The sequence below is a fragment of the Micromys minutus genome, assembly GCF_963924665.1.
Source record: "Micromys minutus genome assembly, chromosome: 1".
Taxonomy (NCBI): Eukaryota; Metazoa; Chordata; class Mammalia; order Rodentia; family Muridae; genus Micromys; species Micromys minutus.
Window position 1 is genome coordinate 109,931,273 of NC_137969.1, and position 144,179 is coordinate 110,075,451.

Genomic DNA, 144,179 nt, shown 5'->3' on the forward strand with positions numbered 1-144,179 from the left:
TTCCAGAGGACCTGGGTTCAATCCCCAGCACCTACATGACAGCTCACTACTGTCAGTAACTCCAGTTCCAGAGAATCTGATACCTTCCCACAAATGCATATAAATATATGTACTGGCTGGTTTTGTGTCAACTTGACACAAGCTGGAGTTATCACAGAGAAAGGGGCCTCAGTTGAGGAAATGCCTCCATGAGATCCAGCTGTAAGGTGTTTTCTCAACTAGTGATCAAGGGGGGAGGGCCCAGTCCATTGTGGGTGGTGCCATCCCTGGGCTGGTAGACCTGGGTTCTATAAGAAAGCAGACTGAACAAGCCAGGGGAAGCAAGCCAGTAAGTAACATCCCTCCATGGCCTCTGTATCAGCTCCTGCTTCCTGACCTGCTTGAGGTTCAGTCCTGATTTCCTTTGGTGATGAACAGAAATGTGGAAGTGTAAGCTGAATAAACCCTTTCCTCCCCAACTTGCTTCTTGGTCATGATGTTTGTGCAGGAACAGAGACCCTAAGACCATATATGTATATGCACACACACAGAGATATAGATACAGATATAGATACAGATATAGATACATAACACTGATCCAAAGATCAAGATTTCCCACACTGAATGTTTTTTAGTGATTTGGGAGAAGGTATTTAATGCTTCTTCCACCCTAGTTAGTGTTTAACCTCTCGGGCACGGTGGTAAACACCTGTAATCCCAGCACTTGGGAGGTAAGAGGATCAGGAGTTCAAGGCCAGCCTCAACTACATAGCAAGGCTCTATGAGGCCAATAACAGCAACAGCTAGAACAATTGAAAACAACCTGTATAAATATCCAACCTCTGTATAGTTACTTAGAGATTTTGGTATTAGACACACATCTGATTTGTTATTATAAATAGTGCTGACATTCAAAGCACATGTAGCTTCATGCACCAAGTAGCTCAAAGAGCTGCAAGGGGCAGCATTCTTAAACATCACAGTGACCCAACAGGGCTTGCGGTAGGAAACGGATCCCCATCTACTATTGCAGCTAGTGGAGTGACCTTGTTAAACTCAAATCTGTAGTAGAAGACCATCTAAGCCTCCCAAGCTTCTTCAGATTTATTTCTTTTAAGAGATTTATTTTTAATTACGTGGATGTGTGGCTATGTGCATAAGCGTATATGCCCCTGTGAGAGCACGTGCCTGCGGGATCCAGCAGGGGGCATCAGATCCCCTGGAGCTGGACTTATTGGCAGTGGGAGCAGCCTGGTGTGTGTGGTAGGAACTGAACTTGGGTGTTTCGCAGAAGTGATACATGGTCTTAACCACTGATCCATCTCTCTTTTTTTTGTATGTATATGTATACATTATATGTATATGATTTATATACATATACATATATACATATGTACATCATATACATATACGTATATAAGTATGCTTATACGTATATGTATACACATATATATTTTGTCTAATTGTTTTTGTTCTTTGAGATATATATGGTTTAATGTGACTCAGGGTGGGCTTGAACTTGCTATGAAGCATGGGATGACCTTGAGTTCCTGATTCTCTTGACTCCACTTCTGAAGCACTGGGATTGCAGACATGTACCGTCGTACTTGGTATCTTTCGGTGGTTTGTAAAGTAATTGCACATCCATGTTCAGTGACAGTCTCTAATTTAGGGCTAGTATGATGTGCAGGAGTCAGACAAACAGGAGTCCTAGTGAAGCCATCCTTCTGTGTTTGCACGCATCTCATGTAATGTGTGTCATGTATTACACGTGTATCAGTTTGGCTTTCATTGCAGTTATTGAACATTTCCATGGTATGTTTACCCTCAACACAGTGAGCTTAACAAGAGAACAAAACACAAACTGGCTAGTGGCCACCCTCCTGGAAGTATTCCTACTCTCTGTCCTAGAGACTGGCTGGCTCTGTCACTCAATCCAAGTTCTAAAGCCACTGGGAAGTAAGTGTATCCTCTGGGAGCTTCTATTTACCCCGGGAGAAGGAAAATGTACCCACGAGAAAGTTACTGATCAACATCTAACCATATGAAACCAAGAGCTTGTAAAGAGGAGCCTGGAGCTGGTTGGGACAGGTAAGAGACTTCCACAGAAGAAAAGAGAATCTCAGAAGCTGGCCCACGGATAAAGCGCTGCTCTGAAAGAATTTAATATGGAAAAATGGAGAAACTGAGTATTTGACACTAAATATGCAAAAGCCTGAACAAAGTATGAAGGAGGGTCAAGGACTGGGGACCCACCCCACACCCCTTCCTGCCTGCTTCTTATACTAGGCTTTGTCCTTCAACTCCAGCTAGTGATCTGTAAATTCATGAACTAGCCGCTCACACTTCCTACCATCTGCTGAGGGAATGTTTGATACTCCTTATCGTCGTGGGGGGGGGGGAGGGAACTATAGTCCTTACTACAGAGAAGTGACAGAAGATCTTGTTACTTTTTCCCCCATTCTCTCCCTTTCTTCCTGAATGACTCGGCTGGAAAGTATTAGAAGGGGGAGGGGGGTAAATGTCTTCCTTGCAGGACCAGAGAGTGAGCTTCAGTATATAGAAGCCATAAAGGTTAGATGGGGTCTGCATGTCGAGCAAGGCCTGGCCTGAGGGATCAGTTCCTATAAGGTGGGAGGCGTATGTACATACAGGTATGAAGTGTGTGAGCCAGAGCCCAGGTCGATGGCAGAGACATCCTTACATGGAACACCTTGTAATCTTTGTAAGAACATTAAAAAAGTAAGCTAAAATGTGTGTGTGTGTGTGTGTGTGTGTGTGTGTTTATGAGCATGAGTGTTGTACCTGCGTGTATGTTTCACATGCCCAGTGCCCATGGGTGCCAGAAAAGGGCATCCAAATCTCTGAAATGAGCTGCAGTTATAAGCCACCATGTAGGTGCTGAGAACTGAACTGAGGTCCTCTGGGAGAACAGCCAGTGTGCTAACCCCTGCGCAATCTTGCCAGTCTCTCTTTCTCTCTTTAAATATTTTATTATTTATTTAATTATCATTATGACTATCTTGTTTGGTTTTGGATTTTTGTTTTGTTTTTCAAGAGAAAGGGTATCCCTGGCTGTCCTGGAACTCACGGTGTAGACCAGGTTGGCCTTGAACTCAGAGATCCACCTGCCTCTGCCTCCCAAATGCTGAGATTAAAGGAGTGCACCATCACCGCCTGACTTTATGGTGAGTCAGGTTTTCAAATATGTCAGGCTGGCTTTGAGCTTGTAGCTGGCTGGGGCTGATGTTGACTCCTGGTACCTTACAAGTTCTGAGCTCTCAGGCATTTACCACTGGGCCTAGTTTATGCAGTAATAGGGACCAAACTCAGGGCTTTATGCAGACTAGACAAACACTACCAATGGAGCTACATTTCTCCATCCCATATGGTTTATGGACTGACTGACACATAATTTATATATTAATGTATTCATTTGATATGGGCAGTTCATTTTATCTTTAGTATATTCAAGAGGTTAGAGTGCCACCAACACAATTCATTTACAGCTTTTCACTACTGCAGAAAGAAATTCCACGTCTGCTTGTTTCCTCTTCTTCCAGCACTTGGCAACCACAGATCTACTTTCAACCGCTAGAGGCTGCCTACTCTGGAGATTTCAAACATGTGAAGGTCATGTGCTCTCTCATGGCAAGCACCCTTTGAAAATAGCATCGTGTTTTCAAAGATGCTGTTTTCAAAGTTCTTCCGTGGTAGGATGTTGATCAGAACTTCGTTCCTTTACATTGCTGTGCGTGGTGTGACTATACAACATTTGATTTATCCATTCTGCCGTGGTTGTCTCCTTTTGGGGTAACCGAGAAAATGCTGCTATGAATATGTACAAGATGATATGTGGGCATATGTTTTCTCTTGGGCAGATACCCAGGAGCAGATTGAGTCATATGTGAGTCTATGTTTTAAGCCTTTGAGAAACTGGCTTACTGTTGCCACACCACCCGTATATGTAATGGGGACTGATTTCTTCACATCCGCTCAAACACTTGGTATGGGACCTTATGTAATCCTGCTTCATAATCAAATCATGAAAAGACTCATTCTCGGGATGAAAAAGGAAAAACCCTCTGTGAGGTAGAAAGATCTGGAATCAAGCTTTCTGAAACCAGCTTCTTCACCTTACCAGGAAGAAGTTAAAAAGCAGTGTCTGAGGAAGCCGCTCTTACAAGGGGTTTTGGTGTTAGTCAGTTGCCCCTATGACTCAGACTTCCCTGGGTGGGGTAGGGAGTGTCCCCAGTTCCTCGACTCTGGTTCTTCAGGATGGGGCAGCATGCCTGGCAAATCTGGTGCTTTGTTTTATCCAAGGTAGGTAGAGACAAGAAACAACAGCTTTGGGCTCCTTGGTGACCCAGGCAAACAGAAGGCAGATCCAGGACATCTGTAATTGGTTGGCATTTCCAGCTCTGGGAATTCAGAGCCTTTGGGCCACCCACTGATGCCCCATTGGCCATCCCTACCCTACACAGGTGTTCTGTTTGTCCTGTACAGTATTATAAGCACTCTGATTTATGAAACATGCCCGCTGGTCTGTTATTTTTCGATACCTGGCTGAGTTCAGTCTCATACAGTGGTTGTCTGGAGTATTTGCGTTTGCAACTCTTGTTTGAGAGGATGCCTTAGCCATGTTGTTAGAGCCTCAGCAGTTGCTAATAAGAGAGCACGGCCTCTAGCAAAGCAAGCTGTCACGGGTCTGCATTGCAGCAACAAGAAGAGGCATACTTGCTCAGCATACTTAGAAAACAATTAAGCCATGTGACTTGTAGCTACTGAGTCAGTGCAGGGCTGAGACTAGCCACCAAGACACAGACAAACCTGTCCGTGGCTGACAGACTTGAACAAGGCATATAGACCTCAGACCCAAACAGAGTCAGGGTGCAGAGTGTGGGCCTAGCCTAGCTGTCCTACTTTGCTTTCTGTGAAAAAACAGAATGGCCAAAAGCCAGTTGGGAAGGAGAGGGTTTATCTGCCTTGTACTTCTCATTACAGTCCGTTGTCAAGGGGGGTCAAAGCAGGAACCTGAAGGCAGGAACTGAAGCAGAGAGCACAGAAGAATGCTGCTTACTGGATCCCTCCTCAACTAAGGTTTCTTATACAGATTTCTGCTTTTCTGACACAGGTGCAGGCTTATTAGCCTAAAGAGCAGGCCGAAGGCCCACAGTGAGCTGGGCCATCCTACATCAACTAGAAATTAAGAAAATGCCCCATAGGCGTGCTTACCAGCCTACGTCATTTGGCAATTCCTCGGATGAGATTCTCTCTTGTCAGGTGTGTCAAGCCGACAAACAAGACTAGCCATCACACAAAGTTATGGACTTGGGCTCCTTTTTAAACCTGGCTTTGAAAAGCTAGTTACTGTATGAAAAATGGGGACATATTTGCTGGCCGTATCTCCCTGATATGAGATGCAAGATGCATGAAATTCCTACTATGTTCAGTAATATTGGTGTCTCCTTTTATTTCTTTCTATTCCTCTCTCAGATATTTATCAAGCAACTGTACTCTGTGAGATGAAATTAGAAAGACGCTACAGCGTCTTTAAAAATGTTGGAAGGAGGAGGCATATATCCCTTTCAAACCCTTGGTGCTCAGCGGTACCCATCTGAAGACTTCTGGGAGTGTTGGTTGCCAATGGCTCCTTAGCCACACATGCAGGGATGCTGTGCCACCCGTGGGAGTGATATGGCTTACAGCTAATGAGTAGTACAGGTTGCAAGCATTTGGGCTCTTACTCAGGGAGACTGGGCAATTATGTGATGTATACGTGCTCATGAGCTCCCTGGGGGAGGCTAAAGGCAGACTTCCTGAGTGTATGTCTGGCTGGCTACACTGCTCCACACACTTTAATTCTCCTGCATTCTTTCCTTCAGAAGAACTTGGGAAGCCTCCCTCAACCACTTCTATTCCTTATGCCATGGCAGACCCTGGTGTTCTAGGGATCTGATCTGCAACACCTGGTAACCCATGATGCTATCCTGATGAGGCCGAGTTGGTAAGCGGGTGGATGTGCAGTGAAGCTCCTAACGGCTCAAAGCCTGAGCCCCGGCAACCACAGCAACCTTCTAATGGTGTCCTAAAAGATCATTTCTGGCCTTTAGGCTTCTGCTAATAGGACATCCCCGCTCATATTTCAATCAGAAAATTACTTTCCCACTAGCCCAGATAGTTATGTAACCTGTCTCTGTGCTGGTGTGGAGGAGGGGAGAGGGAGGAAGGGAGGAAGGGAGAGAGGGGGAGGGAGGATATCACGAGACAAGTGGAGTTGATTTGCCTTATCAAGTTTTGTAATTTAAGTGGCCCACTGTGCTCCGCGTCTTACAGAAAAGTCCATTTAAATCAAAGCCATTGTTAATCTTTTCATTTTTCTGGTTTTTCAAGACAGGGTTTCTCTGTGTAGCCCCAGCTGTCTTGGAACTCACTCTGTAGACCAGGCTGGCCTCAGACTCAGGTCTGCCTGCCTCTGCCTCTGGAATGTTCGGATTAAAGGCGTGGCCACCATCGCCAGGCTAAAGGCCTTACAATCCTGACGGGGGAAATACGGTTATTGTTTCACTTTACCTTCCACAACACATACATTGTTGTTCTCCCGACTTTGTGCATGCACATACCCCTCCCCAACCTATACAGCACAGAGTGTGCTTGTCTGTATTCTGTTTTCTATGCCTGCCTTAAGAGATTACTGTAATGGAAGTTTACACTACCCAAGTTCAAAGGCTAGCCATCCAAAAACCAAGAAGTCACAAAGATGTACTTGCTCCAGCTCCATAGGGCGAATCCATTCTTTGCTTTCTCTAGGTTAGGTAGCTGGAACATTTATTGGCTGTGGTCACATCTCTCTCTGCACCACCTTAATATGACTTCCTCTGTGTACGTGGTGGCTTAAACAAGGCTGGCCCCCATGGGGTCATATATTCGGATGCTTGTTCTAAAGTTGGTAGAACTATTTTGGGAAGGCTTAGGAGGTGTGGCCTCTTTGGAGTAAGTGTGTAACTAAGGGGGGGTGGGTTTTGGGGTTTCAAAAGCTAATAGCATCCCCAGTTAGCATACTCTCTGCCTCTTGATTGTGGATTAGATGGTATCTCCCAGATACTGGTCCAGGGCTATGTTTATCTGCCTGCTGCCATGCTCTCTACTATAATGGGCATGGACTCTAACTCTCTGGAACTGAGAGTGAGCCACAGGTTAAATGCTTTATTTTATAAGTTGCCTTGGTCATAGGGTTTGGCCACAGCAATAGAACAGTGACTAAGACAATGCATATCTTCTATGTTTGGTCTCAGATTTCCTCTGCCTCATGCACAACAACCCCTGCCATGGGATTTTTGAGTCCATAGGATTCCTCCTTTCCAAGACCTGTAGCACAAGCACATCCACCAGGCCCCCTTTCCACAAGTTCTAGGCATTTGCTATGGGGGAAGCACTTCAAAGTTGTGCATGTGTGTACATATGATGCCATGAAGGGAAACAGATCTGTGTGTTTGAAGAATGGAATCGGAGAAGTTCGGTGTAGTGTGGCTCAGTGGACAAAGCACTTGGGGTATAGGCGTAAGGACCAGTGTTTAGATCCCTAGACCCCACGTAAAAGCTGGGCAGGCCTGGTAAGCCCCATATAACCCCACCACTCTGGAGTCAGAAATATGGGACACCTGGGCATGCTGGTTATTTAGGTTGGAATAGTGAGCTCTGTTTTCAGTGAGCAGCCTGACTCAATAGAGTGATCAAGCTTACCTTCAGACTTTCATATGGGAGCACATGTATACACACACATGCACACACACACACACACACACACACATGCACACACCCACACACACACAGAATCGTATCAACACACAAATACATACATGCTGTGGAAAGAAAAAGAGTATAGCCAGGAAAGGTGGAACTCCTGTAAATCCAGCACTTGAGAGGTGGAGGCAGGAGGATTCCCAAGTTTCAATCCAAGCTGGGCTACACAGGGAGGGTGTGCTGGTTGGTCTCATGTCACCTTGACACACAAACCAGAGTTATCTGAACGAAGGAAACCTCAAGTGAAAAGGTGCTCCCATACATGTTGTTTGCAAAAAACAAAATCCCAAATGTTCCATTTGCCAAATGAAGACTCAGGAGCTGTGCTGAAAGTCTGCTGGCTCAGAGAGGTAGAGAAAGTGCCCAGCTGTTCCTTTTCCTTTTCCACACTGTCTTCTATACCCTTCGACTAAAAGTCTCTCCTTTCTCTTTCCTTTGTTATGATCACTCCCTCTCAACTGGTTGCTTGCTCCACCTCTTGACCTATGGTTGACTTTAGTTAGCTCTTGCTTTCAGAAAGCGCTTGGGTTAAAGGTGTGTGCTAGGGTTCAGATACTCAAGAATAGGTTTTTTCAATTCACAATCTTGGGTTTCACAATGTGATCCAATATCCTGCAATCCATAAGATCTGGTGATAAGGCATTTTCTTCATTAGAAATTGATTGGGGAGGACCCAGCACATTGTGGGCGGTGCCATCCCTGGACTGTTGGTCCTGGGTTCTATAAGAAAGTAGACTGAGCAAGCTCTAGGGAGCAAGCTGGTAAGCCCCTCCAGGGCTTCTGGGTCAGCTCCTGCCTCCAGGAGCCTGCCCTGTATGAATTCCTGTCCTGACTTCCTCTGGGCATGCTCAGTGATATGGAAGCATAAGGCAAGTAAACCCTTTCCTCCCCAAACTGCTTTTTGGCCATGGTGTTTTATTGTAGCAATGGAACCCTAATTAAAACAGAGGGTATACCAAACAAAGCCATAAAATACAATGTCCTCAAACCAAAACCAAAACCAAAAAGCTACAAAACCTCCCCAAATTTGAGCAGGGCAGAATGAGCACACATGTACTCACACTGAACACACATGTACTGTACACACATGTACTCATACTGAACAGCTATATTCACCCTAACTTTAGAAGCAATTCAGAACATCCTTGACATCATTTTGCAGAGCATGAAGGATCTCATGAGTGTAGAGGATGCTACCCTGCCTGGAAGCATGCCCCTGGTTGTTGAGTCAACTAGTCAGCCATTCAACACTCAGTGACAATGTGCCTCTCTGCCAGACTGCACCCATCACACTAACTGTGATGGTTTGTATATGCTTGGCCCACAGAGTGGCACTATTAGAAGGTGTGGCTTTGTTGGAGGTGTGGCCCTGTTGAAATAGGTGTGTCACAGTGGACTTGGGCTTTAAGACCTTCATCCTAACTGTCTGGAAGTCAGTCTTCCACTAGCAGCCTTCAGATGAAGATGTAGAACTCTCAGCTCTGTCTGCACCATGTCTGTCTAGATGCTGCCATGCTCCCACCTTGATGATGATAGACTGAACCTCTGAACCTGTAAGCCAGCCCAATTAAATGTTGTCCTTATAAGAGTTGCCTTGGTCATGGTATCTGTTCACAGCAGTAAAACCCAAACTAAGACACTGACCAAATTTTATGGGGGGCACAGAACTCAGTTCGACTTGGGTTTCTCACAAATATCAAAGCCCTGTGTAGAGCAAATTTACCCATCACACATATTACAATTAGTTTCTATGTGGATAACATCAAAGCGTGTATTTGAGGGACTATTGGTAACCAGTAACTCCACAGCAAGTACTGCTGGTTTTGAAATAACTGGTGTCTGTTTCCAAGTCCGATACCTGTAGCTGAAAACAAAACAAACAAACAAAAAAAGACTGAAGTATTTAAAAGAGCCTCACCATTTTAAAGATACAGATGTTTTAACATCTTTGAAATACTAAGGTTTAGAAAGCCTCACACATTGCTGCTCATAGTTCTCCTCGTGAATCTTTGAAGATGCTTAAAGGAAACAAACAAAAATATTAATACCTTACCAAGCATACATAGCCACAATGAAAGAAATGATTTCTGAAATGGCTTCATTAAATTCCTTCAAACTGTGGTATTTTAAGCACAAGCTAATGTGCTTTCTTTGAAGGCAACCTGACTTTAAAAAAAAGTCCTTTAGCTATCTTATGCTGTAAACAACACACAAAGAAACTTGGGAAAATTAATTCATGTTCCTCAAAATAATGGGTTAGGTTAGAGAGTCCCCTTTCCTGTGATTTCTAGACATGCCTGACACTCATGGCCCAATCTGGCCTTGACCTCAACACCTGCTTGTCTCAGCCTCTCAAATGATGAGGTGACAGCTGCCACTGCATGACTTCCCTGATACTTTGCCTTTATTAGGGCGCTTTTCATACAGCAAGAGACTGATTGTGTAAATAACATTCTTTCCCATAAATCACACACTTCTAAATGGCAAGGATGGTAAGTTGTTGATATTGTTGTTGTTGTTTTTTAAACATGGGCCATTGGTGGCATGTAAATCCCTGCACTCAAGAGGCTAAGGCAGAAGGTCCTGGTAAGTTTGAGGTAGTTTAGTTCCAGGATCTGGGCTACAGAGGGAGATCATGCCAAAAACCACAAAGCAAAATGAATGCAAAACAATGCATCATCCCCCTAGGGTCTAGGGTTGTCTATCAGTGGTAGAGCATGTATCAAGCCTTGGGTTTAATTTCCAGTGGACTCCAATCCGTATACTGCCTAGCAATGTGTATTTCATCCAGTCGGCTCTGGATAGTTGATGAAAGGCATGCAGGTCGGTTTTTGGGCCAACCCACAGTGGGTAGGCAAGTTATAGCCCCATGATTTCTGGCACTTTGGAGAGCTATTTATCATTGCCCTGAAGGACCATCATTTTCCCTACACTATCTATTTTTGGTTCCTATGGCCCTTTCCTGTGTCATCCTTCCTAACTATGCCTTTGGCTGCCTGCATAAGAGAGCATCGGCTGAACCATGGCACCTCCAAGGATGACAGGCACCTTTCCCTGGGGCTCAGACTTTCTGGGTCAGCCTTCTTTGTCTACCATTTCACTGTGAACTTGACCTTTGACCCAGAAGCACTGAGGGGGGAGATGAGCTCTTGCTGTCTGTTTTCTATTGCTGCTCCATTTTGGATGCATTCTGCTTATCACTTAGCAGCAATAGAAAGAAAGGGGGGGGGAGACATTGACATCTGTGTGGAAAAGAGGGTGTGACCTTTGTCAAGTAAGAGAAAAGCTAGAGGAGTTTGGAAAGAAAAAAAAAATTAAGAGGGAAACCAGAAGGAAGTTGAGACTGTATGAACTTTTAAAATCATTATTAATTAAGTTTATTCCATCCAAATTTGTAAATTTTTTTTTGTCTAAACTCTTCAAGAGCAGATGACTGGAATTGTCAGTTTCCTCTGGAATAATTGGTTTTCCACATGGATTTTGTTTCACAAACAGTGGGTTGTAACCGTTAAAAAAAAAAAAAAAAAAAAAAAAAAAACAAGAATATGAAATAGCACATTTGCACTGCCCATGTGATTCAGTAGGACTCTTTTTCCTGAACCCTGGACCTTGGGAACACTGTCCTTGGGTGGGTGACAATTACCAGCAGTGCCACCTTTGTGTTCTGTCCAAGACAGCATGGCAATTCAGACACAGAACCGTCCCTCTCCAGAACTTGGTCTACCTGCCCCTGGACTAGAAGCATGGGTTCTTACAGAGCATCAGCTGATCAGCTGACTCCCAGTCCCTCTGTCTTACGACCTGGCGCACTGGCTGGCGTCAGCATCACCTGTAACCCCCTTCTTCTCTCCCTTACTCCCATACCCAACACAGAATTCTGTCTGCCTAACAGTTGTGAAACAAACACCCACTGAAGACTGAGCCTGGCTTGGACCTTACTTGCTGTGGTTCCCGACCCTGTGATAGCTATTGGCATTCATTTGTATTTGTTACAGGCTAGCTGGAGAAATATACAAGGCCTATTTAGATGTGGTGTGAGGTCATCTAGGATAGAGAATATATATTGTGGGTAACAAACTGAACTTGGTGTCTGACATCCCTAGTGAACTTGTCTTGTATAATGGACTAGAACAGTTATCACTGACCCCATCCTATGGTGTCCAGTTTGTTTTATATTTTGGTTAAAGAAAAAAACAAAAAGGTTCTGTTGACATACAACAACATCCGTTTGTTTATATGTGGCCAGTGACTAATCTCATCCACAATGGTGAAGTTGAGTAGTTTCAATGGACATGCTATGGCCCACAAGACCCAATATATCAAGTACATAGTTCATTGCAGGAGGCTTGTCAATTTCTGGCTTAGAATCTGTATTTGATAAGGTTGGAGCAAGTGCAGTCTCCTGGAGTTATGGGAACTTGTCACAAATGTCAAATTCTGTTGTAAATGGCTTCGTATGTCACTCTTCCTGAATTTGATGAGCTGGTGCAGTGATTTACTTTTAATAGACATCATGGTAAAAGTGACAAGCTGTCACCTCTGTGGCTAGGCTACAAAACACCATGAGCTTTGTCTTGGTGCTGTCATCTTCTTGTTTGCACACTTTGGTGAAACCTGCTGCCATTTCAAAGAGGTCCACTCTGAGGCCACTTCTGCCCAATAGCTAGCAATGACCTGGGGTCCTCTGAGCTCCCAGGGGAACTGAGTCCTGCCAATAACCACATATGCGATCTTAGGAGCAGATCCTTCCCCAGTCAAATCTTAAGATGACTCACGTCACAGCTGACACACTCTGAATGGCTGAGAGAGGGCCCAAAGCAGAGGACACGGGTAAAGTGTCCTGGTTTGATTGAGAACGGCTTCGGTAGGCTCATGTGTTTGAATCCTTTGGGGGAACTGTTTGGGAAGGATTAGGAGGTATGGCCGTGTTAGAGGAGGTGGGTCTCTGGGATTGGGCTTTGAAGTTTCAAAAGCTCACACCAGGCCAACAATTTTCTCTGCTGGCAACTTTCAAGTCACATTGTGAGCTCTCAGCTACTTTTTCAGCACAATCCCTAACTGTCTGCTGTCATGCTTCCTGTAAACCTGTGAGCCAGCATCCAATTAAGTGCTTTTTATAAGGTGCCTTAGTCATGGTGTTTCTTCACAGCAATATAATAGTAACTAAGACAGAAGAAACTTGCTCCATAGATGTGTTTAATAATAAATTTTAAGGGCTGGAGAGATGGCTCAGTGGTTAAGAGCACTGACTGCTCTTTCAGGGGTCCTGAGTTCAATTCCCAGCAACCACATGGGTGGCTCACAACATCTGTAATGGGATCCAATGCCCTCTTCTGGTGTGTCTGAAGACAGTGATAGTGTACTCACATATAAAATAAATAACTAAATAAATCTTTAAAAAAATAATAAATTTTAAGTCACTAGGTTTGGGGGTATTTGTTATGCAGCAACTGATACAAACTAATACAAATCCTAAACCCATGTACAAATTTTAACACACATTTTTTTGCGACCATTTTCAGTACATAGAAGGATATTATCATAGACATATATGAAGCTGGCCAGTGTCTGAACCTCTTTCCCGATATTGAAGACCCTCTATGTCAAGGGCCCTTTTGCCACTAGGATAGTATGATCTCAGCTACTGCAGGTCAGGCCGGAGTCAGAAAATGAGATGCCAGATACTCAGGGAATCTGGCCTGGAAGGTGAACGCTGAAGACTCCAGGCACGGCAGGGCTATCCTGGGCCGAAAGCACCAATCAGTTGGCATCCCTATAGCACTTGCTTTAATGTCAGTCTCTGTCAGCTGGTCATCAGTCACATAGGCATGGGATGTATGATTCCCAACTTTAAAATATGCGTGAGTGGTGTGGCGGTCAGGGAACAGAGGGGTTGACAAGAAGGTGACATTTGGGGGCAATCTCTGTTCCGTTCAGGGCCCAGGTCTGCTGTTTTTGACCTTTGTTTTTCTGGTTGTCCAGATTTCTAGTCAATTCTGGAAACCATCCAATAATGTCCACTAGGGTCTCTGTCTGCAGAGGACAGCCAGATTCGGCTCTTATTGTCACTGAGAAAGTCAGCAGATGTGGACGAATATTGTAATATACAATAGAGATGGAAAACTCTAGATCCAGGAAGAGTGAACAAGTTCATGGCTAATGGATTTTTACGCACTGTCTATGTACAATTATAATAAGTTTGTAATGATTTATTTTTAATTATACATTTTAACCCTCTATCATTGAAACATTTTATGACATCCTTTCATGTTTTTAGGTGATAATTTGGACAGTGCTATAATTATTGGAGAGCCTCTTTTCATTTAGCACATCATAGTCCTTTTTCCGTCTCTGCAAAACCCACATTTTAAAAAGGCCATAAAATCTTTGTTTCAGCGTGTGCAAGCAGCCCCTAGGGAGTGTGTCTGAAATTGGACCTGAGATCCACCGACTATCTTGAAACGGGTGGGGATTGGTGCCTTTATCTAATTGCTTGGCTCTCTTTTGGCAATTCTGCTGCCAGAAAGGGAGGCTTTTAGTAAAAAAAAAAAAAAAAAAAAAAAGCACAGATATGCAGTCTGTGCTTCTGTTAACTATAACCCCATTAAGAGGCATATGGATAATTTCTCCAACTAGTCTCTTCATGTTGGGCATTTAATTTACTTCCACACGTTCGCCTTCCATTACTATGTCCACACACCCCTTTTGTTGCTAAGCCTTTACTTTTTATTGTCTGCTTATTAAGTAAGGGTGTGTGGGCATATGTGTGTGAGCTCAGATATAGACAGGCCAGAGTCAGCTTCAGGTGTTTTTCTTCAGAACTCTCCATTTTAGTTTTTAAAACAGGGCCTCTTACTCTCCTGGAATTTACCCGGATTTGCTTGTCATTGGGTCCCACAGACTCTCTTGTCTCTGCCTCTCCTCTGCAATTACAAGTGTGGGCCACTGCACCCTACTTTTTACATAGATTTGGGACTTGAACTCAGGTTTCTATGCTTGTGCAGCAAACTTTACCAACCGAGCCATCTCCTGGATCTGGTTTTTATATTTTGGATAGAGAAGTCAAAAGGTATGGTTATCTTATCCACCAAACTGATATCCCCAAATGTCCTCTGCCTCCGATGATGTGGGAATGTGCCGTTCTACAATGTTTACTCACACTTCATTAATCTTTTAATGATGACCAGAGGACAACCAGTGTCTCCAAGAAAAAGCCTTTGACAAGGTTTCAGAGGATTCTGATCCCTTAACAATGCCAAGGATGTGTAAAACGTTCTAAGTGTCCTGACAGAAAATAGTCTATTTCTTGAATAAAATCTTAATGACTCTGTCAGGGACTTTTGATGAGGCTTGAGCCCAGGTAGTCCACCTTGGCTACCAACATGTAGAAGAACATGGGCTTCCATTGAACTCCTTTTTAATATAAATGGAAGTTTTAGTGTGTTTTAAATTCAATGGCATCATGTAAACATGCTGTGATTTGCAGGAAAAAAAAATTAAAGCAGAGGTTAGAATTATGGGGTATTTCTCTTCTCATTAGCCAACAATGGAGTGACTAGTGTAGGTAATTTAAGATGGAAATGATTGGCCAGAAGCTATGGCCATGGGAGTCTTCAATTAAATCAACACTGACCCATTCACTTCAAAAACAAAATAATTAGTTCTCTATTCAACCAACCATTCCATGCTTATATGGTCCAAAAATAGCCAGAATATCATCTCGGGAAGCAAACACAGTATCTGAACCTGTATCATGTAGCTTACGGAGCGAAGCCTGATTTTTGCCGAGCTAAGGAAAGGGTAAGCTAAACAAAGGGAAGTGTCGAAAACAGAATAGTAATGCTATGTGGGGTCAGAGAGCAACACTTGGTAAATTGTGCCACATGAGTTGACCAAGCTACTCTACTGAGAATTGCAAAGTAGGAAGTCCCGTTTTTAAAAACTCTGCTGACCTCAGTAAATATTTCCATGTTAAAAAAAAAATAGGCATAATTCTCTGCTACCTAACAAAGAGGCCTATGATGAGAATTAATGAGCTTATAAAATGTTTTGACGTCTCCAGAAGCCCTTCCTAAATGCACACACAGTTCGCGTCCCTGCCCTTTGACGATCTGCCAGTCTTGATTGGTATTCCTAACGTGGCTGTTGCCCCATTAAGTTCACTAGGACTCCTCATTAATTAATTAATTAATTAACGAGAGGGTGACTATTTAAAGCGGGAGTCTTCGCCTTCAGAAATGGTTTCCAAGGGCCCTTTATTGACCCGCTAGCGGTGAGGCGTTAGGAACCCCGGGCTCAGCTCCCGGAGGCGGAGCAGGGCTCGATTGCTCTCGCCTGGGCGCGCCGCGGGCTCCCGGCGGCTGAGGGGACGGCGCGACGAGACGCGCCAGGCCGCCGGTCGCCGTCGCGAGGATCCCGCAGCCACCGGAGGCCCGCGCCCGAGCCCGAGCCCGCGCCGCGGAGTCCCAGGCCGCGGAGAAGCCCGTCCGCGCGCGCACCCGGCCCGCCCCTCGCGCCGCGGCCCGCCTCCTTGCCTGGCGCCGCCCGCGCGCAGCGTCTCGCGCCGCCCGCTCGCCCGCCGGGAAACAGCCGCGAGAGCAGCGGCCGCCGCGGCCGCTCTCAGCCCTTGCAGCGTCTCCGCTTCACCGCGTCGCCCAGGGCCGCGCGCCCATCAGCCCGCCCGCGCCCCTCGCCGACCCACCGAGTCGCGTGCCCGTCAGCACCCGGCCAACGCTCCCTCGCGCCCGCCCGTCCGCCAGCTCGCGGCCGGTCTCCTCAACCGCCGCGCTCCGCCGGGCCGCGCGGCCCGCCGCCTGCTTCCGGGGCGGGCGGACTCTGGGCGCCTGGTGCCGGCGGCCGCAGCGACAGCGCCCCCGGGAAGCGCAGGAGGAAGCAGGGACGAGTGGAGGTGCCGCAGGCTGAGTCGCGGCCGGGATGTCCGGGCAGCCGCCGCCGCCTCCGCCGCCGCAACAGCAGCCGCCGCCGCCCGCCGCCGGGGCCCCGGGCTCCGGAGTCGCCCTGCCCGCGCCCGCGGCAGCCAGCGCCGGCTCCTCCCCGGCCAGCTCGCCCAGTGGAGGCTTGGGGGCCGCAGCGGCCGCCCTGCTGCTCCACCCGCCGCCGCCGCCGCCCCCGGCCACCGCCGCGCCGCCGCCCCCCGCCTCGGCGGCCGCCCCCGCCACCGCGCCACCCGGCCTGGCCGTGGGCCCCGGCTCGGCCGCAGGCGTCCCGGTCCCGGGCCTGGCGGCGGGCAGCAGCGCCGCTGCCCCTTTCCCGCACGGCGACTCGGCCCTCAACGAGCAGGAGAAGGAGCTGCAGCGGCGGCTGAAGCGCCTCTACCCGGCGGTGGATGAGCAGGAGACGCCGTTGCCCCGGTCCTGGAGCCCGAAGGACAAGTTCAGCTACATCGGCCTCTCGCAGAACAACCTGCGGGTGCACTACAAAGGTACGGGGCGCGGGGTCCCGCGGAGAGATCCGACAGTGCGGGGCGAGGCTCTGGGCGAGGGAAGGTGAGAGTGGGTTCCCAGGTGGGAAGGAGCTGGGATTCCTAGGCCCGGAGCAGGAGGACGCTTTGAGGGAATTCGGGATGACCAGACACATCGCACCTTCTGATTTCCTCGAGATAAATCTACGGGCCGGAGTTGGGTTACATTGTTCTCCAGGTGGAGGGTCAGGCCATCTCCTCTTACGCAGCAGGGGTGAGAGGCACGATTCCGAGGTACAATTTCTAATTAAGGGAGAGCAGAGATACACAGGAGGGGGGGGGGGAGGCGTGATCAGTGGAGGATTTGTCCCAAATTAGGCCAGAGATTGTCTAGGGGGACAAAAGGACAAGGGGCCCAAGTTGGCCATCATTGCACCTTACTGAAAGCAGCTGGGAGGGTGGGAGGGGAACCTCAGGATTCCCTGTTTGCTTCGGGGAGCAGAACCCCCCCCCCACTCCGGATTGGAAATGCCCTACGTTTCCGGGTTGGTGTTACATGAAGTTTTGTTGAAAACAAGGGTTTTTTAAACATACCAATTAGCATTTTAAAGAAAACTGGCTTATATTTTGCACCTGCAGTTAACAAAGTTAAATTAACCACCTTAGGCTTCTGCTTTCTCCCATCCCCACTTTTTTTAGGTTAAAACAAAGCTTTAAGCAAACTACTTGTATAGATTATAAATTTCGGGGGGCGGGGGACGGTTTGAATTGTAGCTCAGATTCGTGGCATTCATCAAGTTTAGTTGTTTTGAAGGGATAAAGAAAAATGCAGTAGTATCAGTTTGTACACATTCTGTGTTTTAGGCCCTAAATCCGAAGCAGAGGAGCCTTTACATTCTAAGCAGGCTCCTTTTGATTGGCTCTAAAGGAGGGGGGTTTGGATCCTAGTGACATGTATGTAGAGAATATAAACAACCTTGCGGTAAGATTCTGAAAGAATTCAGAACAGGTTTGCTGAGAATCTTGACAAATCGGCTACTATTTAATTGGAAACTCGTATGGCAACAGAAATCTGCTGAATGATTTGGCTGCAAAGAATCTACACAAAGATGGGCCTTGTTGAACATTCCTTTTTATTCTCACCATAGATCCAAAGAAGTACGTACTATTTTGAACGTTATGTTCCTTGATGTAAGTGGCTGAAAATTTCAAAATACTGAAGTTTTTGTTTTCTTCCTTTTAGGACATTTTGTAGATTTCCTTGTGGATTATTAATTTTGTTTTTAAATTTGTGTGAACAGTGAGTGCCATGCTATGAAGTGTTTACTTCTGTTTTGGCTGTCAGAATGCTTTTGTTTAGATTTGACAAAACTTTTATCATTTTAAACTTGTGGTTTATAGTAAATAAAAAGCTTATGAAGATAGAGACTGCGTGTAGGGAGATTAGTGAACAAAGAATCCTAGCTTCTCAGAGTGCTAGCAGTCAGGGAGATAGCAGGTATGTTACAGAGAGGGCCTCGGCCTCTTCTGAGCGATGTGGGAGCTGGATACGCGGTAAGGAATTTTAGTTTAGGACCCATGGTTATGGCTTATTTAGCTTTGTCGTTAACCTTGATTAGTTGTGTTTACTTCTTTTATGTAAAACTAATCATCTGGGCCAGAGACACATGCATTTGTGTGGTGGGCTTGAATGTCATACTATTGTTGCAGTTTTTCTTTCTGTTGGCGTTTTTTTATTACTCTCTGTTGTGTAACGTTGAGATTCACTTTCTGGAAACCTCGCTGTTTCATAAACATAGAGCATGAGTTCTGGAAGGACAGATTGGTCGTTGTCATCTCTTTTCCCATCTTTCTCTCCTCTTTGTCTCCCTTTCCCATGTTACAAAGAGTGTGTCTCTTTTCCAGACCTTCATCTAGCATTGTCATTTTAAAGTTGTTGCTGGTTTTCCTTTGTGTCTTTTCAGAGGACACTAGATACATGGGCGACTTTGACTCAGTAGCAAAAAAAGTGATGTAGGTGGTGAATAATAAAACGAAAGTCAATTGAGAGTAGATATTTTATGTAATGTATCCTTGTGCTGCTGTTTCTTCAATATGAAAAGTTACTATTCCATTTACATTTCTTTGTATAACAATTTTTAAAAACATTGTTCATACTTGTTTCCCAAGAATTATGATCCTTTATTGAAACACTTGGGGATAACACTCTTATTTTTAAAATTGTCAGTATTGACTAACTTTTAAAGTAACAGGTTTAGACTTAATAACTTTATTTTTGATGAATATTAAAGAAACATTTAATGAATATGACATTGGGTTTGGTGAACCTAAATGCTTCACTAATCGATTTTATCCCTTACTACTCTTTCCCACCCCAGCCCCCCTCACTCACTCACTATAAGGATGCTTTACTGAGACAAATAGATCTGACACAAATAGATGAGTTAAGTGGGAAGGTGTGTCTAACCTAAAGGTTAGATTTTTCAAGTCACAAGTTAGCTAGGGTTATTGAAAATTAATTTTGGAGGGCTGAAGAGATAGCTCATTTGTTAAGAGCACTTTCTTACAGAGGGACTTGGGTTTAGTTCCTGTCACCCACATGATGCATTACAACCATCCATAACTACAGTTCCAAGGAATCTGATGCCCGCTTCTTTTGTCCTCTTTGGGCCCCAGGAGTACATACATGCATGTAGGAAAAACACTTCCACACAAAAAATAAATATTTTATACACAAAAATGTAAAGTTTTAAAAAAAATTAAAGAAACCTAATTTTTGCTGTCTGCAAATTTTGTGATCTTTGCTTCTTTCTTAATACATCTTTCCATTTGTGTGAGTTAATCTCCCATTTCTGAAAGACATTTGACATTAGAGGTATTTCCCACTAGGGGAAAAGGTAACTGAAATTCAGTAATGCTTCAGAAAAGTTGGGACTCTTTGATACTCCTGCCTTAAAATGCTTAGGACAAATGCCAGAAAATTGAAACTTAGTAGCACAAGGAAGTGATGAAATGGTGAGTTACACCTTTTAATTGAAGCATCCTTAACAGTATCTCAATAAACAGATACTGTTTTGAGTGGGTGTGGGGTCTGGGAGATATGTATGCCTGAGTGCCTGTGCTCTAGTGTCCAGAAGAATGCATTGGATCTCTTGGAGCTGGAGTTACTAGCAGTTGTGACCCACTTGGTGTGGATGCTAAGAGCCAAACTCGGGTCTCGGGAGAGCACTGAGCTCTCTTGAATTGCTGTGCCATCTCCCCAAGTCCCAGCAGTTACTAGTTTTTAACCCTTACTAAATATAATTACTGAAATTTTTTGTAGTTTTTTTTCTTCTTACATTTTTTATTTATGTGTATGCATGCAGACTTATGTATGGTTGTCTGTTATCCGCATGTACATGTGGAGGCCAGGGGTCAGCTTCTTTGATCTTGGTGGTCCTAGGGGATTGAAGTCATTAGCAGCACTCTTATCCAGAGTGAGCTGTCTGGCTGACCTGAAGTCTGAACAAGTCTTAAACATTTGCTTACGAGAAGAAAAGTCTGATAAGGATTTCAAGAGTGCTGAGGAGATGGCTTACTGGGTAAAGTGTTTACTATCCAAGCATGAGGACAGGAGCGTAGATCACCACCACACACAAGAAAGGTTGTGTCAGTATATGCCCAAAATTCCTGGATGTGTGGGTGTGTGATTGGGGCCAGGGGGAGGCTGGCCAGATGAACACAGGTGCATCTTGGGGAGTTGTCTGCCAGAGGACAGCCAGTTCCGGGTTCAGTGAGATCATAAAATAAGACTAAAAAGTGATTGAAGAATACACCTCGTTTCCTATTCATGCACACTCACACTCATGCTGTCAAAGGGCAATTTAAGAGATTGTTAGAAATTAGAATTCATACTGGGCATGGTGGTAAATGCATGGAATCTCAGCATGTGTGGGAGGTAGAGGCAGGAGTTGTAGGCCAGCGTAGTCTTCAGAGCAAGATCTTGTATCAAAACAAGAAAATCAAAGAAATTAAACATGAGCTAAGTTTTCATTTGGATCTCTTTGCTAAAATTTGATAAATTGGCCTTGATTATATTTATTAATTATATTCAGAAAAAAAAACTAGTAGCAATAACAATAATTGAGCAGCTGTTATAGGGTAGAAAACTGGTAAGTTGTATGCCTTGTTTTCACCTAATCCTTTTTACATGTTTACTTGGTACTGGTTTCTGGCCTTAAAGATGATTAAAATGCTGTCTTCGACCTCACAGAACTCAAGGAACATACATTGAAGTAGTGAGACAAATGTTAGAGGGTGCAGTGGAAGATAGGTTAGCTCAGGCTGACCCTGGAAAGGGCTGCAGTGCTTCTCAGGATCCTAACCTCTAAGACAGTCCTCATGTTGTGACTCTATCCATAAGATTATTTTAGTTGCTACTTCATAACTGTAATTTTGCTACTGTTACACGCATAATGTAAATGTGTTTTCCGATGGTCTTAGGTGACCCCTGTGAAAGGGTAGTTTGGCCCCTAAAGGTTGAGAACCTACAGTTTCTTGGAGAAGTTAAGCTCAGTGGTCAAGCTTAAAAGATGAGAGTAAGGTGTTAGGTTGGGGGGAAGGAAAATCAAGAGCATGGCGGAGGCAATCATTGCTCTAAGTGTTTGGAGCTGTAAGCATGAAGGGACCTTATTGAATGAACATTCATTAGCCTTAGATCTTATTCTGTAGGAGCTGGAGAATAGTTAGAAGATTTCAAATAGGAAGTGCCTGGCTCATTTTTTTTGTCAGACTACACAACTGATTAAAAGATAGATTCAAGTGTATCAGACCAAAAAAAAAAAAAAAAAAAAAAAAGGAAAAGAAAATAGCCAATTCCTTTAGAAAAAAGTTGCTTTAAAGACTGTAACTTGGACAGTGGAAGGGGTAGAGAGAAGCAGACATATCTGACATATGAGGAATAATGAGAGAAATCAGGAGGATTAGGTTCCTAGTTCTGTTGAATTCTTAAAGCCTTGAATCAAATAGATTTTGGAAGACGTTAGCACAGTGTTTCAGTATCTCCCAGGATAAGTGAAAATGGAAACCTTTTGTTTCTGAGACAGGCTCTCACAGTGTAGCCTTGGCTGGCCTGGAACTTGCTGTGTAGACCAGGCTAGCCTTGATCTCAGGGGTCCACCTGCCTCTCATCCTTATGAATGCTAGAGTTAAAGGTGTGTGCCCACATGCCAAGCCTCAGAAATGTGAATCTTAATCTTTGTTTTTCATTGAAACCAGGAGATGCTGAAGAGGGACGGGGTCTTAGAGAAGGAGCAGGATAAGTGTTTTTGAATCAAGGTTCTTTAAGTGATCTCAGCAGTTGAAATTCACAAGGCTGTACCTAGCTATGACTGGCTTATCCTCTAGTTTGAAGTCCTGGGTAAAGTATGGTATCTGCTGAGCTACTTCTCAGTTTATTGGCTAGAACTTGTCCTAGGTTGTTACTGTGTGAGTTGGTGAACCTCAGATGGGGTACTAGTTACTTTCCTCATCACTATGACAAAAATTACTGATAGAAGCAATATGAGGGGAGGATTGGTTTATTTCTGTTCAGACTTTTGAAAGTACACAGCTGGAGTGTGAGGTAACTTATGTCACTGGATCAGGAAGCAGTTAGGCTGGAAGGAGAGCTTGGCTGTGGCCTCTGACCCAGACCCAGCCACTCACTTGTTCCAGCTCAATGGATGCCACCTCTTAAAGGTCCCACAACCTTCCCAGGTAGTTCTAATAGCAAGGGACCAATTTCAAACACATGTACCTGTGACGTCACAGGCAAAACCCATAACACCTGTGTTGATTTAGTTTTGAGTGATGTAATATGTGAGGTACTATGGAAGCAACGCAGTCTGAGCCCTATTTTCTTCATTAGGGACGGTGTGAGGCACGGCCTCCTGGGAAACGACTGTTAGTCACCTGAAGCCTGGAAAGAGGGGTGTCTGTTAGCACAGTTTTAGGACACAGCTTGAGGTGGTAGTTGAACTGAGTGTTTGAGTGTGTGGGAGGAGAAAGAGCCGTGGCCGAGGCAGAACACTTGCTGCCTCATTAAGAGGCACATGGGGCCCAAGAAGAAACTGTTTTGAGGAACATGAGTGGAAAAGAAGTAGTGCCAAAAGAGCTGAGCAGAGGAAATGAGAAAGGAGGAAGAGGCTCATGGAGTAGAGTGTGGTTGAATAGGCCAGGAAAGTTTATCACTGGGTTTGGAACAAGGCCATTGTAGCCTTAGGGAGAGGAGTTTGTATTCTATGATGGGAGCAAAACCCAAGTGTCAGGGATTAAAAGATTAATAAATGGAGGGAGGGGTTCAAGTAGAGAGGATATGGAAAAATGTTTTCTCTTTAATTATGGATAGTAGGTTACATTTTAACAGAGGGCTAGATTCTGATGTCATCAGGGTAGGTGCAAATCTCACATACCAATTCTTAAAATCTGAGAGCACTGTGACAGCAATTATGTCATTTCTAAGTCAATCTTAATTTCGTTTTTGGGTAAAACTGAAGTGATTTTAACTGGTGTGAGACTGAGTTTAGTTCAAGTTATTATTCACTACCAACCTTAATATAACACTCACAGTGGTTTATAATATAGGTACAGGACTTTGTTAGAAAAATGTGTACATTGTGGGGATATAAAGGTTGAGGTGAAATTAAAACAACATTAACTGAAGATAATTAGCTAGAGGGCTGCTGGGGTAAAGGCCAGGAGGCGTGTTTTCAGAGCCCAGAGGGTTGGTTGGTCTTGGAGAGTTTCTTCTCTCCTCTCTTAGAAAGCTGACTATGACCACATCTAATGGTCTCCCATTTTTCTTCACAAAATAGGCTCGCTGAATTTAAAAGCTTACTGTCAATGAAGAAGATGTGTTTTAGCCTTTTAGGATAATTGAAACAGGTTGACTGAAGATTTCTCAACATATTATAGGTAGCCCTGGGAAAGGGCAGGTGGTGTTCTGAGTTCACAGTGTGCCACATTTGCCACATGGTTAGACTTTCCAGCAGAGGCTGACTGCCGGGAAGGTGACTATGATCCCGAGGAAAGGCCCTGGCCTAGGCTTTGCTTGTAGGGGTAGTGGAAGGATAGGCTTATGAAGGGCATTTGGGGTCTTGTAAGAGAGTCTCGTGTAAGCTTGTCCTTGAAGAGGGGAAAAATCCTAAGGAAAGATTCAGAGAGTTAGATAAAGTTTAAAAGAGAAGTCTTGTTTAAGAAGACAACAGGCATTGCTGCTCTAGTGCCACAGGTGCATTGCTGAGAAAACCCCGTTTCCACACAGCTGTGTGTTAGAAATAATAGGACTCTGGAAGCCTGGGGCTGGGGTAGTTACTTGGGAGTGTGGAGCTTTGTGACACTGTACCTATCATAGTTCTAATGACCTACAAGCCTACTCCAGTCCCCACTGGCATTTGTGCCAGGATTGCATGTGGCTGACTGCAGCCTTAGATCCTGCTTCCTGCTTCATGGTGTAAGTGCTTGACCTGTTTAATTGAAATGAAAAAAGCCTTTTAAAAAAAGGAAATATGTATTAGAGTGGCTAAACTTTATCGATATAGCCTGACATTGTGCCAGTTGCTGCTGAGGATGCCTAACAACAGGAACTCAAATTATTGTTAGTGGGGATATAGAATGATACAGCCACTTTGGAACTAGTTTGGCAGTTTCTAACAAAGCCAAATATATTTTTACCCTACCTCCCAGCAGCTGTATCCCCAAGTATGTTCTTACTTCAACCTCACAGAAGCTTGAATCTAAACTAATTTTGTCCCTCCAAATTGGGCATTGGAGGCAAGTCTTTAACTGAGCTACACCTCTGCCTGCTCGTCGGTATTTGCAGCAGGTTTCCTTATGGTCTTTAAAGATTGGTAGCAACCAAGATACCTTTCAGTAATTGGTGATGGGATCAAGAGACAGAAGTTTGATTTCATGGGATATTATCAATGACTAATGAAATGAGCCATCAGGTCAAGCAGACATGTATGAATTTGAACTATATATTCCTAAGTGAAGGCACCTGTCTAAAAGGATGAATTAGGGCAAAATGGTAGAGACAATAAAAGGAGTGGTCATTCAAGGAATGGGGTCAAATAGATTAAGCATGGAGGGTATTTTTAGGACAGTGAGAATGTTTTGTTTGGTACTGTAGTTGTTAATACGTGGTACTTTGTCTTAGGCACATCAAAATACTAAGACCCATGATGAACACAAATTAAATCATTTAGGACACAGGCAAAAATGCTAGGGTAGAATGCAGAATGTGCTTTTTTTTTTTTAAAGATTATATATGTGTGTGTATGTGTGTGTGTGTGCGCATGTATACTGTAATTGTCTTCAGACACACCAGAAGAGGGCATCAGATCTCATTACAAATGGTTGTGAGCCATCATGTGGTTGCTGAGATTTGAACTCATGACCTCTGTAAGAGCAGTAGTGCTCTTAACCACTGAGCCATCTCCTCAGCCCGTGATTTACTTTTTATTAGAGTTTCAGTGCATTCTGGATAAATGGCTTACCACTGTGCTATATCCCTAGCCTGTTTTAATTTTTGTTTTGAGACAAGGTCTATATAAGTTGCCTGAGTAGTAGTCATTGATTTTGCAAGCCTCTTCCTTGAATACTCTGGGTAGCCAGGGTGACAGGCCAACAGTACCAGACCCAGTTTGACAAAATAGTCTAGGTTCTTTCCACCCCCTTTCATTTTCCTCTCCCATCTTCCACCACCACTCACTTCTTTCTTATTCTTTCTGGTAGGGCAGTGGTTCTTAACTGGTGGGTTGCAACCCATCAGATTTCCTGTATATCAGATATAACTGTAGAAAAATTAGAGTTATGAAGTAGCAATGAAATGATTTTATGGTTGAAGGTCACCACAACATGAAGAAAGGGTATTAAAGGGTCATAGCATTGGGAAGGTTGAGAACCACTGTGATAGGGTCTTATATAGCCCAGGCTGGCCTTGAACTCACTATGTAGCTGAAAACAACTTTGAACTCCTGATTCTCTGCCTCTACCTCCTGAATGCTATGATTGCTGATGAAAAACACTCTGCCTGGCTTGATAAAATAATCTTAACTGGATAACACATGTTTGAAATAAACTTAGGGAAGAGGGGGAAAGTGTTGACTTCAGTAACTTTGGAAACCAATGGAGTCTAAGTATAAGCAAAGCAAACCCCAAACTATTTCCTGAACTCTAGTTGATAAAAGTCTATCCTCAGGGATTGTGGGCTAATTTTCTTATGCCGATTCTCAAACTTTTAGCTTCTCATACTGTTGTACATGTGTGCTGGAAGTGAGATGGGTGGATTTGTACTCAGAGGAAACCTTATCAGCATCTCTAACCCGTGGCCCTTACCATGTTATCCTTATGGTGTTATCCTTATGGCCCTTAACATTGTAGCATGCTTAGTAGTTCTGAAATGCTGTGCACTGTAGGGGTATACTTCTGTAAGAATCCCAGCTGTTTCTCTTCAAGGCCTTTGTTGTATATTTCTAAGCTTTTAAAATTTTATCAGTTATTAAGAAAAGCTGTGTTATAGAAAAGTGGCATATTTATTATGCTAGCACCATTCCCATATTTAATGCAAGTGAACTAATTTGTATTTAAGGAATATGTTTTGTTGTAGCAGAACAGGCCTGGTTAGAATTTAGTATTTCTGAGGTGGAATGGTTGCAGGAGGTACCAGAATCTAGAGTGTGAGTCTAGGAAAGTATGCTTTAATTTGGAGTAGAAAGCCCATGATAATCACATATAAGTACTAGCATGCTAGCATCATATAAGAGAGAGACGTGTTTCTAGAAGAGTGCGTAAAAATGAGGCTAGACCAAGTCAGAAGTTAGCCGATGTTGGAGGCAGACAAGGTTAGTCAAGGTCTAAAGTGTAAACGTCACTTTTATGCCCTCAGATGAAGGGATGAGATGAGACCCTTACCAAAGCTGTACAAATACACAGCTTGGGTTGACGCCAGAACATTTCTCTGTTCTAATTATTTCTAGGCCTAGGTGTGGCGCGCTCCTCCACCAGCGAGGAAAGATGACCACCACCAGAGGATTCTTCTCTGATCACGCTTTATTGTGGGAGCCTCTTGGTTGAAGGGGAGAGCAGGAAGCGAGAGGCCCAAACTACCCTAGCTGTCCGCTTATATAGGGAGAAGCGCATACGGGCTTGCCATGATTGGTTGTCACCAGTCTGCTGACACCAGAGGCCTCGGGATTGGCCGGAGATAGGTTATGTACTGCGCATGAGCAGGGTGCAGCGTCTTAGCTGACAAGAGCATTACTATATATGGAGTTTTTTACCTCAAACCGTGAGGGAGCCAGTGCCATCTTGTAATGGCGTCCGCATTTGGCTCCCCACACCCAGGCTTGGAAGCTTCTAACTTCTGTATTGTCTGATCTTCCAAGATGACTGATTCAGTCTCTGTTCTCTTGGCTCTTGACTGAATTGCTCTGCTTAGCCTTATACCAGCTTTGTTTGGCAGTGTCTTCTAATCTTCTAGTTTCTCGTCCTCTGGCTTGTTCTGTCTTCACCTGCGTCTAGTTTGTTCTCTCTGCAACTGGTATTTGTAAAACTGTCCGCATAAAACTGAAAATTTTCTCTGATTCTTCACTTTGTCTATTCTTCAATTAGGAATCACTTTAAAACATGGTTGCTTCCTTCTACAAACTAACCTTACCTTCATTGTTAGAGATTAAATGTGTATACTAAGGGTGTGTCTGTATGCCAGCCAGATCACACTGTAATTCAAGACGTGTCTGGCCAGATCTTAGAGACTTACAAGATGTTTGGATGGGATTCTCATGCCAGAGTAGCCATATTGTTGGATTAAAGTTTCTCTACAGTGAAGTGTGAGGAGGACCTGAGCAGCCTGAGGAAGGACAGCTTTCCAGTTACAGGAGCAGCAAGCACACTCAACTAGAACAGGGCTAACATGACTGAGCAGAGAAGGAGGGCCAGCAAGATTTTCAACAATATGTCTTTTAGGCTAATGGGGGAGGCTCTAGAGGGAATGTTTCAGTGGTATTTCTTAAGGGATTGTGCGAGAAAGGCTGACTTACTATTTCCGGAAAGGTATTAACTGTCTGTCTGGATGTCGAAGAGTAGATAGGAGTGAGCTTTATTCAACTTTCAGTTCAGTGGAATCAACAGACTGTTGATTCCAGTCTTAACAAGAGCTAGTCTGGCTAGCTGTAGAGTTAAGTAATACATTGATTTTCTCATGGAGTTATATAAACATCTAATTAGCATTGAGGGTTTTGCAGTTATAAAGATCTAAATCTAGCAGGGTATAGTCGTGCACTTTTTAATCCCAGCACTTGAGAGGCAGAGGCAAGTGGATTTCTAGTTTGAGGTTAGCCTGGTCTGTATATATAGTGAGATTCAGGACAGCTAGAGCTACATAGTAAGACTCAGTCTCAAGAAGATTTAAAACTGGGAATCAGCATAAAGGCTCAGTAGGTAAAAGCACTTGATATAAAGCCTGAAGACCAGAGGTAGGTCCCTGGAACCTACATAAAAGTGGAAGGAAAGAATGACTCTTAAAAAGTTATCCTCTGACCCTCCATATGTGACCTGTGGTGTATGTGTGCTTACATACATGACACATCCCCCTGTTCTCATACATTTATAAAAAATTTAAAAGAAATCTTTAAAAGTAAGATTCATGAAGCTATACTCATAGAAAGAGTGAGGTTATCTGTTTTGATACCATCCCCCAGTAGGAATTCAATGTCAGGCTTTCTTGTCTATAGGCAACCACTCTACCCCAGCCTCCTTTTACATTTTATTTTGAGGGAGGATCTCACCAAGTTAGTTCAGGTTGAACTTGGATTCAATTTCTAGGCTAAGCAGACAACTGAATTTTCATCCTCCTGTCTCAGTGAGATGACAAACCTGTACTCCTGGGCATGGCTCCTTCCTCCTCTCCTTTTTCTTAAAACTACATATTTAAAGCAGTAATGTTGCATCTGATGAGCATAGTTAGAGACAGGCTTAATGTATCTGATATTAACTTTATCAAAGAGATAGCACTAATTCTTTTCAAAGTTGTATTATTTTTTTTGTTTATTTACATCTTTATTCCTGTGCTAGGAATTGAATGTAGGACCTTGAACATGCTAGGGATGTGCTCTACAAACTGAATCACACCCCCATCACCTCCTAAATTCTATTTGTTTTTAATGGAACTAGGGATTGGCCTAGAACAATGGTTCTAAACCTGTGGGTTGAGACTGCTATGGGTGTGTAGAAGAACCCTTCACAGGGGTCGAATATCAGATATTTACACCATAATTCATAACAGTAGCATAATTACAGTTATAAAGTAGCAACAAAATAATTTTATGGTTGAGGGTCACCACATGATGAATAGCATTAGGAAGGTTGAAAACCATTGGTTTAGAGCACTATGCATGTTAGGCAAATGCTTTACCATTGAGCTATACTTCCCAGGCCTCCTGTAACTTTTAAATGTAATAATGAATCAAATCATTTTAATTTTCACACTTACAGAACTTTTCTATAGTGTTTTAGAAAAGCATATAAAAGGGTTTTAAAAATATGTAAGATTGTGAAGAACTGATAGGTATTTTACAAAGTGAAAACATATATGGGATTTTAATTTGCATAGATTTAACACAAATCTACCAATTTAGAATACATATCATCTCTGTAAAAATTTCATTTTAAAAATTAATAATAGATAATGCCTATGTTTCAAATGTTTAATGAGAAAATTCCATACCAAAGTACCATTGTGCTGAGAAGTTGTGTACCTTCCAGGATTCATTCTCATTTCCTTCTGCCTTGAAGTAGGAAGAATAGATTGGGATAGAGGTGGAGTAATTCCCAGAAATCAATTCTTGGTGTCCATAATCTTATGTAGTGTCAGAGCTCTTGCTGGATCTGGCTTCTTGAATTTAAATTGCAGTATATATCCTGGTTTTAGGACCCCAAATCATCAGGGTTCTAAAATGGACATGGTTTCTCTCACTTTGTTTTCTCTGTTGTGAAGTGAGGCTGCATAGTACTTCTTCATTGGAGTGTTTTGAATATTAAATGAGTTACTAAATACAATTTACTCAAAACAGTGCTTTTCTTATAGTACTAGATAATGTTAACTGTTATTTAAGTATATCTTGAGATTACATCTAGAATTTGTGGACACTACCTGAAACTTTTTTTCTTTGTTAAAATAAAATTTTTGGTAAATTAAAATAAGTTTTGGTCACTGCTAAATTTATTGTTTACTACAAAAACCCAATAATAAATTGATTTAGAATTTCAATTAGAATGTATAGTCAGAGTTTTCTTCTCCCTGTCTTACTCCCAATAACCTCTCTTTCTTCTTCCAACTAATACCCCTTTTGCCACCTGCCCCCGTTAGTGTGTGTGTTGGTGTGTGTGTGCACGTGTGTGTACCCCAGTGAGTTCCATTAGGGTTGCTTTTTACACAGCTTACGTTATGGGTTATTTACCATCTTATCAGTTCACGTTTGAAGAAAAATGCCTCTCCTTTACCTGATAACCATTAATGACATGTAGATCCTTCGTATGGAAGTGTTGACAGACCCAAGCTTGTGCAGATAATCCTGTATGCTATGCCCTGTTTGGAACACAACAGTTTCATTATAGTCTACTCCTTTTTCTAGCTCTTAGCATACTTTCCATATCTTTTCTGTGATGTTCTTTGAGCCTTGGAGAAGATAATGAGATTTCCATTAGGGTTGAGCATTCAGTGGTCACTTATTCTCAATACTTGACCAAAGCTGACAGCAGCACTAGTCTATGGGCATAAACATAAAAACTTAGAACCAATTTACAGGTACATCATGGTCTAGTTAGCAAAATAATAGTAGTAGTTTCCCCACTAGAGCCTGTGTTCTTCTCAGCCATGGGCTTTTGGCCAGGTCTCTAGAACCAGGTATGAGTAGACCTCCAATCAAAAGTGGGGTTGATCGTGCCACTACTATTTATTTCACCACTAGGCACAAAGTGCCTGACAGGTCAGTACTAGAGCAACATACAGAGTTCACTGTTGAGGAAGATGGCAACTACTGTTCCCCCAGCAGCCTGCATAGAACCTTTTGGGACTATGAACAATAGGGAGGAAGTTTCCAGCTCAGTTCCAGCTTGCTGTCTCTATGTGCTATAACTAAGGCTTGTCTTCAGCAATAGTCTTAGCCATTTAGTTTTGATAGGCAATTAAAAGCAATGGCAAATAATTGTTTTAGGGTTATAGAGGCCTTGCTGGCCAACAACTCATAGGGAGGAGGCCCAACTATGACTGTCTCATTTTTAAATGTGCATTAATTTGTATGAGTATTGCATGATAGATGAACTCATTATTTAAATATATTTTTTAACTGAGAAACTTTTCCATTGTTACTGCAGTTTAGTAAGTGTCTGTTTATTAAGTAGTGATTGTGTGTATTAGTGTTGAAATAGGTGACTCAGGTGGTAAAGTGCATACTACACAAGCATGAGGGCTTGAGTGTGATCCTCAGGACACACTTTTTTTTTAAAAGCCTGCTGCATGGATGGTGGCATGCACTTGCCATCCCAGTCCTGAGGATACAGAGCCAACCAGTGTATATTCTGTTCTGTTGAATTCCAAACTAATGAGTCTCCTTCTCAAAAGGCTGGTGTTACCTTTGGAACAATCCTTGAGGCGATCTCTGGCCTTCACATGCATGTACACACCCTCACATATGCACCCCATAAATACACACACACACGTGACTATTTTTGCATATTTGTGCAGTTATTTTTTCTGCTCAGCTCAGTGTAAATGTGTTACCTACATATGCTAAAATCATTGGGCTGTGGAAGGGGAAGGCTACATTTTGCTGCTTTCATTTTTGCCTTCCTAGCTGACGTCATTGGCCCTCTCTGGTCATAGGGCCAAGCCTTTTGCCTTTATCAAGTTTTTATGGTGGGCTGGTGAAATGGCTTAGTGCAAGTCAGATAAGCTGAGTTCAGTCCTTAGGACTCACAGTAGAAAGGGAAAACTGAGTCCTGGATGTTGTCCTCTGACCACCATGTGTATGTTGTGGTACATACACATTCCCCTTATACATATATACCACACAAGCATACAAAAATAAGAAAATTGGTTTTAATGTTAATAGGAAGGAATTGAAACTTGTATTAGACCCTGCTTTGATCCCTGTTACCACCAACAGCAGTGTAAAAAAGGAGTAGTCAAACTGAATCCACCAAGTTCAGTTTCTTTTGAGCCAGTGAACATGTATGTAGAAATTGGCATTGCAATGATAAACATAGCTATTTATATGATGAGGTGTATGTTAGTAATTTGATAAAGTGAATGCTAAGAGTCATTCCTCATTTGTGTGTATTGTATGTTATAAGATAGAATTTTTTATTTGAAAGCAGTATTTAGTTTTAGAGCAACTGTGGTGAATTGGAAATGGAGAACCCTACTGTCCATGAAGGATGGTGAATGACAGTTTTGTACTGTGTGACACATCCCTACCTATAACACTTACATAGTGGGAGAGAGTATCTCTCAAGCAGTCCTGGGGGTGGGGTGGAGATCTGACTCACATTCTGAGTATTTCTGATGGGTTATTGCCAAGTACTGCCTGTTCTTTTGTAGTTTTTAAAAAACTTTATATTTTGGTTTTTAGGTATATATGGGTGTGTCTGTAAGTATCTATGTGAGTCTCTGTCCTCTGCAAGAGCAGGTGTGTGCTCTTCACTGCTGGCCTCTTCTCTAGCTGCTCCTTTGTAATCTTAAGGACATTTTTTCCCACATGATCATTTTTGCTCACTTTAGCTTTCAGGATAATTTAATCTTGGAGGAGTTAATAATTAGTAATAATAATAATAAAGTAAGGTGTTTGTGAATAATGGAAGCTGTGGGATTACAGATGAGGAATGGCAAGTTTAGAGAGTTGAAAAACCATTACTCAACAGGTGGTCTACGATGTTAACAGTAGCATTGTGCTTTATCATTTCTTAAAAAGTGCAGAGCTGTACTTTTCTATAACTATTCTGACTCAAGAATTAGGGGTCAGCCTCTATTCAGAAATTCTAAGACTATACCAAATAACAGATTATAAATTCTTAATGAGTTGTGCCTATTACTGTAGTTTATTAAAATTATGCAATCATACAACTATCTCCAGTTTAAAAAGTGGTCCATTTTGCAGAAGAATGTATAGGAATGTTACAAATTAAATGCAGATTTAGATCTGATAAAATTAAGATCATTATTTCATGTTCTTCCCATCCAGAATAATTTAAATGTAACCTAGTTCTTGCAAAGGACTTGGGTTTGATTCCTAGTACCCACATGGCAACTTCACAATAGCCTATAACTGCAGTTCCAAGGGATTCAACAGCTGCTCTGGCCTTCGACAGCAGGCACATAGCTGGCACACATACACACATGCAGGCAAACACTCATACAAAAAAGCAACTTTAAAAAAATAATCTTTAAAACAAGCCCAGAAATTTAATTTTCACTAAGAGCTGCTTCCAGGCACAGTGTGTTCAGATTCTTTTTTGTTTTTTGAGACAGGGTTTTTCTGTGTAGTGCTGGCTGTTCTAGAACTTACTCTGTAGACCAGGCTGGCCTTGAACTCAAGAGATCTGCCTGCCTCTGCCTTCCAGGATTAAAGGTGTATGCCCCCACTGCCTGGACAAATTCTGAACTCTTAATACAACCAGTGAGAATAGGGAGAGTTCTTTGGACAGCTTGAGCTGTTTTTCATATTGGGCTTGTTGTAATGGTAAATGTTTCATTATGTCTTCAGTTACTTGAAATGATGATAGTAGAAATTAAATTTCATTTAAGTACCTTATTTTCTTGAATTGTGATTTGTTCTTTTTCACATGCAGGTCATGGTAAAACCCCCAAAGATGCAGCATCTGTTAGAGCCACGCATCCAATACCAGCAGCCTGTGGGATTTATTATTTTGAAGTAAAAATTGTCAGTAAGGGAAGAGATGGGTAAGTGTAAATTTTGGTTGGCATAACTATTTCTATTTCTGGATAATTACATTTGAAGTGATTCATACATGTATATGTTATAATTGGAAAGTTATAATCCTGAAAATTTTGGTTTTGGAAAAATAGACTATTACAGTACAGCATATTGGTTCCAGCTCTGGTTAACTAACTACTAGTTGAACTAAAGCTTGAGCATGACTCTAACAGTCTTTCTGGTAGGGGCATTATTACTGAGGGTTGAGGTATAAGCAAGAGTGATTCATTTTTCTGAGCTAGACCTTCTAAAACTGGCTTACCCAAAACCAGTAAGTGGCTTGTTAGGTATCTTAAAAGGTTTGGGTTTAGGATTTGAGTTATTACTTGGAAAGTAGATGCTTGTGTGTTCTTGATTCAGAGCTTCCTAGAGGAGGGAGGTTAGTGTGTGGTATGGAAGCTTCAGAGTGAAAACTCTGATTGTGGAATCAACTTTGGTTTACTACCCTTATGATATATGTACATTAGAGTTACCTATGGGACGATCAAAATACAGTTTGGGCCTTAACCAAAATAGTTTTAATCAGGATTTTTGGAAATAGAGCTTTAGGAATGATGTAGGTGTTTTGAGAAAGGTCCACAGGGAATTTTGTTGCATGTCTCTAGTTAAGAACTAATTCTCTAAAGTCATATTAGAGAGCCTTTTAAACAACCATAGGGTCATTTGTCCAGCTACCAAGATATTGGACTCTTTAGGTAAGTTGACATGTGTTTTTTAAAATTAATTAATTAATTTTTAATTTCTCTTGTTGACCTTTCTGTGTTTAATTAACAAAAAGTAAGTGTACAATACATTCTTCTTCACTTTGTTGGACTCAATACCAGCAGTACCAAAAGCAGATGGGAAAACTTGGCCTATGTTGAAGGTCTTATTGCCTATTAACCAAGGTGATCAAATCAAACCTAAAACCAGAGATTTCCAAGAGAAAGCCTAACTCTATGGTTGTATATTCAACTTGTTTATTCAGCCCCATAGTGCTAGTATTACTTATGATGATTGTCAGAGTTCTCTAAAGCTTTCATTCTATGTCTCCCATCTATGAAGGATTTCAACCTTATATGTGCATGGCTACAAATACCCTGATTCTTAAATCTAATTTTATGTCATGTATATCCCCTTGAGCTCCAGTCAGATCCAAATACCAATATGTTTGCAATTGGGTGTTCCACAGCCATTAAATTTAGCCTGTTTGAAATGCTTTTCTCAGAACCAGTTAGCTTACTGCTTCCACTGTTGGCATAAACTTGAGGATTTCTAATTTTTATCCTTGTTGTCTCCACTGCGTCTCCCTTAGTTGGGTCTTGGTAGTTTATCTCTGGAGTTCCCATGGTGGTTGGCAATTGCTTCCTAGGTGTTCCCTATTTGTAACTGTTAACAGTATCTTTCTCAGACAGACCTGACTTGGCTCTTCCTTAAAATCATTTGAAACATATGCTTTAGGGATAAAATATAAAACTTTTTACCAGTCATTTATGACATGACAGTTCTCATCTGTTTATAGCTAGGATTTCTCATCCTTTTCCTTTTATGTTTAACCCTTGTAGTACAGAGAACTGTGAAGTTTTACAAATAATGTGCATTCATAACCACTATGATTAACGAGTAGACTATTCCGTCATTCTGTCCCTTGGTAGATGGCTCTTTCCCATCTCTAGCCTGGCAACCACTGGTGGGTTTTTTTCCTATACCTTTGATGCTTCTAGAATGGCACATAAATGAAATCCGAATTGGTAGCTTTCTAAGTCTGCCAGCATTTGCTCTGCATAGTTAATAAGAGATTCATCTTGTTGCTGAATATTTTGGAGAACAGTCCTTTTAATTGCTGAGGGTATAGATGATCAAACCAGTATGTTAGCTCACTCCCTAATTGAAGGATAACTTTCCACAATTACAAATATAACCAGTACCAACATTTATATGTGCAAAGTTTTCTGTAAATTAAGTTTTTATTCCACTTGGGTAAATGTACAGGAACAAAATAGCTAAAGTAGCCAAATTAAGGTGTCTTTCCACCAACAGTGAGTATTCCTCTTGATCTGCCTCTGTGTGTTGTTAGGAGTTTTGCTTTTTTATTTTTTCCACTTCTTTAAAGATAATTTTGATAAAGTATACAAAGCATTGTGGCATTTTCATACACATACAGCAGTATTACTTTGTCCTTCTCCTTGTTCTCATTGGGTTTTGTTGTTGTTGTTTTTGTTTGTTTAACTGTTGTAATGATGTCTGGCTTTCCTAGCGATTCTTAATTCTTTTCTGCCCCTTCATCTATAAGCTACTTGTCACTCTGACTGCACATGTTTCGTAGGTTTCTGGTTTTTTATAGTTGCCCCTTCCTTGCCCCTAGAGTTAGCTTCTGGTTCTCACTTCCTCTTTACCAGTCTAGCTAATCAGTTTTTAAGTCCTAAATTCAGGGTAACGTGTGTGTGTGTGTGTGTGTGTGTGTGTGTGTGTGTGTGTGTGTGTGTGTGTGTGTGTGTGTGTGTGTGACTGCCTCCAAAAATAATGTGTCACCTTACATTTTGATCAGGGTACTGATGGTGCATATGCCCTTGCATACTGCTGATTTTGGGGAGGGAATATTCTAAAGCTAGCACCGAAGTGAGTGAAGAAATGAATGCTTTTCTGTCTCTACTTCTGCCACTTCTAAAATGGCACATAAACAGAACCATACTGCCTAAGTAACCTCTTAGCTGTAGCATCTCCAGCCTAGCAGAATGCATTTGAGAAGCAGTCCTGCTGCAGCGTATGTTGAGTTATCTCACTGCTCTGCAGTTTCCTTGAAGAGTTGTGAGCTCATCTGTTTATGTCACTTTAAGTAGAATTTTCTTTGACCTGTATTTACGTAGGAACAGGACAGGTAAAATTTGAATCCAGGGTCTTAGTTTTCTAGCAGATGGAATGACAAGGTTAGTGTGGTTGCCTCTTTGGACGGATGACAAAGAACAGAGGATCTGGTGTTTGAGTGTCTGTCGAGTGTGTGAGAACTGCTCTGACTCTTCCCTCTGCACTGTACTAGGCCTGCCGAGGAAAATGAGGACTGTGACTGTGGTGGACATTTTGTTCTTCTGCCTAGAAAATAAGGCTTAAAGGAAAGTTGTTTTATTGCATGAGAGAATGTTTACTTTTCTGATTTAGTTTTTTATTTAAAGTAAGCATGATTTTTATGGTTATTCATAAAAATAAACATAATTTATAAGGGCAATTTATCTGATTGGTAACCTGTCAATTTTTTTAATTAAAAAATAAAGTTTGAGCACATTTCATAACAAGGCTAAAATTATGTACATGACCATTTTTTAGGAGGCATATTAAAAGTATATCCTTACTTTGTTTTTATGATTAATCAGTGCCTGGTAAGAGGTTTCTTTTTTTTTAATTTTTTAAATTAATTTTTATTAATATGAGTACACTGTAGCTGTCTTCATACATACCAGAAGAGGGCACCCAATCTCATTACAGATGATTGTGAGCCACCATGTGGTTGCTGGGAATTGAACTCAGGACCTCTGGAAGAGCAGCCAGTGCTCTTAACCACTGAGCCATCTCTCCAGCCCTGTGAGAGATTTCTAAGAATAATTTTATCTTATGAATAGAATTTTAGCTCAGGAATTTCATTCAAGTTTTAAATTATGCATGCTAATAGACACAGATGTAGTAGGAAAACTGCTAATTCAAAATGTGAGAGATAATAACATTTTATTTGAAAAATTTTAGTTATAACTCACGTATATTATATTTTTAACTCTTCGAGCAAAATATTGATACCACTGTTTGACAGTGATTCTAGAATTGGCAGTTTTTTTTAGTCTTTGTTCTATACGTCAGTTTCTCTGCCTCTTATATCCTTAAAGTGTTCCTTTTATGCTTATGGACTTAAGGCTTTTTGTTTTGCTTTTTTTTTTTTGTTTTTGTTTTTGTTTTGTTTTTCAAGACAAGGTTTCTCAATGCAGCCTTGTGCTGTCCTGGAACTCACTGTAGGCCAGGCTGGCCTCAAACTCAGAGACATTTGCCCTGAGCACTGAGACTAAAGGTTTGTACCACCACTGCCTGGCTTTAAAAGCTATTTTTATGAAAAGTAGAAAAGAAAGTTTCCTATCTAGCATTGAGAAAATTAAAGGAAAAATAATAGAGGGGCTGCGGCTAGAGCTATGGCTCTGCAGTTAGAGCACGTACTGCCCTTGTAGAGGTCCCCACTTCAGTCCTAGCAGCCGCCCACAAGGGCCTTGTAACTCCAGTTCCATGGATTTCAGCACCCTCTTCTGGCCTTCTCAGGTATTCATTCAAGTGCACAAACTCACATTCAGATGTGTACATATTCACCGATTTCAAAAACAAAATTAGAAGGGCTCCTCCTAATTTCAGTTGGCTGTTCTCAATAAACGAGTGCTCACAGAGGAAGGTGTGAGCAAAGAGAAAGCCACGGAAGTAAGCAGCATGGTTATCAGCTTTACGTGTTTGTTGGTTACATCTTATGGTTCATGTTCAGTGAGCCTAAGCAGTGTTACCTTTTCACTGTTGTCTTACTTACACTTCCTCATGGGCTTTCTCAACACAGTAGAAATTCAGGAAACGCATCCAGGTTAGTATTTGAAAAGTACAGTGGGGTAGGGTAAAGAGTCATTATGCAAAAAAACTTTAGATTAAAGCAGTCTATATTGAATAAAGATTGAGATCATGTATGGGGGATCTGAGGGGTAGTTCTGACTCAAGAAAATATACATATTAAGGAAATAGTATATGTTATTTAACATTAGTAAAAATTGAGAGACTTGTTGGGGGAAAATACCACAGAAGGTGGTAAATGGCCAAGGTAGTCTCAGGAAGAGTGTGCATCTGTTATGGTCTTTGGCAGAAGCATTAGGATAGCTCAGTATTCCTGGGACTTCAGGGGATTGTAATGGAACCTGACAGAAGTAAGAATGGACTTGGGTATGAGACAGCCTTGATACCAATTCTGAACTCTGTAGGCAATAGCACACCTTTGTTGTTCTTAATCGGAAAGTGAGAGGATATTCAGGAAACCAGCTGGAGACTGAGAAAGAGTACCATGTGTAATGGCATTGAGTGAGGTGCCTAGGAGTAGATTGTGGTAGAGACTAAAAGCAAAGAAGAGGTTTCATGCATTGATTACCTGTATGCACCACAAACTGGGCTAAGAGTTAAAATTAACAAGGCTTGACAAGGATGAACATGCTGAAAACAGGGTCTCTCCTGTCTAGATAGTTACAGGACAGAGGAGAAATAGGCTTGCAATAAATAATCAAGTATAGAATAGTAGTAATACACATGGGCAAACTGACGTGCAGAGGTGGAAGACAGTGGGGGTCAGGAAAAGCTTGGTAACATTGAACACTGAAGAATAGGAATCAGGTAAACAGCGTGCTCTGGCTTTCCTGTTCTTCAGCCACCTTCACACCCTACTATAGACAAGCTTCTCCGGCATCCTTCTAGCTGGTGTGTGATTTTAAAGTAAATTCCTATTTTACAAGCTGCGTTACTTTTGTTGAGAAGCATAGTGAACATTTAAATCTTGCCTCTGCTGTTCACATTCTGTGATTTTTGTTCTCTTTGTGTGTGTGTGTGTGAAGGATTTATATATTTAATATGAATGCACATAGCTATCTTCAGACTCACCAGAATAGGGCATCGGATCACATTACAGACGGTTTTGAGCCACCATGTGGTCTGGAACTGAGTTCAGGGTTTTGGGAAGGGCAGTCAGCACCCTTAAATATTGAGCCATCTCTCCAGCCCCAATTTTGTACTTTTTGGTAAACTCTGAATCTGAGTCCTGAAAAGGAAACAGTACTTCTGGCCTCATGGGACTAACATGAATAATGCATTTAAGACATGTATTGGAGTACCTGGTTCGTGGCAACGCGTGACTTTTTGCTTCTGTTGGTGACAGCTGCCTGGTGCTCAGCAAGGTGCTCATGAATTTGGACTCTATGTGGCAGTGATAACCTTTGCCTTGCAGAGAGTCAGAGGCTGGTGGATCTCTGAGATCAAGGCTAGAGTGCCTCTACATAGTGAGCTCCTGGCCAGCCAAAACTATAGAGTGAAGCCCTGCCTCCAACGAAGACATATATAATGTAAAACCACTAATTTGTTGTGTCAGCAGTTTACGTATCCTAGGTGCTTGTGTGTACTCCATTGATAAGAAGGCTGAATGGTGTGCTTGATGCAGAATGAAATTAAAGGAAGCTGAAAGGACAGTCTGGGTTGAGGAGTAATGGTGATGGTCTGTGTAAATGGATTGTTTGCGTTCTGGCTGTGTAAGGAAGGAGCAAATCTATGAGATGATAGACTCAGCTAAGTGAGAGATTTATTATATAGTGTTCCTTTTAATAAGGGTTAAGAAGAGCAGTGTGTGTGGATTGTTGTGGATTTGCAAACGATACCAGGGGTAGACATAATAATGAAAGACGACTGAAGAGAATCAAAGCTTCTTTTGAGAGAATGTGTGTGTGGACTATGTATCTGCAGTCCCAGGCAAATACATTACCTGAAGTAACATGAATGGGGTAATCTTTCCTTTTGTCCACTGCTAGAATTGTGAGCACTGCAGAAGCTGAATGAGTATATCATAAGCTATGGGCTTTGGGTACTGTCTGGAATGTGTTACTTAAAGGAATTTTTATTGCATATATGAACTCATAGAGACTGACAGCATGCACAAGACCTGCAAAAGTTTGTGCCAGACGGTATTCTAACATGGAGAAGTAGCTGTGAATGCAGTCCACTCCTGACCAAGAAACTGTGCAGTCGGTGCCTGCTGGGAACACTGAGTCTGTCAAGTCACACTCCAAGGCAGGGTGTGTCCTCAGGAATAGTTGCATAACACAAAAAGGACTCCATGGTATTTGGCTGGGTTGGGGAAGGATGTGGGATGAGTTGGGAGAGGAGTATATATGATCAAGTATGAAACATTTAAAAATAATGGAATGATTTGTTCAATTTACTCTGTGTGTGTGTGCGGAGTGTGCATGTGTGCATTTGGTCCATGGCCTGTGTGTGGAGTTCAGAGCAGAACTTGAGGGAGTTCAGTCTAGTACTACATGGGTCCTAGAGATTGAAAGTCGATGGTCAGGGTTTTAGCAGGTGCATTTACCCACTGAGCTCTCTTTTTAACAATCCACATTTTTAATTGGTCATTGAGCCCTTTTCACCATGAAATATATTTATTTTTTAAAAATAGCATTTATTTATATGTATGAATGTCTATGCACATGGTCATGTGTATAGAGACCAGAAAACAGCCTACAGAAGCGGGTTCTCTTTCTGTGTAGATCCTAGTGGTTGAACTCAGTCATCAGGACTGGTAACGAGAACACTTACACTGAGCCATCTATCTCACTACCTCTGCTTTTTTATTTTAAGGCCAGATGTGGTGGTGTACACTTAATCCCAACACTTGGGAGACAGAGGCAGGCAGATCTTCTTTGAGTTAGTCCTAGGCCATCCTGGTCCATGTAGCCAGTCCCAGGCCAGCCAGGGGTATATAGTGAAACCCTATTAAAAAGAACAAAAACAAAATAAAACACAGAACCCCACAAAACCAAAACTCAGTTTTGTTGAATTAGCTCACAGAAGATTAGGTTTCTTTATCCATTTTCATACCTACTTGGTTTTTGATTGATTTCCCCCCTTTGCAGCTTCCTGTCCCAGCTCCCACAGCCTTCCAGGCCCAGTAGTTTCCTTTTTACTATTGTATTGTACATATTCCACCACCCTTCCTGCTCTCCTGGGAAGTGTATGTCTCTCATGGGTCCATTTCTGGTTTCCTGACTTCTGCGTGAATGCACATACAGAAAAATCAAAAGATAGAGTCCGAATATGAAATACAACATGTAGTGTTAAACTTTCTGAGCCAGGATATGTCATTTAATAAAAAATGTCAGTTCCACCCATTTTCCTTCTTTTCAAGTTCTATTGTGTTGTTTGTATCTTTGTACCATATAATATTTGTGTGTGTGTGTGTGTGTGTGTGTGTGTGTGTGTGTGTGTGTGTGTGTGTGTGTGTGTGAAAGATTTAAATCTGCTCTTGTTTTAAGGCACACTTAGGCTGGTTCTGGTTTCCTGGCTGTTGTGAACAGAGCAGCAGTAAGTATGGATGCACAAGAGTCTGGCGTTTTGGACTTTGGGCAGATGCTGTATTGTACTTGGAGCTTTATTTGAGAGTGCTCCCCAGTGATTCTGTGGTGACTGCTCCAGTTCACCTGTCATCGTGGTTCCCCTTCCCCAGTATCCAGCCAGCATCTGTTCTCTTTGGATGACAGCCGTCCTGACTCTGGTGAAATGGGATCTCATTGTGGTTAAACTTGCCAGATGATGAAGGCCATTCTTCTTTGGAAAAATTTATCAGTTCTGTAGCCATGCTTTGATCGGGTTGTCTTCTTGTTTGTTTTTGTTAACTCTTTACACTTCATTGTGTATTCCAGGTATTGTCTGTCCTGCTAGTTTGTAGCTAGCAAAGATTTTCTCTTCTGTAGCTTTTCCCTTCATTTGATTAACTAGTTTCTTTGCAGTGAAATTGTCTTTTTATTCCACAGTGTTCAGTGTTGAATGTGTTCGGGAGCCTAGAATCCTATTGAGACTGCACTTCAGCCCTTCCTCACTTCTGTCAGTTCCAGAGTCTCACTCTTAAGCTAAGGTCTTGATTCATTTGGAGGTGATTTTTGTGCCGGGGAGCAGTGGGTGGGTGGGTGGGTGGGGGGTGGAGATAGTCATTGAAATTTGTTTGTTGAAGCAGCTGGTGTTATTCTCAAAGTTTCGGGAATTAAAAAAATTAAACGTTTTTGTCCTGTTAGAAGTCAGAGGACAATAGCTGTGTAGGTTATGTCTGCTCTTTTGTTCTGCTCCACTGATTTACTGGGCTGCTTTTGTGCTAGTACGAAGCTGTTCTGTTACAGTGCCTGTACTATAACTTGATATCATGTATATCGACACCTCTAGCATTGTTCTTTTTTGCTGAAGGTTGTTTTGGCTGTCTGAGGCCTTTTGTGTTGATCAAATTTAAGGTGAAGTTGTCTATTTGTGTGACAAATGGTGTTCGGAATTTGGTTGGGAATCTCTAGATTGCTTTTGCTTACTTGCATTTTGAAAGCATTGAGGGCAGAAGCTGCATTTTTGTTGGAGAACAAGATAAGTTCTTTGACAAAGCACTTAATTACTGTGTGAAAAGTGACCTGAGATAGACAAGCAGTATATTCCTTAAATGTTCTTCAGTTGCTTATCTTCAGTACACTTGGGGTCTCAGTTCAGTTCTTGTTGTTACAGTAATTTTATATGTAACAACTGCTGTTTTTTTTTTTAAATAAGTTATAAGGTCTCAATATTTTTAATTCAAAGACTGAAACCAACATCTTGTGAGACAGTATAGAAAAGAGCATAAATACTTGTTATTGTAGAACCCAAGGCTTCGTTCTGTGTCCAGCTTTAAGTGTTTGAAAACCACTATGGTTCAACTCAAACTATGCTGCCATTTTGTGTTTTATTTTTTTTAATCCTGCTTTCCTTTATTCAAAATGAACTTAACAGCACTGAGAAATAGGGTTTAAGGTGTATTTGGATCACAAAAGAGAAACTTTTTAACATTGTTTGACATCATCATGATACACAACTTGCATTTTGTTACATCCATTACTTGAAGTGACCACAGACCTACCTACCTACTTCCTTCCTTTTCTTTTCACTTTCTTTTTCTGCCCTCCCCCTCTCTTTTGTTCTTTTTCACAAAGGCAAGTTGTTTATCTAGTATGTTGAGTATTTGCTGTTTGCTTCTGCTGGACTCAGGTGAGAGTAACCTACTAAAATCAGGAGAAATGGGCTATTTGGCATTGATGTTTGTACTTTTCATGGATGATTTGGTGGTTGGTAGAAATGTTGTAAAATACTGGAGGATTAGTGCTGTGACTGGGCAGAAAAGAATTGGTAAAGGATACTGAGTTGGTAAAGGATTGAGCTGCTGATGGGTAGATGGCTCAGGGGCTAAAGGTGCTTGCTGCCAAGCTTGATGACCTTCGTTGAATCTCTAGGATCTACTTGGTAGAAGGAGAACCAACTTGGACAGGCTGCACTCTATCCTGCGCATGAACGTGCTGACATGTTCTGTCTGACTAATATGCCAGGTGTGGTGGCACACTCCTTTAATTCTAGCGCTTGAGAGGCAGAGGCAGGCAAATCTCCATAAGTTCCAGACCAACCTGGTAGTAAGTTCCAGGCCTAGCTGGGGCTACTTAGTGAGACCCTTATCTCAAGAAACAAACAAAACCAAAAGTGGGGTGGAGATACGCTTCCGCAGTTAAAAGCAGGAAGCTGAGGGCTTACATCTTGAACCACAAGCTCAAAGCAGAGAGAACAAACCAGAAATGATGGGTGGTTTTTTTTTTTTTTTTTTTAAACTCTCAAAAGCTCCCCCTAGTGGCATACTTCCTCCTAAGCCTCTCTGAGACAGGGCCACCAGACTCAAATGGCCAGTACTATAGGAGGTCATCTCTTTGAAACCCCCACACCTGTCTAGTCTGTGTTTGTGTTCGTTCTTCTTTTCACAAATAGAGGTTTTTGGAAAGACATGTCTTTCTCCACCTGTGTGCTTTTGCTAATGATGAGTTAGTTGTATTGTGTGGCCTTGTTTCTCAGGACTCTCTTCATCCAGTGAGAAAGAAGTGCCTTCATTCTTTTTAAACTTTGAACCTGGTTGCAAATCACAGCTTTCCAGCAGTGTTAACTTTTGAAAAGCCATCAAATCCTGTGAGTAGCTGTATTTTGGCAACTCCCTCAAGCCCCTGCTTTAAAATGAAAAGTACATTGTCTCTTGTTCTTTATCACCTAATAACTCAACTTGGCTTTATACTGACTCATTCTGAAATTATTTTAAGATCCTAGCTGCACTGTTGAGATCCTTACACTGCATCCTCTAGCTGTGGGCATGTGCCCTGTAAAGCCTATGGTCTTGTACTGCTTGGATATTGTACACTAGCTTTTGTATGTGTGTCTACTTATATTTTTGTTTTTTAATAGTTTCCCCATAGCGTTTCAGTTTGGATCTTCGTGCTCACAGTTCTTTCTTTGGTTCAGCTCTCTACCGATCTCAAGAGACACATTTTCCATTTATTTGCATATATTTAATGTTTATAGAGTTCAATGCCTCCTTATAACCCATAGCACATTAACCAGTTGTTTTGAAGTACTAGTTTGAGCTTTCAGATTCTGTCATATCTTTGCTTTTCAGACTGTTCTCTTGCCTCTTACGTGATTTCTTGTTGACATATAGGTGTAAATTTCTGAGTGTTAGAAACCTAGGTAAGTATATCTTTGATATAAAGTTTTTATACAGCACACACAAAAAAATGTATTCTTAGGAAGTCTATTTTTGTTTTTCTTTTTGGTTTCTGCTTTGGATATGAGATCTAAAGCTGTTGCCTAAGACCAAGTTCCAAAGACTGATTTCATAGTTTGTTTTTATAGCTTTAGCTTCCTCATTTATTTTTCTACTTCACGTGAGTTTGTTTTTGTCTGCGTATATATCCAGTTGCTCATGCCCCAATTGTTTAAGAGATTGTTCTCCCTGTTGAACTAACTTCTCTGTTTTGTCAACAGTTAATCAGTTTACCATATTTCTGAACATATTGATTCATACCTATAATCACTGTATTTAGGAAGTAGACGCAGGAGGATCAAGGCCAGCCTCAGCTATATGAGGAGTTTGAGGCTAGCCTGCATTACATGTGATCCTGTCTCAACAAAACCAAAGACAAGCAGGAAAAAATCATCTTAACATAGATTAGATGCTAATTTCTGTTCTGGATTCTATTGCAATGATCTTAGGCCCAAGTATAGTAGTATTTTTTTTTTCTTGACTACTATATTCTGTGGTATATGTTAAAACTAAGACGTGTGAATTCTCTAGTATTGTTTAAACTTGTGTTGGGCTCTTGCGAACAACTTGTATTTCCATATGAATTTTAGGATCAAAAAAAGCAGGTTATGTTTTTTGGGGAAGAGCTGATTTGAATCTCTAGGTTAATTTGCCATCTTCATGTTAAATCTTTAATTCTTGATCGTTTATTTAGGTTCTCCTTAATTTCTTTTATTGGTCTATTGTAGATTTTAATGCTTAAACCCTGTATCACTTTAGTTACATTTATCCTGTATGTTTCCTCTGCTTTGTAGTATTATAACAATTATGTCTTTATAGGTTTTAAGAGGTTTTAAAAAATAGTTAATGTATTTTAATAGCAAACTTACAGGAACAGCACAAAAGACAGACAGCATTAAAAACATGAACTTGCATGTAGGACAACTCAGAAAAGTCTAGTAAATGGATGGAATCTGTTGGATGATAAAAACACTACAAACACCATTTAGTTGCCGTCAATAAGAATTTTACTTATTTTTTAAAAATTTAAATGCTGGCATTGTCCAGAAAAATTTAACAGGTTTATTTATAATTGTTATAAAGTTGAACTATTGAGATGTGTTCACGGAAATGTTTTACCTGCATTAATGTTTTACATCTTGCATGTATATTAAAACGTGGAGAAACTGCCAATACCTGATTCTGTCCCCTGCGTTTCCACTCACAATCATATACTTAGGTACCTTTGACACCATGGGAAAAAAAATCTAACATTCAGAACTACTGATAACAAGAAGAGGGAATTTTGTTTTCTTTTTTTTTGGAGAATGAAATGTTTCCCCTCATAGTAGACTCTTAAGTATGGTCTCTATGTATGCAGCATGCTAGCTGGATATCTTTTGGCATGGATAGCACACATGTTGATATCTTTAAAAAGGCCAACCAGATATCCCTTGCTTGCCTCCTGTAGAGCACCAATAGTTGCACTCTGGAAACACAGATCTGTTTTGAAGTCCGGAGCAATTCCTTGAACCAGACACTGAAAAGGGGATTTGGGAATCAGTTTAGTGGACTTCAGATGGCATCTGATTTCAGGGAGTGCTACAGTACCAGACCTGTAATGATGAGGTTCCTTCACCCCTCCAGTAGAGGACGCACTCTTGCGAGCAGCTTTTGTAGTCAGTTGTTTCCTGGTTGCTTTACCACTGGTGGGTTTGCAGGCAGCCTGCCTTGTACAAGCCATAGTGTGGGCACCTCCGTACGTACACCCTTTTTCCTTCAGCTGGAGCTCAGAGGCACTGGCATTAGAGAGTGGTGTCAGCCGTTTTTAAGAGTTTTATAGTTACTTCTCTGTTTAAATCAAAAGACAAAATTATAAAAAACATTTATATAGTTTTCTATATATTTCTTTCATATATATTTTTTACATTTTTATTTGGGGATGAGGGAACAGGTGCTAGAGCACTTGTGTAGAGGTCAGAGGACAGCATGTGGGAGTTGGTTCTCTACTTCACCATGTGGGTTCTAGAGATTGAATTCAAGTGTTAGCCTAGATGACCAGACATCTTTTACTGCTGAGGATTTTGCCCACCCCATTTCTATTTCTTGGAGAGTAGAATGCTAATGGCAGATTCTGTCTTTGAGAATTAATTAATTCATCCCAAATGTTGCCTCCCCCCTTGGTCCTTCCTTACCTTTGTCTCCGTCTAAGTGCATAGGCACATTCTTTCCCACTGAGCTCAGACAAGGTGCTTCAGGGCCTTAAATCCTTCCCCTGACATTTTCACAGGGGTTCCTGACCTCTGTCCAATGTTTGTGGGTATCTGCATCTTGTCTCAGTCAGCTCTTGAGTAGGGCTGCTATGCTAGGCTCATCTACAAGCACAGCATAGCATTACTAGTAGTGTGAGGGATTGGTGCCCATGGGATGGGTCTCGAAATTGGCCAGTCACTCATCTGCCATTCCTCAGTCTCTGCTCCATCTTTCTTTTCTGTTCCTTTTAGATAGGACCAATTTTTATAGGTGGGTTGATGTCTTCATTCCTCCACTGCAGGTCCTCTACTGGAGGTGGTCTCTTCAGGTTCCAGATCTCAACTGTTGGGTATTTCTGCTAAGGTCACATGCATTGACTCCTGGGAGTCTCTAAAATTTCTCCAACCCCTGGCCATTTCCATTCATTCTTCTGGCCTTCTCGGTACTCCTGACTCTCCCCATGCCTGATCCTGCCCACCTATCTCCCTAGCCACTTCCTCACCCACCCAAGTCCTCCCTACCTCTGCCTCCCATGGCTTAGCTGAATCTGTGTACTACCTTTTATGGTGGAGCACAGTTTTACTGTCAGCTTGATACACGTGACACGGTCAGATTGGAGTTGGGTGTCTGTGTTTCTCCTGATGGAATCTTAGGTAGGCATAGCATGGTGCCGTTGTGATGCTGGTTTTGTCTGTTCTAAATAGTAACTGTTAGGTGCTGTGTAATGGCAGCTCACTGCAGTTGTGATTTGCATTTTCATGAAGACTAATAGTGAAAGCATGTGTTCATGCCTGTGAACATTTGCAGTGGGAGCAACTGATTTTTTCCCCTACCTTATGGCTTTTCTTGTATTTAACTTACTAAAATTTATTTTCTTTTGAATCTACAATTTTTTGTCTTTCCAAGTTTGGGAGATTGTTATGATTTTTTTTCTGCTCTATTCTTTTTCTCTCTTTCTCTTTTTCTCTCTTCCTTTCTCTGTTTTTCTTTGGATGGAAGATTCATCAGATCATATTTTCCTCTTTGAATAATAGACTTAAAAATGTCAAACATTTAATATCATTTTAATGGTGTGTTTTGTTCTTTTCTGTGTTTCTTGCTTTGGCCCATGCATTCATTCATCTGTTTCTGCTGAAATGAATCCATAAAACATTCTTTGGTAAGAGTCTGTGGTTCATAAATGATTAGTTTTTATATGCCTTGGTACCTCTCTCTCTTCTTCTCATTCTTACTACTTTCCTTGGGCGTTAAAGTTGAAGGCTAGCTGCTGTTCCCATCAGGACTCTGATCGATATGTCTGCCTTCTCTCTGCACACTAATGGTCAGGAAGTAGGGGCTGCAGTCCACTGAGGTCACCATCCAGAGTGGATTCTTGGTGCTGTTGATTTTGCTTTATAGTTTAGGATTTTGCAACCTCATTTTGATTAGGAAGTTTAATGTTTACCCTTTTCATTTATTTTTGTGTGATTAGCATTTTAATTTAATCTTCATTTTAGTACAGTTTATACTTATTCCAATTCCTTGGACCCCAGAAATAGACTTTGGTTCTCAATCTTCCTAATGCTGCAACCCTTTAATACAGTTTCTCATTTTGGAGGGGCTCTCAACCATAAAATTATTTTGCTGCTACTTAATAACTGTAATTTGTTAATGTTATGAATCATAATATAAGTAATCTGAGAAGTAGGCTATATGATGTGGCCCCTACATAAGGGTCAGTGATGCTGCACCCACAAAAGGGTCGTGACCTATGGATTGAGAACTTGAAGTTCCTGGGTCTTGCCTCAGGATAATTTGAAGAGTGTTGCAGATTTAGTGACCGATCCACTAGATTCTTGTCTAAATTTCCCTTGCTGTCTTGCCTTCTAACCATACCATGGCATCTAATAAGCCCAGATAACAGGTGCCATCCTGTTTTTCTTAGTTTTCTTTTAGTGTGGGAGAGATTGGTCCAGTCTTTGTCATTAAACAATAAGCTTGGTGAATACCTCTTGTGCTAATCACTTGGATTTGACTAGAGCTACTTGGGAAGAAGAAAACTTAATCGGGGATTACCTCCATCAATTGGCTTGCAGGCAAACCTGTTGGACATTTTATTAATTAGTATTATTAATAATTGATGTAGATGGGCCTCCCCAGTCAACTCCCACTCAGGGTGGTACCGCCCCTTAGCAGGTGGTCCTGGGGTATATAAGAAAGCAGAGAGAGCAAGACATGGCGAGCAACATTCCTCCATGGCCTCTGCTTGAGTCTCTGCTCCAACTTACCTTTGTGATGGAATGTTTCCTGAAGTGTAATGACAAAGACCTTTCTGCCTTCAGTTGGTCTTGTTCATAGGGTTTGTTGTAGAATAGAAAGCAAACCAGTACACCCCTGTTGTAGAGCTTTGTGAGGTTTTGTTTCTCCAAAGAAATGTACCAGTGAGTGAGTACAGTCACAGCCTGTATTCTCCCAGGGAGCTTATTGTCACAGTGTAACAGCACAGGCTGCATGGGCCAGTCTATAGCCAATCAACAGTTTTCTCTTATCACCTTGTCTCACCCACAGTGGACTCTTACTAGTAATATTCTTGGGAATTTCATTAACTCTAAGTAAAGCAGGGAATGGCCTGCTATTTACTTAAGTCTTTTTTTGTTTTGTTTGTTTAAGAAATTGTATTGGAATGTGTCTTGAAAAGTACTCAGTATACCTTCAGCTTTTAGAACAGCTGTTCTCAACCTGTGGACCTCAGCCCCCTTGGGGGGGGTGTCAAATGACCCTTTCACAGGAGTCATCTAAGACCATTGGAAAACGTGGGTATTTACATTATGATTCATAACAATGATAAAATTACACTTATCAGTAGTAATGAAAATAATTTTACAGCCGGGGGGGGGGGTCACCACAACATGAGGAACTGTATTAAAAGGTCATAGTATTAGGAAGGTTGAGAACCACTGTTTTAGAAAGACAGTTATTTGTATTATTATCTAGATACATGTTGTGCTCATAGATTTGATACATTGTTTTTCAGTTTTGCTAGAAAACTTATTACTAGTTTGGGATTTATGTGAATTTAACACACAGTGCTCATATTTCAGCTATTTATTGATGGAATACAAAATTAATTTTCTTAATGCCCCGTTCCTCTTTAAAATATCTAGTTAATTTTAGTGCTTTGGATAGTTTGTGTGGCTTTTATATGCATAAATTATACCAATTACAAATGAATACATTGTTTTTCTGTTTACTGATTATTTTTGGTTTTATATTAGGTTTTTAAAGACCTGAAGCAATGTTTAACAGATACAAGCAACTTCTCCTTACTGTTTGAAATGGAAACGATTTTTGCAGTATTGTTTTATGTGGGGCTTATATTGGAGTTAGGGGAAACAGTATTATACTTAAGTAATTTCCTTAACTTTACTGGATGCTTTGTGAGAAATGGTAGCTGAACATTATCAAATGACACAAAATCATACAATTGTAGACAAATTATAGATTTTAACAGATTGGATTTAATTTTCTGTTGCAGTTTTTGCACTTGTAGGTGTTTTGTATTTACTTGTTTTAAATCTCAGCCTCTATTGGTGTTTATAAGTTTTTGAAATTTGTGTGTTCTAGAAAGCCTTTATTGCCAGCTTGATAAAGCTTCCAGTCATCTGGGGCTAGAGTTGCCTAAATCGGATTGACCTGTTTGCAGGTCTGTGGGAGTGTCTTGGTTAAATTGATGTAGCAACCTTTTAAACTCAAAAGGCAAGAGAGTAAAAGAGGGGCTGAGTGGGAAGAGGAAGGAGATCAGCAGGGTGGAGCAAGACAAGAAAGGGTAAGGCTGATACATACCATCAAATAATTATGTACATAAGAATGTGTTCTAATGAAGCTGTCACATATCACTAATATATACTACAGACATCTTTCATTGTCTCTGAAACAGCCATTTAGAATTACAGTTTCTCAAAAACAAGTATAAAAGAACTCAAGTGAGAAATATTACATAATACAGAATATGTTTCTAAGAGGACACGGTGAAATTTTAGAACCGCCAGAATGGGATATGACTTATTTGGATATAATGTCAAATTCATGCGAAATATTTGGAATTGTTAATAAGATTATACTATACTATTGTTGTTTCTATATGACTGTTTTCTAAAAACTTAGCAAACTGACAATTACCTAAACAAGGGACTCTAGTCTGCTAATTTATAAAATTAGAACAAAATAATTCCACAAAAGAATATATGTGTTCTACTTTGTTAGATAATATACTCTGACCAAAAGCAACTTGAGAAGAGTTTTATTTTATTTGTCTTATACTTGAGACCACAGTGTCATTGAGGGAAGTAAGGGCAGGAGGCATGGAGGAGCGTTGCTTGCTGGCTCACTCACCTCAAGCTCCTGTTTGTCTAGTTGTCTTATAGCCTAGGGCCAGCTGCCTAGGGATAATGATGCGCTTGCCCACAGCTATCATCAGCCATCAGTGCTAATGCAGATATGCTGTGTCACAGAAGAAAATGTCTCCCAGGTTGTTGAGATAGCTCATTGGATAAAGTTACTGTTCTACAAGCATGAAGGCCTGAGTTGAGATCCCCAGTACCCGCCTAGACACAGTGGCTTTTGTCTGCCACTCGTGTACCACTGGTAAAGGTGGATCTTGGGGGTTCACTTGTCCAACCACTCTAGCTAAAATGGCAAGTTCAGTGAGACCCTGTTTCCAAAATATAGAAGATACTATTTGCCTTCAATAACCATTCTGACTGAAACAGTAGAATCTCTAAAGTACTTTTGATTTGCATTTCCCTCACAACTAAGAATTTTGAACACTTTAAAAAAAGAGTATTTATTGGCCTTTTGTATTTCCTTTTGAGAATACTGTTCAGTTATGTAGCACATTTTTTGATTGTTGTCTTGTTGTCTTTGTATCTTCTAGATATTAATCTGTTGATGGTATAGCTGGCAATGATTCATACTGTAGAGAGCTCCATTAACTGTTTTCTTTGCTGTATGGAAACTTATTTTTTTTATTTCTATTTTTTAATTTCATGAGGTCCCATTTGTCTATTTGCTGGCCTTATTTCCCAAATGACTGAAGTCCTGTTTGGAAAGCCCTTGCCTAAGCCTGAATTTTGAAATGTTTTACCTAATTTTTTCCTCAGTTGTTTTCAGAGTTTCAGGCATTATGTTAAAGTCTTTGTATTGTTAGCTTTTGATCATGGTGAAAGTAAACATCTAGTATTACTCTTCTACATTAGACATCCATTCCTACAGGCCATTTGTTAACAAGGCTGTCTTTTCACTCATCAGTATTTTTGGTATCTTCGTAAATCAAAGACAAATCACAAACCAGATTTGAACATGAATTTGCCCCTGGCTCTCCCATCTGTATGGCTCTGTATGTCTAATTGTTTGTGGTTTAGTGCCATGCCTTACTAAAGCTCTGGAACATAACCTAACATTAGCTGTAGTCCTAACATACAGCAATAGTTTTGCTTGGGAATGCTTTGACTATCTGTCTCAGTTATTTTACATTTTGCCAGGACAGAATGGTTGGCCAAAAACAAGGACAAGAAAGGGAGGGTTTGCTTTGGATCACAGTTCAAGGTCATAATCCCTTCCTCATGGAGAAGCTAGGGCAGCAGGAGCTTGAGGTTGATGGTGATATTTCCTCCAAAGTTAGGAAACGAATGAATATTCAGTTCTCTTTCTTGTTTCTACTCAGTCTAGAAACTCAGCTGTGGAACTGGCAACCCACAGTGGGAGATTGTTCATTACAGTTAAGCCCATCTAGATAATCTCTCACAGGAGCACATTATTATTGTCAAGCAATTCTTGATTCCAAAAGGTTAAAAATAACTAAGTGCCACCACACTATCTGAATGAGTCTTTTTAGTGTATTTTGTTATCATTGTGTCTGTGCTACATGCTTGCCTGGTGCCCATGGAGTCAGAAAAGGGGCAACAGGTCCCCTAGAACTGGAGTTACAGGCAGTTGTGAGCTGCCATAAGGGTGCTGTGATTTGAACCTTTATCTTTCAGGTACTCTAAACTGCTGAGCCATCTCCAGCCTGAGTGAGGTCCTTAAAACTTATGAATGAAAATTAAGAGAGACTTTTCAATCTTTATATAAAGAGTGGCATTGACATTTTGAAGGGGTTTACACCGAATCTCTAGATTACTTTGTTAGGAGAATCATTTTACAGAATTGGTTATTTTAAATCCATGGGTATATAAGGTCTTCCTCTTCTCATATCTTTGAGTGTTTTAAAGTTTCCAGGATTGATGAGAAGGTTCATCAAGTAAGGGTCCTTGCTGACAATCTGACTATCTGAGTTCATTACCAAAGACCCGTATGGTGGAAAGAGAGAGGCAAGCCCTACATGTTATCTTTTGGGATCTATATGTACATCATGTTCCAGGTACCTACACAAACATTTTTTTAAAAATGAATAAAAATTCAGGTTTTTTGTAGAGCTTTTTGAGAGAGAGAGAGAGAGAGAGAGAGAGAGAGAGAGAATATGAATATATATGTATGCATTGGTGAATGTATGCATTGGTGAATGGGATTATTATTTCCGTGATGGTTTTCTCAGCACTTATTTATATGAAGGTGACTGGGTTTCGTATGTTAATTTTGTATATTGCCACTTTTCAAAGTTTATCACTTTTATGAGATTTCCAGTGGAGTCTTTAGGGTCTCTTATGTAAAACCCTATCCTCTTTGAAAAAGGATAGATTGACTTCTTTGTTGTTTGTATCCATTTTGTTCAGTTTTTGTTTTACTGCTTTAGCTAAGACTTCCAGTACCATATTGAATAAGAGTGAGTTCAGTAGAGAACAGCCTTGTCTTGTTCCTGGTTTTAGTGGGAATGTTTTTGATTCTTCCTTATTTAGTGTAATGTTGACTATAAGTTTATCATACATAGTATTCATTATGTTGAGTTACAAGACTTACTTTCAAAGGCCTTTTCTGCATTTTGGAGGGATGCCTGTGATTTCTCTACTTGTCCATTTATATATTTGTAGTGTTTATAACCAACTATCCCTATGTCTCTGGAATTAAGCCAACTTGATCATGGTCAGTGTTCTCCTTGGTGTTTCTAAAACTTAGTTGGCAAATGTTTTGGTGACCCTCCTTTCCACTGTGCCATTTGTATCCTTGTTGTCCTAGTGTGAATAGATGCCATGATCAAGACAGCTCTTATAAAAGAAAGCATTTGTTTATAGTTTCAGAGCTTGGTCCATTATCAATATGGCAAGGAGTATGGTGTCACACATGGGGCTGGAGAGGTAGCTGAGAACTTTTTATTCTAATCTGCAAGCATGCAGGCAGAGGGAGACTGGGCCTAAGATAGACTTTTGACATTTCAAAATGTCAAATGCCCTCTCCCCAGTGACACACTTCCTCCAGCCGGGCCTTAAATCCAAATCCTTCTAATCCTTTCAAAGAGTTCTACTCCCCAGTGACTAAGTATTCAAATATGTGTACCTATAAGGCCATTCTTCTTGAAGACACAGAGACTCAACATAATAACATTGTATGATAAATCTATAGCCAACATTACACTAAATGGGGAAGACTCAATCAATCATATCCATCAGAAAGATTGGTCTATAGTTTTGTTTTTAAATGTTTTTATCTGGTACTGGTATCAGAATTAATACTAGCTTTATAAAAATAATTTGATGTTGTTCTGCCCCTTAGTTTGGTGAACATTGGTGTTTGCTTTTGAAATTCTTGTAGTATTCAGCAGTCAATCTATTTGGACTTGGATTTTGATTAATTGACAGATTAAAAAAACTAGAGATGTGTGACATTTATTTATAGGGGTGGTATATGATGCTCAGAGATTAGCTTGTAGGAGTTAGCTCTTTGTTCTCTCAGGGTTCCAGCACCTTCGTCTGTTGAGCCATCTCATTGGCCATGGGAGGTTTTTCTCCCAGTTGTTTCTGTCTCACTATTTCTCATAGATCTGCTTGAAGTATTTATCTCCTTTTGGTTTAGTTTTGGTAGGTCATACATATGTAGACATTATTTCTCTTAGATTTTTAATTTGGTGGACTGTATGATGATTTTAAGGTATATCTTTGTACTTTTTGAATTATGATAATATATATTAAAAAGGCTTCCTTTTCATCTAATTTTTAAAAATTGAGTCTTTTTTTTTCTCCTTTTGGTTAGTTTGATCAGGGTTTGTTCTTAATCTTTTCAAAGAACTAACTTGGTGTTGTTAATAATGTGTTGCTTTTATTTATTTCTGTTTCATTAATTTCTGCCTGATCTTGTTTCTTCCCATTGACTGATTATAGATTTTTTTTTTGTTCCTGTTTTCCAAAGCCCTAAAGTATATTGTAGATAATTTGAGATCTCTCAGATTTCTTCTTGGCATGTAGAATGTAGTATGGCATTCTGTGTGTATGGGGGGTCAGAGGACAGCTTGTGAAAGGCTATTCTCTCTTTCTACCACATGGATGCCAAGGACTGAACTCAGTTATTAGGCTTGGCTGTGAATGCCATCTCACCCACTGAACCAGCTCTCCAGACATTACTAATATTTTTAATGTATTTATGGTTGGTTACTATTATTTACTGAATCTAGGTCTTATTGCTGCTTAATAGTGTTCTTTGTTGCTATAGAATACATTATAATAACATTTCTGTGGCTATCATAGGAGCCTCAGTTTGGGCTTGGTTCTAGTTATGTTTTAGAGTGTTTAGTGATGTGTCCACATCTGACTGTAATAACCTGCATTTCCTTTGTTCTCCAACAGCTACATGGGAATTGGTCTTTCTGCTCAAGGTGTGAACATGAATAGACTACCAGGTACACTTGCAAGTGAATTATAGTATGGTTAGAGCCTGACATTTAGGACTGACATTTCTGCTTAAAAACTTTAAGTAATTGAAATAGTTGAAAGGTTTAAAACTTTGATCACTTATAGTATGAATTCTAAGTGGAAGTGAGCTAAATTTCATGTTCCTCTGTAGAATTTATATAACATAATACCTATGCTTTGTTTTTCTGTTAAGGTTCCATCGTTTTTTAACTTTAAATACTATATCAGCCATTTGAAATATTTTAATGTTACTGGTTCTGTTGCTACAAGTCATATTCCGACCTTTAACCCATGTTAATTGTGTGCCCTTGTGAGTGTAGGACAGATCACAGATGTGAGTTCAGGAGTGTGTGGATGCTGTGTGAGAACCAGTTATCAGAAGGAATTGATTCTGTTTCCTGATGTTAAAAATCAATAGTAGCAGAAAGTGTTTATTTAAAAAGCTAGCTGACCTATGCAGAACTCTACAGTGAGTGCACTGAGATGGGAACGTATCAAGCCAGTACTACTGCCATCTGAATCATCCTGTATAACTTGATGTCTTCTCATTGTGTGCTTTTGCTAAAAGTTATGAAGATTTAGGTGGGGTCTTAATTATAATAAATAAGAATATGTAGTTGAGCGTATAAAATGATTACAAATTATGACTTTTTTGTATGAATCACCTTGGGAAGTTTGTTTTGACTGAAAGTTATATTTTACATTAAAGCATGTCTGTGTTATTTATATTAAAGCAAATTTCTTTGCTATATTAGCTAAAGAAGTAATGCATGGAAAACATGCCTGGTCACGATTGCTGTGTTATGTTCATGTTTCTGGTAGAAATCCTTTCTTTTCAGTACTTGTTTTTATTGTTCTTGGTGTTGAGTTTATTTTCCTTAATGTTTCAAACAGCATCTTAATGCTGAAATCATCACTATATAGTTTAGTTGCTGAGAATGTAGATGGACATTTGGAGATTTTATCTGTACAGATCTGTTGTGCTGTTCTGGGTTATCCTACAATGTTAGTGATAAGTGACTGATGAGGAGCCTTGTTCATCATTGTAAATATACTGAACCTGTCTCTCCAGGTTGGGATAAACATTCATATGGTTACCATGGGGATGATGGACATTCATTTTGTTCTTCTGGAACTGGACAACCGTATGGACCAACTTTTACAACTGGTGATGTCATTGGCTGTTGTGTTAATCTTATCAACAATACCTGCTTTTACACGAAGAATGGACATAGTTTAGGTACTGAGATGTTGTTTTGAATACAAATAAGCCAAATATTGTGATTATTTTACTAAGCATGATGGTTTTGTTTTCATGTGATTCTGTTTAATAGATGTCTTTATTCTATCCATGTCCACATTAAGGAAGTGATAAATATTGATAAGACTAATTTATGATGTACAGAAATAGTGCTAGAAGTACACACGGTAAGAAGCCATTCATTCTAGTGATAGAAATGCTAAATTCGGCTTGGAAAAAAACATTAGTTATTTAGTTCTCTAGTACAGTTAAAAAAAACTCAGTTCTAAGAATAGTTGGGGAACAGTTAAAAGAAGTGGATAGCTCAGTACTTTAGTAAAAGAACAGGATGGACGTACTTAAAGCTTAGACCTAATTGTGTTGCTGAAGGATGTTGTCTGGGACAGGTTTGTGGAACAGGTTAGAATTAAGTAAATAACAGAAATAAAAAGACACCTGGGCTAAAATATGGTATGAAACGAAGAATCATGTTGTAAGAATTAAACATTAAGGCTCTAGCTGAATGTGCATTTGCCCATTAGTTAGCATTGTGTATAGTTATTGTAGTTTTCCCTTTAAAAATGTGTGTGTTTATTGTATTTATGTGTACACATGGGCATGTTTGTGTGAATGTATGCCATGTATGTGTGGGTGCTGGAGGAGGCCAGGAGCAGTGGGGATCTACTGAAGTTCCTGGTGATTTGAGTTGATGAGTGTGGGTGCTGAGAACTGAACTTGGGTCTTCTGGAAGAGCAGGAACAGTTCTTAACTGCTGAGCCATCTCTTTAACCCACTTTTCTTTTTAGATTGCAAGAAATAAAGAAGGTAGTAAGACTACTGCTTTTAAAAACCTCATTATTTTTACCCTTGGAAAAATTAAATGCTTATAGCAGATTATTTCTAATGGGCTCAAGTGGATAGAAGCAAAAAGTAAATAATCTTAGAGAGCAGAAACTTATTTACTTCTGAACAGCATTGTAAAAGTCAGGCTGCAAGTCATCTGCTTATCTATATAATGTAATACTTTAAATGGCAAGCTTTTGTGTTCCATTACCTAGAAGATTGTTTCATTTTACATTGCAGGTTTCTGTGGTGCCACAGCACAGCCCATGTGTAAAGTCTTTCTTTGCGTTCCTGTCCGGCTTAAGATTTTGCTTAGAGTTTTCTTTCTCCTCCTCTTCCTTTTCTTCTGCCTCCTCCTCCTTCTCATTTTGAAACTCTTCTCTTTTTATGTGACTTAAAAGTTGTTACAGGTCTGCAAAAAAGTTATTCTCTTCCATGTATCCCCATGCAGAATATATGCAAAGTAGTTAACTGATACTAGTCTTGTACTGGCTGCTTAAAATGTTTAAGATCTTAAACTTAAGGGAAGTCTGCTTTGGGTTTGACAGCTCAAAAATGCAAAACAAGACATTTTTAGAAAACCACAATTAGCCTTTTTAACACTAATTTTTTAAACTTTTCAGAGAAGAAATTTTATTTTGGGAGATGGGAAGATCACAGGTGATGTGATTTTTTCCTATTAGATTTTCACAAACATTTAAATCAAACCCTTTCATTGAATAAGAAAGCCATTTTAAAAGGTAAGATGCTTAAGAAAAGGGTACCTAATGAGGGAATTACGTTCTAATTTTCTGTAAATTTGAAATGTTTGATGGTGTTTATAAATTCATAAATATCGAGTGTATAGGTAATATAATAATGATTAGTCAGAGTCCTGAAGTCAGTCTTGACTGGGTTTGACTCAAGAGGTTTCTTTGCTATGTGACCTTAGGCAACTTTCTGAACATTTCTAAGTTTATAAACAGAGTGCTTGTAATAGCTACCACAATAAACTCATCAGAGAGAAGGAGGTGGAGCCTAAGCAGTCACAGATGCTAGACACCTCTGTCTGGGGCTTTAGGTTGGATCCAGGGCTGCAGAGGTGGGTGTCCTGGGTAACAAAAGTTATCCCCGTGAACAGTGATCCCTAAGAGTGGCCACTGAAGCTGCTGTGGAACACAGCCCACCCATTCATTGCCATCAGTTACAGGTTTTCTGTGGCCGTTTTCCTGGGGTGGTGACAGAGACACTATTTATTCCCTGAAAAGCAGAAAGTATCACCTAGTCGACCTTAGGAAAGGTCTTCATGCTCTAGTCTGGACTCTAGAATCTAGAAGATAAAATGTTACTTGACTCCTATTCCTTCCTTTTCCCAATAGTGTTTGTAGAGGGATATTTACATGTACTTACTATATAAAGAAAGATGGAGAGATTTTCATTTGGAAAAATAAAAGAGGTATATTGGAGTATAGAACTTAGGTAATAAGTGTTTTTAACTTTTTTTTAAAATCAGACATCATTTGTTACTGAAGAGAACATTTCAGAAAGCTTGGCATGTTAGGAACTTGAAAAGTAAAATTTACATAGTTCTATCAGCTTCCTTTCTAGGCATCTCTCTGTGGCCCTGAACTGTGTAAGTGTGCATGCTTACTTGCACATGGCCAAAAGTGCTGATCTTGCGCTAATCTGGAATTTTTATTAGGGTTCTTGATAAAGAGCAAAACCTTTTGTAATTACTGACAAAGAAGTTTTAGTAAAACAAGGTAAATTTAGAGACTTATAAGCACATATTTGAGAAAAATAATTAGGCTACATTAAAAATGTTTTAAGAATGATATAATTATGTTTTGTTAAGATGTCCTCTTATTTTTTGTATTAATTTTCTAATGACTTTGGAATATGTGTTTATATTTGGCTCCCATTCACTATGAATGAAACTAACTCTAGTGAGGATATTTTGTATGGAATGACAAAAACAGAGCATCCAGCTTAGCCTTCCTTTTCACAGATGCACACAGCTTACTGGTTGGTAAAAGTCATAAAAACAGCTTTACCAACCACAAAGCATTATTTTTACATTAAAAAATAAACCACAGGTTAAATATCTCTTATCTGAAATGCTTAGGACCAGAAACATAGAAGATTTAGGATTGTAGGATATTTACCTGTGGGGAGATACCACAGGATGGAACCCAAGTGTAAATGGGGAAAAAAAAATCACTCGAGTTTCATATGTGCCTGACACGCACAACCTAAAAGTAATCTTATGCACTGTTCAGTATGCCTGCATCTTAAACATGACCTATCCTGTGTGCTATAGTAGAACCTGACCCTAAGGGTACCATTAGTTTTAGAGTTTAAATTTTCGGCTCAGAATTGTTGGGCCTGTGTCTTTTTAACTTTCGTATTATAATAAATAGAGTCGGATAGCTTAGGTGAGATTGGTTTTCTCTTGGCACAAAATAGTACTAGATGTTCGTACACCTTAGATGCTTGTCAGAACAAGAAGGTGCTGGTGCTAGAGTTGTTTGGATGCTTCCACTGTGTGTACACAGGCAGTTTCTTTGGCCTTACTTGAGACGATACTTCTTATGCTGTAGACATACTTGCCTCGTTTGTTGTCTCCTTTTAGTTAAGAACGCCCGCATTCTTGTGCCATTCCTGGTGTTGCAGTTGTATTTGTCACATGGCTATGTTGAAATTCCTGGTGGGATATTCAGGAGCACTCTCCATTCTTTAGAAAATAATCATTTGATTTGTTGTGTTGTGTTGAGACAAGGTCTCGGCATGCAGCTTAGACTCGCCTCATAGAGCTCCTTGTAACTCAGTTTCCTGAGTGCTAGGATAACAGGCATGTATTACTATGTCCTGTCAAGAAACTGTTTTGTCTTGTTTTAGAAATGAGTACAATGTTTTCTTGTGTTCAGTTTTTCTTTTTAATAGAACATGTCTGTTTATTTTCCCTAAAGTAGTTTTTCATTTTTGATTTGGTTATTTTCATTTTATTTTTGATCTCTTGTACCACAAGCTCAGTTTGAATTTGCTGTGTTTCTAAGGATGACTTTGAACTGCTCATCTTGCGTCTGTCTTCTGAGTGCTGGGATTACAGGCCTACACTACAATGCTTAGTTCCCACCTAAAATTTTATAAATCTAGACCAGCATTAGTGCTGAGGTGAATAATACAGCTTTTTTATGAAGCTATCAAATCCAACAGCATTGTAGCCAATGTTTTCATATAGCTATGAAAGTTTATCTAAGATCGCTTTAAAACCCTGGAGTTAATGCCTGCACCTGAGCAATAAAGTGTGTGTATGACCAATAGGACTGATGATCTCTGTAGGACAACATTCACACAGATGACCTTTTCTTCTCTCCTGTTCTCCCCCATTGCTTTAGTTAGATATTCAGCTTTTTGTTAATCACCTGCCTTTGAAAACAACCACTAATACTTTTCTTTTTGTCTTTTTAGGTATTGCTTTCACTGATTTACCGGTAAGACATAATTTTTTGAAAGATTTTATTTATTTTTAACTAAAAGAAGTTCAAGAAACTAGAGCTAGACATGCAGAGCAGACTCATTGATTCTAAGTGCATGTGCTGGGGGCATTAAACAGAGGAACCTTCTCTAGTCCTCTAAAGCTTCATAAATAATGCTCCAGAATGCATTGCATCCTGCTGCATAGCATAAGTGACATTACCTAAAAAATACCCAGAAAGCTTTGCTTAGGGATTGGACCTGTGGCATCCCATCCCATACCATACACATTCCTTTACACTGAACTATGCCTCTAGCCACCAGATACACTTTTGTTACTATGTGTTCATTTAAAATGTGGTTCCTGGTTATGTTTGAGTTTTTCAGCTAGGGTTGTACATTTGTAACTGCATTCACCCAAGGTGTATTGGAGACCTGGCACCATCAGCTCCTGTGCTTTTCAGCCAGTTAGCAGCCAGTAAAGATCTCTGGAGTTGGGTTTTGAGATTAGTGTCTAAGGTAAGGAAATTTACAAAGTGAGCACATGAAATATTGTGCATTGTGGTATTTTGAAGTTTGTGTACTTTGGAGAAAAAGAGTTATAGAAGTTACCTGCTTTGCCCTAAGTATGACTTGAGCTGAGACTGACAGTGTGTGTAGGTCAGTGGGTATATAGGACAAAAGTATTTAAGGGAGGAGTAAAAGTGGTCAGGCAGTGTCCAAGACAGGATTTGGAGGCTAAAGAGATGGCTTCTCAATTAAGAACACATTGTGTTCTTCCAGAGAACCAGAGTTGAGTTCCCAGAGCCCACATCAGGCAGCTCATAACTGCTGTAACTCTAGCTGCAGGGGATCTGACATCCTTTTCTGGCCTCTATAGTCTTGTATTCCTATACATACACATAAATACAATTTTTTTTTAAAAAAAGGAAAGAGGACTTTAAGATGGTAGGCCTGAGGAACCTTTGAGGAAGTTGATGGTAGAGATGGGATTGCTTGGTGATAAGCAGAATGGTGCTCTTTGCTTACTGTAAGCTTTGTGTTTGAGGATCAGACCCCAGACCCTAGCTCATGTTTGGTAAAAGTTTAGAGTGATAAGCAAAGCTTATAGTGATAAGAGCTATACTGCAACACTCTCTTTTTTTTTTTTTTTAATCTTAAGGTGGGAGCTCTTCATGTTGCTCCATCTGCTTCTAAACTCCAGCCTGAGCAATTGTTCAGACATCTTTTTGCCATAACTTTCCTGGTGAACACCACAACAGGATTTGCTGGAACGTTTTAGGGGCAGGGTGAACAATTTAGTTGGGTATAGGAGTCAAATATGGTCACATACACAGTTGGGTTTGCAAACTGGAATTAAAGAGAATTATCTGCAGTAAAGTTGGGGCCATTGGCAGTTAAGTGCTCAGGTTTAAGTGCATGTGGACAACTGCAGGTGTGTGTTGACATAGAAAAGTCAACAGGTTTCTAGGACATGGTAAGTTAGGAGAAAATAAGGAACTATCAAAAAGAAATTGAGAAGTAATTAGTGGGGTAAGAAATACAATTACTACCTTGCTGAGAGCCATCTGAAGGTATAAATCCAGTTGCTAAGATAAAGATAAATGATAAAACATCACTGCCAAAGATGTTTTATGGAAAAACTTGTTTTGGCTTCTGGTTCCAAGGGGTAAGAATCTTAATCATGTCAGGGAAGCTTGGCAGCAGGCATGATGACAGGATCTGGCTGAAAGATCATATCCTCAACCACAAGCATGAAGCACAGAGAACTCTCAAAGCTTGTTCTCCAAACAACATCACCAACTGGGAACCAAGTGTTGAGAGGCCCAAGTCCATGGAGGCATTGCTCACTCCAGCAGAGACTGTTGACTTTGGAGAGCCTTGATTATTAGATGGGAGGTAGAGCCATGGGGAAATAACTGGTGATGAGAAGGAGGTGAATAGAAAACAATCATTTAGATTTAAAATTCACTTACATTTAGCACAATGTTGTTATGCTGCTAAATGATTATTAGAAAAAAGTGTTGATACACTGTAAGAAAAATTATTATAGTGACCATATTCTTCAATAAGCAAGTATGTACATGAAGCTTTTGAAGAGAACTTTGTAGTGGTGACAGGCAGGGTAACAAAGTATGCAGGTGTAAATTATTTTGTGTGGGAGAGTATGCATGTATGTACGCGCACTCTCTGTCCCCCCCTCTCCCAAGGCCAAAATAAGAAAACATTAGGAGTCTTCCCCTGTTACTCTCATTGAACCCGAAGCTTGCTATTTTCCAATGAGCTTCTGCAAATCCATCATCTCTGTCCCCATCACAGAGATTACATGTGCATATAACCATGCCCAGTGTTTACACGGGTTCTGGGGACTTGAATCCAGTTTCTCCTGCTTTCACAGCAAACTGTCTTACCTACTGAGCTTACCCAGCAGGTAAATTCTGCAGGTAAGATGATGGCATCTTTAACCATTGGGGATCTTTGAAACACTTGTAACTGTTACAGGGTTTTGTTGCTGGGCATTTTGCTTGTTGGTGCTCTGAGCAAGTTCAGCTGCATCTCTGGGTGGGCTATGATGTAGTAGTTCTCTTGGTTGGCCAGTGCAGTATTGATCATTCAGCAAAGGCATACTTGGTTTTAAGCAATGCATGGTTTTTGTCTGCTTGTAGTGGTTTTCTATCCTACTTTGGTGATGTGTGGTAGCCTCCCTACCCTCAAGTAGGGTGAAACAGTGGTAACTTTGTTGTCACTGGACAAGGTAAATATGGTGGGAGCTCTTGCAGGTTTCCTTTGATGGCCTGCATCTCTGGGGCTCTAAAGTCTTCTGGGACTTCTGCATGCTGCACTTCACTTTTCTACTGCAAGAAAAAAGGAAGCACCAGTCTTTCAGTTAAAAAGATTGCTTAGAAAATATATGTCTCTTATCTATGGCTTCTTTTGAGTTATGTGGAGCATTGGATCCTGGGGGAGTATATTTGCAAAAAACAACAACAACAAAAAAAAACTTAATTGTTCTTGATTGTATTGTACCATCCAATGGTCATAACATCTTCTCACAGTACTGACAACTTTACATCCTTTTGTTGTTTGTTTGAGACCCAGCTCAGCTGGAACCTATGATGGTCCTTTCCCAGCCGCCTGGGACCTTATATAGGGTCCTACTAAAGCTTATATTTTTAAGAAATACTTTTCCTTGTTTGAGAAATATCTTTAAAAAAAAACAATTCAGTTTGAAGTTGGGTACATATTTCTTTTGTTGTCACTAGTTGTTCTCCTTTAAGATTTATTTTTATTTTTATGTGTAGTCATGTTATACCTGCATGTATATCTGCGTAATACATGTATATTTGGTGCCAGCAGAGACTGTGAGGGCATAGGGTCCCTTGGAACTGGAGTTATAGACAGTTGTGAACTGCTGTGTGGATGCTGGGAACTAAACCCGGTCCTCTGCCAGCACTATGGTCCCTGTTCATTTGATGAAGCAATGCTACTTTCCAAGGCTACAGGCTGACTTGGAATCTAGTTGCCACAGATAAATTATTTGCTCTTGCTTTTTATTATTGCTGTTTAGAAGAAATATTTATAATAGAACAAAACTTATATTGTTAAATCTTCATTTGAATGTGTACATTAGTAGGACTAAGATGTTTAAGACCGGGCTTCTCTTTGTGTAGCCCTGACTGTCCTAGAATTGTTTCTGTAGAGCAGGCGGCCTGGAATTCAGAGATCTGTCTGCTAGGATTAAAGGTACTCGCCACCACTGCCTAGAGGGGTGATAACTTTTTTAAAAAGAAATTTCCTATCTATATTCTAAATGTATATAAATGCATGGTAAAACTTAAGCTTGTCGTTTTTGTCCTGAAATTACAGAATTGTCTTGCCCCCTTGTTGATATCTTTGGTGCCCTGTATTATTGTTTTAAAAATACCCAATGATTCTGTGATGGCTTTCAATGAAAAGTTTGTCATGGTAGAAGAATATATTTTTTTCTTTTTTTTCCTTTCCTTTTCTTCCTTTCTTCCTTCCTTTTTTTCTTTTTTTCTTTCTTTTTTTTTAAAAACACGATGCCATTAACAAGCTGTGTGCTTTTGGATTGCATCTCAGGTCTCAAGTTTTCTAACTGTTGAAATGAGAAAACTGTATTGAATGTCTGACCTGCTTTGGGCTTAAATTTTTTAATGTGCTAATTGTGCTGATTATGAAGAGTTAAAGTTAGACATGATGAGTCACACCTGTAATCTTAACACTTGGAGGCTGAATTCAAGGCCACCCTGAAACTTGTCATAATAAAGTATAAAATACATAACCATAATCTCCCCACCACAGTCAATCTTTGTCTTATCTTATAATCTAATAAAACTATTTTTTGACTGTTACTTTGTTTCTGATTTGTGTTGCTTGTTGAAGTTATTTTTAAATATACCCTTGGTCTGCTTACAAAATATCTTTTCTTTGTAGTGAAGATACTTGTGATAACTACAAATAAAAGCAAAGAAATGAGGCACAAATCTAAACACTAAAGTGGGGGACAGTTTGGAGTCCAGGGATAAAGATGGAAATTGCTCTAGTATTGGTAGCCTGTGTTCTGTGCATGCTTGTTGGTAGTAGAACAACCCTGGACAGGTTATTTAACTTCTGGTTCTCAGTTTGGGCATCTATGTAATGGCAGCAAGCACCTCACTGGTGATAAGTTGTGAAACTGGCATTTAGTGGACACTCGATACATGATCTCTTTAGATGCCACAGTCAATAACAGCAAAAAGAAGGAATCTGACATTTTGTCTGTATACTTGAATATATCTTCTTTTTACATTTGACAGGTTTTTTTTTTCCACTTTAGTATCTTAGGATATATTTGAATGCATTTCAGTTTGAATATTCATATTTATCTCTTCCTTTGAAGTTATACATTTGAGGTTTTAGTTTTGCATTAAAAATCCCCAAAGTGTGCTCGCTTTGGTAGCACATATACTAAAATTGGAACGACACACAGAAGATTAACAAGGCCCCTGTACAAGGATGGCCTGCAAATTCATGAAGCGTTCCATATTTTAGGAGAGAGCAGGGGCAGGGGGTCCTTATCACTCACTGTCTTTGTAAAGGCAGGCTTTACAAATTATTATAATGACTGCTAATGATTGTAGTACATTTTAAATGTACTAGCTATAATGTACATTTTTTAGATATATAGCTTATGTAAAGGCTGATAATTTTAAAGTTTTATAACTGTTATATTCTGAATAGCATGGGTTAGACTTACTGCATTAGAAACACAATGCCACATAGACTATATGCAGCAGAGTCCCAGAATCATCCATGTGGGTATCTTAGTTGTTTATACTTTCTTGATATTTAGAGTGAGGAAAACAACATTTTTTAATCCAACATAATGTTTTGTTTTAGCTGTCCTCCGCTCATATTTAGATTGAGATTTTAAAATACTCATTCTATAAATTTATGTTTCTATTCTTGCATTGCAAAGGTAATGAAGTCTTTAGTGTACAGTCAGTAGATATTTAAAGGAATATGTTGTCTTACAGCCAAATTTGTATCCTACTGTGGGGCTTCAGACACCAGGAGAAGTGGTTGATGCCAACTTTGGGCAACATCCTTTTGTGTTTGATATAGAAGACTACATGCGAGAATGGAGAACCAAAATACAGGCCCAGATAGACCGCTTTCCTATCGGGGATCGAGAAGGAGAATGGCAGACCATGATCCAAAAGTAAGAGCAAGGAATTTTGAATGTACAGTTTTAAACACTGAATGTTTATAGGCAGACTACTATTTTTGTATTTGAAGATCTACATCAGAAGTCTAGTTTAAATTCTAATTGTCTGTGTGTTCTAGTGATTATATTATAATCCTAAGAAGTAATCAACTAATTGGAGTAAAATAGTGTTGACGGAGGTAGTAAAGTGATACTTGATCATTAAAGTACCTTAATTCATTTTTACCCTTAGTAATAAACTTCTAAAAATGTTGACAAAAAAAGAGATAAGTTTAGAGGGGTGAACTAGATTGTATGTTTAGGAACATGACTTTGAACATCTTTGTCAGCAGTAGTTCAGATACTCATGGAGGAAAGGAAGGGTTATTTGATGCTTACACTCGGTGTGGGGAAGTAGGAGAGCACAGACAGAATGGGGCACAGCATATTCCAGGGCTCTCTGAAAGAATGTTAACAAGGTGACTCTAATGATTGGAGTGAACCCCTTCTTTGTATCAGCATTTTAGTTCAGGGAGACTATAATTGTTCCTATCTAGGAATCTACCCAAAGACTTTAGAAATTAAATTAAAAATTAAAAAGTTGGGCAGGAATGATAGTGCCACCAAGATGGTAGAAAGATGGCTTGCTGCCAAGCTTTTCCACTCAAGTTCTATTCCCGGGACCCACATACTAGAAGGAGAGAACAAGCCCCTACAAAGTTGTCCTCTGACCTCCACATGTGTGCATTGTATGTGTATGCATACTCACAATAAACAAGTAAATGTAATTTTAGAAATAAAAAAGCCTGAGTAACTATTTTTAATGCTATTGCTTATATAAGTTACCATTAGACAGTTAGGATAAGATAAAGGGAATGAAGACTAAGGAGCAATGACTGTGGAGTTAGCCCAAGTGCAGCATAAGTACTTCGAATTCATTAATAATAATGGAGGATGGCCAGCAGCAGAGAAGAAAGTAAGTGTTAAAAATCAGTTATGAGGAAGAGCATTGTACTGGCTTTATATGTTTCTTTTATTTCATAGAATTTCATAAGGAGGAGCAGGAAAATTGAATAACTGTGACAGTCAACTTTTTTAGACTATACATTTGTCAGAAGTCTAGACAGTGCCTGGATATAACTAGCTTAAGTGACAGTTGTTAAAGATTGATGTAGATTGCATATGTACAAAAGTTAAAGACCATTAAATTAAACCATTCTGATTATATCATCTAGGCCAGTAAAATAGCCAACATCTTCAAATACACCATCAGTGTGCTGTGGTTGTGAAAGTCTATGTATAATTGCTTTAAAGGTTCTTCGATATAAATTAAAAAAAAAACCTTTTTGTGTATTGTTTAGGGAAGATAGTAGTTGGAGGTAACAGGTTTTTTTATTAATATTGTTGGATTACCAGTTTGCTAACTGTACTTTAACCAGTTAGTGGCTTTTAAAAGTAAGCTTGTTGTCTTAGAAATGTCACTGTCTTTAAGTCTCACACAATCAATTTTCTGTCCAAAACCAAATGGGTGCAAGACTGAGTGATTCCACAATGGTTAGTTGTTCCCTTATGTTTTCTGTTCTGGGCAGTTCTTTCTCTGGGCTAACATCAGTGTTTCTCCTCACACCTGGGACATCTCATCTTATGTTACAGATGAGCACAGAAGTAGTTGGAACTGCAGAACACCAAAATATTAATCAGTTATTTCAAAATGTGAGATTTACACCGAACTAATGTTGTTGGGATATCTATAATTAAGGTGAGATAGAAATTTTGGTTAGTAGGATTGAATAATAGGAACATGGATAAAGAACAGGGGTAATAGGGATCCAAGAATTAAATTTTAAAAAGACGATTTTAATGCCTTTTGTCTTATTTTAAATTGTCTTTTGGACTATGCATAACTAGAGAAAAATGTTACTTTCAACGTATTTTAAAATTGAAGATTGAAGAGCCTGGCTTCAAGGAAATAGTTTGATTCTGTGATATTAAGTTGTGCTTTGTCAACAAAAATTGTACTCTGAAGCATGTGTTCTCCTGACTAAAAGATGTGTTTCTTCTTTTTGTTTTAAGAATGGTTTCATCTTATTTAGTCCACCATGGGTACTGTGCCACAGCAGAGGCCTTTGCCAGATCTACAGACCAGACTGTTCTAGAAGAATTAGCTTCCATTAAGAATAGACAAAGTAAGAACACTGTGTTACATGGCAAATACTTGTTTTTAATAAGTTTGGTTGCTTTAACTTTAGAAAACTTACCTTTTTTATTAAAAATGTCCTCAATATATTGTTTTAGAGTGGATGCCTTCAAATTTAATTTGCATTGACTTTTTGAGTTGTTGGTTTTTGTGGGTGTCTTTGTGGTAGGGTGGAAGCTCTTGTGTTTGAGACAGGGTCTCGTGTAGCCCAGGCTTGACCTTGAGCTTCTCATCCTCAAGTAACACTCATGACCGTTTTGAAATTTTGTTTAAAAATTTCACACTAGAGTTTTTAATATAGAAATACATCTTAGAACTTTAAAAGAAATGCTCTTACTGTGTTTCCATTAAAAAAAAAAAAAAGATCTTCTTTCCTGTGGATTGGGATTTAGGTTGTTGATGAGCCTGATGTCTGGTTTGGTGGAGGATGGGGCAGGAGAGCCTTCTTAAGCTTTAAGAGATACAAAGTACCTGATACAAAGAAAGTTTCTTTTTGTTGTTTTGGTATCAGTCTTAATGAGGCAGAAGAGATAGTATATGAAATAAGTTTTTCTTCTAAAGAAGCTTAAATATCTTCTAATTTGCTGCCTAAATATATGGTGGTGTTGGTCATTATGGTACTGCTTAGGGCCTTTTGGCTGGTACTGTGTTCATCAGGACAAGGCACCCTGACAGTGGAGTAAGTTAGACATTTTAAAGTCAGTGCTCCCGGCCCATGAGTGTAGTAGATCCAACCTGCTGGGCAGGGTGGAAAGATGGAACAGCGAACAGGCAGCAGTGTGCTGGTGAGCCAGTCCTCTCCTAGGTGAGATGGCTAGAGTAAGGCCAGGTGCGGCGTGCTGTAGCACATGGTGTGCTGCCAAAGGATAGTCTTCTAAATCCTACTGCTTGAAAATATAATGCTGTTCAATGGATGTTCCCTATAATATTTACATATTTATTCATGATGTTTTAAAGTAGTCTCTGAAGTAACCTGTATTTTCTAGGATTTCCTAATCTAAACTTAAAGCTTTTAGAAAAGGAGAGCTTAACAATAATTATTTTATTATTATAGGTTATTAGAGGTTTTCACTGTTACTTATTTTCTGGAGTAATTTAAGATTGTCTCTGCTTTTGTAGAGGTTAATTTTTCTTTTTCTTTTTCTTTTTTTTTTTTCTGAATAGGAATTCAGAAGTTGGTGTTAGCGGGACGAATGGGAGAAGCCATTGAAACAACACAACAGTTATACCCAAGTTTACTTGAAAGAAATCCCAATCTCCTTTTCACATTAAAGTAAGTTTTAGTAAATGTTATTTTGTGTTATACATCTTAAGTAATTAAAATTATCTGCATAGTCTGTAGCATTGATTTTTTTTTTTTTTTTTTTTTTTTTTTTTTTTTTTTTTTTGCTCTGCCTTGCTTCAGATATAATTATTATTCAGCACATGTAAACGGTGTTTTTAAGAACATGTGGAACTAAGGGTGTGGACCACAGTAGCGGAGCAGATGCTTAGCGAGTGTGAATAGACAGAAGGTGCTTTGTGTGGGGTCTCTATGCACATGATACTTGTGTTTGCGTTCATCATTCCATCTTTCTTAAAATGTCAGTGTCTTACTTAGAAAGCAGTAATCCCAATTTTCTCTTGAAAGATGATTTAAGTAACTTCTGAATATATTGAAAAGTTATAGTAAAATATAAATACAATTTTTTTCTTTTACGCATTCTTTCACATTTAGATATACTTGCATTCTTTGTGCATCACTGGGGCTTTTCTCTCTTAGACTGCCCATTAAACACTAGCTTCTCCCTTATTCACTTGCCCAGAGCCCTCAATATCCTGTTGATTTCTGTGACTGACTTAGTCACATAGCATACTGTCTTTAAGTTTCATCTGTACTGTAGCAAATGTCAGAATTTTTCTGAATTTTAAAGACTGAAGGTCATCCCGTCCTATGTAAGCAGTACATATTGCCTTCCATCTGTTGATGGAGTTAACATCTGTCTGTCTCTGCTATTGTGAATAATTCTGCTATGAACAAAGGTTTCAGCATCTGCTTAAGTCCTGGCATTGAATTCTATGATTATTTACCTAAAAGTAGAATTGCTGGCTCATTGCTGTGCTCAACAATTTGAGGACCCCATGTACTATTTTTGCTGTGTCCTCCGATTTACGTCCTGTATGGTAGGTTTCCCATGTTTCCACATCATCATCAACACTTATTTTCTGCATTTTAAATTTCTAGACATCCTAATTTGACATTAAAAAAAATTTCATTGTTTAAAAAATGCCTTTAATCAATTCACTGTTCATAAGGTAGAGGCAGGTGGATCTCTGTGATTTCAAGAAGGCCAGCCAGGGCTGCAAAGTGAGACCTTTTATTAAAAACCAAAAAGGAAGTTGGGATGCTACCAAGCTTAGGATTTCAATCTTCTAGGCACTACAACGTCAACTAAGTTCCATTTTGACTGAGAGCTTGGTACGCAGCCTGGGTTGGGTAAGGAAGGACTGGGAGAAGGCTGGGCAGGTACAAGGGAACCAGATCTTGCTTGCTTACTCACTTGATATGATACCAAGTAAAACACTGACTGCAAGGTTTCCAATGAGCCCTATTTTAATACAGCTGTAATGTACATACAATCATACAGACGTAATGAGTATGCCTAAGTCAATTTTCTCTTTTCTTTCAGAGTACGTCAGTTTATAGAAATGGTGAATGGTACAGATAGTGAAGTGCGGTGTTTGGGAGGCCGAAGTCCAAAATCTCAAGACAGTTATCCCGTCAGTCCTCGGCCCTTTAGTAGTCCAAGCATGAGTCCCAGTCACGGAATGAGCGTCCACAGCTTAGCGCCAGGCAAAAGCAGTACTGCATATTTCTCTGGTGAGCTGACGTCTTTTAGATTTTTACTCTTCTTTTTATCCAATTTTGAGTTAAATTTTTTAATCTAAACATTTTTGTACCTTTCCCTAGTTGTATGTGTACAGTGTCCTGTTTCACCTGAGAGAACATGGACAGGACAGTAATGCCAAGAAGTCTCATGGGAAACTTAGACTGTTAGTAGATCTCCACAAATACATGTCATTGTTCAAAATAAGTTGTCACTAAAACCGACTTAATAAAGTGTGGATTTAAGTGTGATCTGGCTGTGCCGTCCCACCAGTTACCAAGCCTGGCTGGGCTTCCTGTCTCTTGACTAATTTCTAACCTTTTTAAAAACCAAGCTCATTTCCTTCCCTATCCCCTTTCTAGCTTGTGTACTACTCACCCTGGCTCTTGGTGTTCTCTTAATTAAAAAATTTTTGTTGGCTTTTTTGCTGTCACTTCTACAGATCTTTCTCTAATCCTCATTCTACTCTTTCTGCATCTCTAAGTTTTTTCCAACACGAACTCTTAGTTCTATGTATTTAACTTTATTTTTGTTGCTTGGTTTTTTTTAATTCTTTATTCTTGAAATAGTGGATTAAACAGTAGTATTTCCCCAGGTTCTGATTTAGAGATGTTTAGAAGTACCACCAAGTTTTACAAAGTTTGACCTTTTTAAGTGCAGTTCTAATCCTTACTTATTATAAGCTGTGGATAATATTCATTTAATGTAGGAAGCTAAATAGACACCCAGTCTGTATATACTGAACTGCATGAATGGTTTGAATAGCCACACATGGTTTTGTTTAGGTGTACATTTTCACAACGAAAGTACTTACAGTTGTGTCAGTAAAACACTACCCAAATACTTGTCCTGTTCTTGCTATTGGAAGCATTTTCTTTCAGAAGCTTTAATTTCATCAAGAAAACTAAAACTTGACAAATACGCTTTAAGTGCAAGAAAGTCTAAAATCAAAAGGCTCCTCAAACACTGAGGTCCTAACTTTTAGTACCTTTACAAAAAAGACAGAAAGGTGCACTTTTGAAAAAAATATTAAAGTGAAGGATCTATTAAGAGAAATAAGCATTCTTATTAAATTTGGTTTCTTAAGAAAAGAAATTAGTCACTCTTTAATAACTTATCAGGCCAATGTTATCCAAAACCTTCAGATGGGGTACAAATCTCAACTTCCGTAGTCTAAGGGACATTTAGACTTCACACATTCCGCACCTACAGTAGCTTGCAACGCACAAATCTGCCTAAAGCATAGGCCCTGCCTACCTTTTACCTGAAACTGCATGTTTTGCAGCACTTGATCTTCTAGGAACTCCAGGAACAATTCACAGATGGCCAGATAAGGCAGGGTGTTAACAGCTTGGGTTTGGAATACAGACTGAAGACCACTGAAAGGGTTCACTGTGTCCCTATCAGAACTACTACTGTAAAAACGTTATCATTTATGACTTTCACAGAAAATATCATAATTTCAGAAATTATTAATGGTGTCAGGATCTTGGCCAAAAGCTTTTCTAGCCTTTTTGAATTCTTTATCCATTTAAGCTCTAGTATCTCATCTGTAGCTCTAGTAAACATCCTTGGGTCCTGATAGGTCGAGAAGACAGACAATTTGGACTTGGCTTTGTCCTCCAGTTGACATCGTCTTGTGGGTGGTTCTCAGTGATGAACAACAAGCTTGTCAGTGATATCCACTGAGTCAGTGTAAGGACTCTGCTCATCCCCAAACATGCAGACACTGTAATTGTTTGGAAAAAGAAATCTTTCTTTTGTTTACTTCCTGCTTCTCCACCTTCCTTCTTTTCCTATTCATCTGCCATCCTCCCAGCTCCCGAGCCTGCCAAACCTGTACTAACTGTTAATGAGATCAGGTGGCTTACTCCCCACCAGTACCCCTCTGCGCTTTCCTACAGTCAGGCTGCACTGCTTTACTGCAGGCGTTTTGAGTCCTGGTCCCTCTTGTATGACGAGGGCAGGACTTGCACATCTGTATCCTCAGTCAGAGGATGACATCACCTTTGAATATTGTACAGTTGGTATATTCATAGATAAAGGTGATGATTATAACATGCCACATAATGACATTTCTGTAAGTGACAGACTATATACAGTGGCCTCATGCATCTTGATGGAGCAGAAGAACATCACAAAATCACATGGTATTTTTTATTGTAATCTTTTCTCTGTCAAAGTGTATATATATATATATATATATATATATATATATATATATACACCACTGTATTCTGATTTTTTTATTTAGAGAAAATATTTCATTTTAATGTATGGGTATTTTGCCTGCATGTATGTATGCTTATTGTACAACATGTGTACGTTGCCAGGAGAGGCCGGAGAGGGTGTTGTGGATCCCCTGGAACTGAAGTTAACAGATGGGCGAGAGGCACCGTATGTAGTAGAAATTGAGCCCAAGCCTTCTGCAAAAGCAACTAGAGCTCTTAACTGCTGAGCTATCTCTCCATTCCCATATTATGATTCCTTATAGCATGTAACATGCTGTCCAGGTTTATAGCCTAGGAGGCTTAGGTCATCCCACATTGCCTAGATAAGCTAGACCACCTAGGCATTTGTAAGAGTATTTGACGATGTTAGCACTACAGTAAAATCATTAACCCATAATCTGGCCTAGTTAATAAACACTGTAGTAATTGTGCTGATTAAGTGAGATCTGTAATTAAACTCAGAGGAAGTAATATTTCACAATTGAAGTCTTAATACATTATCAAACTTTAAAAAAAATCCTATTTAAATACCCCATTGACTTTCCTATATTCTAAAATTGTTAAATATAAAAGTATTTACAGCCTAATCAAATTGCCATGTGTTTCTATGTTGTACCTTTTCTTCTGTTTTCTTCTCAGGTTTTGAAAGTTGTAGCAATGGCGTAATATCAAATAAAGCACATCAATCATATTGCCATAGTAAACACCAGTTATCCAGTTTGAATGTACCGGAACTAAACAGTATCAATGTATCAAGGTCCCAACAAGTAAACAACTTTACCAGGTAATAAAGCGATTTCCCTAACTTCTGTATTACTAGGAATGGCCAGGGCATTGATGCCATCTTTACTGATAATGTCTGAAATACTTTATCAGTGTAGTCCACACTGAGGTCTGTAGCTTGGGCTCCCAGAAAGTAAAAGGGCAGGGACTCTGTTTCCTACCTCGTGTGTGGAGCTCTGTACAGAATAAGTTCTAGGAGAGCCAGGGCTATGTAGATAGACTCTGTCTCAAAAAACAAACAAATAGAAGATATATTTTAAGGAACATACTATGTGCCTTTACACACTCAGATTTAACGTTAATAGATTCTTAAAACCCATGCAGTGTAATCACTTAAATACAAGCACTTAAGAGCAAATTTATAAGCATTCAGCCTGCCTAGTGATGTAACATTTCCTGTAACTAGAACCAGAAACACTGCATTTTCAAGTAGTGTTCTGAATTACTTATTGAAGGAGAGCCAACTGTTAGCATAGAATCTCATAGCAAATGATAACTTAAATAGCAGGTATAATTTTTAAAATTATATTTGAAAATTTGGAAAGAGATTGAAGTTCTTAGTTATCTATTACATATGACAAAAACTTGAAAGGGTAAAAGGTACAGGATCTTGGGGCAGGACACAAAAGGCTGAGAACAGAAGGAGAAAGAGCTGCTCTAGAGGATGGGGCACCCCTTCACAGTCAAGTTGGCCTCTTAGAATAAAAATATAACAAATTCTGAATGGGAAACCCAAATGTTAGTTAGAACTTTATAGTTGGTATTTTGACTGTTCCATGGTAAGTTTTCTGTTGGTCTGTGACATTTTCTCGTAGACGCTGCCCTGTTGACAGGAAGTTGCTCAGTAAACCAATTATTGCCTATGTTCTTGCTTAGCCACAGGGTCAATGATACAAGGTCCTAACCTCCTTTGCAGTAAAGGAGGAAAGACAGTAAACTTAGCAACTACTTTTAAAACTGCTAACGAGAAGTACTTGTACTTGGGTAAATATCTTTTCTGCACCAGTACTGTGAAGTTGATAAAGGTGGCACTAACACTTTAAACCATTTTACAGATGTATAGCTGAATATCGGAAAGCAAATGCTGTTACTTAAGGTCACTAATTAGGTAGTAAGTTGCAGAGCTGAAAGTTCTCACCAGGATTTCTGACTTAGGCACTTGTGCTTCTCTTCCATTGTCTGAAGTGCTCTACCCTCTCACTCCTGTTCTGCCCTTAAGACCCAGGTCCTCTTGTAGATGTCAGTCACCTAGTTGTTCCCTCATTCTCCTGGCTTTGTGCCTTCACACTACATGTTGTTCCACTCCTTTTGATTAACATTTTTCACAGCACTGATGGATGGACACCACTGGATACACAAACTAGCTAAGCACAGGCCATTTACTCTTGGAGAGCTGTACAATGTCTGTAGAGTTCAACAAGGCTCTTGTAAATAAATGCCTGAGTGGATGCCTCTCATATACTAAGTCAGGTTGTCCAAAATGTTTAAAAGTTTTCATTACTGTAAACTTATGACAGTAATGACTTTAAAGTTTAAAATTTGTTTTCCTATTTGAGATTTTTCTAATAAATAGACTTTTTCTTATTGAATCAGTCTGTTCTGTAGTTCTGAGTCCTTTGCTTAATCCTGCTTGGTCTTTCTTTACCTTATAGAGTTGTTGCACAGAAAAGTGGGGGAGGTGTGGGGAGGTGTTAGGTGTTATATGTTTGCATGTACAGCTCTATTCAGCTGTCATGGAGCGGGTTATCTGTACTAGGATTTGGCTTTTGTTTTGATACAGTGCAGGATGAGCAAACATGGGACCTGTTCAAAAAACATTTGGCTACTGTTTAAAAATAAAAGTTGTTGAGCTGGGAATGGTGGTACATACCTGTCATTTCAACTATTTAGAAGGTAGAGACAGGGGGATTGTAAGTTCAAGGCATGGGCAACATAGATCATGTAAAAATAAAACTGACAGTGAAGATGTAATAATAGTCCTTTAGAGTCACTAGGCAACAGGACAGCCTGAACAGCTGCAGTGCTATCTAGACCTAAGAAGCCAGAGACTTAGTTACTTTGAAACAGCACAGTCTTAAATATAAGCACAGACAGGTAATAGAAGCAAAGTTTCAGTAATGTAGATATGGAAAGGTCTAGAAAATACCAAATATTGAGGACAAGGAAGAACTGGGTTCTTTGAGTCAGAGGTCTCTCCATTAAGTGCAGGAAATGATTCTTGCATGCAGTGGAAAGGGTTGTCTCAGAAAAACTCAGGCTCAACAAAAAAGTATAGATCTGAGTTTGAAAAATAAGTATCATGCCAAAGCATGGCTTTTTCATACTAATGTAAATCACAAGAATCACCACTTTTGCATGTGCCTCTGCTCCTTTATCTCTAGGGGTGCAGATTTGTTAAAAGATCAGTCATGTGTGTAGTTTGATATATGTGAGATTTAACCTCATTTATCTCGTTTGCAGATTGCTACTGTATTATGAAAATTAGTTTCTTATAGGCTACAAAGTTGTGTAGTAGTAACTTTCTTAAACTATTTTCTAAAATTAGGTTTGTTTTTTTCATTTTCAGTAATGATGTAGACATGGAAACAGATCACTACTCCAATGGAGTTGGAGAAACTTCATCCAATGGTTTCCTAAATGGTAGCTCTAAACATGACCACGAAATGGAAGATTGTGACACCGAAATGGGTCTGCAGTGATATTTTTTACATTTTAAATAAAAAATGGTGGCTACAAGGTTATGTTTTTACTTGGACTGATTCACAGCTAAGCATAAGCCAGACTTCAAGATGAAACATTTCATATAACACTTGTGAGCAGGCACCTTTGGGCTCCTGAGAGAGGAGCCAATGTTTCTGACTGAGCCATCCTTTGTGCTCGCACTGCCTCAGGGGTGAAGGTTGGAGATAGAAAACATTTTTACACTGATAGCAGTGAGTCCAAGTGGGTAGAAATTGTGTTGTAACTTTCAGTACACTGATGTCTTAAAGTCACTAAATACAAGTGTACGGCATATCTAGTGCTATCTGTAGGCGTGAATGATGTGTTAGAGTGCTTCACTTTTCTTATCGAGCGATGAAAATGATTGAATCTTATACATTAGGTGTTAGAATTTTCTCTGCAGTGCTAGATTTCTTTGTATTTTGAGACTGAAAGGTAATCACTGAAGTTGTTTAAGGGACAATTTGATCTTCCACACTGATGGAAGACCCTCTGTATCTAGAGACACTTATGCACGTTAGGTAAGGGGCAAGAGTGAGTTCTAGAGCCAGATTTCCTGGATTTGAAAGCTGCAACTGCCACTTACTAGCTGTTTGACCTTGAACAGAGCCCAAGTCACTGCTCTGTGCCTCAGTTTTTTCATCTGTAAAATGGGTAAAATAGATCTCAGTCACTGTGAAGAGCAGATGAATTCATCTCTAAAAAAACTAATTGTATCCAGTACTTGTTAATGTTAGCCATTTTTTTCATCATCATATCAGTGTTGTTACTAATAGTGATTTTTTTTATAAGTACAATGTGTCAGTTACTAAGTATTTGTCAACATATATAATATAAAATACTTGTAACATTTCCCTTAATAATGTAATTGGTCTTTTTTCATTAGTAAGGTAAAATACCATCTTTGTTTCTATTTGGGGTTTTAATTTCCAAGAACATTTTATTCTATTTCTGTTGCTGTCTGTTAAAGCCCAAGAGGAAATTACTGTTTCAGATCCCTACCCCCCCCACCCCCATCTTGTTTCATACAGTGTAGAGAGTTACACCTAACTTTCCATGCAGACACTGAAAGATTCTTGTTTCATGGCTGCACACTGAACATTGGATTCCAGATTCTTGAGACACATAAAATACAGCTTTGAGCTACAATGTTCTGCGTAAAAATTTTTGAATTTTTGTGTTTAGCAGCCAGGCATGGTGGTACAAACCTGTAACCAGCAGCCCTCGGGAAGTCAATGCCTGGCAAGACTTGTCTTCAGGATATTCATATATAAGAAGTAGTTACTAAAGAATATACAATGTTAGGTTAAAAATAGAACTTGTATTCTCACTTGTTTTTATTTTCTGTTCAGTAAGTAGTGAACTAGCTCTTGTTTTGCTTACAGAAGTTGACTGCAGTCAGTTAAGACGGCAGCTGTGTGGAGGAAGTCAGGCTGCCGTAGAAAGAATGATTCACTTTGGCCGAGAGCTACAAGCCATGAGTGAGCAGCTGAGGAGGGAATGTGGCAAGAACACAGCAAACAAGAAGATGCTGAAGGTAAGTGTGCCTCTTGCTCTCTGCGGTAAATCCCTGGGGGCTAAGAGGCTCACTGTAGAGGTTTCCCTCTGTTCCCACTTGCCATCGTTGTTCTTGGGTCTGTGTACCCTCTGCAGGCAAGTGTCCAGTGACCTTCCACTCACTTCAGTTCTGCACGGTGACCTAGTCTTACACACATGAGCTTTTGAGAGAATATTTTATATTCAAACCAGATCATGTGTTTTCCCTTGAGACTTATAAATATGTCAGAGGTACCAGATGTAGTTTTGTTTAAACATTGAGCAAAATGGTTGATATTCTGGGGAATTTGTACTTGGGATTTCCCCTGAGAACTGTGCCCATTTGTGAGTCAGAACTCTGGTGGCATTAGGCAGCTCTGATCTAAAACATTGGGTTTCACACACAGTCTTAAGTGCCAGCTGGGCTGCACAGCAGCACCATGTCCCCTGTGACCTACTGTGCCATTGAGTGTGCTGCTGAAACCATAAGCTTTTGATGAGGTCTTTAGTAAACACTGTTTTAGGGTTGCAGCAAATTAAATTGGTTTTATGGGGATCAGTGAAGGATTAGATCCATCTTTCATGTCTAGAATGGTTAAAATACATTTTGAAGTCTCTTCTGGATATGTCCATGGTAGATGATAAGGATAAAATTTCAATAAAAAGTTAACCACGGCTTTGTGTATTAGTTGAAAATGAAGTGCTTTATTACACTAGATACCTTAATTTTTTTGAGTCTTTAAAAGTTGAATTGTTACAGATAAAACACCACACACCAAAATTACCCAGACTCATAGACTATAGTATATCTCAGTGAACAATGGTATGGTTAGAACAGCCGTTCTGATACTCTGGGGCTTCAAATTATATTTTTACAATTTCACTATCAAATATATTTTATGTATCCATCTACAATCATAAAAAAGTCTATGAGAGAAGTAGAACTAAAAAAAATAGCCTTTCATAACTCCTGTGCATTACCTACATTCATCCCCAAATTCTATTGATTCTGGCCCCGGATAGGGCAGAATACTGTAAGCAGGAGCACATGGAGGAAAAGGGTTTCATGGCTGAGAAAAGCAAAGAGAAAAGAAGAAACTGGGATCATCTATATCCTTCGAAGACAAGATCCCAGGGACCTACTTCTGTAGCTAGCTAGGTCCTGTCTGCTGAGATAGCCTATGACAAACATTTCCATCCCAACACAGCACAGCCTAGAAAGCAAAAGGCCCAGTTAATGGCCCTTGTGACCAATGATTAGACATTGAAAGGGCAGAAGTCTGCTGTATTTGTTCAGAACCTGAACTGAGAATTTAGTGATAGTAACTTGTAATAGTACCCAATACCTTATCCTTGGCATAAAGCCAGCACTAGTAAACATTTCCTTGCACACTAGCCTCAGTTAAAGTCATGTTTTTACATCTCAGTAGCTGAGGTTGGAGAGAAGTGTAGTCATCATAACCAGTATCTACTGTGTAACATGACAATGAGTGTCTATTGGTAATCCTCAGGAATCAAGAGTTAAATTACTATTTTGTACTAGATATAAAGGAGTTGGTAGTAACAGATAGTCACGTGTCAGGAAAGTGGCTGTCCACATTTGCCTTAGAGGAATTTCTGATGGCCAGATCATGTCTTTATAACTCTTCAATCTCAAGCACAGCTCTCTTGAGTACATATCCCTATGTAGCTCTTCAGAAGTACCTGTTGAGGAGTGCTATGAAAGTTAACATGGTGGGCCTTTGTTAAATTTCTAGGCATCTGAACAGTAATTTTCAAGATGCTGAGGGCTGTTTTAGGGCATTGGTTCTTAGTATTTATGTTTTGGTCCTTTAAAGTTGTTGATGGAGGCTCTGGATTTTTATACAAGTGCATGCACGCATCTCCCCTACCCCCCACTTACTTGTATCTATGGTACTAGAAATTAAAACTAAATTTCCAAAACTGGAAATACTCATTTTAAAATACTTATGAAAAATATATCCCCACTTAAATAAGAATTAGCATTATTTTTATTTGGGGGGGTCTCTAGTGTAATAATAGATGAGCTATATTTCCATACCTACCTCTGCATGGAGTCTATAAACCAGACACTTGAACAACGAAAGAGAAAAGGGCAAGGGAAATGTTAGTGCTGCTATGAATAATTTTGAGCTTGACACCTCTCTGAAAGGAGCCTAAACACTGTCCTTGAACCACACTATTGGAAATGTCTCATTTAGGTGATATTTGAGAATATGAAATGTGCTCAAGAATTCTTAGGCTTTCTTCTACTCAAGTCTCCTGTGTTACTCTCAATCTTCGTGCTGAGCTGGATGAAGGACTGTATGGTGATCACTCACTACCTTTGCTTATTACCCTTCCATAATCTCACTGTCTTAACATGAAACTCAAATGTTATTACGTCACCATATCTCAGAAACATGATTACACTGAATTATGTGAAAAGTGTATCTTTGCCTAAAGATAATTCCACTTCTGACTTTTTCCTCTTGTTTCCCTAAATTTACCTTGATTTGGTGAGCAACGTAACTAATTTGTAAGAAGAGGATATGAAGAAAACAGAAAATATAGATGAGGTTCTGGAATTAGTTATTCATTATTCTTTATTTGGGGTTATATTTGATTATGGGTTGTTTTTCTTTAGTGTTTGGGGACTTTGAAAACCTTCTAGATCACACATGTAATTGTGTATCACTTAATGAAAGCGGTGTGTTTTAATAAATAGACAATTTTGTTTGGAAGTAAATGGCTAGGGAGTTCCTATATCTGTGGTTGGTCCAAAGTGTCTTATGGACCTTTGTCCTTTCAGGTCTCCAGTCTTGTCATCTTTATTTTTTGTTCCTTATAGCCTTCCAGTAGCTCCTGAGGAAACTGCCTGTCTTGGTTGGTTTGCCAACCATTTTTTGAATGTTAGCAGCATGACTCAGTCTTGGTCTCAAGGAGCTTTCAGTGCAGGGACTGACAGAAAAAAGAGCCAGCCAAGATTCATACTGTCTAGAGACTGTTCTGGCTCTTAAGTCAAAATTGAGTACTTGATGATTCTATATTTCCTTCAGGAGTTACTGTCATTGAGACAATCTTTTTTTTAATGAAGCATAACCTGTATTTCCTTTAGGTGTGTGTCTTTCATTCATCCCACATGTGTTGACAATTACAGTAGCACCTTTAACAACAGGGTCTCACTGGTATTTCTCTCATTTATCTACAAATAGTTTTGAAGTGGCTGTGTGACTTGCATTTTTCTATGTATTGCTGTTACATTTTTGTGATACCTTTATATACATGCATCTTGTTTTCTTTAAAGATTTTTCCATTGAGATAAATGTTAGAAATTACTGGGCCATGGTGTAGACTTTTGAAATTTCAAGGTCCAATCCCAGTAACTACCTCTTCCAACCACCACACCTAATTCTGTCCAAACAGTTCCATTAACTGGGTAGTACCAAGCTTTCAAACATAGCCTACAGGGACCATTCTCATTCAAACCACCACAGGACATTGCCAAATTCCATTGATTCTCACACAGTTCTGTACAAGAGCTTCTTTGTAATTACCCAGAATCACAGTCAAATGATAGAACTGGCATTTAAGACAGACTGAGATTTTTTTTGGTAAAGGACCACAAAGCTAGCAAGTAGCACAGCTTGGACTTGGAAATGAATGTCTGATACTCTCATGGGCCGTCAATGGTAAGACAGGAGTGTAAAGGGGAAGCTTTGTGCCAGTTGTTTTAAAGTTTTAAGACAAGTTGCTTCTGGATAGTTGGAAATAATATACTGTAATCTACAAGATCCATATTGGCTTTATTTTTCTACTACTAAACTTGAGATGTTATTCAGTGAGACCTCTCTAGTTACCACATTTGTTTAAAAATAAGGCAGGCCTTATTCTTTAGTGTCAAACATTATCAGTGGTCACATGTGATAAGATCTCTCTTTCTTCACTATTAGTCCATCCTTCAGAGTTGGTTTAGATTTCCTCATTTTGCTTGTGTTGTAGAAGTGGTGGAGGAGGAATGGCAGAAATGAACAAGAAAACTGAAAGCCAGTTAGACTTTGCTTTGTTCTGAAACATGAAAACATATGAGTTTAAAGGATTTAGTCAACCAGTGTTTTAAGACTTTATCTTAACTTTTCAACATGGAGCTGCTGTGAACTCACTGACATTGTTTTCAACAGGACGCATTCAGTTTACTAGCATATTCAGATCCTTGGAACAGTCCAGTTGGAAATCAACTTGATCCAATTCAGAGAGAACCTGTGTGCTCAGCTCTTAACAGTGCAATATTAGGTAAGTAACTAAAGCAAGTCAACTAGACTTAAAGCTACATTCTCTCAAAAGTTGAGAGGATATTGTCCTAACAATTTGTTTCAGTAAAATAAGGACATATTATTCTTCTTCAAATACAGAAAATTTCCTCCATACTGAACAGATTGCATGGATTCTAATGGAATAAAAATGGTAGATTCTGGAATGTAACTTGGAAATTTTTTTGCCTGCACACACGCGCTCATGCACATACACACACTCTTAAGGATTCTTCCAATTTAGAACGAGGCTTTTAGGTGATCTTTGTGTCTAAGTGAAAAACCACACCTATAGAGGGACTCTGTAGCCATTTTGGGACTGGGAATCACCGGCATTGTTCTCTTTAATTCTCTCATCTCCTTGGCCTAAGCTCCTCCTTCTGTATGGAAGAGGATGTGGCATGGCTGGGGAACAGTCTTTTGTTTTTCCAAGTGTATGTCATTAGGGCTGAGTTGTGGAAGAAGTAGAAAATGCTGAGTTAACATGTGACCTTGACTGGCTTGGTGAGAAAGGTGACTGTATTGATAATACAGGAGGGAACAGAACCATAGATGTCAGTAGCTATGTTTAATAGACTGAGCAAAACTTGGTTTGGCTGCTGTGAAAGAAATCTGGGCATGTTTCCAATGAGTTCTGATAGTTCTTCCACAGGAAAGTGAGGCTAGAAGGGAGTACTTGAACAGATTATTCAGGACTCACAGCTGAGCCACCCTGATACCCTTGTGCACCTTTTGACTCTAAGGTGTTTAAAGGAATAAGGGCACCTAAGCTCCTGTGCTTAAGATATATAAGCAATACCAACAACCCCTGGACTCAAACATTTGCTTTTAAATTAAGCAGACTGCATAAGTGGTAAGGCTTTTGTCAGGGTATATGGGAAGTGGGATGCTGTTTGGTTAGTTTCTCTTTGTCACTGCAATGATGTAATAGTAATTACATACTGATTACTTACATGCAAATTGTAGTTACACTCATGTAGTTACACTCATGAAATGTCACAGGATTGATCTGCATATAAAGCTAAATTTCTAAGCTGTTTTCTTCGAGGTAATTCAGATCAAGGGTTACTTTACTTTGTATCTTTTAGAGTCTTAACTTCCCCAGTCCAGTTTAGAAGTTTGTGCTGAATTTTGGGCTGGTAAGGTTTAGAGTCTTCAAACTGTTGCATGAGTAAAGAGTAATTAGACATTGGCCCTTGGATTGAAGGCTAATATTTATTATAGAAGTGTAAAGCAAGCCGTGGATCCTTAATAAGGATCAATAATGCCGTTTGAGAGTGAAAATAGTGGCTTCCATCTGATTTGTTTTAGGCAGTGAACTTAAGAGTTCCTGAAGTGGCTGACATTCTTGGTGGCAGTTTTTAAATTTCTCTAGCTCTGAGGTGAGGCAAGCAGGCTCATGTCTCTGAGTTTGGGTCACCATGTTTTACAGAAGAGACTTTCTGGCCAGTCGGGACTACAGTTACACCTGGGGTGGGGTGGAGGTGGGCGGAATCTATAAAGAATGCTTATATTTGTAGTATTAAAAATGGTAAGTTTAAACAATTCTGTGGATGACTGCATCCTTTTGCTACTCATGAGCAGACCCATATATAATGCATATTGTACTGTATATTGTATGTCTCTTAAAAGCTTAAAAAGATGATTAAACCAAAGAGAGGCCTCCTGTGGTCAAATACTGAAGCCCTGGTGGTCACTTGAGGGAGCCAAGATACTTCCTGAGATTCTTAAAACATTTTCCCTTTGTATTTATCAATAAATGAGCACTTCGCTTCGGCAGCACATATACTAAAAATAATCTTAGCCCTCAGGTCATTTTTAATTAGACTGTATTTTCTGACCAGTCTGCTTCACGCTTTTATTTTCTGTGTGCTTCATTCCTTCAGAATGTTGTAAATTCTGAGCTAAGGCTGTAGGTTATTTGGATAGAGAGCTCAGCAGCCACTGTCACTCGTTTTGCCCCTGTGAATTTTGCCAGCAGAGGTCTAATAAATTGGTTCCTGTCACCCACCTTAGTTCATGCCATCCTTCGTAGTGATTGCACATTTTCTTCCAGCATTCAGGAGGCAGAGGCCAGCTTAGCCTACAGTGTCCTTATCAAAACAAATACAGCTGTCTGAAGGTAGTGATGTTCAACACCCAAGAACATTCTATTTATAAATACTGGAACTAATGAGAGGTTAGCCTCTTTGATTCTAGGATGGCTATGCTCTGTACTCTGAGAGGCCTTCACTTGCTTCTGAAAAACATTACGAGCACACCTTAGAGGCAGCTCAACAGCCCTCACTGGACTTTATCTACAGGGGTGGGGTACAATCACTGGAAATGGAATGAAAACCTGGTGTACTACCTTTTCTTGTACTGCCAGCTGACCTTGCTCATCAGTGTTCATAGATGTAAAAGGTTGAGTGTGCACTTTAACGTGGATTTCTGAAGTCCAGCACAGGAAAACAAAGTGAGACCATGTATCAAAAAATAAATTTAAAAAATACCTTCACCCTCCAAGAACATTTCTTAGAAATATCAATCTGCTTTGCTAGTCAGTCAGTTCAGATCCTCAGACAGTGATGTAGCAAATATTGTATTGTCCTGACTGAAAGACAGTTTTTAAAATGGTTGTTAATTGCTGTTTTTATTTTCTAATCCTTTTTCTTTAGAAACCCACAATCTGCCAAAGCAACCTCCACTTGCCCTAGCAATGGGACAGGCCACACAATGTCTAGGACTGATGGCTCGATCAGGAATTGGATCTTGTGCATTTGCCACAGTGGAAGACTACCTACATTAGCTATGCACTTCAGGAGCTCACACTTACATTGTGGCAAATAGTCAACATGGAAGTAGACCGGCTCTGCTGATTTGAAATTTAGATTTTTTTTAATTATGTACTGGGGACAGGTTTTTGTCGCTTTACATTGCTTCCTAGTTTACAGCATGATGCAAATGATTTTCTAACTTAGTGTTAGGAGAAAATATTTTCCATCTTTTAACCTCTTAGTTGTCTAAGAGTTAAATATTACTGAATTTCAGACGTTCAAATTGATCATCAGAAATCCTTTAAAACAATTACCTAAAAGAAACCAAAAATCCTGCCTTCTTTGTTGGGGGGAGAAGGGGGAAGGAAATGGAACAAGTTGTGTTTGTGTTAGCATGTGGGTGATGTAAACTACAAAGTGGGAGCTGTTCCGACCCCCGCTCCTGTGTAAGCATTCAATCAGTGTAACTTGCAAAATGCATAAACATCCGACAGTTTGAATTTAATAGTGTTGATGGAAGAAATCATTTTTAATGTGTACTGTAAAACTTGAAATACTCAGGAGCTGAGTGAGTATGTTTGTTGCTACTTACAATCCCAACCTGTTAGTCCCAGTAGTTTGTTTTAACATGGTCTTTTTCAACTTTGTTTCCTGTTTAACTTCAGATGACTTCTGTTGTAAACTCACAAGTTTAACTGTTGTATTATAACAGTATTACATGTCAACAGTGTGGTTATGACCTTTATTTATATAAAAACCAAATATTTAGTCAGTTTACTGTGTCTTAATTTAATCTTTGTACACCTTCCATTTTTAAGTGCTTAAATGAGTACTATATTGCAATAAAAATGTAGTGATATAATTAACCAGCCATTAAAAATTTACTTCTACAGATATTAGTGTCAGTTGAATTTATATACTAGGTTCTCATATACTTCTTAGGGCAATTAATATTATTGGTTCTGTCAGTCCAAGTTTTCTACAGACTACCTTTAGCCTGACACTGTGTGGAAATTGAAGTAACTTAACAAGTAGCTGTCAGCCAAGCAAAACCCCTAAACTAGTTAAAAAGCTGTTCCAGAACTAGTAGGTAAAGGCACTTGTTAGAACCTCTGGAGCACACATGGTAGGGAAGAATCAAGGGCAAGTGCTATCTGCTCTTGGGTGTTTTTTTTTTTTTTTTTTTTTAAACTGTTTAACAAATGACCCTTTATTCCTTGATCAGTAACACCAGAACAGCTTTTCATTTATACTAAACAAACTTCTCGGATGGTTTGTCTAGCCCTCCCTTTCACAAAATGAAAATTCCTCTTTAACTTGTTTTTCCCTCCAGGACACCCAATTTTACTCTAGAAAGAAAGGTAGCCAGCTGTTTTCACAAACAAAAATGTTTATGATTTTTAAAAAAAAATATTTATTTTATGCAGACACACCAGAAGGGGGCATCAGATCACATTGTAGATGGTTGTGATCCACCATGTGGTTGCTGGGAATTGAACTCGGGACCTCTGGAAGAGCAGTCAGTGCTTTTAACCACTGAGCCACCTCTCCAGCTCTGTTTATGATTTTTATGGTGATCCTTTACAATGATTTATTAATGACTAGATTATGCGGAATGAATTTTCTCTATACCTAGTAACTTTAAAATCTATACATACAAAATACAGGTTCTTCACCATCTTTACTTTGATTCACTTATAAGTTTTCTTTTTCATCTTTCTGGCCATCCACCGTTTTTTAAACCTCTTGGCATTTTGTTGTTTCTGAGTACCTACAATAGAACAGAAAGCTCCAGGTATAAAAATATTCATCAGGTATTTAAAACCCAACAAACAAAATTTGAGCATACATTAAATGTATTTATGTTAATGTTAAAATAGATCTTTCAACTCAGAATCATGACCCATTTCCTTTGTCAAAATGACTAAAGCCAACACATTCCATCTTACCCCAAGTGCTGTTCAGAAACTGGGCTGCAGCCTTTTTCACTGGTAACCTCTTATTATTCAGAGACAGGAACTTGTTTACTAAAGGGAAGAATCACGTGTCATTGCTTTGCCACTGTGAGAAACTAAGGGAAACATAGACATAGTACACAAGAAAATTACCAGTAGTCCTCTTGGATTCTGAACCGTATAAACAATTGTGGATGAAGTGTTTGGCTGCTTCTTGCCTTGAATCTCTCAGATCTTCATCTTTAAGCCTTACAGCCAAGTAGCTTTTAGTCTGACTGGTGATCAATACAAAAGATCAAAATAAATTAGAGGGTACATACTTGTTCTCCTACATAACTGTGTGTATATGATGCTGGGGAGGGTCAACCCAACTGTACCATTCAGCCACATCCTTAACCCAACTTTCCCCCTCCTTATGGTGGATGGGGTTAGTGTGGTATCAAACCCAGGGCCTCACAAATGCATGGCAGGGACTCTACTGTATGACTCCTAACTCCTAACCCCTATGTGACTTTTCAAAGTAAAGTCATTTTTGTTCTTGCTCATCATCATCTCGAAGGTATTCATAATACAGCAAAATCACATGCTTTTTTTAATGAATGAATAAACACATAAGGCAGTGAGATGTTACCATCCAAACTTTTCTACAAGTAATCCAATCTGATACACTACCTTCTTATATGTCAAAACTAATATGAAGCCTGCATCCCACTGAGGAGGAAAAAAAAAAAAAAACAGAACAAAACTCATTACCCAACAGACTGCACTTTCTGTATTTTAACTTTCTTGGAGTTTCTTCCTTCTGCATGCTGTTTACTTTTCTTTTTCAAATTAACTGAAAAAAAAAAAAAAACCACTTGATGGAAGTCGCTCACTTCAGTGACTACATATCATGTGAGTGCAGGTTTTATTTTTAAGAAATAGTGGAGAACAGGCTTAAGCCAACTTTGGCCAGGCCTGAGGGCCACAAATAGCCCAAAATATCTACAAATGCACTTTACCTTTACATAAAGTTACTTAACGGAGGACAATTCATACCTTTTACGTTTCCTGGTGATTTCTTTATGCTGTGGAAGGGGGAAAAATGAAAGATGTGAATGGCTGGCAATAAAGAGTACTCAAAACAAGTACCCTAAGATCCTCTTTGGTTTTTGTGACCTCTGCCCCTAATCCTTACTCATTGAGCCACACCAACTCCCAGTCACTGAGCTGGCAAGGAGTATCTCCTCAGAACTTAAATCTCAGCACTGTTAGTAGGCATCCAGAGTATGTTTAATATTCAGTAATGAGAAGCTCAGAGCTGTTTGCATAACTTAGCATTTCAAATATCAAGTAAAGGGTGGTGCTAGTCTCATAGTAATGAGAAACTGGATTTGGTCAACAGTTTGAACCCTGGACACAAGGACATCCAGATCACCGACTGACCAAACTGCTGGAAAAGAAAGCACAGAAGCAACTGTATAGATGGGAAGCGACACTTTTAACTTGATTAGGAAAGACATGGACTTAAAGGAACAGCACAAACTGCTTATATGCCTCATGGATTAAGATCTGAATGATTATGAAAAAATAACCAACTTGGAAATATTATTCTGATTTTAAAAAAAAAAAGACTTCAGAATTTAGAATGTTCTGAGGCCAAGTGTGGTGCACACCTTTAATCTCAGCACCAAGAAACAGGCAAGCAAACCTGAGTTTGAGGCCAGCCTGATCTACAGAGTGAGAGTTACAGGACAGACAGGGATACACAGAGACTGTCTAGAAAAACAAAAAGAATGCACCAAAGAGTGTGAGAGGAGTAAATTCAGCAGGGCTTACTTCATAGACCAAGACAGATGTAACTCAAGCTTTGGTTTTCAGCCCTGACAAACGCTAAATGAAATGAACAGAGAAGGGTGGCAGCAGAACAAGCTTAGGTCTGGGTTTAGAAGGTTTGGCTAGGTGCCTGCTGCAACACTAAATGTTCTTGTCACCCATCTACCATCTATCTTGCTGGACAAAGTTTACTTGATAGATTGGCATCAGGTAAGTTTGGGAGACGTTCTTTAGGTCTACAAACTGTGAATAGGCTTTATGCACATAGAAACCCCGTTACTTACTCAGCCTCTGAAGCTGTAGTTAGCTGCTCTAAAACAGCATCTGGAAGCAGCTTTCTCTTCTTTGGGAATAAAGACATTTGAAGACATGTTAAAGTTATGTACAGGTATGCCTGGAGATACTTTTTGTGAATACTGCCCTGCTACCTCTACGCCGAAACAAAGACTGGGCTTATAGTGTTACCCTAAGTAGCTCAACTACTTACTCAACTTATTCAAGTATGCCTGTTATGAACAGAAAGGCTTTAGACGTGGCCACTCGAAATCACATCTCTGGAGTGCGAAATAAGTAATCATTAGCTTCAGTTTCGGATTTTAAAAACTCAAGAAAACCTCACTATCTCTGGAAGCCTATAGGACCTAATATGTCAGGGCCGGCTGAGTGTCCGCGATCCCGCGCCTACTTTGAATTAGAGTAGACTCCAAGAAACATCAGTGGTCCTTGCCCCGCTCCAACAGCCTATTCTAAAAGGAGCCTTTAGCATGGGAACTCTTCTAGCCCTGGTCCTGTTTACAAAGCGACACGTCCCGCCTCCAACCTTTTGTTCAATAAACAGCTCCTCGCGCCGCTTCCTCTTCTCCTTCAGCAGCGTCTTATCCCTGAAAGAAGAGGAGTCAGGTCAGTGCGGGCTGAGCCCAGGGGGTCTCCAGGTGCCCCTTTCCAGAGCGCCAGACCTGCGAGCACTCTCGCGCACGCGCAGCTCCTCCTCCCTGGCTTCCGCCTGGGCGCTAGCGAAAGTCAGCTCCTCCGGGGCTTCGTCATCTCCATCCTCTTCGTCCAGTGGCTCGGCGGCCGCGCCGCTGCTGGGCTGCGCGAGCAGCAAGCCGTGCTCGGCCTCTTCCTCCTCCGAGGGCGCCTGGTCCTCGTCCACCATCGCCTCCGCCGGTGCGGGAATACGCGACGAGCGCGGCCGCAGCTGCACCATGGCCAACGGAAAGATGGCTGTCTGACCCTTGACCCGGAAGCAGCCGCTCGCGGTGCGCGCTCCCCACGCCCCCTGCTGGTTCGGAGGCTGCGAAACGTGCCGAGGCGCGTGCGCGAGAGGGAGGGGCTCCTCATGGCTGTGACGGGAGCCTGGGAAAGGGGGCGCGACTTCGTGCAGCTCAGTGTCGCCGCCGCCTTCTTTTTTTCTTGTTTTTGGGCCCCAGGTTGCTTTGATCTCTATCAAAGCAAGGGTATAACTACGGAATGAATGAGCATCATTGTTTGTGAGATGCATCCCTGTGTGTATTGTGTATGACACACACCCACACACCCCTGCCATATATTTTCTGGGAATACATGGCCCATGTGATGTCTTTTACCCGTTATACAATAGGAAATGATTCTACATTCCCTAATCTATTCGTGCATTTGGATGAGCTGTCTTCTCTGATATGTTTTCCCCTACGCAGAACTGGTGAAACTTTGAACGTCCCACCCAGAGACCTTGGCCACCCAGGCATGTTTAGTTACACTATTCTCAAAACCTTGCACAAGTTTCCGTCGCTGTTCCACACTCAGTTCATCTGGCCGTTTCTTAAACCATTCTGAAATCTGATGTCTAACGTCACACAGAACATGATGAAGATGGTTAGTGAAGACTATCTCAAGAACTTACTTCTGCTCTTCCAGAGAACCTGAGTTCAGTTTCTAGCACCAAAGTCAAGCAGCTCATAACCACTTAGAACTAGTTCCAGGGCTCCAAGGGCTTTGGCTCCTGGAGTCCACATAGCCACTGTGTGTGTGCTCGAGCGCACATGCATGTACACCTTTTTCAAAAAGTATCACTAACATTATAACCAGCTCCGTAGCTTTGGCTCACCACAATGTGACTCTCGGAGTGCGTGGCTAGTTCTCCAGCCTCCCAATAGGTTGGATAATCTGTCTTCCTCACACAAAGGACTTTTAGGATTTGTTACAGATGACTATCACCTATGATAGACCCAACTATCCCTTGTTGCCTATGGTAGACCATTTCAAATGTCAACTTGATTGGACTAACAAACACCAGTGGGGAGCCACGAAGTCCTATGTGAATGATTATTGTTGACATGGGCCCAGCCACATCAGTGTCAGGGACCCTAATGCCGCAATGGCAATGCCTTCCCTAGATCAGGTTCAGGGAAATGGCAGACTTCCTCTGCCAGTGTTGACAGTGTGTGCAAAAATTAGCAAGCGCAGCTCCCTCCTCATGGGTGACTGCAGCCTGAGACTGGTCCCCTCAGTCTTCCCACAGAGACTGCTGAACCTCCTACTCCTACTACGCGTGCTTACTGAATTCCCGAGCTGCATAGAAGGTGCCCTCCATCAGAGTGACGCAACCCGCCCGACCCCAGTTTTTCTGCATGTCTTTCTGGCATTTGTCCACTGTCTGTCATTTCTTCATTTCCAAGTTGCTCCTTCCAGCTTTCTAGCACCAGCTGTGCAGGGCAGGACTGGGCAAACACCTATTGCAACAGTGAGGCACGATGTGCCCATAGCGCGTCCCCAGAGAGGATTAGCTGAGGAAGAAATACCCTGAGTGTGAGGGGCAGACTGTATTCAAAGGGAAAAGGGAAAACAAAAGGAGTAACGGGAGCCCCTATCTCTGCTTTCTGGGCAGCCACAGACCAAGTCATTCCCTCCCCCAAGCCTTCCTTGCTATGATGCATTCCTCTAAACTGTGAGCAGAGGCGAACCTTTCATTCTTCAAATTTTCTCGGATACTTCGGTTGTAGCCGTGTGACTATTGACAGAAACCCGGGGCATTAAAACAAATGGAATTCTGAGAGGGGCTGAGGTGAGGCAGAGCAGCTCATTGTCACCTAGAGAACTGACGGGATCCACGGAGAGCATTTCCTACACCCTTTATCCTACGCTCCTTTTTGGTGGCCACAGCATCCCTCTAGGCCTCTCATCCCTCTCATTCAGGCCTCTGCTGCAAGTCGAGCTCAGAGACAACCGTGTTCTTGCTACTTTATTGAAAGGTGAAAAGGCCATCCTCTCAGGGACCCACAGCTCCTTCACTTAAGACAGTGTGCAGTGATCAGCCATCACTTCCTTCCCTTAGAGGCAGATATCTGCTTCAGCCTGGGTTTGCAGCGCTCCTGTCGTCATCCCCTTGCCTTGCGTGAGTTCTTGCTGTAAGTTATTCTTATTCTTTAAGGTGAGGCATTCAAGAGAGGCAAATACTGAAAAGAAAAGGAAAAAAAGACCCCAGCCAGAGCATCTCTTGGAGGAATATCCTTATACATTAAGTTACCAACTGTAAAGGATGGTTTCATTTCCACAAAAAAAAAAAAAAAAAAAAAAGTACAAAAAATAAATAAATTTGAGGGTTTAGCTTTTAGGGTTTTAATTCTCTATTTCTGTCTTTGCCCAAGATGCAAACAATCAGGATAATTACTTTCTTTTCAAGAAATTTAATTACAAAATTTTCCCTTCCAGTAACTAACCAAAAATATCAAATCAAAATTACTCATATTTCAGTTCATGTGACATCACATGGAAGAACTTGATGACCTCTTCCAGATAAAATGCATTTGCTGTTGGTATTTTGAAACCCATCCCTTAACAGATTGTCTGTGAGGGGCTTGGAGGGTGATTTTAGATTTCTTTCCAAGTTCAGCTCACCATCTACAAAACCACCTTTCCCATAGTACCCTTCCTGCTTCTGTACTCCAGGATCTTCTCCTCTTTCCACAGGACGATTAAGAATTCCTTTCGGTTTCATGAGGAGCCAGGGCTTCAGGAAGAGTTATCCCACAGGGTCCTGGAAAATGAAACCTAAACACAAGGACCCATACAGAAGAATTAGGAGGTCCGAGTTAGCAAAATGAACACACAGCTACAGCCAATAGCATACAACTAGTGTCTTTTTACATTTTTAATACTTTTTTCTTTTGACAGGATCTCACTCTATAACCCTGGCTGGCCTGGAACTTGTGTAGACCAGGCTAGCATTTAATTCTCAGAGATCAGCCAGTCTCTGCCACCCAAATGCCAGGATTAGAGGTGTGTGTGGTGGTTTGAATATGCTTGGCTCAGGGACTATAGAAGGTGTAATCTTGTTGGAGGAAGTGTGTCATTTAGGGATGGGCTTTGAGACACTCCTCCTAACCACATGAGAGCCAGTCTTCTAGCTGTTTTTGGAATGAGAGGTAGAATCTCAGCTCCTCCTGAACCACGCCTGCCTGGATGCTGCCATGCTCCTACCTTGATGATAATGGACTGAAACTCTGAAACTGTAAGCCAGCCCCAATTAAATGCTGTCTTTTACAAGAGATGCCTTGGTCATGGTGTCTCTTCAGAGCAGCAAAACCCTAACTAAGACAGTGTGATCCACCAAACCAGGCTTTCTTTGATTTCGTTAACTCAAGTTCTGACAGTACAAAATGTAGCACGTTTAGACAGACAAGCGTCTAAAGTCTGTGGGTTGTAAAACCTTTATTCTGACAGACGGAGGAGGCATGGCTGAGTGTATTTTGCCAGTGTAATGTTAAACTCATCACTGAGATTGTACGTGTCTATTTATATACAGACACATAAATGGATGGGAAGATATCCCATGCTCACAGGAACCGAAGCGGCGGCATGGGGCCTGCTTGCTGTACGTGAGTTACAGCTGCTGTTAGCTTGATGTTTCTGTGAGACTCCTAACAGTGGGAACTCCTGCATCTGTAACTCCTTCGCCTGCTCTCGAGACTCTCCTCCTGTTGGGCTGCCTTGTCCAGTCTCTATAGGACGGCTCCTGCCTTATTGCATCTTGTTTTGTCTGTTTCTCTGTTGTCTCTCGGAGGCCTACTCTTTTCTGGAGAGGAAATGGAGGGGCGGGGTGTTGCATCTGGTGGAGAGGGGAAGGGGAGGGAAGTGAAGAGGGAATAGAGGGAGCAGTATCCTACCTCTGGGATGTATTTTGTGAGAGGTTCTGTTTTTAATAATAAAAAGCTTAAGAACATTAAAAAAAAAAGATATCCCATGTTTATGGACTGGAAGAATTAATGCTGTTAAAATATCCGTACTATAATTCTTATTGCAATTCCAATGTTTTTCCAATTAATAGAGATTAATAAAACAATTCAAAAACTCATAGACACCCTCACAAATGTCAATAACTGATAAGCTCATGAACATAAAGAGCGACGGTCGAAGTCTCTGCAGGAGATGAGCTCCCTGCAACATCAAGTAGTAGAAATTAAAACAGCACAGTCGGGGCATAAAGACAGACACACCAACCAGCATTATAAAATATAGTCCAGAAATAGGTCAGTGAGTCCACGGTCAAGTGACTTCATAAATCCACCAGTAATACAGTGGGAAAAGGAAGGTCTTTTCAATAAATGGTATTGGGAAATTAAATGTCCACATGCTGGACCTTTGTCTTCCACAATGTGCAAGAAGCAATGTATAGAAGAAAACAGGCAGGAAAACTCCACAGCACTGGTGGTGGTTTGGCCAGCATAGACTCAGGTGTTTGAATGCTTGGCCCGTGGTGGGTGGTGCTATTAGGAGGTGTGGCCTTATTGGAGTAGGTGTGGCCTTGTTGGAGGAAGTGTGTCACTGGGGATGTGGGTTTTGAGATCTCTGTTCTCAAGCCCCGCCCAGTTTGGAATTTCAGAGCCTCCTCCTGGCTGCCTGCTGAAGAGGGTCTGCTTCTGCTGCCTGCAAATCAAGATGAAGAACTTTTCCAAATCAAGCTCCTTTTCCCCTTGCACCATGTCTGCCCTCAGGCTGCCATGCTTCCTGCCATTGATGATAATAGACTGAACCTCTGAACCTCTGAACCTGTAAGCCAGCCCAATTAAATGTTGTCCTTATCAGAGTTGCCTTGGTCATGGTGTCTCTCCACAACAATAAACTAAGACAACTGTTTAAGGCAATGGAATTTTAGATTTGAGTCTCCAAACATGGGCCACAAAAGCAAAACGACACAAATGTGATTATATAAAATTAACATCAGCTTGGAGAGAAGCCCAGTGGTTGAACTCCGCTGTGCTAGCCTGGACTACATCCCTGCCACTGGAATTAGAATAAGCGACTGCTAGCACATGATATGAGCTGTATTTTAGACAGGCTTGGTGAGCATGCCTATAACCCCAGTATTTAGGAAGCTAAGGCAGGAGAACCATAAGTTCGAGGCCAGCCTGAGCTACATCTCAAACTAAAGTAAGATATCTATTTTGGGCCGAAGAGTTATCTTACCGTTAGAGAGCTTGTCTAGCATGCACAGGTTCTGAGTTCGATCCCCAGTATCACAAAGTAAAATAGGAAATAAACCAGAGGGTCAAGAGAGATGGCTCCATAGTTCAGACATGTGCTGCTCTCGAAGAAGACTAAGGCTCATTTCCCAGCATCCACAGTTTGCAACCTTCTGCAATGCCAGCTCCAAGAGATGCAAAACCTCCGGCTTCCAAGGCATCTGCACTAGTGTACACACACCCACACACATACACACATAATCAAGACAGGTGTGCCTGTCAAGAACCCACTGGCCATTTGTATAAACAGCTACCTCCAGCTCTAAGTGTTGGTTCAGGATGTCTGGGTGTCTACCTTGTTTTATTCATAAGGGTTAGGGTGATCTGAATCCTCAGGAAGATTAAGGGGACACCAGGAAAATGAGGATGAGGAAAGGTGTTAGCCAATTCCATCTCAAATGGAAGGCCCGTGGGTTAACCAAAACCAGCAAAGATAAAGCTAATGAGTATTTATTTGTGCTTCTTCATATATGATGATATAGATAATGGTGTGTGTGTGTGATACATTTATTCTTTTTCTTTATACTTCTTGTCAGTAAATTTTAAATTAAGAAACCAATAGGTACCCAGCTACACAGACAAAGAAGGCCTTGCTGCCTACTGATTATGGCACTGCCAGGGGAATATTCAACTATCTCATCAAATGTGGCTACTGGGACTCAAAAGCAAGAGCTCTTCAAACCCTTCATAAGCGACATTACTGTCTCCTTAGTTTTCAGGCTAATTCCTTAGCCTTCTAGCCTCCACCAGCAATTCATATCCAGATGCGATTACCTTTCCTCACCACATGCCAATGAATTACTTTATTAGATACAATCACCTCTCCTGGACTCTCCCCTCTGACCATCCCTGCAGCCAGGTGGACCCCTTTGTGATCCCTACACAACCCAGTGTGCATCTGTCTTAGACCTTTCTATCAGGTAGTCCCAGAATCTGGAACGTTCTTTCAGCATTTTGTTTCCTCTTCAGGCTAGCCCTAAGGACCCCAAATTCTAATGCCTGTTTGCCCCACACCCAGTCAAACCGAGGCTATCTTGCTGCCTCAGCACCTGGGAAGCTGGATAAAGTATTCACAACACATATTTCTTACTGCACGCCTTGACCACCAGCATCTAATCTTCACAGGGTAGGTTTGGATTTGGGTTACTGATCTAGCCTATTCTTGGGACTAAAGCAGTGTCTGGTACAACATGTACTTCAGTTAAGTTCTAAAGATTAGGCAAGATGGTGGCTGAGGGCACTGAGGGGTCCCAAGTGCAAAAAGGCCCTAAGCAGAGCTGTGGGGGACACATACACCATCTCCATAATGCCATATGCAAATCTGACGTTGTGAGGACTCCTGGGGTTCAGTCAGACAAAACATTGAGGAAGTCAGGAACTGCACCGCATGTACTGTGATAGCACTCACCCAAGAAAGCCACTCTGATGCGGAAGTAGCGCCTGTCACCTACATGTAAAGGCTGTTACTGTGTCTAGTTGAAAACTACAAACGCAACTATATCATGCCAATGGGAAAAACAAAGCTCTATGGGAAACTCCCACATAACGCAGCAAACCCCAGCCACCCCAGTCCTCAGGTAATGGCATTCTGTTCTTTCATAAAAGTCAAGTACAAATCAAACAAAAAGGCACCAACCCTCTTTTTTGCCCGCATACTCCTCTCTGGTCCTCTGCGGAAATCAGAAATGTGCGGTCTATTGGGATGGCATCCCCAAGCCCACCTTCCACCTCCCATCACCCAGCTTGGTTGTCCCTGTACCTGAATCTGTTGGTGGCTGGGGTGGTTTCCATGTTAAACTCAGCCACGGGGACTCCCCTGGAAGCCACCTGAGGAGCAAACATGGCAGCTGGGTAGACCACAGAAGACGTTCCCACCTGCAAAGCAAGAGGACATGACTGTGCTGGGAGGAAACCCAGGGAAGCTTACTCAGGCAGGGCCGTGAATGGAGGTGTGAGGAGAGGTGTGCTAGATGACAGGAAGTCCAATGCGGGGACAGCAAAGGTGTTACTTGTCTCTGGGAGTGGGCAAGAACAGTGACTCAAAGGGACAGTTACACAAGTAGGCAGAGATCAAAGAAATGGCCCAAGGGACGTGACTCAAGGGCGGCTTTTCTTCTGGCCTTTGAAGTCATGTGAATGATCCATGTTCTTTTTCTAAGGTGGGAAACGGTCACCTTTAACCTTTGACATTCACACACACCCTCCCTAGCAATGCAAAGCCAGAACACATTCTGGAAAGTGGGTTTCCCCACTAATGGCCACCATGGCCACAGAGGCTGCACACAACTGTGGGGTGTGTGCAGTAAATACCGGGTGGAGCCAGGCCCGCCGCAAGGGTTCTCTGCTCTTAAGGACACCTTAAAGAAACTGTGAGCTCTGTGTGCTCTTTCCAGGTAATTCCACATTTGGGGAATGAGTCCTAAGGAAACTGCTCGAGGAACATGCTAAGATTCCCATTTTCAGGCACACATGCAATGTTGCATCAAATGCCAAATGTGAGGTAGCTGGGCGTAGGGTACATGCCTGGAATCCTGGCATGTGGGAGATAGAGGCAGGAGGATGAAGAATTCCAGTCTGGTTTTTAGCTGTGTAATGATGTAATACCCTGCTGGGCTACATTGGACGCTATTCAAAAAATGGCCTGAAACAACCCAAATGTTCTGCAATAGGATTTTCTCACTATATTATCTCTGCACTAGAAACTCATGCGGTAAACTAAAAAGTGTGACCACTTTGGATATGTTGACATGGAGTAATGGAATACGCTAAGGTACGATATGTACTTTACACACACACACACACACACAGGGAAGGATTTAGATCAGAAGTTGCCAACTTTTTTTTTTTGCAGAAAGAGCCATGCAGTTAAATTGTTAGTGTCTATAAGCCATCGAGACTCTGCCACCAGGACTCAACTCTCATTCTGTGGGACAAAAGCAGCCACCATCAATGATGGAAAGGCACAATCATTCTAACACAACTATTCACCAACTGGTACAAACCAGGCTAATCCAAAGGCTGCAGTTCACTCACTGCTGCTCTAGATCAAAGATCAAAATGCTCCTGGCGATTATTTCCAGATGGTATAGCGTGGTGATCTCTAATGTCCTTCTTATGCTTTGATTCTTTCGTATTTTATCAACGACAATTAATAATGAGCGTGCGTTATATTTAGAATCTAGGCCAGGGCCAGCGAGATGGCTCGGTAGGTGGAGGAGCTTGCCATAAAAGCCTAGCAACCTGAGTTCTGTCCTTAGAGACCAGGTAAAGCTGGAAGGAGAGAACTGACTCTACAAAGCTGTCCTCTGACCTCCACGTGGCACGTGGCACAGTGACACAGTGACACACACTCATCATGTGTGCACTCATGATAGATGAATAAAGGAAATCTGCTCCCCAAATAACATTATGTTAGAATATTTCATCTATAAATCTATACTGCTCTAAAAAAAATGTGCCTTTTGTTTAGCTTTGTGTGGGGGAAGGGAGGTTTTTAAAGATGCTCAGAGGATGGTCATACATAGTTTCATATTTTAAGATTAGTTCTTGGGGCTGGAGAGAGGGCTCAGTTTTTGCTCTTCTAGATGACCCAGGTTTAGTTCCCAACACCCGTGCCAAGCAGCTCACAACTATTTGTAACTCCGGTGTCCCAAAGCCCCGGCCTCCGAGGACGCTGAGCTTATGTGCACATACCCACAGGCACATACGCACACCTAAACATAATTAAAAACAACAAAACAAATCTTTTTAAAAGACGAGCTCTTATTTTACGGCTTCTCGGTTTTTCTCCAGGACACTACAGACTTCCCCACTTGTCTTTCAGAGAGGGAGGGAAGAAGGGAGTAAAGAAGAAATGGAGGAAGAGGGGGTGGGAGGACAGGAAAGAAGGGAGACGCCACGCGAGTCTTTCCAGGGCCTGAAGACTAGGGACACGTGTGACTTACCACTAGACACAGATCACAGAGGGCGAGCTCTCTGTCCACCTTCTCCAGAATGGCAGGATCCAGGTTTTCTCCGAACCACACCACGTGAGGCCGCAGCAAGCCCCCGCATCCTGCTTCCTCGCACCTGGAAAAACGTCATCCTCAGCTGGGCTCTAAGCACTTGGGTCAGGACTGCCCAGGACCCCAGGAGAACTGGACCGCCACGCAGACCATCGGATGGGAACTTGCTGGGATGTGGGCACTGAGATGACTCTTCTCTACAAGCTCTTCTCTCGTTTTCATTCACTAAGCCGAGTAGACACTGTTTCAGCTGAGTTTGACCTCGTGCTAACAGCTTGTTTCTCTCCCCGGTCACTGCGCTCACGCACTCCCATTGGCCAGACCGGAGCCGCAGTAGATCCCTCAACACCCAGACCAACTCTTTCCACCAATGACCTCCGTTTGCTTTCTCAGATCACTTGTTTCTTGAGACTAATCTACAGCCACGCGCTCTGTGCCTAAATCCTCTCTCTCCTCTACCTTGCTCTGCCTCTCGCTGGAACCCGGGCTCTGCGTGCTGTAAAGCAGTTCTACCAACAGGCTGACTCCCCAAATTCCTTTGATTTTTTTGCTTTTAGGCTCCAGCTGACCATAAATATACTTCTTGGCCAGGCAAGCCATAAACTTGTGATCCTCCTGCCTCAACCTTTGAAATAGCAGGGATTACAAGTCTGGACCATCAGGCTAGCTTATTAAAAAAAAAAAAAATCTCACTTCTTGGCCAGGCAGTGGTGGCGCATGTCTTTAGTCCCAGCACTCAGGAGGCAGAGGCAGGCAGATCTCTGTGAGTTTGAGGCCAGCTTGGCCTACAGAGTGAGTTCTAGGACAGCCAGGGATACAAAGAGCTACCCTGTCTCGGACCCGCCCCCTATAAAAGAAAAGGGTCTGGGGTTAAAATAAACCAAGAAGCATCAGTAGTGTATATGTGCCCTGTCGAAAGCAGTGATTTGGGGTTGAGGTGATCTCTCAGTGAAGAAGCGCATATACTGCAGCAGACCCCAGCCAGTCTAGTGGCTCACAACCACAACACAATCTTAAGTCCAAATGCCTCTGACCTCCAAGGGCACTGGATCTCAGGTATACAAACCCGTAAGCAGACATGCACACGTAGACATAGTTTTAAACGTGAAACCTTATAGCTGGGTTTGCTTGCTTGCTTGTTTGGGGGGTTTTAGATGTCCATCTCTGGCTGTCCTGGAACTCCCGGAGGTCTGCTTGCCTTGTTTTGTGTATGTGCACATGTATACCCAAGTGCTGATGCTCGGGCCTGTGGATGTGTGTATGTGAAGCTCAAAAGCCAACTAGGGTATCTGCTCCTATTGCCCTCCACATGATCCCTGAGACAGGGTCTCTCATGGAGCCTGAAGGCTGCAGTTACGGCTAGACTGGCTGTCCAGCGAGAACCCCCCACCCCCATCTGTCTGTCAGCACTGGGGTTTTAGGTACTGTGCAATGCCTGCCTCTTCTGGGAGTCTTGAGAGCCCACACTGAGGTGCTCTTGCTTGCCTAGCAAGCGCTTTAGCACTGATCATCTCCCAGGCCCCGAGAAGCTCCCTTTGGAAGCATTGCTTCAGTGTCTGGTTTTGAAAAAAAAACGTTTAAACGTGTAATGTACTTTATAACCCACAAAAGTGTGTTTTGATTGTCTTAGATGTGTTTACTTTATGTGTATGAGTGATCTGACTGCATTTAGGCATGTGCACCTAGAACTGGTATTACGGACAGTTGTAAGTTGCCACGTGAGCAGGATTGACCCTTTGGAAGAGCAGCCAGTGTTCCTAACCACTGAGCCACCCATCTCTCCTGCCTCTCTTTCCTCCAGTCCTGAACGCCAGACAGACATCGTTTTTTTTACCTACCGGGGAAGTTTGTCCACTGGGATTCTGGCGTCTTGAGTTTCTGGTTCTGGGGCCCTGGAGTAAATAGTATTAAAGACAATGAATGAATGCTAACAGTAAAACTAAGGAACAGAGGAAGAGCATGGCACGGTCCTTGTGGACTTGCCTGGTGGCACGTGCTGCAAGGTTTGCTCGCGTGCACTTAGTAGGATTAACCTGAGATACTGACTATGCGTTTCGCTTCAAGAGGGAATTTGTGTAGGGGAGTCTGAGTGGGGAAATTCTGAAGCTTCTCCAATGACACCATGTTAAGATTTTGCTGCTATACATTTAAACTGCTCCGGAATGGTCCAGAGCATTACCATTAGTAATTTTCAGTAGTTTAAGTTGACTCCTAAATTTTTCTACTTATAAACAATGATGAAGTTAGGAAACTTCCCGTGGTACGAAGGAGAAGTCTGTACCGTGAGTACACTGGAGAAGGGGAGGAGAAAAAAAAAAAAAACTATCTGCTGGGCTCTTCAGTGAGCATTCAGTATCCTTGTGGTCATGCTGGATTCGAGGGAAAAGGACCTTAATTCTGCAGTGCGATATAATTACCCTTTTCCTGCTAACGCTGGACAGATCGGACTCTTGTAGTTCTCGGCAACAGCGCCACATGAGGTACACCGAGTTTTAAATAAGGTCCCTGAAAGAAAAGGCACATGTCGGGCAAGTTCAGAACTTAGTGTCATCAGAGCAAGGTCTCCGTGTCTGAGAGGCCAGACAATAATTTGTCATCCTGTGTTCATTTTTATGGTTAGGAATCATGGGAAATAGAAAAACATGCTGTCTTAGTCACTGTTTTGTGGCTGTCAAGAGACCAAAGCAACCCCTATAACAGAAAAAATTTAATTGTGGGCTTATTTACAGTTTTAGAGGGCTATTAATGTCATGGCAGGGCACGGTGGGGGCAAGGTGAGAGCACAGTGGGAGTACGATGGGAGCATGGTAGGAGCACGGTGGGAGCGTAGTGGGAGCACAGTGGGAGCGTAGTGGGAGCACAGTGGGGGCAAGGTGAGAGCACAGTGGGAGCACGGTGGGAGGGAGCATGGTGGGAGCACGATGGGAGGGAGCACGGTGGGAGCGTGGCAGCATTCATGGCACTGGAACAGTAGTGAATCCGCAGGCAGAGAGAGCAACACGGGCCTAATACAGGCTTTTGAAACCTCAAAACCCACCCTAGTAATACACTCCCTGACGAGGACACGCCTCCCAATTCTCCTCAAATAGAGCCAATCCTTGATGACTAAGAGTTCAAATATATGGGCCTCCGGGCACCATTTTTACTCAAACTACCACACATGTACTACTGTTTAACCAACCAAATCCAGAGGCCTTCAAGGACACCGTGACCTGCATGGGAAATAACTACATGGCTAAACACGCAGCTGACCCTGGAGTGATGTCCAGACATAACTGGGGTGGTCGAGGGAGAAGCGACTGCTCAACCTGAAGCTAAGGGTCCGAGTTACTAAGTGCTTCATTACAAACAGCCAATGGGCTGGGGAGACAGTGCAGCAAGGTTTAGGCTCAAACCTAAAAAGTCAATCGTTCAGAGCGTCCCAAAATCTTACCTTTGATCTAACGGAACTCAAATCTCTTCCAGCAAAGAAACTCACTAAAGGAGCATTTAACTGACAATTGAGAATTGCTAGTAATAGTAGTCACTTCCAGTGCACTGTGGTGGCCACAGTTCAAACAGTGGCTGCATGCTCAGGGTGCTCCGAGGTCCATCCCCAGCACAGTGCACACAGACCTCTGCAGGGTGCCAACTCCATTGATCACATGGCAAGAACCAGCTTGACCACAGGCTCCGATGAGCACATTCCGAGTATGTCTCTCTGGCAGTGCATTCCACCCACGTGGAGCACCCCAGAGGTATGACTTTCTAAGGGGCTAGCTGTGACGGTTAATCTTGACTGTCATCTCCATTCACTTTATCATCGCCTAGCATATACACCTCTGGGCATGTCTGTGACGATGTTTCCAAAGAAATTTAGCTGAGGGAAGTCCAGGCTGGAGAGATGGCTCAGTGGTTAGGAGCACTTGGTGTTCTTGCAGAGGATGTAAACTCCATTCTCAGCATCCACATGGTGGTGTGTAAGTATCTGTAACTAATGCTCCACAGGATCCCAACATCCTCTTCTGAACTCCAGAGGCACCACACACACACACACACACACACACACACACACACACACACACACACACACACGGGGCATGGACATACATGCAGGGAACATACCCATACACATAAGATAAATAAACAGTTCTTTCAGGTTTGGCTCCAATATGACCAAGATAAGAAAGAAAAAAAAAAAAAAAAGCAACAGAGACAAAAAGGGGCCTCCAGTGTGTGCAGCCAATACTTTGTACATACTCAGGTCAGTACATGCCCAAAGACAAGACAGCTGTCATTCAGACAGAGAAGAGATGGTTTATTGGAGCCCACGGTTTCAGATGACACCGTAAGTGTGAGATTATTTTGGCTCACAGTGTGAGGGTCTGGTCATATTACTTCTGTGCCCAAAAAGGCACAAATGTCAGGGGAATTTCTGAAGCAAGTGTCCTCAATGCTTATGGGTTTCCCAAGCTCCAAGTCAAGCTGCAATACTGTGTGAGCTGAGCCTTTCCTATCAAAGTGGTTAGGAGTTGATCTCATTGTCTTAGGGTTTTACTGCTGTGAGCAGACACCATGACCAAGGCAACTCTTAAAAATGACAACATCTAATTGGGGCTGGCTTACAGGTTCAGAGGTTCAGTCCCTTATCATCAAGGTGAGAACATGTCAGCATCCAGGCAGGCATGGTGCAGGAGGAGCTGAGAGTTCTACATCTGAAAGCCAGGTACAGACTGAGCATCCTCAGGCTTCCTCCAACAAGGCCACACCTTCTAATAGTGCCACTCCCTGGGCTAAGTATATGCAAACCGTCACACTCATGAACCCTGGAAGGACCAAACACTTTCATCACAACTTAGATCTGTTGGTACTGACCAACAACCTCCACCAAAAGCCCAGGCAAAGAGCTGGCTTTAGAAAGACAGAAGAAAAACAATCTGGGAGGGGAAAAAATAAAATAAAACTCTTTAAATTAAAAAGGAGGAAGTTGCACCTTAAATACGAAGGGTAGCATCCTATAGACGGCGTTATGGACAGAAGAAAAGGAGAGCTCACGTGTGGTGGCCACACCTTTCATCCCAGCACTCAGGAGGCAGAGGCAGGTGCATCTCTGAGTTTGAGGACAGTGAGGTCTACAGCTACCCCAGGGAAGCTGGGGTAGCACAAGAGAAGCTCCAGGGTTCAACCATCTCTGTTTCTCGGGCATAGAAGTGATCTGACCAGACCCTCACACCGTGAGCCAAAATAAACCCCGCTTTGCCAGAAACTGTGGGCTCACATAAACCATCTTTCTCTGAAGGCAACTGGTCACAGTTACAAAAAAGTAACCATTTCAGGGATTCTTTTTTAAAAAACAAGTGTTGCCATGTTGTAGTTTGGACCCAACTCTAGACTCCTACATCCTCCTGCCTCAGTTTCTCACTTCTCTGAGCCTACAGATAGGAGTCAATACTTAGTTTATGTATATTAAAATCATAATTGAATTTAACGAAATGAGGGAGCTTCCTTTGTTTTTACCTAAGGAAAAAGTTCTCATCATTTGTAACAAAAATTAAAAAAAAAAAAATGCCACCCAATATGTACATGAAACCTTTTGTAATTCTTCAAAGAACGCTGCAAGGCAGATGTGGCTTGCGTGTAGAGAGAAATAAGCAGAGATATGTGACAAATGACTCAAAGCCAGCAGAGTTAAGTGTTGACCAGTGTGGTGACTTGAATAGGTATAGCCCCCATAGAATCAGATGTCTGGATGCTTGGTTTATGCAGAGTGTCGCTGTTAAGAGGTGTGACCTTGTTGGAGGAAGTGCGTCACTGTGGGGGGTGGGCTTTGAGGTTTCCGATGCTCAAAGTTATACCTAATGTAGCTCACAGTTGCTTCTCCTGCCTGCTGATCGAGATGTAGAACTCTTGGCTCCTCCAGCACCATGTCTGCCTGCACACTGCCATGCTTCCCACCATGATGACAATGGACTGGACCTTTGAAACTGTAAGCCAGCCCCAGTGCAATGTTCTCCTTTATAAGAGCTGCAATGAGACACTCACAAGTCAACAGAGAAGAGATTTCTGTGTCTGATGACGGTAGGCTGGCTGAGTGCAGCCTCCACTGTAGCTATACAGAATAGACGTGAGTGGACTGCTCCTCAACCTGTCCACGCTAAAGCTAATGGCCTTGAGCAGAAATCCACAGAATAAAGAAGCCTGAGATGCAAAACAAACTACATGGATGTTACAACAAGGTGGGCTTATCACAGAACAGAGCCTCCCTCATGCTCTGTGGTGGAACAGGATGACTTCATCGGCAATTTCCCTACCGAGGACAAAGGATAAGTAAATGCCCCCAGGGTGTTGAAGTTGAAGTCACATCTGGCTATGCCCAGTCCTGCTGAAGTCCTGATGGCACCAAGGCCAGGCTGCTTCACTCCCTGGATAGCTGCGTCAAGCACAGCCTCCTTCCATAGACACCCCAGGAACAGGGGCTTGTGGCTGTGTGAGCAGCACATCTCTTGTGGACAGGAACCCCTATACTGCCGGATGTGCGATGGGGACTGTGGGAGAAAAGTGGGGTTTGTTCTGGTATGTCCAGGGTGTTGGTACTATTGGTCTGGGTCCATCCTCCAACTACCAAGCGGCAGGAAACAAGTGAGTTGTGTCAGTGGGCAAGGTGTCCCTTGTTACCAACTGTTCAGGTGCTCTTGGACACCGCTGTGTCCCTGAGGGAAGTGCCACAGCATTGGTAGTCTAGGAGAGTAGGGTGGACAAGCTGTGTTTTCAGTCCTAGTTTCCTTACCGTGGATTTCCAGCAGGTTCTTGGTACCAGCCTTGCGGTGTAACTCATCGATGTTCTGGGTGATAACCACAACCCGTCTGCCCTGGTCACGCAGCCGGGCTTCACACTGGGCAATGGCCAGGTGCCCGGGGTTGGGTTCCTTGCTCCGCATGACCTCCCTCCGGTAGTGGTAAAACTCCCACACCTGTGATGGGTTTCGAGCAAAGGCCTGAGGCGTCGCCAGGTCCTGAGGGGAGAGAGGCAGAGGTCAGGGAGGGGCCTGTGGAGGGGGAAAGGAGCAGCAGCAGATCAGGCTAGACTGCACAGCACCTGCTTAGAGCCCAGCCCTGGGACCAACAGGTCACTCTTCGCTTTCCTACCGACGAAACAGAAGCAACGCAACCACCCCCACTCAGCTCACAGATTATGGACAGGAAGTGACCTGTGGGGAAGGGTCTGGGGTCGGAATTTACCCCCATAGAGCGCTGAGAAATAGAAAATCAATTTCATTGTGCAGGATCTCCAAGAAAAACGTGAAATGAAAAATGCCCCAGTAAAATACATCAGGCACAGAAAGGAGCTCAGACATACATACACATACATGCACAGACATACATAACCTACACACAACTAAAAACACTGCAAATACAAGCACATAGTACACAACTGTACACATCTACACAACTACATACAATTATAAGTATAATATATATAATGTATAATGTATATGATATATAATGTATAATAAGCACAAACTACACATATGTCCATGCACATATACAGTGCTACAACCATACGGGTATTCATATTTATATACACAATTATACACACACATAATTACATGTATTTATGCTAAAACTACATGTAGATATTTGTATACACACACAACTGCATGCACACATACAGCTACATGTATATAAGTGTACACAATCTACATATGCATGCATAGCCATAAGTATATATAAGCATACAGTTGTACATGTTAACACGTTAATCATACACATATATACACATATAAACAATTACATGCATGTAGCCACATACAAACTACACATATATATACACTTAGACACAATTATACAATATATTAAGCTATATACATATAACTACATGTACTTAGAAATACATATGCATACATGCATACCACTAAACATAAACACTTAGTTACATGTATTTTTATACAAACTAATAAATATACACACATGTATACTTACACACAAATCACATGTAAGTATGTATATATAAAAACTACACACATACACATAGCGATGTACTCATAAACCATGCATATATACGTACTCATAAACTATGCATATATACATATATGTGAAGGAAGGTCAGGAGAACTTGGACCAATCTATAAAATCCTTTAAGAAAGGATGCTCCATGCTTGGGAGTGGGGACACATACACACACACAAACACACACACAGGGAGACTGCAACTTCTAAACATGGCCGGCAGGGAGGAGCTCCCAGGAGCCCATAGAAAACCCAAACTAGAGACTCTGACAGACTCCGGCCCCCAGGGCCCCTCCCATGCCCTTGATGGGAGCCGTTTGTTAATATGTATTAACAGAATGCAAGAAATATCTGGACTTAAGGCACTAGCTGTCTCCTAAGACAGTTTGTTCCTGTGATAGAGGCACACAGCGCAGCTGTCCGGGTTGTATGATGACAGGAAGTGCACTAGGACACTCTTACCAGCCACGGAAATGTCCCATATCCTGCCTGGGCCGCCTCTGGTCCTCACTGAACTGTAGACACAACCAACAGTTCGTTCCAGTCTACGATAATGTTAAAAAGAAGCACACCAAAGATGCCCTCCTCCCCCACACTCACAAGCACACCCCCACCTGTGCACTAACCTAGGAACTGTAACCACCTACAAGGGCCCTTGGGGCAGAGTTGCAATCAGATATGCCCTCTGACCTCTCACCTTACTGGCACTCTGAGCTTCCTCTAACACTAGAGCACACACCCCCACCCCACTTCAGCCCCCAGCCCTTCCTGCTTCCCAGGGATTCCTCTGGGAGCCTTCTTACTTCCAGGACTCTAAGGGCTTTCTACTCCCTTCTTCCCTCCTAGGCCTGAGGAATGCCAGAGCATCCCACAATTTCACCTGCTTCAACCTTTAGGAGGAAGGAAAGCACAGTGTGTGGGTGCGCGCGGCACTCCCCGAAAGCTCCGTGAGTTCTGCAAGGCTCGAACCGAGGTGGTTCATTTTGTCTTCATCTAACCAACCAAGCTACCAGCATCCTGGGGCTGGGAGCTTCACAATGGATACAGCACGTGAAGTTCGCCGCTCTCTAAACCCAGGGATTTCCAGGATAAGAAAGACGCCTGGGCAGCTCAGAGGGTTCAAGCACAGGACCCAAAACCCACATTTGGCTGCTCACAAGCCCCTGAAACTCCAGCGGCAGGAGACACAAGGAGGGCACCGCACGTGTATGTACCAGTCCCCCACCCCTCCACCCCCCTACGTACACACAACTAAAAATAGGACTGAAATAAACATTTGAAACTAAGGATTTTAACTTAGCTGAAGAAACAGTGCTATCGTTTGGATCTGCAGTGTCTTCTAAAGGCTCAGCTGTTGGAGGTCTGGCTCCCCGCTCCGCACAATGAAAACCTGTGAGCCTTTGAGAAGCTGGGGGGGGGGTTGTCTAAGGGAGAGCTTAGGTCACTGGGGATAACTGAAAGCACTGGGAGAGGCTTTTGGCCCTTTTCCTTTCTTTTTCTTTGGGTCTAAGCCATGAAGGAATAGCCTTGATCCCCCATGCTCCCAGCCATGATGTATTTTCTCATCACAGGCCCCAAAGCCATGGGAACAATGGAACATGGAGGAAAACTTTGAGTTAAAAAAATCAACCTTTTCTCTTTACAAGTGGAACATCTCAGATATCTGTTAAAGTTGCAGAGAGGGAGATAGATAGATAGTGTGTAGATGTGCATGTAGTGTGTGTAGATGTGCATGTATCTATGTATAGTTTATAAGTACCTGTAAGTGTATATATGTGTGTGGTGTGTGTATGTGTGTATGTGTGTGGTGTGTGTATGTGTGTGTGTGGTGTGTGTGTGTGTGTGTGTGTGTGGTGTGTGTGTGTGTGTGTGGTGTGTGTATGTGTGTGTGTGTGTGTGTGTGGTGTGTGTATGTGTGTGTGTGGTGTGTGTGTGTGTGTGGTGTGTGTATGTGTGTGTGTGTGGTGTGTGTATGTGTGTGTAGCTGTATATATGTGTGTAGTGGCTAGTTATTTAGTGACTTGCCACAAGCTAGAGTCATTAGAGAAGAAAGATCAATTGAGCAAAGGCCTCCATCACATTGGCCTGTAGGCCAGTCTGTAGGACATTTTCCTGACTGATAAATGATATGGAAGAGTCCAGCCCATTTGGGACGGTGGCACCTCTGGGCCATTGGTACTGGGTGATATAAGAAACAGCATCCTCCTGTGGCCTCTGTATCCATTTCTGCCTCCAGGCTCCTGCCTTAGATTCTTGTTTTGCCTGAGAGTTATAAGATGAAATGAACCCTTTATTTCCCTTGAGTTGCATCATGGTCTTTATCGGTGCAATAGAAATCTAGCCAGGATACTATATAACAGAAATAACTTATAACCATGGTGTTGATGATACAACTTCATCCATCTGCTGAAACTCACCGAGTTGTACACTAAGCATGGGTACATTTGTCTGTGTCTACTTTAACAAAAGCCAAATAATAAAACAACAAGCCAATCAAGCAGGGCTGGAGAGATAACCCAGTGGCTAAGGATGAACTTGTTTCTTCTGCAGAAAGCCCAAGTTCAGTTCTCAGCATCCATACCGGACAGCTTACAACGGCCTGCCCCTGGAGCTTCAGGGGATCTAGCGCCCTCTTCTGGCTTTCTTGAGAACACATACATATGTGCATATACCCACACACAGATACACATACATTAAGAAAATAAATAATAAAGCTTCTAAATAATAAATCCCTTCAACTCCACGGAACTTACATTGCAATGTTCTTCATGTAATTATTTAAACACCAAGCTCTAAGCCTTTAACAAGTTTCATAGAAGTTTTACAATGTTTACTGCTAAATTCCAATTATCTTTAGATATTTATATCTAAATTTAAAGTTATGAATTGTGGTAACCAAGGTTTTCTGATTCTACCTTAAGGCCATTCCTAAAGAACTGAATTGTTTTTAAGAAAGAAAGATGGAGAGAAAGAAGGAAGGAAAGAGAAGAAGAAAAGATGCACTCTTAACATCTAGAAGGTAAAGAAAATGTTTTGCTCAACTATGAGATCCTGCAGATGCAACCTTCCCCATGAGGGAAGGAGAGTCCCCAAAGCCTTAGGTGGTCAACAGAAGGCAAACAAAAGGTCACATGTGCTAGACAAAACACTTGAAAGATCTTGAGGACCCAACCTCAGAGTAAAGGTAGGAAACAATAGCTGTGAGGAGAGGCTGACTGCCCAGAGAGAAAGATGCTCCCTGTGGAACTTCCTGTAAGCTATGTAGAGAAGCTTTGGGTCCTATGCACCATGGACACAGTTTTGGGGTCACACGGATGCAGTTGATTTTGAGTTATTCCATTCCTTGTAAGTAACCCCCCCAACCCATACTCTCATTAGTAACTATAATAAAAGACTTACTATATCACCAAATTGGAGTGTGGGGTGCAATCATTGCTATGGCCTCTCAGGGGGGTTCCCATTTTTCCTTTCTGGGGTGAAGTGTGTGTGTGTGTGTGTGTGTGTGTGTGTGTGTTTCATACACATAAGTATGCACTTGCGTACACCTATACAGCAGAAGTATTCTGAAGCCAGAGGAGGACATTGGGTGTCTTCCTGTTGCTCTCTGCCTTCTTGCCTTGAGACACAGTCTCTTGGTGAACTAGAAGCTTCCTGTTTAGACTAGGCAAGCTCTCAGGAGCCTCCTGTCTCTCCTTCCAGTGCTGGTTTCGAGAATATGGAGCTGAACCCCACTCTTTCTATGGGCACTGGGATTCAGACCGAGGCCCTCGTGCCTGATGCTCACAGGGCAAGTGCTCCTCTGTATGGCACCCGGCTCCCCGGCCCCAGATTTGCTACCGTAGTCATCACAGATAGAGGCTGTGTCGACAGCAAAACGAAGAGGACGAAATGGTCACTGCCCATCCCAAACACGGTCCCTGTGCTTCTGTATGGACGCTGCATCAAACTCCGTAAGAGCCTCATTTGGAAGAGCCTTTGGTGGTCTGAAAGCATTACTGACCTGAGCTTGCCATTTTCTCCAATAACCTCCAGCTCCTCTGAAAGTCGGAACCCCACTCTCCGCACTAACACCAGCCCCCGAGATGATGGCTATGTGCTTTGCTTTTGCAAAACACTTCCGAAAATCTGCCATATCTAAACAGAAAATAAAACCTGTGTCAATCCAGAGTCCCCGCTGGACCTTTGTATTCCATACACCTGTGTACGAACCTTGACACCGAGAAGCCGCGTACTGTATGATATGCCAATAGGGGCTGAAAGATGATAAGCGTGTTTGTTGCTCTTGCAGAGAACAGGGGCTGAGTTACCAGCACCCACATGGTGGCTCACAACCATCTTTAACTCCAGATCCGGGGGATCTGGTGCCTTCTTCACATGCAAACATGCAGGTAAACACTCACACACATGAAATAAACAAATCATTTAAAAAAAAAAGATTTTGGATATTCCAATAAAAAGCATTCCTCAGGGCTGGTGAGATGACTCAGAGAGAAAGGCGCTTGCCTCCAAGCCTGATGACCCGAGCTCAATTTCTGGAAGCCACATGGTGTTAGGAGACCGGACTTGTGCAAGTTGTCCTCTGACCTCTACACACATGATGGCATACACATGACCCTCTCTCTCCCTTAAGTAAATAAATACAGGCTTATACACTTGATGGGTGGGTGCATGTCAGCCTCTCAAGGAAATGACAGCTTTGGGCACACATTGGCACAGCATCTTCAATACATCTTTGTTATCTAATATCTTAGTCTCTCTATACACATTCTTATAAACGTTCCCTGGGCTGCTGGTGTGGGTAACCTATTGCAGAGTGCAGCTGTAGAAATTTAAGAGTTCATGGATCCAAAGTTCTTATGGAAAGTCAAGACAAAGCCTTTGTGTTTGTGACCAAGCTGAACTGAGGCCCACTAGGTACCAAATATTGAAATTTTTCCTGTTCACGTGTCCTGTGAATATCATGCTAAAGTTTCCTCAGCACCATGGCCAACGTATGTATGAGGATGACTTACTTGAACTTGGACGAGTCATGGTGAGGCAGATCTTGCTTTGTGGGGAGGCTGGAGGCTTCAGTCTACAACACAGCTGGGAAATGAATCGTCCCGGAACAATAGGGAATGGGCGCATCAGGTTTTCCTTGAAGGATTACTTCCCAGGCAGGCTGTAGAAAAGTTATAAAATTGCATAAAAACAATCACAAAACATTCATACACAGAGTGTGTCTTAGTCTCGATAGAGGTGTTGAGACATGTACCTATGTGCAAACATTTGCTAGTTCACTCATGACTAGTCGTTTGTGGAAGATCTCATCCACATATTCTCCGACAGCAGAACACGGTTAATCCAGCCTACTTCAAACACACTCACACCATTTATGAAATTTGTGTTAAAATAAAACCAGACATCTGACCATTTCTAATTTTGTTTTGTGTTTTGAGACAGAGTCTGGTCACCTACCGCAGGGTTGCTTTGAATAATGTCCCTTCCATTGTAGACTCCCAAAGCCTGAGATGACAAGCCTGTCTGCCACGCTGCTAAGAGAAATATTTCTGATGCTTTTTGGGATGGGTGAAACCCAGAGCTTTGATTGTCCTGGGCATTATTAGGACCTTCACTCCCGATCCTTAGCTTCTGATTTATTGAACATGGAACTAAGAACGAAACATTGCCTCGATAGAGCTAAAAACTCCTGAGTGAGGTCATAGGTCACGGTGAGTAAGGAACTGTATTGCTTTTCACCTTAACATGGTGGACTTTAGAGGAGGAGTTAGAGATCATCCTCAGGGAGGTCAGAGAGAGCCAGTCTCAGCAAAACAAAACAAACAAAAACCCACAACAACAAAAACGAGAGAAAATGAAAAAAGATAAAAAGATACCCTTAACTAAAGTGGTCGGCAACGGAATTCTGATAGATATTTAGCCTGGTTGTTTTGTTTATCCTCTGGGCTGTGGCTCAGACTTGCAGTAGCCTGCAACTGCAGCAGCCTCTGAGAGCCTGAAGGAACTGAAGCCCCCACTTCCACCCCAGACCAGAGTCAGACACAAGGCCAAGCCCAGAGCCACTGGGAAATCTTTTTTGTTTTGTTTGTTTTTCAAGACAGGGTTTTTCTCTGTGTGGCCCTGACTGTCCAGGAACTCGATCTGTAGACCAGGCTGGCCTCGATCTCGGAACTCTTAGCCATCTGCCTGCCTTTGCCTCCCAAGGCGTGGGGATTAAAGGTGTGCACCACCACATGCCATCACTAAGGGAAGGGGGCTGCTGGAGAAAGAATAGAAATGGCCAGCCAGGCAGCCTAGCCAAACTCTCAAGTTCAAGATTCAGTGAGAAACCCTGCCTTCAAAAGTAAAGGGCCAGTGACACATTGCTTGTCACCAAGCCTGTGACCTCAGTTTGATCTCCAGAGCCCACATGGTGGAACTAGAAAACCAACTCCTCCGTTAGCTGTCCCCTGACCTTCATGGTGTGCTGTGGCCTGAACACTCACCCACATACACATAAACTTTTTCAAAAAATTTAAATGAGTTAGCAATAGAGGAAGATAACCAAAAATGGCCTCTGGCCTCTACATGGACACAGGTATATTTGTGCATGCACATTTGTACACACATGACTTTGCATATATATATATATATATATATGTATATATGTATATATATATATATATATATACATACACATTCATTCACATACACAACAATGTTTTTAAAGCATTCATAATTGTATCTCTATGACAGTCCAGAATAAATAAAGTCTATATCTGTGATCGGGGGGGGGGGGAGTAAAGAGACGTGGGAAAGGGGAGTAATGAATGTATCCCATGTCTTGATTACAGTAGCAGATACGTGGCATGTCTATCAGAACTCACAGAACTCTACACTCACTGTATTTGAGGTATACTTAAAAATAACAAGTAAAAACTTTCAGTTTTATAGGATGAAAAAATTTCAGGGGAAGAATGTCCTGGCTACCAACTATGACTACAGACTAGTTTTAAAATAGTTGGGGCTAGCTTTGTGTAGTCATGAACATGCCTTTAATCCCAGCATTTAGGAGCCAGAGGTGGGCAGATCTCTGAGTTCGAGTCCAGTCTTGTCTACAGAGAAAGTACCAGGACAACCAAGGTTACACAAAGAAATTCTGTCTCAAACACTCCCTCCCCACCCCCAAAAGGTTAGGACTGTGTAATGGTTATCTTAATTGTTAACCTAACTCCATTTACATCACCATGGAAACACTTCTGAGATCACCTTGGAGGGGGCCTCTGGGGAGGTTTGAGGAGGAAAGGCCCACACTGAATATGGATGGCACCATCACACCTGCTGTGGTCTTGGATTGAATCCAAAAGGAGAAAGCAGACTGGAGAGATGGCTCAATGGTTAAGAGCACTGACAGCTCTTCCAGAGGTCCTAAGTTCAATTCCTAGCAACTACGTGGTGGCTCACAACCATCTGTGGTGAGATCCGATGCCCTCTTCTGGTGTGTGAAGACAGTGGCATTCATTGTCTCTGCTTCCCGACTCATTGTAATCACACGAAGTCTTGCCTGGTGTTGGTTTATGGCATGGTTTATATTTAACAGAACACCAAGTCCTGTCAGATAGTCCTTGGTTCCAAACAGAAGCAAACCAAATGCCCATCAACTTATAAATAGGTGAACAAGTTATGCTTCACACATGAAGACTGTTCAGCAAGAAAGAACAAATTGCTCGAACACTCAACCCCATGAGGGCAATGGCAGCTTCACTGTGGAAAACACGTCTACTGCATGGCCCATCCAGCCAACAATCTCAGTTAGTGCAACCAGTAACAAGTCATGGCAACTTCATCTGCCTCCCACAGATAATTCAAACAGGAAGGGTAAAGTTTTGTTTCTGAGTGGTATCTGCCACGATACAGTATGTAATTGTTGCGGGACACTTGGTCACACTGAGAACCCCAAGACTGTGTCATTTTCTGGAAAACCCTGTTTTTATTTGTGACATGGCACACGCCTTTAATCCAAGCTTTTTTTTTTTTTTTTTTTTTTTTTTTTTGGTTTGTTTGATTATCGTAAAGAGGATTAAGAGAAGCCAAGCACAGGTCAAGAGGCGGAACAAGCAACCTGTTGACGGGAAGGGAACATAATATTATTTAAGAGAAAAACATAGAGTAAGAGGAAGTCAGGAGGCTAGAGACACACACACAGGAAGTAGAAGGGAGAGACACCGAGTCTGAAGGAGAGTCATCATGAGGGCATTCCTGATGAGACTTCAGCTGAGAAGCCCTTCTCTGCCTCTCTGAGCTAGTAGGCTCTCCCCCCAGCCTCTGGCCCCCATGTCTATATTGGTAAAATAGAATAATTGAGATTTTGTTTTTTGTTTTAAAAAACAAACAAACAAACAAATAAGGGATGGAGAGATGTCTCAGAGGTTGAGAGCACTGACTGCTCTTCCAAAGGTCCTGAGTTCAATTCCCAGCAACCACATGGTGGCTCACAACCATCTAGGCTGAGGTCTGGTGCCCTCTTCTGGTGTGCAGGTAGAACACTATACATACTAACTATTTTTTTTTTTAAACCACATAATTCTAGAAATAGAACACAAACCCAGTTGGAGAGGATTGTACAGAATAACCAACAAAACTCATTACACCATTAGCCAGGTTACAAAGGGTGAAACCCAGGAAACTGTCTCCAGTGGGTCACATACCTGGACCCTGCTGAGACGCCTGGCAAAATGTGAGTAACTATTAGTAGTGTAGTTACACTAGTTGGTAAGGCACCTGTAAAGGTCCTAATTTAGATCCCCACGCTCCAGTTAGGTGAGAAGTAACACGATAGGGAAGTCGGTGAGTAATACCCAGGAGGCCCTACCATGTTCACATTATTTCTGGAAGCCTTAAACTCTTTCAAAATTAGAGTTGCTTTATTAAAAAAACAAACAAATAAAAACATAATGATAGGACCGGGTGATGGCTCAGCATATGATATTCTTGCCAAGAATCCAGGTTCGATTCCCAGCTCTCACACTGGCTTGCAACCCTCTGTAACTCTAGTTCTAGGAGATCCTCTCCTGGCCCCATGGCACATGGCACACATACATGGATGCAAGTGCCCATAATTCATATCAAATGAAATACTATACAAAATAACATACAAAAATAATTATAATTTATATCAAATGAAATACTATACAAAATAACATACAAAAATAATCATAATTTATATCAAATGAAATACCATACAAAATAATATACAAAAATAATCATAATTTATATCAAATGAAATACTATACAAAATAACATACAAAAATAATCAAACGAATAAATACACACACACAGCACGCATCACACACAATGCTAAGAAGCCCAACACAGAGGCCATTTACACACTATTCTGAAAAGGGGAACCATAGGTACAGAAATTTCTTCAGTGGTTTTCAGTGGGGGAATGAGCAGACAGGGACCATCCCAGCAATGAAAAGTTCTGTGCCTTTATTTCTGTTACGCTTTTTGGACAACTTAGGAACTGTAAAAAACAACAACAACAACAAAACTCCAGTGATTTTGACTGTGCACTGTACTTCAGCAGATCCCAATTAAAATTAAAGTGCAAGCATGTTAACACTCCCAGTGTGACCTGTTTCTACTGTGTATCTGCTAGAATCCTGAAGTGCTTTAAAAAAAAGAAGGGCAGAGAAAAATGACCCAGGCTGAACATCTGAGTTGGGGGTGGGGATGGGGAAAATGTAGAAGGAAATTGTCCCAGGCGCTCACTGTGTACCTCGAACTGGACTCACCAGCAACACAGGCTGGCCTGGGACTCATGACAACTCTCTTATCTAAACTTCCCAACTGCTGGGATTACAGATGTGAGCCACCAAGCCCAGGTTCCACTGTTGTTTGCCTCACACAACATAAGAATCAATGACTAGTGGATTAAAGACTTAGACATACCACCTGTGGGAAATGCTAGGACATTGCTTGGGCAATGGTTTCTTAGCCAGGACCCCAAACGCATGTAATGAAAGCAAATGGGATGGTAAAGGGATTCAGTCATTTACACAGTGGGAAAATTATTTCTACTTACACATCTGATAAACGCTAATGTCTAAAATGTATGGAGGGCGTCAGAGAGATGGCTCAGCAGTTAAAAGCACAGACAGGTTCCTAGCATTCACGTGGTGGCTCAAAATCTGTACCATCTGGAACTGCAATTCTAGGGAACAACACCCTGTTCTAGCCTCCTCAGACACTAGGTATATGTAGTTTGTAGAAATATATGTAGGAAAGACACCCATACACATATTTTTTTAATCTCAAAAAATGTTAAATAACTTAAATAACATGTATGGAGAGCTGGTGAGATGACTCCAAGAGTAAAGTCAGTTACCACCAAGCCTGAAGACCAGAGTTCAATCCCAAGAGTCAAATATTAGAAGGAGAGAACCAACTTCTGGAACTATCACCACAAACCTGCAGGAACCGACTGTTATCAAAAGGACAAAAGCTAACCCGGATGTGGATGAAAAGAAACTGAAAGGTCAGTTAGCATAACCATTTTGGTTAACAATGGAGATCACTCAAAAAATTCAAACCAGAATTAGCCTGTGATCCAGCAAGTCCCCTTTGCTCGTTAGACAGAGATTGAAGGTCAATGTGGGCACTTGGATGTTAATTTTGGTGTTACCCACACTGAAACAATCTAGGTGTTATCAACAGAGGAATAGGCAAGTGTAGCCTGTGCACACAGTGCGATATTAGAACAGTTCCTATCATTTGGATGACCCTGCCAACGCAACTGAAATAATCTAAGCACAGCGGGGCGGGTGTTCCGATTTCACACGAGGAGCATATAAAGGTCAAATTCACAGAAGCAAAGAACAGAACAATGGTCACCAGAGGCTGAGTGTGGGAAACCAGATGGGGTCATGGAGATGTCTCTCAAGGGACAGGGACTCTTCAGCTAGAGAGAAGTTTGACTGGTCTTTTGCAGGGCACAACAACCATAGTTGGTAATGAAGTGATGTATGTACATTTCAAAACTTTGAAACGAGTGAAAGAAAGGTTCTTTCTTTGAAACGAATGAAAGGTTCTTATTTTAAAAAAAATTGCGAGATGACAGACAGTTAGCTTGACTGTCTCTTATTATAATATAATGCATGCATATATCAAAACACCCCATTGCGCCCCAGAAATAAACACAATCAACTGAAATGTAGGAGTAGTCATGGGACAGAAGACAAGGCTACCGTACTGCAGAAACCTTCACAGGCTTCAGTAAAGACTTTTAGGACTCTGAAAGCTCTGCAAATGAGATCAATACCCAAGTAGTCCCAGGCCTTGACGCTGACCCGTTCCACTCACATCTGCAGGGGTACCTGCCATCTAACCCTAAAGAAGGGTACAGCCCAGGGCCCAGCTAATCACCTCTCTGAACACCTGCGTGCCCAGCCTCCACCCCACCCTCTGAGAGTTTTCTGCCCACCTCTGCTGCAGTCGCTCCTGATCTCCCATCTTGAAAAGTGCGCCACCCCCAAACCCCTCGCAAAACTTTGGGGCACCATTCTCCCTGATCGTGGCTTGACTTTGATCTTTCCCCCATCTCTCTGCTACCAAATCCAGCCGCCTCTACCTTCAGGCTGTGTTGAGATCCTACCTTTCCTGCACTGCCACCCCCACCACTACAACCAGCCCTTGTCACCTCAGCCAAAGTGCCCTTTCTTCCGGTCACTGCTGTCCCCGGCCCAGAGGCCCAGCATAGGTTTCTCTTCTACTCGCGTGGCCTATCCAGCCACCCCAGAGTCGCCGCCATCCCCACCGGCACCCAGACGCGCATGCGCGGGATGGGGCGCGTGGAGCCAGGACAAAGCCGGGACCCCCACCAAGGCCAGAGACACACCTGCAAAAGGCGGTGGGGACAGTGCAGGCAGGAAAGGCCTGAGGAGGAGCGCTCTGTCCTGGTGTCGCGCCCCGGCTGCAGCGGCCCCTGCCGGAGACCCGGAACGCGGCATAATATTGGTGGGACAGGGAACCAGTGGAGGGCGAGGCGACTTGGAGTCTTTGTAATCTTCCAAGGTTCATTCCTCTGCCCAAATAGATCAGGAACTACCGCCTGCTCTGTTGCCTCCTTGAGCACGCTGGAGGATGGCAGTTTTAGTACCGAGCTTAGCAAAATTAGAGTCATTTCCCCTGAAATTCTGTGGCAAACCCTGGCAAGTCGGTTCCCAGCTAGCCCAAACCTCTCTACCTCATTGGGGGTTGGAGGTGGGGGTGTGCGGTTCACTATGCTGCTGGTGCAAGATGGACTGATTTTAGGGACAGACTTCTCCCGTCAGGTTCATCAGCACGGCCTTTCTAAGACTGAAATTGGTGATGGAACCAGGGGACCAGAAAGGGAAGTAATCCGAGAGTTTGGGAGCAACAATTCACATTTATCTTTCCCAGCTTAAATCTCAGATGCCCCATTGGCCGGACACTCTGCCCACTTTGAAGTCCCTTCTTACCAAAAGTTCTCCAGGGACAGGGGTCCAAATCACTCCATGTGATGCCTGGGCACCGTATTGTATTTCTCTGCTTTGCTTTGCTTCCCTGTTGTTTTGATATTGGAGATATTGAACCCTGTACCTTGCTCATGTTACCACTGAACTTTATCTCCAGCTCTTCCGTTACTTTTCATGCTGGCGATAGAAACCACCATACATCAATTCGTTACTATCTATACTTGGAGGACAGGGAGAGACATTTAGCTTCTTATGGCAACTTTCCATGGTTCACAGACCCAATATGTAGCCCTCCATCACCCAGGGGTTCTGCCATTTTCATGGCATTGTATTCAACAGAAGTCCTAGGGACTTCCCCCATATCCTAGCCTGCATGAACCATCCACTACAACCTTTCTTCTAGACTTGGAAAGGTCACCACTCAAGAGATGGTTGTGTCATGTGATGCAGACTCCCACACATGGTGTCTTGCTGAGTCAGACTCACCGTGGTGTTTTGCTGACAAACACTGTGATCTTTGGAGAGAGTATAAATAGGGCAGTGATGAGGTGCTTGCATAGCTAGCTAGCTCCTCGGCGGTTCGCTGGTCTCTCTCTAGTCTTTGCTGATCTCGCTTCACTGAGGCAGGCATGGAAACAATGGTGTCCCAGCTGGTCCAATTTGGCTGAGGCTGTAAGTTAAGTCTTTATGCAGGTGAAGGCAGACACAAGATAAAACAAAGCCTGTCACTGGACGAGAAAAAAAGGATAGGCGGGAACAGAGTTTTAGAAAGGGGGTGGGGGAGAGCAGAAGGAGAGGAAGATGGAGGAATACGAGGATGATTCATCTCTGGGTGGCTCTGCATAGCTGCAGGTAGTTAAGAACATTTTAAAAGGGATGGATTTGTGCAGGATGATTTGTCTTGTCTAGGTGGACAAATTATGTATCATTTAGCTCTGAGATTATGGTGTGTATGTTTAAATTTTTTGGAATTTTAAATTTTTGTGTAGTGTTATTATTATTATTATTATTATTATTATTATTTTGTGGAGTGTAAAATTTCAGAAACTCTGAGATAAAAACCATTGCTAACTTACAAGTTTCTGGAGTTTTGAATTTGTCGGGATGGTTGGAGTGTGGGCAGAGTTCACGGCTGGTTCTCTGCCAGGAGAGAGACTGACCAGACTGCGGCCACCGATGAGATGAATACAATGTTAGTTCTATATGACCTGCTGGTGCTGGAACTAATGTGGGAGAGACTGCCGGGGTCAGAGAGTACCTGGAGGCAGAGTGGCGCGGTGCCACGCTGGAACTGGCCGCTGAGATAATATACCCCACTGATGCCATATGGCACTAATGATGCCACATAGCGAGGGATGGTGAACCATTTTAATATTGCAACATTGGAAGTTTCTGCTGGGTCATGCCGCCACTGCTGACTCATGGTTGGTATCCTGACACTACTGAACTGAACTGAACTGCTGGTGTCCTGACAATGGAGATTGGAATCACCCCAAAGAACTGCTTCTAAACAGGTCTACATCTCCTTGGCCTATTTTTCATTTTATTTTCCTCACCAACCTTTGTACAGTGGACTGGGGGGGGGGGGTCGAAGCATTTAAGAACCCTTATTACAAGTAGGTTTTGAAATAAATAAATAAATAAATAAATAATAAAAATAAAATAAAATTAGGTTTTGAAAACTCTAAGCCTACGATGTTTCCTCAGTATTTTGGAATCAGTGGCCAAAAACAGTGTCAGGGGACAGGAAAATGCAGTGGCTCTGGTGTGACTTTCTAGGCTCAGACTTTGCTCAGGTGAGACTTCAAACTTGGTCATCTATACCATGATAGGTGCACAGAGGCATCTGGGGAGCTGGGAGGATAATAGAGTCTCACAAACAGGAACGATTACAGGCCCCTGGAAAACAATCCCTTGTAAGGAAAGACAAAGGAAGGCATGTTGAGCCACTGATCGAGAATCAGTGGTGGTTCTGAGGTTTGGGGGAGCAGCAGTTCCCGGCCCTACGTGGTTGTGGTTTTTGAGCCTGCCCCTTGACAATACAGGTGCTTGAAAGTAGAAACGACTGATATAAAACTAAAGCATTTGGCTCATTGAACTCTGCAGTCTTGGATTCTGAGAAACTAGTCCAGGGCCTCAAGAGCATATGGTTTAAAAGAGCTGGATTCATAGCCAGGCGGTGGTGGCTGTAATCCCAGCAGAGGCAGAGGCAGGCAGATCTCTGAGTTTGAGGCCAGCCTGGTCTACAGAGTGAGTTCCAGGATACCCGGGGCTGCACACTACACAAAGAAACCCTGTCTGGGGTGGGGGTGGGGTGGGGTGGGGGGGGGAGCTCTATTTGTAACTCCTTATTCATTACTTGGAAGTGCTCAGGAGACACTGACAAGCCAGCTGCTGACAAAGGAGTGGCTCTGGGCTTGAGCATGCTCCTTGCCCTCTCCCTTGGAAAAATAAAATAGAAAGGAAGCCTAGGGTGCTGTACTAATTCGGTATGGATTTTTGGTTGGCAGAAATGAAATCATTTAAGTGATAAAGTAACCTTGTTTGTTCCCCTCAGGTGATATTTGGGGATAGGCTGGCTCTAGAGGAAGAGCAGTCTGACTATGGCAAGTTACAGAAGCCACTGCTGAAGGGGTGGTTTAATTAGAAAAAATGGCTTTGTTGATACTAGATAACAGCTGTTCCTACTCCTTCCTCCATAGTGGAAACAACTTCTCTAGAAGAACTGAGGGACTGAATATATATATATATACATATATATATATATATATATATATATATATATATATATATATATACACACATACATACATATATGTATATACACACATACATATATAACACATATATGCATATGTATTTATTATATATTATATATTTAATTTATATATTTATTGTATATATTTATATATATTTAATTATATATGTATATATATGTATATATAAAAAAATATATATATGACAGGATTTATTAGAATGTCAACTCATCAGAAGTTAGGGTCATCTGGGAAGAGGGAATCTAAATTGAGAAAATGTCTATATTCGATTGGCCTGTAAACAAGTCTGATTTATGATTGTTGTGGAAAGGGCTCAGTCCACTGTGGGCGGTGTCACCATAGGCGTACATAAGAATGAGTATGTGTGAGAAGCCGAGTGAGCCTTAAAGAGCAAGTCAGTGAGAAGCATTCCTCCAGGGTCTCTGCTTCAGTTCCTGCCCCGACTTCCAACAGTAATGGAGCGTGATGTGTAAGTGTTAAAGCCAAATTAATCCTTTTCTTTCCGAGTTGCTTTTGTGCCGAGTGTTCTTACTCCGCACCGGAAAGCAAACTGATAGGATGATAGAGCGTGGGCGGTCCAACAATGGCTGTCTTGAGATTGGAGAGCCGGAGAACCCAGCAACTGCCCCGCCCACCGGTGAGGTGGTGAGGTTGATGCTTCAACAGTGCTGGGGCTAAAGGATTTGAGGATTCTTGGACAGTCCATTAACTTCTGTCTGTCTCCAAGAGGCTGAAGAAGGTGGATTCTGATATCAGTGAAGGAACGGAGACACAGCACCAAGACAGTAGAACATGCAAACAGAGTAAACAAGCTTGCAGGCAGGATAGATGAACTCTCCAGCGATATGTGGGGACAGTCAGCAGAAACTTCTCTCTCAGACTTTCCCCCCACCCTGAGCTGCCATCCCAGATGGCACCCAGAAGGTGCCATCCACACTTCGGACCTTCTCAATCCAAATACCCTAATCAAGGAAGTTCCTAACAGGTGTACCCAGCGGTTTCTATCTGGTTCCAGTCAAGTTGACAGCCCAGGTGAACTAATACACAACTCAAATGTCTCCCAGTGGATGTATGTGTGTATCATAGCTCAACTATGCAGTAAGAGGGAATGGGACAATTTGGGTGAGTCTGAGCACACCAATCACAAAAGGCTACCTAACAGTGGTGATTCTACTTCTAAGACACTGTAAAAGGAAAATTTTGAAGACAGACAACAACCAGCAGATTCCAGAGGTTAGGAGTGGGTATAGTGACTACAGCAGAAAGATGACTTTTGGGATGCAGAAATGGGTTCTGTAAGATGGCTTGATAGTTAACAAATGTACGCATGTGTCAGAATCAAACAAAGCTCGGCCATCTCATTAACAAGCCGGGTGACCTGAGTTCTGTCCCTGGAACTGACATGGTAGAAGGAGAACCATCTCCTACAAGTTGTCCTCTGACCTCACATCATGCATGACATCTGTATTGTCACACACACACACACACACACACACACACTAAATAAATTTTTTAAAAAGGTGTTATTTATTTTTTTTGTAATGAAAAGGAACTCAGCTCTAGAATCAGAACAAAACTGTAACTTGACTGTAAGTATGGCTGTGACTATACATTTTCAAAATCTCATTGCTGTTCAACTGCAGTATGTTAGTTTTATAGTAAGTACACCAGGAAGGGGGCAGGGAGATATGGAAGTAGGAGATGGATAAGGAGGGTTTATTAAGTTATTGGTTTTTGTCTTTCTGTACGTTTTTGTGTGTTGGTATATATGCATGTGTGTGTGTACACAGAGGGCACATGTGAGCCTCATATCATTCTTCAGGACACCTTGAGACAGGTTTTTTGGTTTTTTTTTTTTTTTTTAAATTGGCCAGGAGCTCTTGATGTAGGCTGGGTGGCCAATGAGCTCTGTAGATTAGCCTGTTTCAGTCTACCCTGCACTGGAATTACCAGGTCTAGGAGCTTCTGCCTGAGCAGTCTCAAAATCCCACTACAGAAACTAATGCAGAACACCCTGACACCACAGGACCCATGTCTGAGCTTAGATCAGGCACACTGCTCACCTACCATGAAAGTTGCCTTTATAGTTGCCACTCAACAGTTAAATTTCTTTTCTTAAATAAGATTTAGTTTATGTGTATGTGTTTTGCCTGCATGTGTGTGCACCGTATACATGCAGTTCCTGCAAAAGCCAGAAGAGGGTATCCAATACTCCTAGAACTAGAGTTCTAGGTGGTTGTAAGCCACCATGTTGGTGCTGGGAATCAGACCTAGGCCCTCCGGAAGTTCTCTCAAGCATTAAGCCATTTCTTCAGACTTCAGAGTGTTAATTTCTTAAAGGTGGGGAATATGGCTCAGTAGTGGAGATCTGGTTTAGCATGCACCATATCCTGGGGTTCATCTGCAGCAGAGGAGGAGAAGCTCACATCTGCATTCTCGGCCACTGTCAGAGAGCTTATTGTGGCTCCTTGTCACCACTGGTTGGTTCTCTTTCTAACTCGAGAGCAGAAGCCTCTGGCTGGAAGCTATGGCTCCGATGCCCTGGGAAAGGGAAAAGTCAGCGATTTTACTTTCTGGCATGAAAGGAAGACTGCCTCCCAGTAAAACCCATAGGAAGTGGATACAGATGCTCAGATCTAAAAGAGGGACCAGGGCACTCTTTGTAAGAACAAGCAACATTTCTTTTAAGCCGTGGCTTTAGTTCCCTTTTTCTTTTGATCTGGAAATGCTTCATGCTATGGTGACATGGCTGCATGTTTTCTAACATTAGACAGGCACACCGGCTGTCCACCGTCTCTGGATCTTTTCCTCTAAGTGCTCTACCAGAGTGGTGAAAAAACCAAAACCAAAAACCCGCACACTGCTAACCTGCTTTGACATGTTCTCTTCCACAAACTTTGCTCTCTTCCTCATAGCCACAGAGGTCAAAAGAAGGGCTGGGGCGGTGTTTCAGTAGGAGACGTGCTTGTTGCTCCTGCATGACAGCCTGTTTGGATCCCCAGCACGTACATAAAAGTGGGGTGTGGCAGCGTGTGCCTATCAGCCCAGATCTTGGAAGGCAGAGACAAAGATTCTTGGGCTCACTGGTCAGCAGTCTAACTAGGTGATCTCTGGGTTCAGCGAGAGACACTGTCTCAAAAAGTTAATCTGCATACCAATCATAAAAGTCACTTGATTCCAACCTCTGATCTACACACACACACACACACACACACACACACACAGAGAGAGAGAGAGAGAGAGAGAGAGAGAGAGAGAGAGAAAAGCCAAAAACAATGATATAGAGATAGATAGATATCATACTAGATTCACATATATATCATACCATATATATCAGATATAGATCCATATATATATATACATGTATGATATATATATATATCAAAGAGAATTGAGCAGAAGGCAAGCTCAAAAGTATGCACTTACTCACTTAGATGTACTTGTCCTTTGGCAAAAACCTTGTCTCTAAATTTCACAGAACATCAAAACAGCACATAAGTGTTTTATTTCCATGAGGACAATTGGCCGTCACGATTCACTTAGCTATCCATACATTATTGTAGAAAGATATATATATATATATATATATATATATATATATATATATATATATATATATATGCACACTTGATACATCCTAAGTGCTTTCAAGTCATGAAAAAGCTATCTCTCTGTAAATCTTCAGGTCAGTATCGATTTCATCCACTTCAAGGGCAGCTATCCAGACTCAGGGCTAAGTGGCTGGCCCAAGGTTAGAGAGTGAGCTGATGGTGAGCCTGCAAGTGCAGGATTCAACTGAAAGAGAAAAACCCAGCACTGCATTATTCATTGGAAAAAGGCTGGATTCATCAGGCCACTTTAAAAGTCAAAGGCAAGAGGAGGATTAATTGCATGCTGATTTGATCCCTTTTAAGACTTGGCCTAGGGTTGTGCTGGCCAATGTTAATTACCTGCCTGTCTCAAGATTTTGTCAGCAATCCAGCAGGGCACCTCAGCCACAGACAGCGCAGGTACTGGACACCCTGCTCTAGTTTATATTGTAGTCACCCCTACATTCTAACAATAGCTTGTTCTTACTGCTGTTGTTTGAGGCAGGGTCTCACGTGGCCCAAGCTGGTCCCAAACTCACTGTGTAACCAAGGCTGGCTTTGAAATCTTGCCCTCGCACCAGCTCCATCTCTTTCCATTCTTGGCTATTCAAAACCATAATCTTAGGGATTAGTGGAAAAAGGTATCTAGGCCCAGAGTAGCAAACGTTTTAATCTTAATATAGAAGATTTTTCTTATTTATATATGTCTGTGTGGGGGTATATGCATATGAATGTAGGAGGTCATAAGCACCAGATGCCCTGGAGCTGGAGTTACTGGCATTTAGGAACGGCCTGACAAAGGTGCTAAGAACTGAACCTGGGTCCTATGCAAGAGCCACGTGTGTTTCAAACCTCTGAGCCATCACCCTCATCTGAAAATCATAGTTTAAATAAATTAAATAGCCAATCGTCTACTTATTTGCAAATGCATTTCATAGTCCACATTCTATTTAGCACAGACAACTTAAAATATATTTAGCTAAAAGTTATACCTTCATATAGATGCCGATGATTTTGAAGGCAGTCTGAACCACGTAGTAAGTTTTAGACCAACCAGGGCTAGCTAATGAGACTCTGACTCTAAAAGTCGGTAATGAAAGCCTGGTCTATAGACGTAGTTCCAGGACAGCCAACACGGTTACAGAGAGAAACCCCGTCTAGCAAAAATGGCAAACAAGCACAAGGACAACTAAAAGCAGAAACAACAAAACATAAATAGAAGAAAATAAAACCGGAAACCGGAAAAAGGAGAAAGAATTCTTGCAGGGTTGTCACCCTGTTGCCTAAGTCTGGTGGCCTTTTGTGGATCTTAAGGTGGACAGTGGATGGAGATGGAGGACATCGTTGAGAGTGCCATTTTTCATGCATCCTGGGATGGGGCAGTAAGGAGCCTACACACTATGTATGCTGCCTCCGCCCAGCCAGAAAGCTTCTCCTTCACGTGTACACTTAGCTGGGCTCCGTGGCTAGAGTTCAACCCAGCGTGGGTTTGCCTGCTAAGGACAGCGAGCTCCTGAACCAGTGAGCAGCTGCCACTCGGGGCTACAGCATGGGACCGTGTCGCTCAGCTGTTCTACAGGGCATGGATGATGGTGGTACTCGCTTGTCTACAGGGTAGGGATGTCATTGTTCAATGTTTCTATAGTGCAGGGATGCTGTTCTTCAGTCATTCTCCTTAAGACCCCAGAGAATATGAAGGAAGCTCTAAAAGGTATTTCAGTTCAACTTCCTTATGTTCCAGATTCAGGAAAAATTGCTCCTCTTAGCTGTGTTCTAGCCTTTCTATGCCGACCAATACTTGCTGACACTTTTCTGTCTCTGTTTATTTCCCCGAGAGCACAAAACTATAGGACAGGCAGGAATAACCCACTGTGTCACACGGAGGAGTCCAGGGTCTGTGAGTCAAACAAACATAGACATCCAGAAAAACAACTGTGCCTGCATGGAATATTTGACTTTAAATTGAGTTTTATTAATTATTAGTATGTCTATAGGTGTGTGTTTCACAGACAAATATGGAGGTCAGAGAATACTCTTCAGAGGTGGTTTTCACCTGCCACCTTGTTGAGGCTGTGTCTCTCTTGAGTCACCCACACTGTGAGCCGTGTTCCTCAAGCTAGTTGGCCTACATAGGACACTGTACAGAAAAAATAGAAATAAATCCTGTCAGGATTGGTGCTATGCACCGCCAGCCTGGTTCTGCTTCTGCCCTTGAGGTGTCTTGGCTGGACTTGAAAGGATAAAGTGTAGCAGATCTGGTGGGTTCCATGATCTCAGGCAGCACGACTGCCAAGAGAAACCCTTCTCAGGGATGGTTTTCAGTAAAACGGGAGTGGGTCTTATATTGGGGAGTGGGTTCCTGGGCTGAGTGTACATTATTGGCTGGTGCCGAGGTGCAGGGAATGCTTCATTTTCATGAAGAGGAATTCCAGGTGCTTGCTGGATATGTCCTTATATAATTTAAACCTATGATTTGGCCACCAGGTTACATGATTACCTCAAGGGTAACAGAGGTGGAGGGTCATATGTTCTGTGTGCTTTGAGACACACAGACCAGAGCAAGGAGTAAAACAGTCTTACTCCTGCTGTTCTCAGGACAAGATTTTCAGGGTTTGGATAAGGTTTGACCTCACTCTTGCGCTGGATTGGCTCCCAGAGTCACATGACTTTCCGGCTCCACAGTACACCTTTAATCCCAGCACTCCAGAGGCAAAAGCTGGTGGATCTGTATGAGATTAAAATCAACCATATCTACATATGGAATTCAAGGGCAATCAGAGCTTCATAGAGAGGCTCTGTGTTTCAGTTACTATTCCCTTGCTGTGAAGAGACACCATGACTAAGCAGCAACAGCAGCAGTGAGAGAGAGAGAGAGAGAGAGAGAGAGAGAGAGAGAGAGAGAGAGAGAGAGAGAGAGAGAGAGAGAAACTGGATCTAGCATGAGCTTTTGAAACCTCAAAGCCCATTCCCAGCGACACACCTCCTTCAACAAGGCCACATCTCCTAATCCTTCCCAAACACTTCTACTAACTGGGAACTGAACATTCAAACATAGGAGCCCATAAGAGTCACTCTCAATCAAACCACCATATGCTATCTCAAAAAACATTTTTAAGTGTATGTTGTGTGTGTGTGTGTGTGTGTGTGTACAGGAAGAGATAAATTGGGGTAGGAGATTAAAAAAAAAAGAAAGCAATATCCCTCAAAAATAATAAAGTTCAGGAGCTTAACCTCTCATAGACTCTTTAGTTTCCCTTCAGTTGTTGATTGTAGAGCAGTAGCTGTTCCCAGAAACATGGCTGTGCACTCTGTGTGAATTGCTTCACTTAGTGACCTTACAATTCATTGTGAAGGTACCATCATTGCTTCCAGTTCACAATTGAGAAGCTAAGACTTTAGTGAGCCAAAGAGCTAGCCAGTCACATGCCCAGGTGTATACTTTTTCCAGTTATTATTTGTGGTGGTTTGAATGAGAATGCCTCCTCCCAAGGCTTATATGATTAAATGCTTACTCCCCAGTTAGTGGAGCTGTTTGGGAAGAATTAGAAGGGATGGTCTTATTGGAGTTGGTGTGGCTTTGTTGGAGGAAGTGTGTTAGTGGGGACAGGCTTTAAAGCCTCCCCCCTCCCCCCGCCTCTCTGCTCACTGCTGTGGATTAGTATGTAAAGCTCACAGCTACTGCCTAAGCACCACGCCTGTCTGCTTCCTGCAATGATGATCATGGACTAACTCTAAAACTGTGAGCAAGGCCTCAACAAATGCTTTCTTTTATAATACTGTATATATTGCCTCGGTTGTGGTATCTCTTCATTGCAATGGAACAGTAACTAAGACACTTTGAACATGGAGTTTTCTGGGTCATAGCTCTGCAGAAACAGAATTTAACTTCTGCCTCAGGCACCACATCACACTTTGTAAACTCATTCGCCTACATGAAGATTCGAGTGGCTTATATTTAACTTCTTACGTTTATGGTTTATGACTGGTAATCATGCAATGAACATCTTTAAGAGAAACTATTTGGGAATTTAGATTTTTCTTTAAAACGACATTGGAATTGCTACAATTGTGTTCAGGAGGTTTTCCATGTAGAGTCGCTGGCCACCAAGTGACGCAGGCACTGTTGGGGCAAACATCTCTCCTGTGTCTCTTCAAAGTATGCCTTACTGTATTTTCAGCTAAGCTTCATGATGGAAGCTGAGCAGAGACGTTCCTGTCTACCATCTTAACGTTAAACATGTACCCTAGGATCTTGAGCTAAGCATGCTTACAAATAGATTTGTTCTCTATCCTTAAATGATTACATTTGTAGACTGAGGTTCCACGGTGGGAGTCAGGCCACCTATACTAAAGATTCCACAAGGCTGATGGACAGGTTACAACTTCTGTGACTGTGGAGGGCTGGAATGTCACAGGTCCAGAGCAAATTATCCTGGGCTATCTCTGCCTTTTAAATAGTCCTTTATTACACATGCTTGGGTATAACCTAACATCCCCTCATGATTTATGATCAGGCTCCAGCTTTTGCAAACTAAAGGTTAAGAATGTCATCAATTGGCACCTGAGGCCTATAACAGAGATCTTCCCATCTCCCCCTTCTGTCACCCTTCCATCAACATTCCCACCAATGCATTTCTCTTATTAACTTTTTTAAAATATATTTATTTCTTTGTGTGTATGTGTTAGGAGGTGGGTCAGAGGATAACCCATGGTGGTTGTTTTTTTCTACATGATTGAATTTAGGTCATTAGGTGTAGGTTGATGTCAAGGAGATACATGATTGGACAGTTGAGAGTGAGGCAGGGAAAAGTCTAGGAAAGTGGAAGGGGAAGAGAAAACCGGAGAGTAGGGAGGAGGCAGAGGTGAATGTTTCTCTCAGCACATCTCTAGATGAATAAGGTTGTTATGATTATTTCTAAGGTTTCTATGGGTCTATTTATCTTATCTAGGTGGCTCACACCTTTAACCCAGTATGTGGGAGGCAGAGGCGGACAGATCTCTGAGTTCATGGCCAGCCTGATATAAGTGTGAGTTCCAGGTCAGCCAGGACTACACAGTTTATATCTTTGATCACCTGTTTTAAGTATATTGTGTAGAGGATTTGTGGATTGAGAATTTAACATATAAACCTGTTTGATAAGTTAATAATTGTAGAGTCATGTTTTTACCAGGTGGTAGAGGAAAGTGAGTGAAGACAACATGCTGAGGTGGTCTTAGGCCACCAGAGGCAGAAGCAGCGGGGGTGGATGGAGTGACCTGAGCCTGAGTTCTTAGAGGCAGCATGGAGCCACTAAGATAGAGATGTAGAGATGTCCCACAGTGCCATGTGGCCCTATGGGAGCCAGCACTAGAGCAGGACGAAAGGTTTTCACTTTTTATATTTACCACAACAATCAGGCTTGTGGTAAGCATTTTTTTATACACTGTGCCATATTGATTTGCTGATCTTCTAATGGTGTATTTTTATTTCATTTTAATTGTATGTGTGTGTGTGTGTGTGTGTGTGTGTGTGTGTGTGTGTGTGAGAGAGAGAGAGAGAGAGAGAGAGAGAGAGAGAGAGATAGAGAGAGGGTGATGATGATGATGATGATAATGATGATGTATGCACATGTGGAATAAAACTATTGTCACAGACTCACATTAATAACCTGACTATCACTGGACAGTGGTGGCTCACACCTTTAACCCAGTATGTGGGAGGCAGAGGCGGGCAGATCTCTGAGTTCATGGTCAGCCTGATCTAAGTGTGAGTTCCAGGTCAGCCAGGACTACACAGAAAGATCCAGTCTTGGAAAAAGAAAAAAGATGAAAGAAAAAGAAAAGACCAGATTATCTTAGAATATTTAGTTGATTTTTTAAAAAGTCAACAACTGATTGATAGATTAGTTTGAACTTGATTTTCCTTTGTATGTAGGTATCCAGTAGACTGTTTCATTCATCTGAAAGTATTTACTGGAACTAAACATTTCTTGTGATGTCTGTCATCTGAGGGTCAGACATTCATTTCTTTCCTCTGGGTGAACTGTTTTCAACATTTACAAGAGGTTTCCCAGTGCAATTCAAGGTTTAAATTAACACGTGCAGAGAGAAACGGCATATGGCCATCTCAGCCCCAGATATATTTGAACAACTGGTTGCTGTGAGCCACAGGTCTATATCCATGGAGACCTGATGGGTATGAGCCAGCCTCTGTGTGTTCCTGGCTCCCTGATGTTTTGGCAAGCCTGCCCAGCATCTAACAGCTCTTATCATAGAAGGCAAAAATAAAAATAAAAATCCTTTGTTGCAGCTCATTGGAAGCTCTTAGCCTGCCATGAAAATTCATTTTCTTTTGTATCATGCTCAGTGGGGACAGAACAGCAAGGCCCTATCCCCAGGGGATGATCTTTTTCTTTGTTTAACATTTGCCCACATGGTGGACTCCCAGCAAATAATTCCTGATTAATGTTGATATTTAAAATCTTTGACTAGAAATGGTTAGGCTTCCTCCTTCCAACTGAAATGGACTGACAATCTTCTCTTGCTTTTTTTTTTTTTCCTTTCCTTTGAACTATTGTATCTTCTTCCTGTTTCTTTCTTCCAAGAGACCCGGGTCTTCTTGTCATATAGTCTCTAAGCTGGGACAGAAAGCATCCACTCCTCCAGTCAGCACAGAGTGTCTCTAGCACCCTTGCCAGCAGTTTGGCCTATCCACAGGACATAGAGAAAGTTATGGACATGATTGTTTGGCATTACCACCCCTTCCTTCCTCCTCCCACACTTTTCCACCCTCATCACACATACAGTTTGAATATGAACTATCTCTCCCAGGCTCATGTGCTTGAACATCTGATTTCCCAGTTGCTAGTGCTGTTTAGGGAGGTCGAGGAATCTTTGGACCTCACCAGAATAAATGGGTCACTGGGGGAGAATAGGTCTTAGAACTTTGTAGCCCAATGCTACTTCCTGTCCTCTCTCTAATTCCTGATATGTGGAGACATCAGCAAGCCTGTGTTTGCAGTCCCCTGCAGCTTTCTTTGCCTTCCCTTCCATAATGGATGGTGCCCTTAACTACAAGCTAAAGTCATCACCTAAGACTGTTCTTGGCAGATATCTGGTCACAGCAATAAGGAATGTGTGTAACAGCTCCCTGATGTCTTATAGACTAAAATGAAGACAGCAGGCTGGAAAGAAACAAGGACAGAACTGGGTTCTCGGGGACAGATGTGGTAAACGCACACAATGGTTCACCATAGCGCACAGGACATACTACTTTCAGCGGTATCATCTTCTTTACAACATTCTCCAAAGATAAAAGACAGACCCAGATGGCCATTGAAGTTTGTATAGAAATTACAGGATTTATCTGACAATAAATCTGGTGATTACTGGTTATAGAGAAGAAAGAAACTACACCCCCCCCTTCATATCCCACACCTAGGCCATGCTGGACCACATGAGCCCCGAGCAGGCTTTCCCAGTGTTTACCCTTCTGTGCAGCTTCCTTTTCTTGTGCTCTTTCCTGCAGCAAGTCAGACAAATTTCTTTCCATAAAAGCAAAGCGTTTGTATAGTCAAAGCCCGATTTATTTCGCTTTCTTAACTAATGTCCAAGAAGATTTTGATTCTTACCCCCTCCACCCCAAAACCAGTGTTTGTTTTTCAGTCAACAGAAATTTGGTTCCTTTTTGGTTTTATATGTCTTATTAAAAATAAATGAATTATGGGGGCTAGGGAATGGAACTCACTAGTAATTCTTTCCCTGGGAATATCAAAGTCTCCAGATTGGGTGGATCACAGTACATGTTTATTCTGTCTCCACATAAGCACTTGTGTGGAACAGAGATCTATGTAGGATGGAAACAGACTAGTCATGGAACACACAAAAAGCCTTTATCCCTGATTTCCAACGTTCTGGTATTCACTTTAAGACAAATGTGAATAAGGCTTGGGATAACTATCCTCAAATAACCTCCCATGAATTCATACTCATCTCCTAAGCAGCAAGCACTCAAGGCTTTCCCCACCCCTGTACATCCCTCCTCTCCTGTTCAGCTCAAAGTTGTTTGATTAAGAGCAGTGCCATCCCCCCCCCCCCCTCAGGCTGTTTGCTTACATCCCTGCAGAGAAAAGAAAGGCTCTGTTCATGACAAGGTAGCTGCGTGTGGCTCCCTCAGGAAGGGTGGTCCTCCTGGCCTGAAGGAGACAGGCAACCCAACCTCAGGCCCCACCCTGTCTTTCCAGCACTTCTTTGTGAGTCTAGTTCTGGCTGCAACTAAATACTTCATGAATATACCAGCAGTTCAGTTTGGTAGTGTTGAGACAGTAAACATGACTCAGCAGCTGTGGCATGGCCTAACAGACAGCCAGGCTTCAGTTGAACTGGCATGAGTCAGCAGGAGGGGTTTTGATCACTGGGAAAGCCAGTTCTTGGCTGTGCCTCTCTCTGCGAAGCAAAGATCAGGGAAGAAGCCAGACCAGTGTTGCATAGCTCTACCAGCAAGCCACGCCCAGCCTCCAGCACTGTCCACTGAGTCCTAGTGGTACTCCCTGCAAACATCATGCGTCCTCCATTGGCCTGGCCTCAGCACATGAGTCTGTCTTACTAGAACTCCACGAGTCTGTTCCAGCTGACACCACTCCGCTAATCAGAGCCCAAGGAAGCAGAAAGAAGCCATAGGAACCTTACAAGAAGTTTTTTTGGTGCATTTCTCTCTATGAAGTTATTACAAATGGAGCTTAGCACCGCATATAAGGTAAACCAATACATGTCATCTGTAATCCCAGCACTGGGGACACAGAGACAGGCAGATTGGCCAAGTCCACAAGGTAAGCTCAAAGCCAGTGAAAGATCTTATCTCAGAAAACACAGGAATGAAGAATGAGTTGACTCATTTTTCCTTGCTCTGGGTTTGAGACACTTGCTTACATACGGAAGGATGGGAGTAAGCTCTTATCTCAGGATGTGTTTAACCCCAAAGACGCTTTGGAGCCAGGCCTGTACAATTTTACAAATAACACATTTTGCTTGTAGTAAGGGTACTGTGACAACGTGAAGAGCTCAGACTACCTCCCAGGATGATGGCAGGAGTTCATTCATGTATACCACCAGTCTCCAGGATTCAAAGGTTCTGTTACCAGTGTCATGCCTGTTGGTTCAGAGGTACAGTGTCTGGCTAGGCAAATGAAACATATATCCATTCAAGTCCAGGCTAACGTAAGGTCTGAGGAAAAGAATGAACTCTGCAGGAGGGGAAGGAACTGAGGTTACCCAGGCCAGTGACAGAACTCATGGGCCACCTGGGCCACAGCCTGTTCACATCAGTAGCACTTCAAGTGGAGTGACTAATCTTCAGCAGTCACTACTGCTGAAGCACGCTGATGCTCATTCTACTTCAAGACACCACTTTTTAAAGATCTTTGCAATTCCAAATTGACTTCCTTTCTTGCCACATTAATCTGTAGGGGCTGAGATATAATCCTACTGATGCAGCTGAGTGCTTTCTGTTCCTAGCAATAAACCATTCTTTAAACTAAAAAAAAAAAAAAAAAAAAAAAAAGAATGAGTTGACCTCTGGTCTCCAGATCCATAGGCACACACATATGCACATATACACACTTGTCCATAAGAGGACGCATGCATATATGCAGGCTCACAATACACACACACACAAACACACACACACACAAACACACACACACACACACACACACAAACACACACACACACACAAACACACACACACACAAACACACACACACACACACACACACACAAACACACACACATACACACACACACACACACACACTAACCAGGATGTAGATTTAATTCTGATGATACAAAATGGAATGATTGGCCTTCCCTGTAGTTCTGTTGCAAAGATATTAAGGTCTTGGGACACTGGCTAGGTACACCTTCTCTGTCCCACAGCTGAGGTTATTCATGCAGGACAAGTCAAAACACCATCTGCTTGCTGTACTGGAGTCTCTGTAGACAGCTCGCTCTTGAAGCGGGATTCTCAGACTAGCAGCTTCTTCCTCACCTGGAAACAGTCCACAAAAATTCATGGATGGGGGCTTTCTGGAGGTGGGCAGAGTCACCTTGGTTTCATCAAATCCCCTGAGTGATACAAAGACACACAGACATCTGAGAACCTCTCACCAACAGACCACATCTGTCTGTCCACCATTGTGTTCATAGCATCAGGGATGATGACATTTAGCATGAGTCAAAGAACAGGGAATGAATTAGGTGCAGAAATCTTCAGACAAAAGTTTGGGCACTGGATCACCTGTTTCTTCCCAAGCTGCTTTTCTTCAAAGGTTACTTTTCTTCTAAAATATTGTTTGGTTTAGAGTGTGAGGCTATAGTTTCCAGAGTCAGGGGAACCTGGAGCCTATTAAATACCAGAGGAAGTTTTGTGAAGAGGAAAACGTTACATTTTAGGGCAAGCCAACCCACCAGAGGAATGCTATCTGTATGAGAACTAATTTAAGGGCTGAGAAATCCGGGAATTGAATGCCAGTGTCTCAAACACGAAGGAATATATTTGTTCCAAGTTGACATTAAGACTTCATTTCTGAGCAAGGTATGGTGGTACACACCTTTAGCCCCAGCACTGGGGGAAGGCAGAGAGCCAGGTCTCTGAGTTTGAGGTCAGTCTGGTCTATAGAGAGAGTTCCAGAACAGCCAGAGCTACACAGAGAAACCCTGTCTCAAACTCTATCTACACGAAAGACTACATATCTGTAGAGAAACCGTTCTTCTCATTGGGCTTTATTCTCTGGACATTACCCATACCTAAACAGAATAAAATCACTCTTTGATTACAGTGAATCTAGAAAGAACACATTTATGAAAGTCAGTGATTCTTCTTTCTAGTTTTCTGCAATAATAAAATTCAAGAAACGAAAGGAAGAAAACCAGGACAATAGCCAATATTGTCTTTCTCTTTTGAATAATAGTTTTAAGTTCTAATGAGGAGCAAAATGAAAAACTGAACGAAGCTCACAGTTCTAGAATTCTGACCAGATGTGATTTCAACACTTTCCTCCTTCGGTAAGGGAACGAACTGAGATGCTTCTTTGATTATGTGTGTGAGAGTCTACGCTCATTCTGAAAACATGAGGCACAATAGAAGGAAACTGCTTCTGGGAATGTTATCAGGTCACTCTGGGAGAGCTAAGGTTATTGGTCAGGAGGAAGTTGAGTTAGTTACACTGAAAGCAAAGCAGACTGCTCATGCCAAGTTCTCTACATAGTCTCATGGCTAAGGAAAAACCCTTCTTCAGTAGCTCAACTTCACTTTTGCAATATTATTGCTTCTATTTTATTTTATCATTTTATTTTCATGTGTGGGTGTTCAGCCTGTATGGATGTCCGTGTATCGTGTGCAGGCTTTCTGTCTGAGGAGGTCAGAAGTGGCATCCCCTGGGACTGGAGTTACAGATGGTGGTGTGCAGTCATGTGGATGCTGTGAACCAAACATACGTCCTCTGCAAGAGCAGCAGCACTTGACCTCAGAACCACGTCTCCATACCTTACGACATTGATAGAACTTCATACATTGTGGTTAAATGACGTGTTTTGTGGGTGCTCAGCAAACAGCAAATACATGACTGAACCATACATGCTCTTCATCACCCTTCACAGACGTCGAACAGTGGCTCACAGGGTGAGTCTACAACCGCTTGTGTGGTTTGGCTTCTTCTGAAGTAAGACAACAAAAAGGGAAAGATTCCTTTTGCTTTTATATTTGGGGATCAAACCCAGGAAAGATTTAAAGTTAACAAAGCTAAAAATTGAAGATAAAGTCCAATGTTTAACAGTCATTTTAGAAATAGCCTACCATCCAGTAACACACACACACACACACACACACACTTCAGATGTATATATAACTGTATACTCTCAACCTTACTTTCATACTGAATAATGAACCCAGAGCTTTGCACATGTAAGCAAGGGCTCTACACTGAGTTACATCTCTAGCCCTTTAAAACAATTTTATTTTGTCACAAAGTCTTGCTCTGTGATCGAGGCTAGCATTGGATATGTGATCCTCCTGCTTCTGCTTCCTGGGTATCTGAGATGACAGGCTTCTACCACTAAGACCATCTGTATGCTTTTTTATTGAAACTAAGACTGAGCAAACAAGTGGATTAAGTCATAGGACTTTGTGCAAATTATTTAACCCATTCACGCTTCAGTTTTCTGATTTTAGATCAAGGGCTATGGCAGCCCTTATCATGAGCTCCTGTTGTCCTGAAAGACTCTTGTGAGGCCACTTGCATTCAGGGCTTTGCAGAATGTCGGGAAGGTATTTCCTTGTCTTAGTTAGGGTTTCTATCGCTATGATGAAACACCATGGCCAAAAGCTGAGTTGGGAAGGAAAAGGCTTATTCAGCTCACACTTCCACATCATAGTCCACCACAGAAGGAAGCCAGGACAGTAACACAAGCAGGGCAGGATCTTGGAGGCAGGAGTTGATGCAGAGGCTATGGAGGGATGCTGCTTATTGACTTGCTCCTCATGGCTTTCTCAACCTCTTTTCTTATAGAACCCAGAACCACCAGCCCAGGATGAAACTACCCATAATAGGCAGGGCCCTCTCCCATCAATCACTAATTAAGAAAATGCCTGAGGAACACTTCTCCACTGTTGGTGGGGTTGTAAACTGATACAACCACTCTGGAAATCAGTCTGGCGGTTCCTCAGAAAAATGGACATAGTACTACCTGAAGACCCAGTTATTCCACTTCTGGGCATTTACCCCAGAGACGCTCCAACTTACAACAAAGACACATGCACCACAATGTTCATTGCAACTCTATTTATAATAGCCAGAAGCTGGAAAGAACTTATATGTCCTTCAGTAGATGAATGAATACAAAAATTGTGGTACATTTACACAATGGAGTACTACTCAGTTATCAGAAACAATGACTTAACAAAATTCTTAAGAAAATGGATGCATCTAGAGAATATCATCCTGAGTGAGATAACCCAGTCACAAAAGAACAGACATAATATGCAGTCACTGATAATGGGATACTAACCCCAGAAAGCTCTGAACACCCCAGAAACAACTCACAGACTGTGTCAAGTTCAAGAAAAAAAAAAAAAAAAGAATACATTTTAATTAAAATAGAACTGTATCACATTCACCTTTCCTTCCTACAACCCCTCCCAGTTTCTCTCCCATCCCATCAAACTAATACCCTCCTTTCCTATATTATTGTTACATATATACATATGTGCATGTATATGTACCCACAAATACTTAATTACAACCTTTAAAATGTATTTGTATACTTCTATGCAAAAATGTACATTTATATTTGTTTTTTAAAATAAAGCTTTTCAATAAAAAAAAAAGTAAAAAAAAAAAAAAAAAAAAAGAAAATGCCTTACAGGCTTCCCTACTCCTCAGTCTCATAGAATCATTCTCTTAATGGAGGCTCCCTCCTCTCAGATGACTTTAGCCTGTGTTAAATTGACACAAACTATCCAGCTCACCTCTCTATTACATTTTTTCCTGTTATATAGTATCCTTTCTTTGATGTTCCTGTCTACAATCTGCAATTGCCTGCAACTGTCAAATTCCAAATCCTTAAATCTGTCCATCTATCTTGAAGTGAACTGAGGAAAGGCTGACCTGTGGCTCTGTCTCCCTTGTGTAAATATTTCTGTGCTGCTACAGGAATATTAATGAATTTATTCTTCCAACATCAACAGCTTCCTAACTCTAACGCATTGGTGATCACGGGCCTATGGCAATAAGAAGCCAGCTTAGTTTAGGGGAATAATAGATAACTTTGGTTCCACAGACTCCTGGTTTTGAACCTAACCCCGTAGTCTACTCTGTTCATATGCATATGTTTAGGTGATTGACACATATGAACTCTACCCTGGATCCGTAGTTTCGGCATCTCTGTGACCAAGATTTCTCCTAAAAGACAGAACGTTTAAGGAAACTTAAGGGAGAAATTTCTTTTGACTCTTTTGAGTTTCTGGACTTTGGTCCATCAAAGAGCAGTCGTGGTAGAGCGCCTCCATTCACTAGAGCATGTTGCAGGCTGTTCACCTTGTAGCAGACCAGGAAGCAGAGAGCAGCCAGAACTAGGAGTCAGCCTATAACCTAAACGCCTCCTCCTATGATCTCCTTCCATTACTTACGCCCATGGCTTGCCAAACAGCTTCTCCAAACTGAACATTGAACACTCAAAACAGGAGCCTGTGGAAGAATCTTTAGACTCATAACATAGCAACTCCCATCCCCATCCCATCTCCATCCCCACCCCCACCCCCACTCCACTAGGTCCCTTGGTCCTCACCATTAAACACTATTTATAGACAGCCTTGATCTTGGACTGAGCCCCTGTGTTCACCCCAACAGAACAAGACAGTAAAGTTTAATCTTAGTAAATGTGCATCGGCTAGCTGCAAGATGCTCTGTAGCCAATTAACTGATTAAGCTGTAGACAACTAGTTAAGCTATTGATTAGTGGGTGATCTGGCTGTAGCCGATGCAGTCATTTTCTGTGTTCTGTTTTTCTATAAACGCTGACCAATTGCATCTTTGGCAGGAGCTTCCAGAGGCTTGTCCTGGCTTGGTTTGGGGAACTGCCCAATTTCATGAATTGCTTTCTGGTATTCAGATAACCTCTACTGGATTGACTTGGTCTAAGAAATTTTCCTTTTAGTATCATGAATAACAGCTTTGAGAGAGCTATTCATGCTGGGCTATTCAAAGCCACCCTCCATCTACACAGTAGATAATCGCCCCCCCCCCCAGGTGAATGCTGTAGGAGCCGGATGGGAAAGTTCTATGGAATTCTGAAAATGGAGCCGATTCTGATGAAGGGATTTGGTTGCTCTGCTGCTGTTTTCCTACTTCGCCTGTCTCTGCACTTGCTGACACACACTAGCAATGCTCTGAGGTAACTTCCCAAAGAAGAGCCCAGGAGGGAATTTGCACAAAATGTGTAAGGTGGTGCCAGGCTTAATCATTCACGTTCAAATTACAATAGTAAAAAAAAAAGTGTGGTTCTCCTCACCCTATCATTGCGGACTGCAAAGATTACAGAAACCCAGAGGCTGTGGGAAAGGCAAGTTCACGGGCTTACATTAACCTAATTAAGGAGGTAGCGGCAGGCCTGAGATCTCAGCCCTGGCTGCATGGCAGGCTCACCCAAGCACCTTAGAAACTAGCAAGTCCTCAGGAGAGCAGGTGACCCTGAGTCCCGGGAGAGGGCTCCCAGGTATCCATGTTTCAAAATGTCCTTTGAGTAACCCTGTGTTCAGCTCTGTCATAGGTCAGCAAGCTGCTGCCAGCTCCTTGGGAACTTAAAGCAGTTGTTGATGACCAGGTTCTAAAACCCAGAGAACCCTAGCCAGCAGACCTGGAGATGAGACAAAGTCTGTTTTCTCTTTGAGAGTCAGAGGAATGATTGTGAAAAAAAGGAATACTAAAGCCAAACAAATACATGACTCTTAATAATGGGGATGAAGAAGATTAGACAGGGCAAGAGGAGAAAGATCTTTGTGTGGATCCGTTTAAAACAACTCTGAATCGGGGATGTTTGAGGGATTGTCTGACGTCTTCTAAAGATTAAGACTAAAATAAGTTCTGGGCTTTTTATCACCAGTTTTAAAGGACTGCACTGGAATGTCTGCGGGTGCCTTTCCTTTTCAATTAAGCAACAACTGGAAGGGGGAAGTCAGCAGATACATCCCATTGCCTAATCAGGACACTTGAGGGCTGCCCAGGATTTCTGAAGCCTACCTAAGGTGAGGAGG

The 144,179-nt window shown here is 41.7% G+C and overlaps 3 protein-coding genes across 5 annotated transcripts; 1 reads left to right on the forward strand and 2 right to left on the reverse strand.

Moving 5' to 3' along the window:
• Window positions 1–16,590: 16,590 nt before the first annotated feature.
• Window positions 16,591–88,062, forward strand: RANBP9 (RAN binding protein 9). Its single transcript, XM_080928446.1, has 14 exons — window positions 16,591–17,224; window positions 34,070–34,181; window positions 56,578–56,630; window positions 57,716–57,883; window positions 62,177–62,199; window positions 67,720–67,904; window positions 69,963–70,075; window positions 71,251–71,359; window positions 72,756–72,946; window positions 75,824–75,968; window positions 78,534–78,655; window positions 80,074–80,225; window positions 84,406–84,517; window positions 87,192–88,062. Exons 1-14 carry the CDS (start codon window positions 16,717–16,719, stop codon window positions 87,320–87,322), a joined length of 2,124 nt encoding a protein of 707 aa, XP_080784572.1. The 5' UTR covers window positions 16,591–16,716; the 3' UTR covers window positions 87,323–88,062.
• Window positions 88,063–88,687: 625 nt separating this feature from the next.
• NOL7 (nucleolar protein 7) lies at window positions 88,688–92,279 on the reverse strand. The gene is made up of 8 exons (XM_080941507.1): window positions 92,017–92,279; window positions 91,881–91,941; window positions 91,345–91,403; window positions 90,284–90,312; window positions 89,999–90,080; window positions 89,399–89,520; window positions 89,240–89,317; window positions 88,688–89,061 (listed from the first exon to the last, which is right to left on the reverse strand). Exons 1-8 carry the CDS (start codon window positions 92,265–92,267, stop codon window positions 88,982–88,984), a joined length of 762 nt encoding a protein of 253 aa, XP_080797633.1. The 5' UTR covers window positions 92,268–92,279; the 3' UTR covers window positions 88,688–88,981.
• A 1,975-nt stretch (window positions 92,280–94,254) lies between these two features.
• Window positions 94,255–121,508, reverse strand: SIRT5 (sirtuin 5). Of its 3 annotated transcripts, XM_080908475.1 has the most exons (10): window positions 121,230–121,412; window positions 114,562–114,710; window positions 113,550–113,683; window positions 108,331–108,556; window positions 103,982–104,069; window positions 103,403–103,456; window positions 101,505–101,628; window positions 99,320–99,435; window positions 94,966–95,089; window positions 94,255–94,494 (listed from the first exon to the last, which is right to left on the reverse strand). In XM_080908475.1, exons 2-9 carry the CDS (start codon window positions 114,674–114,676, stop codon window positions 95,014–95,016), a joined length of 933 nt encoding a protein of 310 aa, XP_080764601.1. In that variant the 5' UTR covers window positions 114,677–114,710; window positions 121,230–121,412; the 3' UTR covers window positions 94,255–94,494; window positions 94,966–95,013. The 3 variants fall into 3 exon arrangements, with proteins under 3 accessions (XP_080764601.1, XP_080764600.1, XP_080764599.1); XM_080908474.1 differs by lacking the exon at window positions 121,230–121,412 and adding an exon at window positions 121,428–121,508 and having other exon boundaries at window positions 94,255–95,089; XM_080908473.1 differs by having other exon boundaries at window positions 94,255–95,089.
• Between the last annotated feature and the right edge of the window lie 22,671 nt (window positions 121,509–144,179).

Coding starts and splice junctions, on each gene's coding strand:
- RANBP9 (XM_080928446.1), top strand. CDS start 16,717: ATGTCCGGGCAGCCGCCGCCGCCTCCGCCGCCGCAACAGCAGCCGCCG. Junction 56,631..57,715: donor GAACATGAATAGACTACCAG/GTACACTTGCAA, acceptor CTGTCTCTCCAG/GTTGGGATAAACATTCATAT. Junction 72,947..75,823: donor CAGTACTGCATATTTCTCTG/GTGAGCTGACGT, acceptor TTTTCTTCTCAG/GTTTTGAAAGTTGTAGCAAT.
- NOL7 (XM_080941507.1), bottom strand. CDS start 92,267: ATGGTGCAGCTGCGGCCGCGCTCGTCGCGTATTCCCGCACCGGCGGAG. Junction 90,313..91,344: donor ACTACAGCTTCAGAGGCTGA/GTAAGTAACGGG, acceptor CCCCTTCCACAG/CATAAAGAAATCACCAGGAA. Junction 89,318..89,398: donor AGAATCCAAGAGGACTACTG/GTAATTTTCTTG, acceptor TCTTCCCTTTAG/TAAACAAGTTCCTGTCTCTG.
- SIRT5 (XM_080908474.1), bottom strand. CDS start 114,676: ATGCGCCCATTCCCTATTGTTCCGGGACGATTCATTTCCCAGCTGTGT. Junction 104,070..108,330: donor GAACCTGCTGGAAATCCACG/GTAAGGAAACTA, acceptor CTTTTCTTTCAG/GGACCTTATTTAAAACTCGG. Junction 99,436..101,504: donor TCTGTGATCTGTGTCTAGTG/GTAAGTCACACG, acceptor CTTGCTTTGCAG/GTGGGAACGTCTTCTGTGGT.